Raw genomic sequence first — 121,896 nt, forward strand, 5'->3', positions numbered from 1 at the left:
CCAGGGACTGGTTTTAGCCACTTGCATCAGCGTTTTTTCCCCCACTTGCATCACCAACCTCCTCCGCTTCCTGTAATTGATAGATTTTTTTTTCCATGTCAAAACCTTCCTTCTTTTCCTATGGCTGCTTTGCTCCCTTGGAGGCCTTCACTGAGCTACTTGGTAAAAAGTGGACCTTGCAGTAATGTGGAAAGATATGATGCTCTGTTGGTCAACCAAAATCAAGATATTCTTAAGAAAGCAGCAGTGGTTAGGAAAAATATGGGCCAAGCCACCCCAAACAATTTGCAAATGTCTTTGATCAAGACATCACAGGCAATGCTTAGAAACAGCAGAAACTTTCCCAGTCACACTGGGATTACTGGTAACCAAGGCTTTCTCAGTGGCATTACCTTAATTAGGAACGTTGCATGGATTTTGCCCCTAATCCTACATAGAACAGCATGTCCCAAGGGGGCTCACGCTGCAGAAAAGCAGGGGCCTGTATTTGCTTGTTTTTCTATCTTGTAACCAGACACAGTGTCAGTATCATAGGACAAATGAGCTGGCATCAAGAGCCTTGCTAGAAATTGTTTATTTTGTTCCTAAAAATATGAAGAGGCCAAAGTGTTCAAGTATGAGCAGCCCAAAGCAGGCATCTACTTGGACTCTATGGGTAAGGCTGGCATTTTCCAGAGACGCTGAGTCTCATCCTCAGGGAGTACACTGGTTGCTCCAGGTTAAAATTCTCAAAATGTTAGAGCTCATGGCCTTATTTGTCGGACTACTGGGCAGCGGGACGTGGGATGTCATTTTGTCTCCTGAGTAAAGAATCTTGGTGCCTGATGTGTATCTCAAAGTAAACACCCTCCAGGTTTAGCTGTGGCTCTACCCCCTACGGCTGTGTGGGGCAGGAGCGATGCACATGTGACTGCAATGTTTGCTGCCTCTGTGCAGGTAACAAACACGGTGATTGTTTAGAGGGGAACATAAAACATCAGGGACTCCACAGAGAGCAAAACATGTATCTCCTGCTGGGTCAAACAGCAGCACTCTTCAGAGTGTAATGAAAATACCCAAAACTTTCAAATGGAGAGTCATTGCCAAGAAAGGAAAAGAAAATACAGCAAAGATTGTGGCATGCTTAATAATAAAACCTGTAATAAAACATATGAGAAAAAGACCTGGATGAGCAGCCTAGAGAGAGAATACAACAACTGCCAGCAGAAATTTTCAAACATTATCTGAAGCAGGAAGTTGGTGGGGGTCAGGAGGTCAGTAAATAACTGGCACAAATGCAAGAAGGGCAACCAAAAGTAGGGCAGTGTAGAAAGGCTGAATGGATTACTGGCTGTAGTGCTCCCTTCAGACATGGTCAGGGAGATCGTGGCAGTCCCTCTCTGCAGTTTGAAGTGTTATCAAACAGAACTGGCAACAGAGGAAGTTTAAGGAGGGAAGAAGAAGAAAAAAAAAAGATAAATAATCTGTGGCAACAGACCAGCCCTGATGTCTTTTGAGTTATAGGAAACTAAAGATGACATTAAAAAAACTTCTAAGGAGTGTATTAAATTCTTATTTAAGGCAACCTTGACACCAAAGGGCTGCATTACAGCAATAATGCCCCTCTTTAGAGGGATCCTTGCACAGCCTAGGGAGATACAGGTCCTTAGGCTCTGTTTCAGCACTGGGCAAGTCAGTGGAAGAAAAGAAGAGTATTCACAGACAGATAAACATAAGAAAAGTCAATTCAGCTTTTGCAATGGGAATGCTTGACATCCATGATGGTATCAGTAAGAACATAAATGCGCTGAGCAGATCAAGGTCTTGGGCCAGTTTGCAAAAGGCTTTTGATAACAATTTTCCACCAAGGCCCTTAAGAAACTACATTCTCATGGAGTAGGCGACAGATCTAGCCCACAGGCTGGAACAAAGATGTGGAATAAATTTACAACAATCACAGCAGTGATAGTATCAGAAGGTGCTCAGAAAGATCAGAAGGGATGAATAATGGAGTAATTAAGCTTGCTGATGCCACTAAGTAATTAAGAATAATCAAAACTTAAGTTGACTTTGTGAAACTGCAGAAGGAGCTCTGATACTGATGGAGCAACAAAATTACATTTTTCTTTGTACTTCAGAGCTGAAAAATGTAGTTGGCAAAACCATTTTACCCATAAATACCCAGCGATACTCTCTTAGTCCATACAGAGCACTGGAATGGCTGCCCAGAGAGGTTGTGGAATCTCCCTATCTGGAGATCTTCAAACCCCACGTGGATGTGTTCCTGTGTCACTTGCTCCAGGTGATCCTGTGTTGGCTGGATTGGGCTGTATGATCTCCAGTAGTCCCTTCCAACCCCGACAAACCTGTGATTCTGTGATTTTTGGAAGGAGGCACTGGCATCTTGCTGTCTTGAGAGAGATATTTACATGTCTGATTCTTACCCTCTTCCTCTATTAGCAGATGTTAATGGCCCAGCGCTGCAGACAGGATCCTGGGCTCAGCAGATGTTTTATCTGATCCAGCACAGTTATATTCCCTGTTACATTGTAATGCATGTCTCAAATTATGACTTTGGAAATGGGTTTCTCACAGTTAAACTGAAGCAAAGATGTGAGAATCCTGAATTCCACATCCTAGGGAAAAATGGCGAGGGTGGGGTCGGGCTTGGGGGGATTGTATTAATCCATTTCAATTTTCTAAAGTTTACAGGAAATTACTTATGAGTCATTTCTTCTGCCTTTAGAGGCTGGCAGAAACTCAAGTCCAAAACGCATTAAATATCTTACTTCCACCCAGCCCTCAGTAAGGGTTAAAGAGAACAGGACTCACAAGTTGCCCACAGATAGCCCAGAAATTTAATTACCATTTCGACACATTGGCTGGCAGGAATTGTCTGGATTGGTGGCTATCACAGGTGCATGAAGGTCAATATCTCAGCACAGACACATTGATCTGACAATCTCAGAGCTGGTGGAGAAGCACTGTGGTTTCTGACTCCTCTCCTCAGGCATTCAGGCTGAGCAGAAAGCCCTGAGCTCTTTCTTATTTAACAGCCCCAAGGCATTATTAATCTAGCAGAACCCTTGAATTTCCTGAGAGAAAAACATGAGAGCTCCTTTAAACCATTGTTTATACTGTTGTTATTGTGTACCAGCTTCTGTTTATACTGTCACTAATCTTTTCAGGTACTGAGCCAAATACTTGTATTGGCTCAGTATTGTTTTGGTTTTTGTGGTCTTGGTCTTTTTTTTATTTGGGAGGGGAAACTCTGCAGAAATAGTTTAGATAAAAATCAGTGTTCTTGCCTAACATCACTTTTCAGTGTCCTCTTACTCTTTATGCTCAGTACTATATACCAATGGGCTTTTATAATTCTGTCTCCTGGGGAAAAGAGAGGAAAAAAGGTCACTGTAAAAGCTGGGAGTTGCAGCGTGTTGCTACTAAAAGATTTCTCAGAATGTCCAGAAATTTGAAACTTCTATTTCTATCCATCTATCTTAGGCATAAAATATACAGCAGAAAGTTCACCTGCAACAGTGGTGGATGGTTTAGCACTTAACATTTTGCTCAGGATATTCACAGGCCACACCTGATGAAGTTATACTGAAAACAGTGGCAATCCTTCAGCTAATGTGATATCCATCCTAAATCATCTGAGATGTTGGGACCTGTTGCTCTTAAAAGCAACAAGCAATTACAGAAATTGCTTCAAATTGTGTGTTTATTGTGGGACAGCTGCAATGTCTCCCCCTCTTACAAAAGGATTTTCAGAAGTGGTACTTTTGTTCCTAAGGTGCACAGACCAATGTCAAGTGTGCTAAATCCAAGATAATTTCACTACTTACATGAGCTGCCTCAGTCAAGTACTTACACACTTCTGGTGGGATATGGTTTTATCCCTGCACTGCTTTAATACCTCCAGAAGCCACTTAATAGACAGTGTAGCCCAAGGTGGCCTAGTTGGCCCCAGATGAACAGCATGAGGGGGATTTCAACTGCTCTTTTGTAAGAAAGATTTGACCTGGATAGGAGCAAAGCATCCCTCAAACTATCTAATTCATTTGGAGGGAGGGTAGGATGGCTACCTAGTTAAAACAATTGAAGTACTGAATTAAATACATACAGATATATATATATATATAGGCAGATATTTGATGTAATCATTCCATTTGGAAGGATGTTTTTCCTCATTAGTTACATAACTGCTATTTTCCTCTAGCATTGCTCATGGCTATTTGCACGCTCCTTTTTTTTCAAAGAAATGTCATTCCAGGAAATTAGGAAGCTGTGGGAACTATTTATCTGGGCATGCCCATCCAGGAAAGGACTTGTGGGTTACATCTTACCTCCCCCAGGGTATTTACAAAGACATGTGTTAGTGCACAGTACTAAACCCTGCTCTGGTTGTACCGCAGTAGCAGAGGGACGAGGCTTCCTCATAAGGAACACCCGGCTGGAAAAGTGCATCCGAGCCTCCCAGGAGACCAACAGCATCAGCCTGGCCAGCTGCAAGGAGCACTCCCAGCTGCAGCAGTGGAGCTGGGACCCCAACACGGGCACCATCGCCAGCCTGCACACCGGGCGCTGCCTGGCGGCACACAGGATGCGCCAGCACGCTCTGGTCAAGCTGGAGCCCTGTGGAGACTGGGAACGCCAGGCATGGTCCTGCAGCAAGAAGGGACACTTGACTCTGCAGAGCTTGGGCTTCCACCTTGGCACCAAGGAGGGAGGCCACAAGGTCTTTGTCTCGAGGGAGAAGGACAAGTTCAGCAGGTGGAAGACGCTGGCAGATGAAACCATCTGTGCTGCTGCCCGGGCAGCAGCTCAGAGGCCCAGCAAACCAACACAACAAGCTCTAGACACACATGTGTGGATCTATAAAAGTAAGATGGGGTAGATTTAGTGTTGGATAACATCTAACTTTCATGTCATCCAAGCCATCTAACACCAGGCTTGCACATGCCATTCTAACTCGTGTCCACTTCGGCCCCACCCGGACAGACACCAAACGGCTCCAGCTCAACCCCACTACCTGGTACCATAGGTTTCCAGTAGTGGCTGTTCAGTGTTTTCCAGAAGCATGTAAAACCTTACATAATCAGGTCTCCAAAACCCAGCTGCATTTCTGAGGACAGGCAAATATTTTGGTAAAATATTTCTGAATTGGTGCCCACAGCTAAGAATAATGGAAAGTGCTTGAGCCTCCCAAGCACAAAACACACAAGGAAGTCTCCCAAAGTCTGGCACTTTAGACTTTGAAAGAGCTTTTGGTACTTTGGGATGTCTTTTTTGGTAAAACAACTGGAGGCAGCTGAAAACTTCTTTTAAATTTACACATATTATTGAGAAGGAGCTGTATCAGAAATTATTGCTTCAGTTTCTGAAATCAAAGTTCTCTTCTGTGAGATCCCAACAGTGCACCTTTCACTAAAGAAACCTAGCTCTAACCTTCATTCCATGTTCTCATTATCCTCAGTGAACCTTGCTGCTGGTGCCCAGTGTAGCCATAAAGACACTGGTGAACACAGCAAGTAGTGGAAGAGAGCTTAAATGTTGCCCTTCCTTTGCATTAGAAATCCCAGAAGATGACATCAGAAATTATTAAAAATGGGGTTTATATTAACCTTTTATGGCGTTGACCTTTGCTGAAGATAATCCAAACTCTGCTTTCAGAAGTGTTCACTAGCCTTTGTCTTAGACTGGACGCAGAAAGGGCAAAACCCTGGTCTTGTCACAATTTTAGGAGTTTGACCTAAGACTACCAGACACGGTCATTTTAGCAAGATGTGGCTCTGATCATTTGTTGCACACCCAGTGAAGCCCACTGCTGACCACTGACAGTTCATGGTCCAGTTTGTTTCCCACTTTCACTTAAGTCCTTTCTGCAAATAAAGGTGGTTTTCAGTACTTTTCTTGTAAAGTTGTGTGCAGAACTGAGACCTGAAAATCACATTCAATTCCTCCTCTCCTTTCTTCCACTCCAGAGACCCAAAAAGAGCTGGTGTTTGTAATGGTTTTTATGTGTTTGTCCATTCTGTAGGTGATGAAGTTCCCAACATTCCTCAGGGAAAATGATTTCCCTGACAGGAGGCTATTCCTTACCTTAAGGTTGATGGACCCATGAGATTTCGAGCTATGCAGAAATGAGTAAAGAGAAAATGTGATGTATCTGGTTGCCATAAGCAGATGGATTATAAGCATAACCTTTTGACACAGAGACACTGTATCTAAGTTGAAATAAAAAGCATACATCAGCTGCTTTGGCTGCCATGTGTAGAGAAGGTGGCCTTTTCCCCCTCAAGCTTTTTAATTAGCCAACTAGAAGGTCAACATGTAATTATCACAATAGTTACAAGTGTTAGTGTTCGTTTAACATTAAGTTAAATATGGACCATACAAATTAGATACCATAATAGGCTAGTTAAATATAGGCTAGGAAATGCGTGGAACATTTAAGATATGGGAAAAAGGCATGTGAAAAGAGCATTTTCATTCCCCAAGGCAATGCTCCTGGCAGCCCAGGGCTGCCTTGGAGCCAGGATCCCTAAATAAGGCTGTGAGGGTAAACACAGAGCAGCTTTTGAATCAGGCTGTGCCACTTGGTGTCTCACGCAAAGTCAGAATTTTCCTATAAATCCCATGGTTCAGTCTACTGGAGGGAACATCTGACTACTCAGTAACAACATCAATGTCCAATGTATTTGTTCAGGCATTTCTTATATAACTTCCAGCTGATCATCAACAGACAATTTATACTTCGGTGGGTTATCTGCTCAATAAATTACACCTGTGTAGCTGTGGTGTGGGTGCTTATGGCACAGGATGGGAGGGGGTTTGGATAGGCAGCAGGGAGCCCTGAAGTCACAGTTTTCTTGGTCTTGGCATCTGCATGAGAGATGCCAGAGAGGTGAATTGCTGACACCAAACTTCACACAAGCTCCCCTCTAGCAGGAGTTGTTTGCCCACACACCCTACTCCGCAGCAGGACTGGAGGGCTAAGGAAGGTATTGAGCCTTGCAAGAGGTATGGCCTACTTACCACCCTCGAGATCCCATTTTTATATCTGCAGTGTTGTTAATACCTGTGATTCTTCCTTTTGCCTCTTCCTCACACATCATCCTCTAACAGCTGGTGTTGCACTCATATTTTTAAAACCCATGATGACATCTACCACCAGAAAACAACCTCTGCTTTGGTTGTTGATTCCATCTTGAGAGGCTCATTTCACCTTTAAAATCTGTGACAGCTGAAAGCCCCTGATGCACAGGAGGAGGTGATTGCTACTGCACCACATCCTTCTTGCTGTGCAGGACAGAGAACCAAACCAGCAGGGTTTCGTTCCTTCTCCTTGCTGGGCAATGAGCATATCCAGGCTCCTGTACAAAAAGTAAATGATAATCACACAGATCTTTACTTTATTTCCTTCCAAGCTAAAACCATCGATTCATCAAAGATCGATGCTGTGGACAGACAGTCTTCTGTGAGCTCAACTGACCCCCCTCTGGCTGACAAGTTCAACAGCACAGTGTCTCCTGCAAAGACCAAACAGGCACAGCTCCCAGCAAATGAGGGTGAGCAGCACTTTTCTGAATGCATAAGAACATCAGGAAGGAAAGCACTCTGAGGTTACTCAGCTATTTTCAGTGGTGGAAGAGCACCTGAGGATTTCTGAAGAACTTCCATGTGTACCACTGAGTGCTTTCACCCAGCATGCTGAGTTACCCTTGGCAAGCAGTTCAGCGATACAGGCTTAACCTGGAGCCAGGTTAATAGCCACCAACTGTTTTAGTTGCAAAAATGATCTGTGGCTGGGGAACACTAAGTGACAATAAAGTTTCCTTTTCCTTTTTGGGTCCCATACAAAAGGGATTTGTTGTTACAGTGAAGCCTTATGAGGAATCTGGACCCCTGGTCCAACTGAAGCTGCTAATCAGAGTCTTTCTGCTTCTTCCACTAGATCCAACCCACAACCACTCCAAGAAACATGGAAATCGGGGGAAAAACACTGGGGCCAGGCTTGCAGGTAGGTCCAGGGATCAGCCAGAGGAGGAAGGGACCAGCTAGATGAAGGTTCATCAGTGCCCCTCTCCTTCCCATCGTGACAGAGATACATTTCCCTGAGGTACTGCTGAGGATGCTCAATAGGGAATGAGGGCACAAAATTACCTGTCAGAAAGACTCTTTTTAAATCTCCACAGGCCCGTGATAAAAAAAAAAAAATAGTAACAACATGAAAATCAGACAGCTGCTAACACTACTGCTTTCTCCCAGCCCTTCTTATTTTGTATCAGAAAGATGCAGAGTGGAGAAGAATGAGATATTATTTTCTTCATAGCAAGAAAGAAAAACTTTTGTGGCCACTTTCAATAGAAGGATGCTGTGCAGTGCAAAAGCAGCTGTAAGGCTGTAAGATGTCAATCATGTAGATAAAGCACTTTTCCTGTTATCTGGCATTTTTCAGGGACATTACGGGGATTTTTTGTGGCAGTCATGGCTATTGCATAAGAACAGCAAACATGTGATGCTTTCTCTAATACTCTTTCAGGCACGAATTGGAAGACAGCCATGCTGGTCCTCAGCCCCTTGGCATTCATACTGGGATTAATAATACTGACACTCAATGTTCACTACAACAAGTAAGTGAGAGTCACGTTCATTTGCCATGAACAGCATCTTAAAGAAAAACTCCAACATCTCAAAACAAAAGTCTTGGTCTTGGCATCTCTCCCCATTCCACACCTGATGTCGCTGGCTCTCAGCAGATGGGTCTGGTCACCAATGTGTCACCCTTGGGGATTTCTCCTCTCTGCCACCCAGTTTATCCATCCCACTCACTGACCCACCCAAATGCAGCCACTAATGTTGGCTCCTCCTTCCCTACACATCTTGTGCCATCACTGAAGTGACATTACAGTTGCGGATGTGGAGAAGCAACCAAGTGACAGACAGGTGCAGTTACTCTCTTCTCTCTTCTGTTAGGAAGAAGAAAATCCTCTCTGCTCTGAAGAGCTCTCCAGCCAACAGCAGCAGAGTTGATTTACGGGAGCCGACCCCCTTGCGAAGGGGCCCCCAGCCGTACCTCCCACCATCCCGCTCCCCTTCCCTGAGGCGTGGAGAGATCCTCATCGAGTGGAAAGATGGGACTGTCACTCCTCTTTTTGACAACATCAATTACCAAGTGGACTAGCTCCAAAATGACAGAGCTTTTGCTCCATCCGGGTCACTGTTCCCACCAGGAAGACTGCCACCACAGCTGATCTCCCAACCCTTGCTGTTTTGACAGGAAGCAGAGTTTGGGGTTTTTCTCTAAACACTTGAGTACAATCTTCTTGCACAAGACAAGGTTGAAGCAAGCAGAGTAGATTGTTTGGTTTGTATAGACACATGCTGCTTAGCAATTTCAGAGCTGCTTTAACCCATAACAAAACCCCAGGTTTCCCTAAATGAAGCTGGGACTTCTGCCAGCTGCAACTGCCCATTGAACCAAAATTAGAGTTACTGAGCATATGAAAAAGTAAATCTTTGAAGACAAGGCAAAAGGTAAAAAACAAATCCTAATGATCCTTAAATTCTTTTTAAGATAAAACTAGCTGCCAATAGACACAGAAGGCCATCAGTTACATTGTCAGTGTGAGAATGTAATTAACAAGCACTGCCTTCTATAAAATCCCTTCTGGGTATATGCCAAAATATTCATCCCCACTAAGTTGTCAATTAAGTATCAGCAAGTCATTTTTCTAACTTAAAATGTAGCACTCCACTCTCATCTCTGCATCACTGCAAGAGCCCTGCTGAGAGAGTAGGTGTGTCTCTGAACTTCTCCATATTTAGGATCTACTAAACCTTATTATAACACATCCTCTTTTATTATATAGACTGGCAAGAAATGTTGGTCATGCTTGTTGGGGATATTGCATATAGAGCCACTTTATTCCAGCTTCAGTCTCTGATTTCCTATAATCGTATGGAATAGTCAATGAATAGATACATTGCTCCACCAGAGCAGTAATACAGTTGTTTTTTCTTTTAGATAGGAGTAAGACATTGTTTTCAGCCTTTACACTTCTTGTTTGAGCAAAATTACCTGCAACTATCACACTCAATCCTGATCTTTTCTCAGTGAAATCTGCAATGTCTTAGTGCTTTCCTAATATTCATGAATGTATGCTTTCTTTCTCTCTGATTCTGAGATGATGTAATCATGGCTATAAGTCAAGAGTTATGTGGAGAAAGAAACAATAACACCAGGAAATGACAAGTATGAGCTGTGTCAGTGCATTTGTTCAGCAGAGCAAGGGAAACCGTATCCTCACGTCTCTTACTGCAGCAACGCCTTTCACTTGACCTAAATTAAGCTGTTCTGCTGTTTCAGTGTAGCTTGGATTTCTCTTGAGTTTGGTTTTATTTAACCTACAGCAGAAGTAAGGTCTCTCCAGGGAATTAAAAATCTCTGGGGTTTTTTTATTATTTTAAAATCTCTGGTTGTTTGTTTTTGAGGGTTTTAAAATTATTTTTCTTTTTAAATGCTAAAAAGTTTACTGTCATAAGATATTATTATAACCAAAAACTTAACTGGTCTTAAAAAAAAAAAAACCCAACCAAGCCCTATTGGTTTAGGGCATAAATATCATAGAGGTTGGAAATAAATATCTTTGCCAGGCAGATTATTCCATAATTATTTACTGGAGGGTTTCCCAGATGCTCCTTGGGAAAATATTTTACTATTAGACATGGGCTGAGGAAGAACTCTTTCTTCACCAGTGAGCAGCAAGAATCAGAGTTAAATTCTGACTTTCCAACATTTCTACTTTAAATGAAACTCAAAGACTCTGGGATCAAAAAATCTTTAAGAATCATTTTACTCACAAAATTTGTGGGAATGCATTCTGTACATAAATCACTTAAAATGCACACACAGCGCCTGACCCGTTATCTCATTTACACCCCTTGGAATTTTGTCCAAGGAGCACATCACCTTACAGTGCACAGCACCAGCCACCCTCCAAAACCTTGACACGCTTTGGGAACACTACGTGAGCAGTGCCATTAAAAAGGAAATATTGGCTTGGAGCTGAGCTAATGTGTTTTCCAAAGCACCCAGTGCCTGCGTTCATCACTGCTGAATGGGCAGAACCGATGACTTGTTAATGACTCTGTAACTCCAGCCTAATATGCTAATCTTGCTCATAAACAGGAAGGCAGCAACACCATTGTTTACACAGCACTGATTAAATGGTACCTCAAACAATAATGAAAAACCAAGACTGAGGCTGCACAGGCTTTTAACTCTTCTCTCCCAGTCTCACTGGTTGTTACACTCTGCCACCACCTGAGTGAAACACTTCCGAGCAGTGCTCATAATCAAAATAAAGCCTGAGTGTAATGTGGACGAGCACTGAAGTTTTTTATGTGTATACATACAACATATTTATATATAACATCCTCCTTAGACTGCATCCCTTTCTTTGAAAGTATAAATATATGCAATTTTAAATCACTCCACTGGAAGATAAAGCAGTGACAAGCAAGAGACTCCTAATACACTGATACCAACATTAGTAATGTCTGCTGCCCCAAAAGATGAGTGGGTGCAGCCATAGAAGTACTGATAGGATGAAACAGACACAAGATTGCACATAAGCTTGGACATCCTGGGCAGAAAGTGGATTAAATACCCTTTCCCAACCCCCTGGAAAATCTATGGCCAAGGGGTCTGTTAAAGATCAAAAAACTAACAGAAAGAGCCAAAAGAGCTTCAATTTACCACTTAAATACCACACCTCAACCATTTACTAAGACTGTCTGGATGGAAAATGTTCTTGCAACAGTACATTATGGATGTACATAAATTCATGATACAAAAAGAAAGACCTGAAATGATCTGACAAGTTATCATTGCATTATCACTGGAAGAGTTGGGAATAGAACTACTGCTTCCTCATTTGAAATTCAAGGTATGACTTCTGCAGTAAGCGTTTCATTATTAAAAATCCCCATATGCTCATTTTCTCAACTCTAGCTTTACATCAGCAAGTCAAGATGTATCAAGTGTTTGATTTTTCAAAAAGACTTGTGGTTGTTCAGCACTTCAAGGAAGAAAAAGAAAGCAGGGGGGAAAAGAAAAAGAAAAGGAGACAGAGACAGAGGAAGTCTTTTGTTAGCTCTGGGCTTCAATTCAGACGTCTCTGGCATATGGTTCAATCAGACTACACTTTTTGTGCTAGCTAGGAGAGACAAAAGCACAATCTCTTTAAAAGCTCCATGTATCCTCACTGAATTTCTACAGATTAAAAAAAAAAAAAAAAAAAAAAAAGAAATCTACATTTCTGCAGCCATATAATTCTCCTCCAGTTTAAAACATAAAAAGCACACCTGTCTCAAGAAATCCCCTTATACTTCACAAAACCACTTATTCTCTGGAGCAGAGAAACTGATGCACTTCTTTCAGCATTGCTTGCATGTCCTCGTATTCTGCAAATTTGCAAGCATCCTCCAGCTTCAGCCACTGGAAAGCCTGGTGCTCCTCCGACAGCTTGATTTCTGTGTTGCAGTCCTTCATTTCTGCCAGCCAGTACACGACGGTCTTGGGCTTGCCATGGACAGGGTAGTGCAGCTCTTTCCTGTAGCCCTCGATGAGGGTGAGCTGGCTGGCCTGCAGACCAGCCTCCTCCTGTGTTTCCCGGAAGGCTGTCTGCAGGTCATCCTCCCCAGGGTCCACGTGGCCTGCCAAGAGGGTGGAAAAGTGAATCTCTGGGAAGGAAACTCCCGTTTTGCTTTAATCAGGAAACACTGGGAGGCAGAAATGAGAGTACATGGTAGCTGACACAGGATGAAATGGAAACTGGAGAAGACAGACTGCTTTTCTACATCTTATGTCTTGATTTATCTTTGTCTTGTGGCTTTTAGGATCACTGTTTATCCCTCACCTCCTGAAACTTCCATTACCCTCTCAGCATCAGACATCTTTTCTTCTCACTCCTCCTCTCCACTTTTCGAGTACTCTACACCCACAAAGTTCCACCTTAGATTATACTGAGGACTGAGTCCCTCATTTTTCTTTCATCCAGTTAGAGCAGACACAGGTCATCTGAGAGTCTTAATCCTCTCTCAACCATGTCCTCTAATATAAGCTTAAGGCTCAATTCTGCAAAACTCTTAGTTGTGCCAACAGCCCAGAAACAACAGGACCAGGCACAGACATGTACCATTTAAAAGGTGCATTTCATTTAGGCAGCCAGGGATTTTTTCTCTTCCATACTCCCCTCTAAAACAAGCAACAAGTCTAAAAGCCAGTCCTTTCACCAGCTGGGTAGTTCTTCTAGGACACACCATTTATTTTATGCTGCTCAGAACGAGAGGTGCCACTACAAACAAAGGATAAATATAACACATCCCCAGCCGTTTGTACTTTTGTTGAGAAATGTCAGATTTGGTTTTCTCATGAAAGCTCCGGACCAGAATATAAATAGAACAAGCCAAGCAATAACTCAAAAAAGTAACATAGCAGGAGCTGGGACATTTTGGGAGGTAAAAAAAGTTTAAGCTCTATTTTGTCCCTGGTATCTCTCTATTTTCTATGTAGCTGGCTCCAAATAGCTATAACTTCATCACAGAGATTAATTGTTTCTGAGGTCTCAGATACCCAAAGAGCCCTTTTAGTACCACAAAAAGTTTGTTTTGCCTTTGCAACAGGTCCAACTCACCTCCCTGTCTGTGAATCAAAAGTGTGAACACCTCTTACAACATGACATTACCTCAAACATAAAATACCCTTTTCTTTCAAGCAGCCACTGTGCAGAAAACACCATCTGATGTTGATACCTGTTGATGCCTGTTGATAACCTCAGGTCTAAGCTCAGTAAGTTGCTATGTTTGTGCAGTACAGTCTACCTGCAGAGCAGAAAAAGGACTGCAGGCAGCACCTCACACATCACAGCTTTCAGATCCTCCCACCTGTTCCCACTGATGCAGTTCTAATAGATTGAGAGGGAAAATAAACCCTACATCCCCTTCCTATCAGCCTCAGCTAGAGCAAAGTCACAGTTCAAGGGGCAGAGATAGGGCTGATGAGGTTCATGTGAGGGGATCCAAGCAAGCCCAGTTTAATCCCATAAGAGTTGCAGCAGTTTAGAGAACTTTTAAAATAACAAGTTACAGGTATAGTTGTAAACTGCCTTTTGTGTGTGCTTTGAGAGACAACTACAACTTCTCCTTCTGGCTCCTGCCCCATGGAATCTATGTCAACATCACACACATGTCACCACACTGCACATCCCAGGGTCACCCTGGAAGACCACTCCTGTCACAGATACTGTAAAATGGAATAGCTTCTCTTCATTAAATTCTCCCAAATCAACACCAAGCTTCTATTACAGGCCAACATCAGATTGTGGTCTTTGATCTCTAAAATCTGAAGCAGTGTGTTGAGGGAGGTGATTCTCCTCCTCTGCTCTGGTGTGACCCCACCTGCAATGCTGCATCAATCTCCAGAGTCCTCAGCAAGGGAAGGACATTCACCTGCTGGACTGAATTCAGAGGAAGCCATGAATATAGTCAGGGAGTGGAGCACCTCTGCTTTGGAGACAGGATGAGAGAGTTGGGGCTGTTCAGTCTGCAGACGAGAAGGCTCTGGGGGGACCTTAGAGCCCCTTCTGGTGCCTAAAGGGTGGTGGTTTGTAAGAAAATTGGGGACAGACTTTTGAGAAGGGCTCCTGCTTTTCATCTAGGAGAGGGCAGACTAAGACTACAGACAAGAAAGACTTGCTTTTACTGCGAGGGTGGTGAAATACTGGCACAAGTCTCCCAGAGAAGCAGTGAGTGCCCCATCCCTGGAAACATCCAGGTTGGACAGGACTCCGAGCAGCCTGCTCTAGTTGAGGATGTTCCTGCCCACTGGTGGGGGCTTGGACTACACAACCTCTAAGAGTCCCTCCCAACCTACACTATTCCATGACTCTAGGTGTGTGAGATGTATGCTTGAGACAATTAGCTCCCTACCAAAATGGCTATAAATAATTTAAATCACTTTGTCCAGAATTACTGTGTTCCCAGGGATCCTTTGACAAGGGTTTCTTCTCACAACAATCAATCATGTCCCAGCAGATGTTTTTTAGCTTTCCACTAGGCTGGAAACTCAACTCCCTTAGGCTCTTGGTGGAATAGATAAAGGGGGAGGTTTGGAAAGTTTTGTTCTTTCCCTCAATAGAAGAGCCTAGCTGACACTGTTAAAATATTTTTTTTCCCCTCCAATTTGCAAGTTCTTGTTTATAAACTGCTGCACCATGCTTTGAAAGTGACACATTTTACAAAATAAGAAGCAAAAACTATCAGGAAAAAAATCTCAGGTGGTAAAAAACAGCATGCAAGAAGATCTACAGGGAACCTGAAGTACTTTCTGTGCTGCACTTTTCCTGGTACCAGGGCTGTGACTGTGTATTACTAAACAGTGGCTCTGCCACATGCCTTTACAGAGGAGGTGCTACTCTGTCCTGGGACACAGGGCTTGTTTTCTGCTCTGAGGCCTCACTGATGACCAAGAACAACTGGTAAGGTTAATTCTCCTATCTGTCCCTCTCATCCCTATTGCATTAGGCTAGTGATCTTCATCAATGCATCTGCATCTCCTAAGAAGGGTGCATTCAAGTGTTCTATTACAGATTCCAGTTTGCCTTCCTGCAGACTGTGACAACAGTCCTGCAGCCTCTGATCACAGAGTCCTGCAGCCTCTGATCAAACAATCCTGCACTGGCAGCATTGCAGGTGCTTGGCAAAGGATCAGACCCAAGACAAGAAGGCACAACACCCCCTCATTACCTCACTCCAGTGGTGTGCACATCTTGCCAGAAGCATCAGATACCTGAGGAGCTCAGCTGGGTGACAGCCCTTGCCCCAGCCCAGATCAGTTGTGCCCAACATTTTGTACAGCCACAACCTGCAGAGGATTTCAGCCTCAAAACTGCCCCCTCAGCTGTGTCAGGAGCACCACCAGACAAACAGCACAGCCAGCAGCTAGTCTCAGGGGGTAACTGCCCCTCTAAACTGACCTCAGCCAAAATCCTCTCTGCAGCCTGACACCAATGACCTCCAGGAGTGTTACCAGCAGAAAAATCACCTTTGGGCGGGGTCCAGTGGTGGGTCCCGTAGGATGTCTGAAGCAGGAGGTACTCGATGCTGTCAGTGACCTTAGAGGCTGGTGCTGGCTGCAGCCTCCTGTAGATGATCAAGCCACAAGCTCTCACAGCCATTCCCCTCTGCCACCTGCACCAGGAGCTGTGGAACAGCACAAAACATGGGGCTCGAACACACCAGCTGTATTTAGCCAGCAAACAGATGGCTCAGCACAGTAAAAAAGCTGCCCACCCCTCTGAAGTTACTACAGAATTAAATTGTATATTATTAGCTACCTTTGAATTGTAAGAACAATTTCCTTTGTTATCAAGAAGCATGAAAAATGACCTGCATGTCATGTCTTTGCTGTTGATAAATTACAAACCATATTGCAGGGAGGGGAAAAAAAATTACAAAGCAAAAGGAAAGCCACAGATTAACACTCTGAAACTTTTCCAGTGCAAAGGCCCTGTGCAGAGGTAATACCTCACCATTACTAGAACTGGCATATGGAAATAATTGCTCTGGACATTTGCCTGGAGCACAGGACTTCTCAGGATATCGGGGCAAAGCTGAGAATGAATGACAAAGGACAGGCTCTCTGCTGTCTCACCTAGACATAAGGCTGTCATACAAAACTAAAAGTTTCTTAGCACGCGTGTTAAGCACTGATTTGTTGTAAACAATAAGGAACACACCTCTTCAGTGATAAATATTGTCAGCAATAAGCTACGCAGCCAGCATGAACAGTCCTACAGAGAAAAAGAAGCAATGGAGATGAGTAAGCCATGCTACGATTCCCAGCTCCGGGCAAAGCCTTGCATTCTGACAGAGACGCATAGTTCAGTAAATAACTTTACAGAACACCGTATTTTCCTGGGGCGCCAAGAGCGGCACCGTGACACCTCCAGCTTCCAGCACGGGGAACCAGAGCACGGAGCCGCCAGCCGCGCCCCTGGACGACGGGCAGCGCTTTTGCCCAACCACTTCCTTCAGCTCCTGCCTATCTCCTTTAGCTCCGCCACAACAAGGACAACAGCCCCGCTGCGGCCCCTCAGCCCCGCGGCCAGCCCGGGGCACCAGCACCACCTCCCGAGCGCGCCTGGAAGGAGAAGGACAAATCCCAGCGGGGCCCCGCCGCCTGGCGGCACGCGGCCCGCCGCCCTGCCCTCTCCTCGCCGCCCGCAGACGGTCACTCCCGTGCCCAGGGATGGGGAGACCGGGATCCCCAGGGATGGGGACACCGGGACCGCCACAGCGGCCTCCATGAACCCCCGCCCTCACCTCTGCTTCCGGGTCCGGCAGTGGGCGGGACCCGGCGCATGATTGGCGTCGGCATTAACCAATTGCAGCGGCAGCGCCTAGGCCGGTAGCCACTCCCTTCTCGTCCCGCCCTCCAGCCTTCCCTCAGGCCCCGCCCCCATGCCCGAGAAGGCCTCGGATTGGCCTCTCGCGGCCGGGAAGTGCCCTGCCCGCCCCTCTCCCCACTCTCTATTGGCTGGCTGTGCGCACGAGGCTGCGCGCGGGCGTTTGAAGCGGGAAAAGCGTTGTTGCCATGGAGACGCGGCTTAATGGCCGCCGCCGAGCGGCGCCGCGGCCGGTGAGTGAGGGGGGACCCCAGCCCTGAGGGGACGGGGACTGCTGGGTCGGGAAGGGCTCTAGGGACATCGCCCTGGCCGGCCCCACCGGGCTCTACACGGGGAAAAGTCGTGGTGGGACAGCTCCGGGAAGGATGAGACATGTCCCCCCTTCAGACACGCGGTGCAAGTCCGGACGCGTGGCGGTTTGTTTAGCTACATTTTTGTAGTTATAAAATATTTTTCAATTATGTGTCTTTTATATTTTACAGATAGCACACAATTTGTATTACATGTAAAATATGTAAGTGCAATTAAAAATACATATTTATATACATTATGTAAAATATATAAAATACTTAATTATTATTTAAAATATATTTTAATATCTTTTATATAATACCTACGAAATATATTTTTTATGTTTGTATGTTTTTAAACTTAAGTAAAACTTTGAAATTATTAAAGAAACCCTGAGGGACATTTGGGAGACCCTGCTGGGAGGATGAGCTCAGGCAGGATTTTCAAATAATTGGCACTTTGCCGTGACTCGTGGGTTATTTTCTCGGCACATGGTTGAATACTGGACACTTCCAATATTCAGTATCCCAATATTGGACACTTCCCCTTCTCCATGCAGCTGTTCCTGGCAGCTGTTGGGATCAGCTGCAGGATGGAGCCTCTTCTGCTGAGATCACCAGGCTATAATTAGTATGGAGAGAGGAATAAAATACTCTGACATGCTTTGTGGGGAAACAAAAAAATCTCCAATATTTGTTTGTTTGTCAGCCAGTTTTAGTGACATTAGTTAGTATGGACAGAGCAACACGATAGTCTGAAGTGCTTCCTGGGGAAACAAGAAAATCTCTAATATTGAGTTGTTTGTAAGGCAGTTTTAATGACATTAATTGTTTTAGTAACTTCCTCAAGATATGTCAGTGGCAAAGGAAACCCCCGTTTCTTACTTGCTGCAAGCAGCAGACCTGTGTCAAGCTCCAGCTGTAAAATAGCTTTAAAACCATTTAGCATTAAAACCATTCCCTCCTCTCCAGTTACTTTTGCTGTACTGAAGCTGTAAGTGGTTATCTATGTCAGTGTCCAGCCTCAAAACAGCTGAGCACTTGTTCCAAGGAGCAGTGGAATGTTTAATGCCCTGTTGTTTACATGCAGGGTAGAGTAATCCTATGATCTTCCAGAGGGATCTGCTGCAACGTCAACCACGGCTTCACAGAGCCCCACCTTTTGCATTAAGCTAAAATTTTGGGCTCATTTTACAGCACAGAGTCTCTCTTGTTATGGAGCTTGTCTTAAAAAAGTGCAGCTGCAGTTTGACCCTGTTCTTCACAGGAAAGCCCTAATTCCCAAGGAATGGGGTCAGAATGATTAAAGGTAAAGCATTCTGTGTGGTGCTCTGGGAAAGCAAATTAGCCATTCACTTCTGGAGGGTTAAATCAGATTTGGCTTTGGATCACCTTAAAAAAAGAGCTTAATGTTCAAATTAATAAGGAATGAAGATGGATGGGTAGTGACAAGAATTAATACCTTTTGCCTTTTCCCTGTTCATTCTTTGCTTCTGTATTTCAAGAAACCTGGAAATTCTTTGGCATGAGTAGAACCTGTGATGAAGTGCTGAAGTCTTTTTTGGGGTAAAATGGCTGCAAGTAACAAGTACAGTGTAGACCATTGCTGCTGTAGTTGCTATCAGGAGAAAGCACCCACCTGCTACACACATTTACAAACTTTTCAAGCTCTTAAGTTTTATTTTTGTAAGGTACTTGTAGAAGACAATGGCTTACACAGAAAACAAGGTGGTATTTATGTTTTGTATGCTGATTAACAATTTCTATGTTTATCAAATACCCTTGAAAATCGTGACTTATAAAATTATTTCATAACCAGGCCAGGTTTTGTTATTCAGAGTGATTACCTTAGCCTATGTGCAGGACAAAATGTATCATTTGCATCTGTAGGAATGTCACTTAAGATTTGTTCACTTTATTTTCCTAATTTGAAGAATAGATATAATGACACTTGTGTTCTCTCTCAGTGGTGACACTCAGAAAATCATCTAAATCTAAAATTGACACTCTAAATTGTCTAAAATTGTCATGTGAAAATGAGTGAGCTACAGTGGGGTAACAGGACATATGAGGGTTACTCAAGTGAATGGGGTGCTGAGATGTTTAATAAATCAGAAGTTAATAATGATCAAGGTATAGTGGGTCAAGGCTGCTTTATTCTTAAAATAATCTCTATGGGGCTTTTTCATAATTTATTTTATACACAGTGATTGACACTCATCGAGCAGCTTCGAAGACTTTTCCTCCACCTTGAAAAGTGCATTGAGAAGGAAAAGATCTTGTGAAAGAGGTAATTAATAATTAAAAGCATTTTAAAATGGAGCGTCAGCTCTTAGAGCATAATTTTGTTGTAAGTTAATTTCCTTCAGGACAGAAAAATGTAACCACTCCTTCCTATTATTTACACCTGACTTTTCTGTTTCTCATCAGCTTTATGACCTTTGAAAAACCTCTTATACTGAAGCTGAGGAAGATTTCTCTTATGACAAACTGCATTCTAATTCTATGGCTAAGTTGGTCTCTTTTATATATAATTCTAATGCTTTTTTACAATAAGCACTTACACATTACCAGCATCTGGAAGCCTTTTAAAATCTTTGTAAGACATCTTGGCATAAGAAACAAGTTGTAGAGAACTCATGTTTGTCACACAGAGGTGTCAGGCTGGGTGCACGTGGAGAATTATACCTCCACACTCACCTCTTTCTCAGAGTATGTTGTATCCAACTATTTCAAGAAGTCCTAGTCCTTTATGTCAACCCTGTTTTCAGTGAAGCTACCCATATCTTTGTGGGGAGCAAGACCTAGGTTTTGGTATGAAAATACCACAGTAAAGAATGGTATGTTTTTCTGCCCCATGACATGTTATTCTCATGAATGAACAAACAAATAACTGAGGAAATGCTGGCTGTTACAAGACTAAAAGTCTTCTGCCTTTTTTTTGCCAGAAGATGGCATTAACAATTTAGGATTCTTGAAAACCTCCTCTTAGTTTTCACAAAGCAAATTTATTTTGATGAATTGTTTATCTGTTACGAAAAGCATCTTCAGACACAAAGATCTCCACAGGGTTAGATGAATTAAAGTATTCTTTCAATAAGGAGAAAGATATCCCTTTTTTTAGAGCATCAGTGATTGAAAGGTGAGAAGAGTTTCACTGGCAATTGCAGCTTTCCCTGAGTTCTTTCATGTTTGAACCACACAAAATCTTTTAGCAATTGTCTGCTCTTGAGTTTCACAGTGATCAAAAATGCTGATCTTCTAATTATGCCAACCCCTAATTTTTTTTTCCTGTGGTTAATTAATTTGTTACTCCTTTATTAGTGAACTGGGGTTTTTTTCCCCTAGCTTGTGAAATTCCTGTCCTGTCAATAAGGAGTTGGTGGGGTTATCCCTGAAACCACTTAGATCCAGTAAGATTTATTCTGTCTGGAAAGGCAGATCTCAATTCTTATTAAGAGGCCAGGTCTCATTAAGAAACCATTTCGTTGCTTTCACGTTGCACAGAGCCTTAGCCAATTAGCCACAGAGAGCTGCTTACATTGCTCTTGTTCTGCAGTACCTACATTACTTGGATTTTCTTAATGCTGAGAATTCTTCTGACTTGTCACTCCATATAATGACAGCCTGTAATTTCTAGCTATTTAAATATATTTTATTTCATTTTTAATTACAACCTTGACCTTCACATTTGTAACTCTCCTCCCTTGTATGCTGAGTTTTTTTTAGAAAATGTTTCCATTGTTTCTGTTTTTATTCTTTTTTTCTCTCTACTGTGCTCACCATTATAATTTGAACAGAGGTTATGACTGAATTAGGGTCTTTGGACACTCTGTATTTAATATAAGGATCTATAAAGATGTAGGTATAATCTAGGATACAGATAGAGAGTAGACAAAGTAAATTTATTGGATTATTTTTCTTTAACAGATTCTCAACACTTTTGAGATTGGTATCTTGGCCTTGAGTTCTAACTGCTTTTTTCATCAAACAGAAGAAGTTTCCCATGGCAGTGCATACAGAGAGTTGCACAGCACCTGTACTGGTTTTACATCTAAAGCTATCTTATGTAAGAAAGGGGATTTTCCAAAATGTAATTCTTTAAATGAACTCTCAGGTTCCTGTGTATTTTAATATGTTAGAGAAGTTGGCAAGTAGTGAATGCTTGTGAAACCCTTGCACACATTTGGTATTTAATCTCTCTGCTCTCTGGGTTTGCTGTCCTCTCTGTCAGTTTTGATTTCCCCCTCCCAGAATCTAGCAGCCTCAGCAGTGACTCTAACTTTACCTCAGGATTCAAAATCACATTATCTACACATTAAATAAATTCACTTACATGTGAATTTTTTGGTCTTGGAGTTTGTTGTTGTTGAATCTCATAATTTTACCTAAAGCACGGACTCTAAGTAATTTTAGATGTTCTCTACTGTACATGTTGGCCTCTGTAGTATCTTACACAGTCAGCATTTTCTATATTAATCCATATGATTTTATTGTTATTACTTCAACATAATGTATTAATTAATGACATGGACTCAAATTTGGGGATGACGTTATTTTCTTGTATAATTTTATTGTAGAGAGCCTTGAAAATCCTCACAAAGAATCTACCCTGAACTACAGGGAGAAAAACTTAAATAATTCATTTTTGTTGAGTCTTACTGTGACCTCCAAACATGAGTAAGGGCAGTATTTGTTAAGGTCCTAGACTGAACAAAGGTATGAGAAGGCAGTGGACAACAAATACTTGAAGTGCTATCATTTTTGTATTTTATGGAAGAAATAAAAATATCTGCAGATACTAATCCATTGGGATACAGACAGCTGCACCATGCATTGCCAGTAAGACATAAGTGAAGAAGTTGGGGGATTTGGGGCATACTTTTCAGTGATTCATGTTTCTTTTTTGGGTTTCCCAAGAATGCAAGTATGGCATTCCAGTGGCATATATAGATTTAGAGAAATGCTGTCTTTCAGATTTTGCAGAATTGTTTTTTTGGTTTTTCTGTCAAGGAGACTCAGAAATGCTCAGAGGATTCATGACATAAAAGAGAAAAGTACACAACAAAACTGCAACTTTTCTATAGGTCATCTGTAAGATGAATGGTCTTAATTAGGCAACTTGAGGTGAGGACAAGTGCAATTTTTTCTCCACTGGTTAGTTAACCAGGGGTAGCTGACCCACATTAGACCATGTGCCTTGATATTAAATTGACTGTCTAAAATTAGGCATTTTACATTCTATAGCTTGAGGACAGGGTTTCAGTAGCTGTGGCATTCATCAAGTAGACATCAGGCGTGTAGGAGCTCTGTGGCAGTGAGTAATATTGTCTTGTGCATTTCTTGCATGTTGTGTACTTTATATAATTTTAAAATATAGTTTCATAGATAAAATATGTGTTTCATGTTTTACTTTATTGTTGTTATTGCTATTTTCTTTAGTGTTTGTCAGTCTAGTGTATGGTAAACTTGGAGTTAAACAAGCTTCTAGCCAGCTGCAAGTAATGGCATCAGGAAATGTGCAGTTTCTTCATTAGTAACTTTGTCAGATGTGATGTTTCTTATGATTCTAATGTTTATTTTATTTGATTTCTTGTAGGCTCTAGGTTGAAGATGGCATCGTGCCTTTATGAATGCCTTTGTGAAGCAGAACTTGAAAAATATTATCCCCACTTTACTGCCTTTGGTCTTCAGAAAATTGATGAGCTTGCCGAGGTTTCCATGGAAGATTACACCAAACTGGGGGTCCATGATGCAAATGACCGCAAACGTCTTTTCCAGCTGATTAGAATAATCAAAATTACACTGCAAGAAGGCACTGCAGACTTAAGCAAGGAGGATTTTCAACCACGTGGCCTTTTCGTTCAGCCTCAGGTGACTAAGCCAGGACCCCGTAGACAGCTGCGTTTCGAGTCCTTTTGTGGAGAAGATGATGGAGCAGCTAAAGACTCTAAATCTGAATTGTGTCAGTCACCCGATTTCAGTGCCAATGAAGAGAAGGACAGTGTAGGGGAAGTGCTGGGACACAGTCCACCACACGATTCAGAGCCGATCAGATTCACTAGAAGAGACGTAAATATTCCTGGAAAAGGTACAAAAAATGAACTGAGCTGTCCAACAGTTTCTGATGATATTGCCCCTCTCCTGGGCGATTCTGAAGTTCCTATTGTACAAAGAGTGACTCATATTTCAGGGTACAATTATGGACTACCTCATTCCTGTATCAGGTAATAATCACTCACCTTTATTTTGCTAGTACTTCAGGTTAATCATAAATGATTCTTTCTTAATTGTGGAGCAGAATCTGTCTTCCTCAAACTCCAAATAAGCAATCCAAGCACTACAAAGCAATGCAAAGTCTTACAGACAAGAGAGATATTAATAGGCATTTCCAACTCTTCGAGTCTCATAGAAGGAATCATCTGAATTTGACCAGCTGCTACTCACCAAGGTTGTCTAAGAATAGTCTTTATTGTCTTTCAGGATTTAAGGCTTCCTTTTCTTGACATTTGAGCCAATCTTTGTCTTTCAGGATTTAAGGCTTTCTTTTCTTGATATTTGAGCCAATCTTTGTCTTTCCATGGGACCATTTTTAAAACGTTATTTTTCCAAAATATAGCATTGCCTGTTGTTAAATTTGTCAAGCTTTTCTTGGTAAAAAGGATACAAGCTGTAATGGCTATATTTGTTTATAAAGAAATTTCTGAACTGAAGCTTTAAAAGGAAGGAAAATGAATGCAGCTGGGAAGGATTACAGACCTGATGGTGAGAGGGATGCCTTGCAGCTGCTCCTTAGTCATGTGATCTGTAACTTCCATACTTTTCCCAGTCTTTGGTACTGGAGGGGCTGGGGTTATCATGAACCACTGGTGAATCTACTGTAGCAACATTTTTAAAGCACTATTTTTTTCCTGATTCACCAGCAGAGCAAGTATGTCTCTGCACACACAATAGCAGTATCTAGCTTTTGCAATGCAGTCATGGTAGTTAATATGCAATGAAAAGAGGCAGTTTTATGAAGTTAGGCCTGGTCTGGGAAGGCTGTGGAGAAAGATTTCGTACAGGGAAAGATCCATGGAGTTGAGGTGTCAATTACAGCTCCCACCTAGAGTGCATGTAGCCTGGAGAGATAGATGCTGCTGCCACAGTGGAAAAGTACTAAGGTGACGTAGTAAGTAGAGCACTTAAACTGTGAAAGGCAAGGCAAAGGTTTATAACTCTCCTTAGCAGGAAAAAATAAATCATTCCCACTTTCTGGACAAGTGCACTAACCTCCAATACATATTGATACCTGGGTGCATTCTCTGTCTCTTCTGGAAGATGAGCCATTGTGCAGCTAAAAGGATAGGATTTATAATGCTGGCAAATTAAAAATTTATACGTTATTAAACCTAATGGCTAAAGTAAAGGAGTTAAAGATTTTTATCCTGCAATAGAGACATGTTCTTCATTGTTCTCTCTTTCCTTGTTCTCTTCTTTGCAAGCACATTCTTCTGTGCCAAGCATTATGGCTCATCTTGTGGGCTTTCTGCATCCTCCTCCTGATATGCCTCAACTTAATTTTCTCGTGTTTGGAGAGTTGTGCATTTCAGGCAGGCTTGGAGCAGCATGCTTACACTCAGGTTTGTGATTCCTGTTTTGCAAGTGCTTAACTGAATCCATCCATTCCGTTGGCACCTTGTGGTTTGACCACTGTGAAGGCTTACCTGGTCTCATCTATGGGAAATACTGGAAAACACAGATATGATTTCAGATAGGAGAAAGACAAAGTGCTCTTTTAATATGTTCAAACTTGCCCACAGCAAATAACTTGATTATGCGAAGACATAATTGTCCTTCTGACCTATTAGTCAGATTTCTTATGATCTGTGTCATGACTGTTGTTTGATTTCTTTTTCCTAGTAATGAAAAATGATTTTATTGTAAAATACAATTTATATTTTAAGAGTTAGTAAGAAATACAAACTTTGGGTTCAGCATATAGAATTAATGTGCATTCTGTTCCCATACAAAATATACTCAACAAAATATTCCTCTGTACTAGAAAAAATTTATTCCTTTTTTCTCATTAGAGAAAAATTTCTCTAATAGAGTCTCTAAATTTTCAGGGCTTCTTTTCTCCAGATCCTGCCATCCTTTCTGCTGCAAGCTCTTAGAGCACAATGGCTCTTGCTGCAGGTCACCAATTACACCCTCTGGCACAAGAATTAAACTTCAGAGCCTCCGATCATTTGTTGGACAACATTTGGTGCCTAGTGATATGCATAAGCTCACACCAGCTTATGAAGCATCTTATTTCAAGTGTCATTGCCTTTCTTCTGTGACAAAAGAATTTTCCATCTAAATGCACAGCCTGATCCTGGATTGCACAGGAAACCTGTACTAAAATTAAAGGGACTCTAGTGACAAGTAAAGATTGCTCATGTGTGGTCTTCAAAGACATATCTTGAGATTTAAATCTGCATCTCATGTGCTTCTGGGGAATCGTGGAGCACAACAGCAATGATACCACAAGCCTGTGGATGTTAATGAGATGTTGAGTAACTTGAGGGTTACAATTTGTTAGACAGCTGGAATATATGAGTTTTCGGTTGCTATGCTAAGAGATTTTGGCACCTGGACAGTGTGGCAAAAGCACTGCTTTTGGGCAAGTTGGGGCTTGATTATTTGAAATGCAAATCCAGGCTGAAAATCATTACTGATTTGGCTGAAGACAGTTTGAAGAAGGGAGAGATATATTGAATACACTTTGGTTAATTCTAGCCTATTCTATTCACAAAATGCTTTACACAGCAGGTTAATCAGTGAAACATGAAATTACCTCTTGTTTCTGAGGTGTCTGGAAGGGGACTAAAGTAAAATTGCTGAAACATAAGAGCACAACTTTGTTTATGGTCTAAAACCACATAACCTTTTTATGAAAAAAGACCAAAGGGAAGACAAGGATGAGATCAGGTTTTTTTTGGTTTTTTTTTTGTTTTTTTTTTTTGAGCTGAACAGGAACATGGTGATACTATCTCATTTGCCAGTTTGAGTCATTTACTTGTAACCATTTGGACAGTCTATAATGGGAAGAAAAAAGTCCAACATGAGAGGAAAAGCAACTAAGTATTGTATCTTTTCTTTTTCAAGATCTATTAATACTTCCATTGTACATGATTAAGTGACTAATCATGAGTGCAAATAATTTCACAAGATTAAATTTCATTATATTAACTTGGATATGATGCCAGCTTCCATCTCATGTTTGTGTACTACTGAAAATATGTCAGTCCAGCAGCAAGTTCAAGAGTGTAGCTGTACAAGTTCAGGAGTGCAGCTGTACAAACATAACTATTCCTTTAACAGAAGTGTACAGGAAGCACCAGTCTGTTTAGGAAAAAGCATCAGAAACTGCATCATGTAAAAATGAGGTGTGTTAAGGAGTTTTCTGATAGGCATTAACAACAGTAACATTCTGTGATAAATGTAACAAATTCAGGCATATTCTAGATTCTGTTGTAACTTGATTTTAAAATGCGGACCTCCGTTATTGTTGTAGATCCAATACTTTCGACAAAGAGACTCCATGGACAGAGAGTGAAAAAATCAGAGTGTGTGTCCGAAAACGTCCTCTCTGCCTGAGGGAGGAGAGACGTGGGGAGGCCAATATAATCACAGTGCAAGACCAGGAAACCCTGCTTCTCCACGAGAAGAAGGAGGCTGTTGATCTTACACAATACATTTTACAGGTAACATCCTCCATTGGAGGTTGTGTTTATGAGCCAGTCACTTGCATGGAAGGATAAAGCTTATTGTGCCTGGAGTTTCCATGATTGAAAACAGAAAAGGACTGTTAGTATTTCTTACACTGAAATAGGTGGTGGGATTTTGTTTTAGCTCAGAGTTGTCTATATTTGAGTTGCTTCTGATTTATGGCAGACTGTGCCAGCAAACCTGAGCCCAGAATTTTAAGGTCTGGAAGTATGTCTCTTGGAATTTTCTTTGTATGTGGCAAAATAAGCCCACTGCTGCATGCCATTGCTGCAGGAGAAATGCCTGCTGATGGCTTTCCAGGGTACTTCAGTGAGGAGTTCCCTTTCCTCTGCTTCAGCACTGCAGGTCTGTTTTAATGAATCATACACACCCTCATCCCCTTCCTCCTTTCTATTTTTCTCAAATGCTTTTGAAAATTAAGTTCCCTTTTGTCTTTGTCTCTTAATCCCAAATAATTTGTGCTGTCATAGTTCAAATTCTCACTGTGACTGACAGCACCAGGAACAGAAATGATTTGTAGAAGCAGCAAGCTATTCTCGCTCTCCTGAGTGTTATTTTTACAATCTGGACCCTAGTAACAACTGTCTGGAGTATCTGGTAAAATTTCAGATCTCTTTCAGGCCCAGCTCATGTGCCACCTTTTACAGTGGGACACATGCTGAATCATTTCCACAGACCCTGCTTCTTTGAGTCTGATCTGTAGTGTGGGAAGTTCTGATTTTCTTGCCCCCTTTTGAGTTCAGACAATGTAGCTTTGCTTAGGAACAGCTTCTTTCTTCTCTGGCACAAAACTTTTTAAGAACAGAGGCAATTAATCACAACTAAGTCACAAGTGAGAACTAATTTTGAGAGAATCAAGAGCTGAGTCTCAATTCTTTTTACTGTTACAGTCTGACAGTACATCTGTAGGCTGATTCATTTAATGAATAGGTTTTCTTTAATTAGCTTTTTTTTTGTTGTTTCTTGTTAAAAGGCTCTGATATGTTTTGCTTCAGTGATGGAAAATTGAGGCATTTTTGTTTCCTTTTTTTTTTTTTTTTTTTTTATTTACCTCTAGCCTGAATCTCTTGACTGGTGTGCTGCTACATGAGTTGTGCTGCATATTAAATGTGCTAAATCACTCTCGACCTAATCCAAAGCCGTATGAAGTCACTGGAAAGATTTTCATTATTTCATTTTACCTTTGAATGGAGTTGGAGGGGAAGTGAAACATATTCATTCTCATGTAAAGATTATCTTTTTTTTTCAGCATGTTTTTTATTTTGATGAAGTCTTTGAGGAGTCATGTACCAATCAGGATGTGTACATGAAGACAGCTTATCCTCTCATTCAGCATATTTTGAACGGGTAGGGCAGCAGTGGTTATTTTTTGTTTTGTTGTTTTCCAATTTAATGTGTATGCCTGAATTTTCCTTTATGCTTTTCATCTTTTGTAACATACCTCCATTTCACGTTTGCCACATGCCTTCCCCCTTTCAGAATATCTTTGATTGCAATTTTGACAAAAATAAATCAGGGAAAACTTTCTTCACACTAGGCAACAAATCTCAATTAAAGAAGAAGGTTAAATTGAACCTCAGTGGCCACAAAGTGACCAAAGCATGGTCAGCCTAGAATAAAAATGTGTCCCAGGGTTTCTGAGCTCTCATCTTCACTCTAACAAAGGCTCCTGTGTGGCAGAGCACACTCATCTGTAGAGAAATAATGTTACCTCTTTCCTGAGACTACTGAGAGATAATTTTACACGTATTTGTACAGTTCACAAGGTAATAGTAATTATGAATAACCTTGTGATTTGTTTTTATTGATTTATATTTGCATAGAGGTTTAATTGTAATTACATACTTCCTGATTAATGGGAAATTTTTGGTGGCTTTACATGAGACATCTTACCGCTATGCAAGGTTATATATATATATATATGTATATGTATAATATATACTTTAATATAATTACTTTTTTGAGTCTTTGAAGGTAAGGATTACATATCCATACTGAAAATTAACAAAATGGAGCATTCTGTTACTAAAAATCTTCAAGTGTCACCAACAGAGTATCATGCTCTTGAGAAAAGGAAAGTGAGAAAGGAGAATGAGACTTGTACCTTGCTATGTAATAATCACTAAAGCCACAATTCACATTATCCTTAGTCCAGTAATGCCACCAGAAGAGATTATGCTGTTTTTTTCCCAGCTTTCCCCTTACTTTTCCATCCCTCCTGCTGGCATTCATTTAATCTGATGCCTGGCAAGGCCAATCTGCAATCTAAACTGGCAAGAAATTGTTCGCTGTGATTACTGCAGCCCTACCTTTTTACCCATTCCTCTGCCAGGAGTACTGAGCCAGGTACAAAGTCTTTTTTTTAAGAGGGACAGGAAAAGGAAATGGAAAAGGAAAAGGGGAAAGCCAGCACCTTGTGCCACATCAGATCTCCATAGGGTATACTTGGAAATCATTGTTAAGCATTCTGCAGTTTCCCAGAGAGGGTAGTAGACCAAACTTGATTGCTAAGGGGCCGCTATAGATAGATACCAGCATTGCAGAATATTATTTAATAGAATGAATGAATCAAATGTGGCACTAAACACATATGCTGTCTTCACAGAGGCAATGCAACTTGCTTTGCATACGGGCAGACTGGTGCTGGCAAGACTTACACCATGATAGGGAATCACCGGAACCCGGGACTCTATGCCCTGGCTGCTCAGGACATCTTTAGGCACCTGGAAGCATCACCATCCAGAAAAGATCTTGGTGTTCTAATCAGTTTTTATGAGATCTACTGTGGACATCTTTATGACCTGCTAAATGGAAGGAAAAGGTATTTGAGTAAAAACATTATTTCCTGTGGTTGTGAATCAGTTGGTTACTGTTTAGAAATCAATTACTGTTTTCATGTTATTACATTTAACTTAGTAGCATTTATAGCAAATGTTACATATTTAATTATGGTTCTTCACAGGAGATACTTAGGGAGGATAGCAAGATCTGACAGTAGATACTGTGACATTGATAGGGACTCCTGGTTTGTTGTTTTGGGGAAAAATAAAGTTTGAGATACAAGCTCAGGCTCTTGCTTACAGTGTAATAAATTAGCTGGACATCCGTAGGTAGAGAAACAAGCTACTTGTTGCCAGAAGTTCCTGTCTTAAAATCATAGAACATTTTGAGAAGGAACCTTAAAGATCATCTTGTTCCACCCCTGCTGCCCATGGCAGGGACAACTTCCACTAGACCAGGTTGCTCAGCGCCCCATCCAACCTGGCCTTGAATGTTTCCAGGCTTGGAACATCCACAGCTTGTTTGGACAGCCTGTCATGTGTCAGCCATTGTGGAGTCCTTGTCTTTCCCTGGTCAAGCATAAACTCTGGCTGTCCCTCCTGCTGTGCCAGTGGGTATTTGGCTCTTGTCAATCCAGTCTCTGAAGATCCTGTTGATCTCCTGCATGCCTGACTCTTCAAAACCTGCGCACCTTCCCCCTGGACACTTTTACCTGGCAGCGCAGTGACTCAGCCCAGCAAGCCTCTGAGGTGATGCTGTAGGAGCTGCTTTAAAATCCTGTGCAAAAATCGTTAGAATAGGAAGACAACAAAGTTTACAGTTTGATGAGGACTTAGAGGAGCCTGAGATGTAGTTTAAAGGGAGACAGAAACTCTAAAATGTAAATGTGGTAATTTACTTCCCTGCTTTATTATATTCTTGAGCTAGCAGAAATGCACTGGTAATGTCTCTTTAGCAGTGAAATGTCAGTGGTACTTGTTATAAATAAAGTGCCTCTTCAGCTCTGAAAATAAATTAATGACAGCAGGGTCTCTCCCCTGTCAGTAGCCTTGATTGCTTTTTCTCAGTGTCATGACATGGACATGTTTTTTCATTGCTGCTTTCTAAGATTTCAGATATCTCCTTTTTGCACTGTTCTCTTGTCAGGCTTTATGCAAGAGAAGATGGCAAGCACGTTGTTCAGATAGTTGGACTGCGGGAGGTTCAGGTGGATTCTGTAGATCAGCTGTTGGAGGTAATGTTTGGAGTTCTTTGTCTTCTGCAGCCCACTTTGCTTATTTGTGAGGTGCGTCACTTACAGAGATTATTTACTGTGTAGCACAAGTGTTATGTTCCTGTTTAAGGCCCTGAGATTGGCAACTCCAGCAAGGCACCAAGGGGCTCTATGAAAAGTGCCTTTATTCATTAAGCTGTTTCTTGTGTTAGCCACTTTCAAGTAGTTGATTCACAGCTGTCGCTTCTGCTGCCATTCCATAGGGAAAGATTCCAAAAGTTAAATAGTGTCCCAGTAAGGGACCTTGAAAGATGGATATGTATTTTCTCCGAGTGTAGTATCTTGTGGGTCTATGAACATAGATTTTTGTGTATAAAAGATACGTGGTTTTGAATATTTATATATTCAAATAATATATAAATTTGAAAATTATTAGAAGCAGACATTAGAAAATACTTAAGATTGAGATATTTTGTCTGAATTAAGATTAAAATACTGCTTACATGTGTGCATGATAACAGCCAAGTAAAATTAAGATCTTTTAACAGTAGATAACATTCACCAAGATCAAGGCTTCAGTTTTCTTCCCTATCTCTCTGAGCCCTAAAAGGACTCTGGCAAATTTTCTGTATTGTCCTGCAACAAGCAAGCTGATTAAATCTACTTTCTATTTAGCCTGACTTTGCATAGTTTAATTCTTTTTTTTTTTTTTTTGGTAAGGAAGTGTCAGTTACAAGTGCCTAACACTGTAACTGGCTCATTAAAATTGTCATCGTTTTGTCCACTGATATTGCACTTAATTGAGTTGTTCATCCTCCCATTAACTCCGAGCTTCAGAACAAGCTGGTGATGCTTCTGCATGTTAGAGTGCAAATTTACTATATGGGTGATTTGCAATTCCTTGGTATTATCACATTCCACACACAGAGGAGCTATTAAATTACTTAATTCTTACAGATATCCTGGGGGAGAAAATACAGGCCCTTTTGAACAAATATTGTTCACAGGCCCTTTTGAACACAGAAATGTCACTGGCTTGACTCAGAACTTCTGAGTATTCTGCAATAGATATATGGAAAGAGCTTTGAATGCATCCCTGGATAGTCACTACTCATGGGTGTTGGCTTTGATTCAGAAATTATCTTCACTTAGCACTGATATAAAGCTCAGAAGCTGCAGTGGGTGGTTATGTTGGTGATTGAGAACTGGCCACTGAAAAGCCTGAATAATCCGCATCTATCAGCTGAGAATGTATTGATTTTGCTAGGCAATATTTTGATTTGTTCTTGCAGCCAGAAGCAAAATTAATGGCTTTTCTATGAATGCCCTGCTGCAGTCAATGTTAGACTTTCTGCAACAGTCCTTTAAAATTTTCAAAAAAGAATTATCCAGATTTGTATCTTGAAGGAGCCTTTATCCTTCTGTCTTGCCTTCCTTCCTTGTTTTTTTATTTTACCGCTGTATTGACTATAATTATCTTTTAACTTTGTTCCTTACTCTGGCATAATTTTTTCTTTCTTCTGCTGTATTGAGTATAATTAATCTTTTAACTTTGTTCCTTACTCTGGCATAATTTTTTTTTCTTTCTTTTTTTTTGTTTTGGAAATTTAGAAAGGTTCTGGCAGTTCATAACTTTTTGTGTGACTTTCTGGAAAACTGTACTCATCTACTATGAGAGAAAGCAAAATTTTAAAAGAACACAACAAATGGTCAATCTCATAAGTCTCTTAGATTGTGTCTATAGTACTACAAAAGTATGCCAGCAATATAAGAAAGAATTTAATTTTATAATGTGGGTATTTTGGAAATGTGAGTGTGTGATGCAGCAGATTGTTACTTGCAGTGTGCTCTTTAGGCTCTGTAGTGTCACTACAAGCAAGTCTATGCACAAAGTTCTGAAAGAAATAGTGGAGGGATCCAGTCTACCTCTACTTGCCCCAAATCTTAAGGCTGTAATGCACCTTTCCTCACAATGTTTTCTTACCTTAGGAGGACAAGATCTCTTTCTGAGAGATTGTGGTTTTATTTACAATTCATTTGGATTTTGTCCCCCTTATTTTGCAGGTGATTTTGAAGGGGGGAAAAGAACGTAGCACAGGAGTTACTGCAGTCAACTCAGATTCCTCTCGGTCTCATGCCATCATCCAAATTCAAATTAAAGACACAACCAACAGGGCATTTGGAAGGTAAAACCAGAAGAAGTGTTCAGTGCTGTTAAGCCCAGGGACTTCCAAGAGACAAAGAGGAGGTGTTAGTGCACAAGTGTGAGTTAAATTAGAAGACAGGGTTAAAAGGGACTTTGAAAAGTTCCACAGTCCTTTCTCTATTTCCTAGGAGAATGTTTTAGGCATATCTGTGACAGCTTTGTCAAAATTGCTCATACAAATTTCCAGTGAAGGAGTTTGACAATCAGATCCATCCCCTCATCTTCAGTGTTTAATTTGGCTAAAGGTAGATGCCTGCAGTGGACAAAACCACATGTGAACTCACCACCTTTGAAGTCAGTAGAATGAAATTGCCACTTCTGGGATCCCTGCAGTAAATTAGGTCAGGTGCATTTGCCCCTCAAAGCATTTCTGTCCTGTAATTGACTATAAAGGGCATGTGGGATGACCAGCCCAGGTGGAGATGACTCCATGACAGATGTTTGCCTTTGGCCAGAAGAATCAGAGTACCTCACATAAACCTCCATGATAATTTGAGTGTGTGACTCTGATGCTATCTGCAGCAGACAGAAAGAGCAGTTTACTTACTCTTGTGGCATCCACTTTGTGTATTCAAAAACAAATTGTACCTCTTCTCAGTCATCTTTTCTCCAGAGTAAACAACCTCAAGAAACAGGTCTGAGGAAGAACATCTGTGCATCTGCATTACTGTAAAGTATCCCAAAATCCTGCTAACATCTCCTTCCATTAGCTACCACTGTCTTCTTTCCCAGGATCTAATTTTGAATACAAGGCAAAATGGGAAAGCCACAAACACTGAAGAGAGGAAAAGACAGAAGAGGCAGGCTTAGAAATAAAAATTATAGAGGTTTATGTTGGTGTGGCATTTGAACTGGGTGGGTTTTGTGAGTCTCAAAGGGAAGTGGAGCTGAACTGAGGGAAGGGTGCCAAGATGTGCCAATGAAGAAGTCAGGGCTGTTGCAGAAAAACAGGAAGGACAAAGACAAAAATACAGTGCAACAGTCAGTACAGCAGCTGGCACCCAGAGCTAGGAAGTGTGAAAGGGAGTAATGGAGTTCTGTGGAAACAAACAACAGGGATCACTGAAAGCTCAGTATATTATTTGCTACACTGGAAATTTCTGTTCCTGTTGTCCTGAATTCCCATTTGACATGGCAACTGTCTCTTTTACCTGGAAGGAGAAATCAAAACACTTAAAATTTCTTTTAGCCCTGTTCTTAGGAAACTACAAACACAGTGATTATCTGCAGAGATGAATATGTTGTACTTTACACAGCTTATCCATTAAACTCTGGAGCACTGTCATCTCATGTAACTACACGTTCTATTATTTAATGTTAAGATGCTCTGACACAGTTCCTTCTCTTATGTTTATTTTGGTATCTCAGATATTTTCAGTGGATGTTTCTTGTTGTTCAAAAGTATTTATTTCTAATCACTCTTCTGATGCCATGTGTTGCAGCCTGCTGGTTTAATAAAGGAAAAAAGAAGAGGGGAAAAAAGCCCCTAAGATAAACGCAGCTTTGTTTTTTCTAGGATATCATTCATTGACTTGGCTGGCAGTGAAAGAGCAGCTGATGCCAAAGAATCAAATCGACAAACAAAAATGGAAGGAGCAGAAATAAATCAAAGTCTTTTGGCAGTAAGCTACTATTATGTCTGGGGAAGGTTTTGTACTTAATTACTAGCATGTGTTTTAGGATAAAAATTAACCACAGAATAATGTATGCATGGAGAGGAAAAAATAACTAAGGTACTAAGTGTGTTCAGTTTAATTTGTCTCATGCCTGAAAAACAATTTAAGAAGGAAGAGATAAACCTATAAAAATTAAGTATTTTTAATCCATTCTTACTGCCAGACAGGTAAAGGTAGCATGGACAATGTTAGGTGTAGTATAAGTGACCCATATTTAATACAGAAGATTTTGTCCCTTCTAAAGCATGCTGGCTTGGAATTGCCATGTTTGTTTCATAAAAGCACATCTGTTCCTGCCAGTTATTTTTACCACTTCGGCTTCTCTTTCAAATCAGGAATAAAGGACTTAAGAGCATAAAAACTATCAATTTATGTGTGGGGAGAAAGGAACAGGAAGAAATGCACTCCTGAGGCAAACTGTCATTGTAAGTGTCTTTAGTCAGGCAAAGAGGGACAAAGGAGCAGAAAAATGCCATCTAAGATAAAGCAGAAGTGCCTGTAAGTGTAAATGCTGCAGAAAGGTTTGTACCTCCTGTAATGCAAACAAGAGGAGCTCAGCTGGGCCTGGGGGCTTCTCTAAGCGAGGCTGAAGGTGATACAGGTTCCAGGGTATGAGCCAGCAGTGCAGAAGTCTGCACACAACTGTACCTCTTAGTGGGTTGTAAATAGGAGGTGGCTTGGGGAATGTAGATGCTCTTTTGCACAGAGGCTCTTCCTGCACTGGAATGTTAGTATTTGTGCTGGGGAGGTAGTCTGTGAAGTGAATGTCTTTCTGTACTTCATGCTTGCTTGAGTACTTGCTGGTGAATAACTGAGTGTCATGACTTCTTTCTCTATAGAAAGAAGTTTGATCTTGAAGGTCTGCTCCAGCCTAAACAATTCTGTAATTCCCAAGAATCCTAAGCTCATGAAATTCTTTTAAAAGAAACTGTCAAATCAGAGTCTGTATATTTTTGGCATTGTGTGAAACTAAGAAGATACCTGGACAATCTACAAGTAGCAACTGAATTAAATATAAAAAGCAGCTTTGGGTGAATCTTTGTAACCTGCAGCCTGTAAAGCTTAGCTCTGGCCTCAATGATGATAATTGTCTCTTCAGGCCTTTTAACCCATGAGATCTGAAGTCTGCTGCTGGTTTGTATATTCATGTAATTTTCATGTGGAAGACTTCCAGACACTGCAACTATGAGAGCCAGACTAAGGAATTACAATTGTTTAATCTCTTACTTCTTACAGGTGCAGTTTTTGATAAAATGCTGTAAAAATGAGAAACAAATGTCATTTTCAGTGGGAGTTTGTAGAATGTAGAATGACTGCAAATGCTTGACGGCAGTATCATCATGACAATACTGTAATCTGCTCTCTCCAGAAGAAAGAAAATAGTTGATAAAGCTCTGTCCTTTGGGTACACCTGCCCTGCAAGCTGCAGCATAGCCTAGGCTGCACCCAGTCTGGCTTCAGACTAACTAGATGTAGTGCAGGCAGCAGCTCTGTGTGCTGAATGTTTGTGCTTGCTCCTTGCATCTGGAGCCGCCCACGGAGCCATCAGGCAGGGCACAAATTGACCTTGCAAGGGACAACACATATAGGAGTCAAAGTGACACAGGACCTGGGCAGGCTTGGTGTGATGTGTTCAGTTCCTTGCCAGTGCATGACTGATCTGTTTTCTGTTTTTAATTTCTTTTGGTAGCTAAAGGAATGCATTCGGGCGTTGGATCAGGAACAAGTGCATACTCCTTTCCGGCAAAGCAAGTTAACTCAGGTAAATGAGCAGAAAGGCAAGAGGAGAGGTTTCCCTGCTGCAGACAAAAATAAGCAAAAAATCAAACAAATAAGTAAATAAATAAATGGCATAGTTCAGTAACTGCTTCCTCTCTTGAGGAAGAGAAGAAATGCATAGCTTTTGTAAATTTTAATTTTAAATGTAATCACAGAATTAAAGCCAACTGCCAATTTCCCCCAGCCAACAATGGGGACTGGCATGGGAAAAAAAGAAACAAGCCAAGAGGTGAAACCAAACAAAACCCCAAACACCACCATCCAGACTCATACAGAGTTACCATCCATCTCCCCACAGTCTGAAAACAATCGTGCATCTTCTATTCAGTTACTGTCCTGGGAGCTTTCATCAATATTTCTTGACTTCAGCTGTAACAGCTGCTTTATTCTCAAACCATATTGGCACCCTTGAGGCACCTGGAACAAGGGCTTGTTTGGAGCCCTAATTAATACTTGTATTCATTTTAAACTATAAACAAATAAAGACAAGAAAAACTGAGATGAGGACTACATTTATCCAAAAAATTAATAAGCCACTACCTCATGCTGAATTTCTTCTGTAGATGTTGCTAATTTACAGGATGTGCAAGAGAACTGCTAAGAACCCAATTTCTTTTTCCTTCAAACCCTAGGTGCTAAAAGACTCTTTCATTGGCAATTCCAAGACATGTATGATAGCCAATGTTTCACCGAGCCACCTAGCTGCAGAGCACACCCTGAACACTCTGCGATATGCTGACAGGTAGGAGATGAAACTCAGTTCTTGCCAGGGTGAAAATCACAAGTAAAAAGTAATGTGTGATGTTTGCCATTACATTTTATTATAGTTGAACTGAAAATGTCAATTTAGGCAAGAAACAGAATCTTTAAAAAGCTAATAAAATCGTTACTTATTCCAACTCTTATATTTTGTCTTAATTTTTTTTGGTTCTTGTAAGTACTTTCTGATGGCTACTTTCAGTGATGAAAATATCACTATGTGCCACTATGTGGAGAAATACTTTTGCTAAACTGCAGGGCAATCAAAAGTTTTTATTTAGTTTTGTATTTTGATTCTACTTAGAATGTGTACAAGGCCTTCATCCTCCCTCCTACAGAGCAGGAAGTAAATTAGAAGCTGTGCAGTGCTGGTCTTAAAAGAACAAGAGACAACTTGAGGGGCAAGAGGAGCAGAGGGAGCAGCTGAGGGTCAGGGTGGTAGGGGAAAGGGTGACACCAGTGAAGCAGCTCTTCACAGCTGTACTGCTGAGTCTATCCAGGAGCAGTGCAGCCCTGTGCACTTCACCTGAGCTAAGACCACCCACTGCAACTACTTCAAAAGTCCTACTTTGAGCCCTGTGGGACTCTGTGATGTGCTGTGGAGAATACCAGCTGGTTCTGCTGCATTATAATGTGTGGAAATGCACTTGCACTGAAACTGAGGCCATTTCCACTCACTTGACCTGTTATGCACCGCTCAAGGAAGAGCTTAAAAAGACTGCTATAGATTTTTCCAGAAGTCCAGGCATTTTAGGAAAAGCGTTTTGATACCTGTGAAGAATCACAGACAGAAAACAAACCATGATGTTGAATTCAATATTCAGTCTTAGTATGTGAAAGCATTAATTTGTTCTGAAGATGCTGTTATTTATCTGAAAGCATGACATCTTCTAAATCCAGCCTCTTTTTTTACAGGGTCAAAGAGCTGAAGAAAGGGACTAGATATCCTACCCCTGTCACAAAAAGGCGTCGCAAAGCTGGAAATGTATCTCCAAAAAATATCCAAGGCACACCCTTTTTGCCGCCTGGGGAAAAGAGTTCTCCAAAGAAAGTGAAGCTAGGCCTACAGCATCCCTCAAGTGCTACAAAACCAAAGGCATATCCTGCAACACTCCAGCCACCTGGTGTCCCTCTTACCTCTACCCCCAAGGGAACTGACAAAGAACATGCCTACACAGGAAATACCAGCAGTCCCTGCTTCCACCACACCACCCCAGTTAAGGGAGTCCTACAAATAACACATCCCCTGAAGAAAAATTATCTATCCCCCCTCTCTGAAAAGAGCTCCTCGGTGGAGGATTTCATTGCAGAAACAGAAGAGAGTGGCCAGCAAGACAAGTATATGCAAAACAGAACGCCTGTCCAGTGCCTGAAAGTCCAGACAGTGCAACCTCTTCAGAAACAACTTGTTCATAGTGAAGATAATTCCTTTGGAGATGGCAATCTGCCCTCCAACAGCCAACAGGAATGGGGAAATACTTTTGCTAAACAGTCTGTTGAACCGTGGACATATCTGCCTTCATATCAGAAGGAAAGGGAAGAGCATTTACGTCTTTATCACCAGCAGTTTCAGCAACCCCCTATTCTAAAGCAAAAATTGAACTATCAACCCCTTGAGAGGTTTTTAGTGCAGTACAAGCCCGAGGAGATTCAAGTGAAGCAGGAGCTGAGCCTTACTCCAACTGAAGGGCAGAGCAAAGAGTGGGTACAGCTGGAAGATCTGGATGACAGTGATTTCAGTGAAGATTCCTTCTCACCTGTCTGTAGTCAAAAGAGTGTGAAAAAAGGAAATAGCAACAAATCCAGTCAACATTCATTTTTCCTTCATGAAAGAGAGCAAGGAACTGAAGAAGAGCAAAAAGGCCAAAAGCGGCAGGATTTATTTTTTGAATATGCAACACCCATGGAAGATCATGGATTAGACGACAGCTGGGATTGTAGTGAGGGTAGCTCAGAGGCAGAGGAATCCACTAAAAATTCAGGCTGCAGCAAAACTCCTGCAGACTGGAGCCATGATTTAGCTGTTGAATTCCCTCCAAGCAATACTGCAGAAAAACCTTACTGCCTGCAGGAAGATCCTGCTTGCAGCTGGAGAAATGGCAAGGACTTCCTAGCTGATCACAAAGAGTACAAGTCCAAACAAAGAAGCCTTGTTTACTCCAGTGAAGCTACCTTAACTCCAGAAAAGGATACTTCAACCCCGTATGTATCTCCTGTATTGAAATCAGGAACTCCAGAGTGCAAAGAGTTTGATCTCCAGCATGAGGAGATGGAAGAATCCACTTTGGCTAAAAAGGCTGGCCTTACAGGAGGAGGTGTAAAATGGAAAACTCGAAAAAATGGAGTCAGCCACACTGTTTCTTCCAGCTGTTCCTCAGAGTTCACCTCCGAGCTCACGACCCCACTCCTGGTGTCGCCTCCTGATGGTGAGGACACAACTGAAACAGAGAAAGCGTCTTCCAACCAAGAGAAGCCCCATGGTGAGAAGCAGGTGCCGGACAATGACGCAACCCAGAGCAGGTTTGAGGACGAGGACTGGCAGTGCACCAGGAGCAGATCTCTGACTGACAGCATGCTGGAGCTGGCAGAGCACCTTGGCCACGGGGGAAGCCTCTGTGCCCTGCTGGGCTCCTCTCAAGACACCAGCAAGAAGCTCCCACCCACCTGTGGCCGTGTGAAGCCGTGCTGCTGCCACCTGGGATCAGTTTTATCCAAGCAAGGAGTCTGGCGTAGTTTGTTTGTTGGACGTGACCCGACAGAAACATCCACAGCCGGATCCACAGCTGGATCTGCGGTCGCCAGGCCAGAGAGAGAGGGTGGGGGGCTTTGCAGTGACTCCCCCTTCAAAGAACAGTCAGGAGGCAGACGGTGTGGTGCTGATGTTAATCAGCATAACAATGCTGGTAATTCAGGGAAGTCTAACTCAAGTCAAGGGTCCCGTGCTGAGGAAATAAATGCTGAAAAGAGCTGTGCATCCCAGTCCCCCTCTCAGGAGAGCTGCTGGCAGCTGCAGCCCAAGCCAGGACTGAGGAATGAGGACCTCACCCATTTTGAAGACCCTGCCAAGTCATCGTTCGGCAATGAGGAGACAGCGTTGCTGAAAAACAAGTCAAAGCAGAGTATTTTTACACAAGAGACTTTTGCTGCAGATGCAGGATTTGCAACCAAAGATAATAAGCCAGTAGCAAATGCAAAGTGCCCCTCACACGTGTCCAGCAGCAGTTCTCCAAGTGCTGCATCAGAGATGGGGAAATGGCAGAGAGAAGCCCTAGAAAAGGCACAGTAAGTCTTGCTCATCATGAAGTTTGTAGTGAAGGTTAGAAAATCTGGATGTGTGCTACATTTCCTTTTTTTGTATGTCATACCTACTTCAAAAACCAGTGGTTGATCATTCTATTAAATAATTATAAGATTAATCATAATTTGTAATAATTCTATTAAAAATATATGGTTGCTTTTATTTAGTGATATTTTAAAATCTCACAGGAAGCTAATTATTATACTACAGCTTCTAGGATAATGCTAGAAGAATAAATATTATAATACAAACTGCAGTTCTCAGTAATTAAGTGGCTTACTATAAGCTGTAAAGTACCTAAAATATATCAAAACCTTCCATCAAGAATCAGGTTATAGCTGTTCCATCAATGAAAAGAAATGCTGCTAGAGCAGCTGAGCAGTCACGAAGATGTACATATAAAGCTTCTGAGTACTCTGAGCTGCCATTGTCAGCTCCCAGGTACTGGGCTGCATTCCCTTGACTGAAAATACATTGTTGGTCAGTGAAACTTGCTCAGAGGAATCAACAGCAGCACTGAGCCTTCCTGCTCAGCCTGTTTCTCACTGGAATTACTTACAGACTCATGGCCATAAACCATTTCACCTATTAATTAGATAATTGTTGTGCTCCTTGATTCTCCTACAGTGAAGAGCAGTTGTGTGCTGCCTGTGCTAAGGAAGGGCTGTGGTCACTCCTCTGTGAGCAGCCCTCAGTCACCCAGTTCATCCTGCAGCCCTCAGCAGTGCAGTCCACTGCACTTCACAGAGCACTGGTGTGCCCTTCCTGAGTGCCAGGGACACAGGACAGCAAGGCTTCCTCTGGGGTATTCCTCTTTCTTAAAGGTTTATGGAGGCCAGCTGTGATTACAAGCAGTGATTACACTACAGGCTGTGTAACCAGTGTGTGTTTTTTGTTAATCAGAAAGACTGTAATTCGTGCTCATCAGCAGCAGCTGGATGAACTGGCACACCTGTGCTTCAAAGAGGAGTGCTTGATAAATCAGATGTCAGCAATGGTAAGTGTTTCAAATTATGGTTTTGGTGCCCATTGAGCCTGCACAAATTAATCTTAGAGATTATTAACTTGAATTGGTGATGTGATGTTCCTTGTCAGTTCAAGCCCTTGTCCAAGGCCTTAGTCCTGGGAGAGGCCTCTCATTTTCAGTGCCTGCTGTGTTTGCCAATCTCCACTGTGACAGGCCCTTGGGGAGCAGGAGATGGATGGGCCAACCCTGAAGCCCTTATCTCTAATAAGAGAGCCTTCCCTTATCTCGCACCACGGGGCAGACTGTACCAGACTATCTGTCCCTGTGATGTTTTAGCTCTTGCAGGCTGGGACAAGTAAGCCAATACCACAGAACAGAGCACACCCCTAGGGCAGGACACTGGTGGGATTTGGCTCTTCCCTCTGGGAGCCTCTTTGCCTATCACACTGCAGGTGTGCCAACAACCTGGGCCTTGCTTAGTCCAGTGTTCTGACCACTGTGGCTTGTGCCTCACATGCTCTTGGCTTTGGTTACTCAAGTGTTTCTTGACTTGTCTTTGCTTCAGTGGCGTACCCTAGATGTAAAAACTGGCACCTGCATGGCCCCACTGCTAGCTAGGCAATTCCTGTTCTCTGTTTCTCCTGTATCCCAACCTTGTCACACCTATGTGAAAATCCAGACTGAACATTTTCCAGTGAGAGCTCCTGCCTTCCCAGTTCCCTTACCTTCTCAGTAAAGCCAAGCTCCATTGCTGCATTGCGTTATCAAACCATTTTGATTCCTATCACAGTTCAGATCTGAAGTACAGGGACTCTTCCCTCAGGGGCTTTGGAGTGAGGCCACCATGTGGCTTATTCACTGTGATTTCAAGCTGCACACGCTGCTTTACAGATAACATACAGTTCACAAAACAGCACAGGAGACATAAACTGTATTCATTTTGTGGCAGACAATGCAGTGAAACAAAGCTATCTTTCATTTTCTTAATTTTTTAAAATCTTCTGAGATTGTTCTTGTTAAGTCTGTTTGTCACTGGACACCAGCTCTCTCCCTGCATTTATTTGCCCCTTGCAGCAAGCAGTTATTTTCCGGCTAGCAGAATTTTTACAAGCTTGCCAGGCCTCCCAGCAGTATGTGAATAACATACCCTGTAGTTTTATTTCACAGCATGACCTTTTTTTAATGAAATGTGCTTGGGCTTCATGCATCAGCTTCTCTCCTTCCATTTGCAGATTGTTTCACCTTCTCCAGCCATGAAACTTTGGCTGCAGGAGAAACTCCTGCCAAGACCAGACACACTGAACAAAGCAATATTTAAAGTACTTAAGAAAAATATGCCACAGCAGCTGGGTTAGTCTTCATAGCTGTCCTGATTTCCCTGAAGGACAGAGATACAGTGCAGGAGATACAGCTGGAGTACTGCCAAATAAGCTTTTGTGTGATTGATTTTCATACACAGCAGCTGAATTTCCCAGCCCTGGGGATGCTGACACCTCCCAGCTTCTCAGGCACAGACCTGTGAACAAAGGCACCAAACTACTCTCAGCTGGAGAGAAGAGCATGTCCAAGTGCTCCCTTACTAATACAGCCCTACTTAAAAAAGGATTAAAACTCCAGTTTTAATCACAGTTCTATACTGGTTTTTATCTGTGTGGCTATGAAAGGTAGAGTTCCCTGGGTTGAGGCTGGATACGGTATTGAGCTGGTATTGCTCATAGCAGACCTGCAGCCATGGCCCCATGACCTGATGGGAAATAAATCCCTTGCATCTCTCAAGATTGGGCTATAATGTCTGATCCATAGTGGCCTAACTCACCTTTATTTTCGTAATTGATAAATCCAACATGAGAGGTGTCAGGAACAGAGTTCAGTACATGGTAAAACTGGGTGACCAGTCCCAGTAGCAAACCTTTGAAAAGCTAGCCAGAGTAGAAGAGCGACAGCAGCTGCTTTGTTTTTATTTTTTAAGCCACTACACGAGCTGTAATTTCACCAACAGATAAAACTACCAGAGTCAGTGAACCTTGGTATTTAGAGGCACTGACCTTTGTCTGTGAGGACTGTGACTTTAATAAGGAAATGCTGATTTAATCTACTAGTCTGCAGAATGCTTTTACATTCTGCTGCAGTGTAAAAAATACGCTGATATTTTCAACCTGCTGATACTGTTCCCTACTGTTTCCTTGTGCCTTCCTTGCCAGGATTTTCAGAATTTCATGGCCATGCTGGATGAAATCTTGGTGCTGAAGTCAAAGTGTGTCCAAACAATGCGAGCCCAGCTTCAGCTCTGTTCCGTCTCCCCTGGCACTGAAAAATCACTGCAAACACGTCCACCAGTTTAGACCTTCTTTCCTTACACATGCACTGGAGCAGCTAGAGGAAACCCCAGCCAGCACTTTGCTACACTTGGTGCTGCAGTGTGTGGTTGTTAGGGGATAGTTTTTGGTTTGACATTTGTGACTAGTGTGTGTTTTATATAAGGATGGAGAGAATTCTGAGTAAATGAGAGATGACTAATTGGCACCATAAGCTTCGTATTTCATTAATACCAGTAAGCCACATTCTGAACAGTAACAATTCAGCAGCCTTTAAATATCTCACCAAGTAGCAAACAAGTGGTGTTAATGTATCACAGGAGCTTCTCACATGTTAAAGGCAATCCTGTGTTGCCAAGTAAGGGAAACAACTTTGAAGCCAGATACAGGTCAGAACGGAAATGCTCAAAAGCTACCCAGAAAAGTCTTTGCAAACAAAACCCAGGAAAGAGAGAGGAGCCAGGAATTGTTACACTAAGGTGTCTAGACCTTAAGTATTTGGAAGTCAAGCAGGGTGTGTGAAGTGCCATCAGTTTCAGAAGAAGGAAGCCTATTGTTGAATTAGTGTTTGGGATGAACCCTCCAGAGCTCCTGAAAGGGGTGGCTTTAAGTTAGGGGTAAGGAGTGGTTTAGCAGGGACTTCCTACCAAAGATTCCATCTGGCATGTTAATGAGCACATGCGTTTCATGCTGCTGCCCAGAGGAAGATGCCAGCAGCTGTACCTGCAGCACACCACATCTAATGCCTGCACTGAGCAGAGCTGAACAGATTTCTCGCATGAAAACAGGGTCTGCTTGGAGGCACTGGGCTTCCAGAAGCTGCTGACAGCACTGTTATGTGAAACTGTTATTTGAATCAAGAGCTACGGAGCAATCTGCTGGAGCCCTGGTGCTGCATGCATCGCATGTGAACCACAAAGCCAGTCCACTTGCTTTGAAGGCACAAGTGACCTTGAGACACGCTTGCTGACAACACGCTGTGAGAGTGCTCCCAGTCCAAAATCAGGGCTGTCGCGGCACATTCATCCATCTCTGTGTCTCCTCAGTAACGCCTGTGGTAGCTCGTTCAAAGCCTGCTCAGTAGCCAGAAATGCCAAGGGGAATGGAACTCTGCTGTTTGACCAGCTGTGGGTTTTGCTGCCTGCCTGCACAGCCTCCCTGAGGAGCCCAGGTTGGGCTGAGCAGCAGGACAATAATCGCAATGACACTCTGGGATGCATATTTGGTGCAAACACTCCCAGGAATGTCACCCAGCGTAGGCCTGCGGAACAGAAGCAAATCCCACATCACTGCCCTGACTGTTGAGTTGTTTTCAGCACTGGTTAGTCTCCATCTTGCAGCTGAGACTAGATTTCTCTGTGGAGCAGAGCGCCAAGTTTCTCTGGGGTCTGAGGTTACAGCTCTCAAAGTGGTTCCTGTGTCCTGGTCACAGGCCAGCAGCAAGTTCACACTTGCTGCTGAACCTGAGTCAGAAGCCTCCTCTCTCACACAGGGAGATGAGGCATCCAGGAGCAAGACTCTTGGTATTTCTGATGGCACAGAGCAGTGGTGCCCAACAGCCACCAGAGAGCTGTAAAGCAGTGGGAGATCAGCACTCTGCAGCAGCCGCACAGGGAGGAGCAAGTGTTTCAAACCACCAATTCCCTGCACTTCCTAGGGCCAGGGAGAGCTTACCTGTGAGTAAGGTGAGGGGAGTACAGGGCAGCTGGGTAGTCCTCCTGACAGCATAAATTAGACATGGGCACTTAATTTCCCCAGCACGTTCTGAGCGAGCATGCAGCAAAAACTGGTGTCACAGAGCAGCTGAGGAGTGTGACAACTCTATTTGAAACCAAAGAAAAGGTCAGACTGTAGGATGTGTGCACAGGACACAGGCAAATGTGATGCCCAGTCAGAAACAGTGCAAGGGAGGAAAATTTTCCCTCCATGTACTCTGACATTTGGGAGATGAGTGTTGGTTGGTCACTCTTTCAGGTTTTTAAAAAGCATGTGAGCAAAGTATGTTTCACAGACATTTTGAGTGTCTTACACAAGGTGGATATTCCTAAGCAACACACAAGAATCACTTGCACAACCCACAGTACCATGTCCTAACTTCAGTATCTGCCAGTTGTGACAAGACAGATGAGTGACCAAAAATTTCTGTGAGCAGAGGAGATGTGAGTTAAGTCAGCTGCCAGATTGGAGCCATCTGTGAATCCCATCTGATCTGTTGTGAAAAAAGCAAGTCTGGCAGATCTGAGCCCCAGCAGCAATTCCCAGGGCAGGAACTATCGCCTCCCTCAAGGAACGGCCAGGGACACTGGAAAACAACAAATAATCAAAACAACAACCACACACAATTTTCCAATGTCTGATACAATCTCTTTTTTAAACAGGTTATCCAACCAATCCACAGACTATACCTTTCATAAATCTTTCATTATGTCTATTCTCCAAATTTTATTTTCTCTAGTGAAGGTGAGATTTGACCTAAATAAAAAAATAAAGCATCTGGCTGTGAAAAGCAGCCCACCCTTGGCAGTAACATGGACATGCTTGAAGTGCTGCACGCCCCAAAGATAGCAACAATGGGTTCCTCATATGCAACAGAAACTATACAGCTGTTGTCAGAAATGGTAACATTTTTCTCTCCCCTTTGAGGTTTATTACCTAGTTGCTGCTTTAATTCTTATGTGAAAATATGCTAAATGAACATTTTAAGTGTCATTCTCTTCCTACTGTTTAATATTTCACTGACAACTGCTACAAAAGGTTTTCACTTCAACTTGAACATGCATTAAAGTGTCATAAAAGCAATCTAAGAGATTTAGAGAGCTTGGTCAGGTACCATCAAATAAACACAGAACTAGTATGGATTCACTTTTGTATTCAGATGCAACAATGACTATTAATGCTTATTAGCAAAGGCTTGATACTTTATTTCAGTAGTTGACAGAATTTAAAATAAAATTCAGTTTGCTACAGAACTCTGGTGAAAATCATTTTAGGTAAACATGATCAAAATGCCCATTTGACTGACTGCAAAAGATTTAAGTGGGGCTGGAAATCTGTACGAGCTCCCCTTTTCACAGGGCTTGGTGTGGAGAGTTTCAGGAGCCCTGACACAGAGCTGGACTGACCCTTCCTGGCTGCAGCCACAGAATGCTGTTGACACGGGCTCTGTGCTCTAGCAGATCCGGGGCAGAAGCCACGAGGCTGGGCAAAAAAAGCCCAGGGGCAGCTGCTGCTGCTGCTCCCACTGCTGGACTGCAGGGTCAGGAGCCCTCGGCTGCCCTGGGGGTGAAGGATGGCTCTGCAGTACCAGGGCCATTTCCAGGCTGCTGCTGTCCAGAACCAGCAGGAGGCAGCTCAAAGATGTTCTTGTTGAAAGTACAACCAAAAATACAACCACCAGTTTAGACACTGTCTCTACACTTCTCACCAGCCTTCCCACCCAGGCACACAGACCTCAGACAGAACCTCTGACAAAGGCACAGCAGGGACATAAATCAAGGTGACCTGACAGCCTAAGGAAAAGCTCCAAAGTTGTGAGTGTGACTAAGGCTGCAGCCAATCTTCTCACCAGCCTGCAGCAGGGCAGAGCCCAGCCTTGCTCCAGCCAGCAGGACCTCCCCCCAGCCACAATGAACTGTGCCTGGGCAGTACCAGATTAACAAATGCTGCACAGCACCTGAACATTGAACTCTGGTCACATGGGGTCCCTTGTTACACATTCATTCAGCAGTTCCTCTTCTCTAAGCTGCCCCCTTAGTCCCCTCACTCTGGGGTATTTTTTTCACTGAGATGCCAACATAGCAATACCCTTAATGCCTTCAGACACCCAAGGATTTAAATCACTGCCAAAGCAAGAGTAGTGTCACCAGGGTAGACTTGGGTGGGCATGGCTCTCCGAAATAAGACCCTGCATCTTCACAGCTGCCACTTCCCATCTTCACCTCCCTGCTCTCACCTCCACAAGAGCTCCAAAAGCAGAGTGATTATTCTGTGGGGTTAAGAGGCAGACCTTGGAGGGGAATTGTGAAAAAAAACCCCATACACTAATACAATCAGAGATTATTTTATTCAGAGGTTTGGTCTAAATAGTTGTTTCTTTGCTGGCAAAGAATTCTTGCCCCTTCCAGACTGTCTGGTACCAGACAGGGACTCACTGGGGTAGCAATTCTGAGAAAACCAGAACAAGCAACACAACCAAATGCTCTCAGCAGTGATGGAAAAGCAGTTTGAATTTTGTTTTCAAGGTTTCTCAATTAATCAGGAACCCCATTTCCTCACTTCACTGTTGCATTTCTGACCTCGGAAGGAACAAAAGCGGGACATTACCTGCACTGCCAGAGGCAGCAGCTGCTGTCCCACCAGCTGCTAAATGTCATTCTTAGACAATCTTTATTTCAGCTCCACTACTAGAAAATGGTGAAGGTCAACACTATGGGGTATGTGCAAGGCAACCTGCTCTGCTCCTCCTCATCATCATCCTTCTCCACATCTCCTAGATAATTGCCAGCAGATCCCTCTCTTGCATCATTTTAAGTAAACATTTAATTCATGCAGTTGGGCACCCCACAGAGAATTCCAGGAGTGCACACTGGGCTCAAATTAGATGTTTTGGTCATAGAAAGTTAACAACATAATGGAGACAAATGCCATCTCCTTTGGAATCCTGATGAGCTGAAACCTCCTACTCAAAAACCTGCACTGATGCAAAGAGCTGAGACATTTTGCCCTCCAGCAGTCCAATGCTCCAGCTCCAGGCTCTAACGTGAGTTTGTATCCCTAGGCTGGGGTTTTGCCACAAAACAAAAATAAGCTACAGAGAAGCAAAGCACCTTCTACCACTGCAGCTGCAGCTCAGAGACCTCTGGTTGCTCTGCCCAACAGTGCTCACACGTGCCCACAGGAGCTGGCAGCACCTGGGTGGGCAGGATGCAGCAAGGTCCCCGTCTGCTGAAGCCAAAGTGCATGAGAGATGGGAACCATGACACTGGGAGTTATATTTCAGGGTTTTATTAGTTGGTCTTCTGCAGAATCAAAATATTTAGCAAATTAGAGATTCCTCAAGACTGCTGATATTTAATGTATTTAGAACTTGATCAATGTACAACGTAATACTTTGAACTATCAAAAACAACCCCAAACCTGATTTGTAGTACTAGATATTATTATGTAATTCTATATCAGTGTGAAAAATTGAACTAATGCAGTGAGTATATCTGTTTTAAAGAAAGTGCTTGAAAGTAATCTCCTGCATCACACTGTGTATTATTTAAAACAGAAAGATTAACTGACTTTCTAGCAGGGCATTGTCTTAAATATCCTACAAGCCTGGGGGGATTAAAAATACTGAGCCCAAGCTCTCTGCCTTCAGGTTTAAGAACCAACAGAAGCTGCAGGTCCAGGTTGAGTTCACAGCTTACCTGCTTCAAGGGAACTTACCACTCAGCACTGGACACTCACGTCTGGCAAAATATTGGATGCATGGGTAAAAAAAAAAAACCAAGAGGACAAAAAAAACCAAGGTTCTCTCTTTATGCATAGTGACAGTTTCTGAACCAGTGTTATACTAAGTTACAGACTAACTTTCAACCAAAAAATAAAACTCCATTGCACTAAAGGTCAAATTTAACCAGGTAATCTGGACTGTGACACAGTCAAGTAATTCAGTACAAGCAGACAAGACACCATGAAAGCAGCTTCAAAGAACCAAAGCATCCTAGTTTCAGAACCAACTTAATACTTCTGTCCAACTCCAGTGCAACAATGAGGGGGGAACCACTCCATCTCTACCTATGTACAATTCCAGTCGAGGCTGGGCAGTCTCAACTTTCCGTGGCCAAGCTGGAAAAAGGAAACTTAGGAAAGGACACTTTAAAATTTAATTTAAGAATGAAAGCTGGCCCTCAGTGGAAAGAGAAATGCTGGAGTGATACAGGCAGGCAGACTTGCTCAGTCACTCTCCCTTGTATGCAAAAAGCTGGACTCCTTCCGCTGAGAGCAAGTCACACTGGATGTGAAGGTGGCGGGGCTGGTTCTGCTCCGATGCACGCCAAGAACCCAGGAATGTGTCTTCAGCTGGCTCCTGCACGGGCCATTAGATCTTCCAAAGCATTGTGTTGGTCGTTCTTGTGTAATAATAAGACCTCCTTAATGTCTTTGAGTTCAAAGCCCATTTCTTTAAATTGACTCATTAATTGGAGAAGTTCTGTGATCTGAAAGACAGACAGCCTGTTATTTGCAAGAGCAAAGCGGATGGCTCAGTGCTTGGTGAAGGTTCAGCACAGAGCCTTTCTTCAGCAGCATGACTCTGGATTTCTCCTCCCTAAGCACAGCCCATTCCAGCTCTGTTGGGAGCAAGTCTGCTCACACCAGAGCCACCAGAGCTCTGGGCACAGCAGCCCACAGGGACTTTCAGTCCCCTGTTTGCCATCCTTCACCTCCAAAATCCTCTCCAACCAGGGCACCAAAGCTCAGTCTGCCAAGGTGTGTCTCTCTTAGAAGTATATTTATCAACCTGGCCCAACGTGGGATCCAAAAAATGTTGATTAATGGCACCCAGCTGCCTCATCAAGCAGCTCCTGCTGCACCTGATTTTTTTTTTTTAAGTTACTTGGACTTTGGGAACAGCACAGCAGCCCTTGCTATCAATTGGCTTCTCAGATCTAGGGCAAACTTGGGGGATTAGCACAAACCCCACTGTGTACATGCAATATTTCCAACATCAACTGTGAATCCTTCCTGAGCTTTGAAAAATAAAATGGCAAGAAGTGAGTCAGCTGCTCACTTTTATGAACCCTGTGCCATTTACAGTGCATCTGCTCCACTCCAGGGGAAGGAAAAATCCCAAACAAGCAAGCAGGTTGAAATGGGCAATCAGGAGATTAGCAATTTCCAATTCTGGGGCTGAGCCAATAGCAAATGGGTTTCTCAAACTCAGTTACTTTCCATCCTCACACTGCTATTGCTCTGTTTACAAGACTATCACTTGTCCAAGAAAGGCAGGAAGGTATATATCTATGTTTGAGGGGGTTGGGTTGCACCTCTAAAGACTTCATGTAATTTACCTGTCACACTATAGGGTGGCAGACTTTAAAAGATCCTCCTGTCCTCTGCCCTTACAACCTGCTCCTGCTGTACCTTTGGTGCTGGTAAAGCAGCTAGACAATGAACACATGCATTTTCTAGCTTCTTCCAGAGCAAGCCCAAATCCAATTTGCTAGCAGCCGGGCAGATGCACTTGCACAAGGGAGAAAATTAATGGCCAGGGCAGGCTGGCAAGGTTTGAAAGACAATTTGCTGCTGCTGAAGTTAACTGTATCTGTACCGAGCATCTCACACACAAGAGAACTCTGGGCATTCAAAACAATGTTACCACAATAAGCAGAGTCCTAAAAAAATCCTGTCCCCATATAAATGGCTGCAAATGAGACTAACAGAATGGCACAGACAAATTCTAATGTTTTAACAACTTTTAGCTTTATCAACAAAAGACATCCTTTGGCAGTCAGTTTTGGAAACAAGGCAGCATTACCATTCTGAAATCCAGAATTACATCAGCCAGAGGAACTGCTGCTGGAATTCCCTGTCATGGCACATTTTTCTATTCCTGCACACATTACACCCTCACCTTCTCCTCTGAACACTGGTGCATTTCCAAAGCTGCTTCAACAAGAAGTGGATCAAAGCCCTTCTCACAAAGCTGTCCATGTGCAAACAGGTAATCCAAAACCTGTGTGGGATGAAGAAAACAAACTGTGTTTGCAGAGAGACACTTGCAGCAGGCAGCTGAATGTCACCTTGGTACATGCAGAGGGGTTGAGCATGATCCTACCCAGTGCTCCACCAGGGACAGAGATACAGTCCTTCCTAGCAGAGTTGAGACACTCCTTATAAAAGAGCTTGTGCCAAAAAAGCAGACAAACCCTTCTGTCCTGCTGTGCTCTCTGACCATCCCCTTCATTCTAGTGAAAGCAGCCTAAGAAGTGTATCTTTAGCCCTCTGATGGCAGAGCAGAAGTTTCATTGTGCTTTTTATATTACAAGTTTTAAAAATGAAACTGTAGGTCCAGCAGCCAAGACATGTCTACTTTTAGCTTCCTCTCAGACAGCCACAAGAGCTGATGCAATCTGAGAGCAGTCAGCCTTTGAAGATCAACTCAGCATACTGGCAAGTGAGCTGCAAATCCGGGCTCACGCACACAGAAACTGCTGCCAAATTTCTTATCCATCATCAGCTTTAAGGGGAAGGGTCAGATAGGCAATGCTAGGTATGTGAAAGAACAGTGCTTGCAAGTAGAGCAGGATTTAAAACCACCCTCCTAAGGGGACCTTTTTTTCCATTTGATAGCACAGTTCACTCCAGCAAACAGCTTAAGCCACTCTCCATGTGTAGGGAGAGGGCCAGCAGATCAGTCCCACAAGCAAGCATCCTTGGGATATGCTGTGTGCAGCACACAGCCTGCTGAGGCCAGCACAGGAGGCTGGGCCATGTTCTCCCACTTTGAAGTGTTTGTTTGAAGCAGATCCAAGAGGCAAGCTTTGCCCAGCAGTGCTTAGTGCCCAGTGACCTGGTTTGAGCAGGCACTGGGGGCAGGACTCGAGCAGGAAGGAGCAGCACCAGGGCATGCACAAGTCGGTCAGTGGGGCCTTGCAGGAGCCTCTCAGAGCTGTCTTAGGCCTGCAGGGGCCAATCTCTCTACAAGGAGAGATTTCAGCTTTGTAAACCCTTGTGCTCAGAACAAGGGTTTGTGTTGGCTGGATTTTTGTCACATGGTTCTTAACATGGCACAGAGCCATGCTAAGCCTCCTTTGGATGTGATTGTGGCTCTTGGTGAGACCCAGAACATCTCTCCTCAGTTTCACATAGAGCACAGGGACCAGCCCAAACTCAGCATGGCTCCAACCCAGCACCCAAGGTGTGGCTGACTCCAGCAATCTCTCACCAGAAATAAGCACAACCTTTAGGGTGCACCCCCTGTTGGAGTAACAGTATTTCCCCCACACATTTTGCAAACCCAGGACAGCTTCCCAGCAGAACCAGCATCCAATCAAGCATTTCTTTGCATTGCACAAGCTCTCACCTGATCTATGTTCTGTCCCTTCTTCTTCATGGCTTTCAGGACGTTCTCAGGCGAGTAGCCCATGTTGACCACAGTCTCCACACAGTGCCTCTCACTGGGGGAGAGGCCCTGCTGCAGCTCGGCCGCGAGACCGCCCGGCCACTTCGTGCAGCTGCTGTTATTGGGCACTTTAGACACTGCGAAGTTTTGGTGTGTTACCTAAGGGGGAAAACCCAGAGTCTGAGGTGATGGTCATCTCCTGCATCCCCACATCCTGTTTCTGCCTAATGCTGGAACCAGGATACCCCATGTAATTAATACAAAAGGTTTTCTAGAGTGCCCTTGGGAAGTTACACACTGTGAGGATGAAACCAAGTAGTCTGATTTCCACCATACTCTTTCAACCCTCAAAGCAACAATCAACAACACCCAATTCTCCACAATGACCCTTCTCCTACTGGTATGACCAAAGCCTTTGAACAACCAAGCCCTGCAACAGTGAAGGCTGGGATACAGCCAAACCCTGCACCTCAAAGGAAGCATGGATTGCTTCCTTCACCTCAGGTTTACTCATGACCTATGGTTTTCTTACTTACCACTTACCAAGATTACCATAAACATGATCCAATGCAAGCAAGCACACAGGTGTATCTGGAAACTTACCACAGGGATTTCTGTTTCCTGGCAGTCTGGGTGTACCTGCTGGACAACACACAAATGAAACAAGTATAAACATCACATACCAGTCAGCAGAGTTTGCCACAGTTGGGCAAGGAAGGTTTTATAGAAGATTCTACCACTGGATGGGAGACTGTAGGGTCTGATCAGGCTTCCACATACAAGATGCTGACATTACCCATTGCCTGCAGCTATAGACTCATCATCATCGTAAGGATCATTCCTTCACTCAGCACTCTACAAATGGATTACACTCCAAGAAGGATGTGTGTACCCCCACAATAATTATAAGACTGTTTATTCTGTCTTAACAACTGCTTGTTTACACAGCCCCAGTTCAGCCCCCCACCAAGTCTACACTGCCTGAGTAACAGTGATAATTTTGAAGCCATTGCCTAAAGACTTCTCTGGACTTTCTGACTATGTGAAGGGGTAAGAGAAAAATACACCTCTTTTCTATTCCCAAAGCACTGAACTCCATACACCACGCAGGAACAATGTGCCACACTGGCTCAAAAGAACAGGTGAGTTTTCTACCCAGCACTTGTCCCACTCCCAGCACATGAGCAGGGCTGGGTCCTGTCCCCTGCTATGCACCTGCTCTGCTTCTGCACAACCACCCCACCACTTTGTACAACCTAGCCCAAGTTAACAGCAGTGCAAAGTCAGGCCTTGGCCCCACCAAAGCTGCACGTTTCAATTCAATACATTTAGAACTCCTGCGTTTTAAACAGAGTTAGAACAGTCTGCAAGAAACCCCTATGGACCAAGAACCACCGTTTTTAGCATTTCTTACTACTTATTATGCCAGCACAGATTGCTTGAAAGGTTGTCCACATCCTTCAGAAAGGCCTTTTTAGTGCCCAAACTGAACAACAAAAAAACCCTCTACAGAAAATCAATCTGAAAAGATCTACTAGGATTTTGATAATTTCCATTTATTTGCAAAAAGATCCCAAACTACCACCAAGGAGGGTTTTGTTCTGCATTCCTGAACATCTTCCAGGGTAAGAATTTCCGCTCTAGAAAAACCAACCCCAAGACATCATATTCATTCTAATGCAGTAGAGTATCCAAGAACCTATTCTCATGGTGTGTTTTTCAGACACATCCTCTCTCCAGACACTTTTTCAAGAGCCAAAAGCACTGGAATACAGGACACATTGAAATAGGGAAAATAACCATGAAATCATGCTTTGTTATTGATGCTGCAGTCAGGAAAACCAAAACTGCTTCTGACACCAGATTCAACAGTCTGGGAAAGCCAACTCCTCCTACACAATCCACTTCAGTTTAATTTCAATCTCCTGTCTTCGTTAGTCATTTCTACTTCTGCTAAAGCTGCAAAAATCAACACACTAAGATTCAAGAAAAAATAAAAGTGAGGAGAGGGGACCACCACAGAACCTATGCAGCCTCAAAGCAACTATAGATTTATTTCCATCAAAAGATTCCTCGATCCAATTCAGTGGTAAAGCAAAAACTACCATGGTAACTGCAAATTCAAAGTCACAATTCCTAATCTTGTGAGGAAAAAAAAATCACTATGGAATACATTTGGACATGAGCCTTCTGCTCCCAGCCACAGAGATGACTGTGATTTCATTCTATTGTTTTCATACTCTGAGGATTTTTCTTACATTTATTTAAATTCTTTTGTTGCATTTAAATTTCTTGCATATCAGCCATCATTTTCCAGTGGAATTATACTGTGGAAACATAAAACAAGTATAATCTGAAGTCTTGGAATTTAAACACAAAGAACTAAATTCTGTCAGCATAATTATTTCTTGGTTCACTACTTCCAAAGCATAGTTTCAAATTAATGAATTAATCTTATTACTTCTCCGAATAAGTCTATTTTCTTTTCCCACTTTGCATCTTCCCTTAAAACATTGTCAAGAATACGCTTTCCATCTTGGTCTTTAAAAAAACTTAATTCAGCAGAGAGACTTGAATTGTTTGAGTGTAAATTCACGCATCTTAATGCCAATCTATCTAGTTGTAAGCGATCTTTCATCCCCAGAGATGCTATGTGTTCCCTAACTGAGGTCATACAGGTCCTTCTCACACCTGTGACCTGCTGCAGTGAGCAGGTGCTCAGCACACTGCTGCTCCTGCCAAAGTTAACAGCATTGAATTTGTTCCAGTCATCAACAATCAGCTGTTCTGCTCTGCTCTGTCAGATACAATATTCTGGGAAATAGTGTACTTCACAATTATGATTGCATTTATCTAACCCTGAAAAGAGCTGGACAGACAAAAGGGAGAAGCAGCATCACTTGTTTCACAGCACATGGTGTCACACAAAAACCTACAGCACAACACTAAAACCAGAGAATCACTGGAACACTGCCTATATTGGACACAGAAAAAACCCAGATTATTTTAGAACAATCGAGAGGATTTGAATACACAGCTTTCACCAGGCTTCCTGAGTACTGGTGTCCAGATCTGCAGTTCTTAGTAAAAAACCCCCACAAGCTTACTCTAATCTCTGTTTTTACTCAAAGAGACAAAAACAACACCTGATGTGAAGTTATTGTCCTCAAAGTAATTTTAGAACTTTCAACAAGATTGACTCTTCATTTCCTCAATCTCCCATCTCAGAGCTGTATGGTGAACTGTAACATTAAAAATACAAAATGATCTTCAAGGCTGGTTTTGGTTTCCACCAAGCAATGACTCCACTCTCCTTCACAAGAAAGGGCAAATACAAGATTTCATATCACTAAAACTTTTTCCCTCTTAAAGATTGAGTTTTTAAAGGGTCTCAGGAAGCAAACTGAAGCTTAAAAAAACCAGGCTTACTTCACTGCAGGTCAATTGCAAGCACTTTTGTTCTTCCCCGAATGACATACCACATCTGTGTGTTTTAACCTATTATTACGTCTATTCCTTGAGAAGCCTGCATTTCCCACTATTTCCAGCAAATAAACAAGCAAACCAAGGAAGAAAACCAGAAGAGATTTGATTCAAAGCCTAACAGCACTTCAGAGTGTGATATATCTCATCTGGGTAGGACAGAAAGCAGGACTGCACACAGAAGATGCCTTATATGCTTAGCTCAAAGGTGCACTACTATCAACAACAAATGAGAGCTGAAAAGCTGAAAAAACAATCACTGGATTTGGTCTAAAAATGTGAAACGTGGGGGAAAATGCAGGGTAATAAACTGAGGATCAGAACTACCACCACAGAAACCTGCTGGACTGATCAATTTGCCACGTACATTAAGAGGACCTACAATTCACTCCTAGCAAATGAAATTACAACCAAAGCAACAGGGCAATTTAGAGGCAAGAGCTGCCTCTGCACCTGCACCTCTCACCAGCAACCCCAGTTCCACTCCACTCCATGTTTACCGTAGTCGATGTGCTTTGAGATGATTCCTCTTCTGTACAAACAGTTGAAACAGCCAGGGAAGACAGCCTGGATGAAGAGGATAATGTCTCCCTGCCACTGTCCTCATTTAGAGCAGAAAGACCAAGCACATGGTGTCCATTCAGTTCACTGGTTTTACTCTGAGCACAGGTCTGCAAAGAGCTAAGCAAAGTGCCATTGCGGAGACAGGTAGTGCTGTGGAAAGTGCTCGTGAGCTTTGATGATTTCTGATCACCCTCATCAGAGTCAAGCTTAGGGAATGACAGGGATTTGATATTGCTCACTGAAGTGATGGGGGAAAGGGACACTTTGGAAGACAAGGACATCTTTTCACAGTTTCCCAGCTGTGGTAAAGTGATAAAGCCATTGGGTTTGTGAAGGGGTTTGAAGTCCAACGTGGCCTTTTCTATGGATGCCAGAACTTCCTCATCTTGCAACACAGACTCAGACCCTCCTTTAGGCAAAGTATTATCTAACAGCTGGGCAACAATTGGCCCAGTAGTACCAACATGAATTTCAAGGATATTTTTTAATTCCTCCTTATCATCAATAGTTTTTAATTCCAGTTTGTCAAAAGGGTCTTCTTCACATTCAAAATCAGCTGGGTTGAAATCTGCCTTTGGACGAGGTGGACTGAGGACCTTTTGCTTCACAGAGCTGGTGTTGGCTGGCGTAGGAGTCAGAATATTATTGTGCTGCAGGCTAGCAAGGATGGGGTTAATAGGAGGAGGCATGGCTTCAGGGCAAGGTCCCTCTGAGAACCCCATCTTGGTGCTGTCCTCTGGAGCTGCTTTTGAGTTTGCTAGAGCTTCTTCTGCCTTGCGTTCAGCTTCTCTCTGGGCAGCCTGAATTTTTTTGATGTCTTCAGCCCACTCGATTGTTTTCTTTTCCAGTGAGAAGTCATACTGAATGGACATGGAGGGGAAAGCAGAGAAGGGGAAGTAAAAAAAAAAAAAAAAAAAAAAAGTTATATGGATCATAGCTGCTACTTCTAACAGCAACATAAACTAATGCAAAGAGAATAAGAGCTACATGAATTACCAGGAACAGCAACATTTTTTCACAACCTGTAGAATGACAAAACTGGCAGACACCAGAAGTACTTAATTTTGCCACTAACAGTAAAATCTGGCTGCAGCCTGGATTAGAGAACTGTATTTTGCCTTCTTCCTATATTTAGCTTTGCTTTAGAAATACTCATCATCCCAAGCTCAGTTTCACAGCCCTCCCACCTTCTTCCCCCAGGGCAAGGGAGGTAGCAAGGGGAAGTCTAATGAGTTATTAGATGAACAATCACACCCTGATCTGGCACCACTGAACTATCCCCGGTCCACAAGTTCTACAAGTCGTTCAGCAGAGTATTTTTGCATCCAAAGGCCAACACAGTATTACTCAGCTTCCCCTAAGATTGCTAAGGGACTTGATATCAGAGTGTTACACCCATTGGTTTAAGGCAGTATTTTCATTCCCACTCCAGTGCAGTGCCTTACCAGCCAAAGGGGATACGGTGGCTACACCAATGACAACACATACAGGCAGCAGATTTTGCTGTAGGTTACTGATGTGACAGGATCTCAAAAGCTTTTCCCATTTAACACCAGGTCCTTTAAGGCCAGATCAGCACAGGGAGGCATCTACTCACTACCAGTGTATTGACCACAGAGTGGCTTAGTTCTAAAGGGCAAAATTCTGAGGAGCCTAACTCTATCTTTAAATATCCACTTTTTTAATACTAAAAATATGGGTGGGAAGCTATATTGCCTGCACTTTTTTTTTTTTTTTAACAGCGCTCATTACAGCTATAAAAAGAGTCGAATTCCACTGTGAGATGCACAGTCCACACTGCAGGTGTTGCAGTCTGAACAGGCACACTATGCTGGATGAGCCCCAGGTTGGCAGAAAAATGGATACACAGCACAATCAAGCCAGCAACAGGACATCAGCATCTGCTTTAGCTCTCCCACACCAGCATAACTGAGTGGAAATATGGGTACTAGAAAAACCAGGTAAGTGTTTAATGGTTATGAGGGAAAAGCCATGAAGTAGGATAACAGCGTAATATGCAGAGCAGGGAGAGAACAAAAACAGCAAGAAAAAAGCAGAACCACCTCTACAGCAATATTTGTCACAGACAAAGTAAAAACAATCATCAGTTGGGACTGGTAAAGGAAAATCATGGATCCAAACAAGAAAGTATAATTCAATTAGACTTCCTGTATCACAACCTGCATTTGGAGATTAGATATCCAACAGTTGCACTGAAGGAATTGATTTTATGCTACTAGCAATTTATTTTACCAAAAACATGCTCCTCAAGACGGGGAAGCTGTCCATGTACCAAGCTGTAGCCTGTTTGCCCCACAGCTTGGAAAGAACTCTCACTCAGAACAACCCAGAAAACAAGAACTGAAAATTATGTCATTGCCTGGGTGTATCTGTTCTTAGGATTTATCCTGTTAAAAACTACATTAAAATTTTATCAAGGTAACATTCAGAACTAACTACAAACACACAAAACCACTGTGCTTCTTTGAAACAGATATACTAAAACAAATGCTTAAAAATAAAAGCCTAATGGTTTTTAAGGCAATAAAAATTAGAAGCTTTCTGCATGACACATCATATTTTATTTTTCTATATAGCCCAACAGATCTTCTAGAAATACAAGACTGTCTGTGTGCAAACTGTGACAGCTTGGAATGTACAGCACCACAGGCTGGGGCCAGGGGTGAGGGGAGAAAGAGCAGGAAGGCAAAATATCACTTACCTGGGCTTCTCTGACAAGCTGAGAAGAATCAGACAGACAGAAACCAATGGGTAATCCAACCTTTGCTGGGGTTTTGAACCTGTCTCCTATCTTAAATGGGACATCATCAAGATAACTGAAAGGCCCTGAAATCAGAAGCAGGAATTACATTAAGAAAAAAAACCCCACAACTCATGAATTTCACACTTTACATTCAGGCTCACATTGCTGTGTTTGGGAGCTATTTTATCTCCACTGCAGCATCTACACCAGATAACAACACAAACGGAGTTTGAAGCAGTTTGGACCTCAGTGTCTCTTAGTTTAGGGAGTTTGGTCAGAATTTGTTTCATTCCTAAATTCTAGGCAATAACTGTTAAGAAAAAAGAAAGAACAAAAATGAAGGTAAACCCCCTCACAACCACAATCCACAAGATTTTGACATCAATGCAACCAGTATCTTAGTTTCCTTTGTGACAACACTATTCTACACAACTGGATGCCGAAACTCTCCTGAACACTGTATTCTATCTCCATCATTTTTTGTCATATTCAAAGCAGATTTCAAAATTACGCAGCTTTAGAACAACTAAGACAAACTACAATCCAGGTTTTGACATACAAGTAGTAAGTAGCATTTAGACAGAAGTGGTCACAAATGCGAAGAATGAAGAAAAGCCATTCCACTTTAAGCAAAACACAGTGAAATATTAAGGCTACTAACACAGTAACTCTAATTTTTGAAACAAGGCAATCTAACTTTACCAGGCCTTACATCTGTTGTTTTTTTCTAGGATGACACTTCTCTGGCAAATTCACAAGGAAAAAGTACTTAGAGCTCAACCACCTCCAAGCAGCCAGAGTATTCATGTGTTTTCCTTGAGTAACTGTGAAGAAGTATGAGAAAACCCAAAATACAAACAAAACAGCTCTTCCATTAACTAATAGTGGTCTCTTGGTTCACTCATCTAAGCTTTTGGAATCACAGGCAAGGTTTCTGGCACGTGTAATAATCTGAGGAGTGACTCTAGCCCCCACTTGTAGCTTCTCCATGAGTACAGACAGACATTAGTGGCAACATCTAAGATAGTGTTCAGTGACCAAGCCCTCCTCGCTCAGTGATCTGTGACTTGCTGTTTTTATCTGACCCATTTTCATACTCAGATGGCAGTATAAGTACTGTTTGTGTTCCTTCACTGTTGATTCATCTACAAGGCAGCCACAGACTCCCAGAGGCTGAGCAGCTTTCATAAACAAGAACATCCTGTCAATTTGCAGTTAAAGGCTTACATGCTGTCATTACTTGAGCTCTCATACTATGCACACACTGGCTGGTCACAGAGTCCTGTTAGGACACTTTGCAACAATCACTTTGAAAAGAACAACCTACATGCCACCTGCACCTGCAGGATGAAAAAAAAAAAGCTCCAGGTAGAACATGACTGTTTTCAGTGATCCTTACTGGGAATCACGTATCTAAGCACTGCACAGCATAGCATCCAGCCAGCACCTCACCTGGCCAACACTACCACTGTTTGCAACAACAGCATCCAAGTTGTACTTGAGCTGACAACTTGAGAGCCTGATATGCCAAAGCATTTGCTTATACAGAAATAACTGTGGACAGCCCCTGCAGCCAGAGTGGTAAATCATGGCCAGGTCAGAGCCAATCATATCTGCCAACTGCTGCTACCACGGCCTGTTAATGCCACTGGCACAAGTCCTGCTCTATGCCAGATGATCCAAGTGCAGCAAGATTACCTCTCCACAAGGATCTCCCAGCCCAAATTGCTCAGCATGCAAATCCTTGTCTTATTAGACCTATTGACAATATGCAGTGGGCACTTCCCCTTGCACAACAACTCCTGAAGCAGATACCAGCCACAGAGGGTACAAGCAGAAACTTTGCTGTATGTAAACAGCAATCCTGTTTTGCACAGCAAATAAAAAATACTAAGCACACCTAACTAGCTATATTAAACTGCCAGCTTAACCCCAGAAGCTTGACTAAAGAATAAAACTTCCTACTTTCTTCCCCAGTATACTGATTTTTTTAATAACAACCCTTGCTGTAACCTCATCCAGAATATAACTATGAGAAAAAGTCCACAAGCGCATATTAAAAAAAACTAAATGGTTTAGGACATTTGATGGCAAAATGTCTGAGGCAAAATACCTATGCATATAAAATTCAGCCCAATCAGAACAGTACTAGCTCGGTGAAGCTAAAACTTTATCCAGAGAGCAAAAAATCCTTCTCTTTTTGTAAGCAGGTCACGCTGAGGAGAACAGGGTGCAAATTGTTTTAAATGTCATATTCTAGAGCAGTAAGAAAAAAACCTACATAAAAAAAGTATTATGAAAGGCATTGTTACAACAGCCACATGTTCAAGCGAAACAAGTTTTTACCAAACTGTTGTTTAATAAGTCTGTTAGCCACTTCATCCTTGTATCAGGTAAAAGAACGCTGAGTAATTTCTGAGAATAGGCCTGGCTAAAGCATACTTTTCAGCCCGGTCTCTGTACTACATTCCTGGCACAATAAACTACTACAAGAGTAAGATTTCTCTCCACTTCAGTTTAACTCATAGAAGTGTCCAGTTTGGCACCAAAATGGAAACACTTCAGAAAAAAAACCCAAAAAAAACTACAAAACAACCAAAACATGAATGGGGAACAGTTTTGAAACCATGTGGAACTTAGTTTCTGTGGTCACATGAACCATTTATGTAATTGTTGGAAATTAGAGTTAAGAAGCTTTGAAATTGTATAGCAACAGCAAAAATACAACTGAAATATTGAAGCATCACACTTGACATAATCCATGCAGGAAAAGGGATTCCTTTCCCTCCACTGATACCTCGTGTTCCCATCTTCATCTGCATTTGGACATAGTCCTGAGCAACCTGCCCTAGGTGACCCTGCCAGGGGTTTGGACACGACAATCTGCAGACGTCCCTGCCAGCCTCAAGCACTCTGTGACAGCCTTCTGACCTCTAATAAGCAGCTCAACAAGAATCACAAGAGATACATCAACTATATTCACTGATTTCATCAGCCTGCCAGAGACACCGAGCTGAAGGCAGCCAAGGGGATGAATGCTCTACAGTAAACCAAAACTCACTTAGTGAGATAACAACCCCGGAGAAGACTGAAACAACTGTCCTGCTGCTCTCTTAAGATGTAATTAAGACAAGGAAGTTGCTCCTTGGAAACAGTACTCCGACAGTGTGGTTAGGAACAGAGAGTACACAAAGGAGCACACCAGTTAACCAGGCAGCTCATAGTACCATTTGTTTGGACCTTGTTATTTTGAAGCCAGCAGCACGTTCCACCACACCATACTTTCCTGGGAAATATTTAAGACATCTTGAATTCTGGCCCTGAGCAGCCTTTATTAGTCTGGTTAGGTGAGGAGAAAAATAAAAACAGACATAAAAGACAAGCAGAGCAGTGTTCATAGAGATTGTTTTCAGACACAGGACTAATTGCTGAATAGCTGGCAAGTACCAAGTGAAAAAATTGGCTGTCTTGCAGCAGGGTCACTGGGCCACAGCAAAGAAGGAGACCATCGAAAAATGAAGTCTTGATACGTTATTTCTATTAATCCTTAACCCAGTATTTAAGTGAGACATTTCTTATTTTGTAGGTCAACTTTACACTTGCAAGACTAAATCAAGAGCTCCAGGAAAAACTGAATTCCCCAGGACCCTTTTATTGCAAAAATTACCCAGAAAGATCAAGGTTGAATTTCTCACAGCATTAGTTTTGACAGCCTGAAAAGTCATGATTACTGATTTGAGGAAGACACATTACATACAACGAACTGAACTTTAACTTTCCACAGAAACATTAATTACACTCAAATTATACACCATTTTCTAAAAAATAAGGACATTACAGACAAATAACTTTTATGATACCAATCACCTGCATGACTTTATGCATCTCATATGTAGAAGACAGAAAAATAGAGTCTTTTCTTCATCTACCTTCTGAACCAAGTTTGTCCAATTTAGGAGAGAAATTCATGGCTGAGCAAAAATGAAGCACAATGCAATGTTGTATTAAAAGCTTCACTTTCAATTCAACTTCTCATGTGACTTCCATAGGAAGATGCTACAGATCTAGTGCCCGCTTCAGCAAACACCAGAGCAATTCAGCTTTGATTTTGAAGGGGAATTTGTTGGGGAAGGAGAATGTTTTATTCTGCCATGAAGGAACAGGGAACAGCCAGAGACTCATTTTCAGTTTAATCAGAGAACAGGCAAACACAGCATCAGCAAGCAACTATGCAAGAAGGAAGCCAAGGCACTTCATTCCTAACAAAAAACTACTCAGAGGCTGAACAGATTAGTCTCTATGGACTGTCTAGGTTAGTCAGCAGCAATAGTAGGATTCATCCTATTGAAAAGTCAAGGATGCTAAATCTCACTTACCATGAAAGTCGGATCCCAACTTCTTAGAAGCCATCTAGAACCTGAAAAACATTTTAAAACAGCTTGAACAACTTTGCATATGTAGCACAGAGTGAGTCCATGCAGTTCCAGAGTCTTATCTCTAGGTTATGGAACACATTGCAGACACCTGATGTGCCTGTTTCCAAGACAGATAAGCAAACATATTTTTTAGCCTTGAAACTAATTGAGCAAAGAAATAACTTAGACCTTGGTCTGCCAATTGAAACAGAAAAATAAAGAAAAAAAAAAGTCCCAACCAAAACAGCAAACAGCCAAGACACAACCAGAGTGAACAGGAAGACAGAGTTACAGATCACAGCACACAGAGGCCACTCTGTCCCAGCCTCATGAAGTACACCCTGCCACCCCTGGCATTAAGAATAGCTCTTCCTACTGGAAATACCACACTGATCCTCTTCAGTTTAATCCCTGCTGCTCTAAAAAAGGGATACTACTATACTGGGTATGCAGCCAGCTAGCCAGCATGGCACTCATCTAGACACATTGGGCAATGCATAAAAGAGGTGTAAAACAAATGGTACCATGAGAAAGATATGTTGGATACACACAAGAAACCAATGAGAACAGGCCCCACTCACAGCCCACAACATTTAGCAACAACTTTTAAAATGTGGATGCGAATCATTCATGGCCAAGATGTTAAACACAGAAGTGGCTAGCCAGTTTTTAACAGAGAGTTTTTAACAGAGAGTAGACCTGGCTCACCAAAAGAGTTGATCAAGATAGAATTAGCTGTCAGCTAAAACTCTGCTCCAGGATGCTTATGGTATACTTAATAACACGGGGTTTTTTTGCTAGATTAGAAGTACATCACAAGGGACAACAGCATAATTTCTAGAGTAACTCAATTTAAGTGCTCCTTGTAACATTATGCATGACAAAGACTCAGAGCTGCCCTTTGTCTCTGAAGTTCTCCATCTCAGACTGAAATGCCCTATAGCTGTTCTTCAAAACCATGGAGACCTCTGGTACATCCCCACAGGCAGCAGAGCACAACAGCATGGGACAGATCTAACATTAATGCCCATCATTCCTCTTGTCAAGGACTCTTGTGCTCACTGTTCCCATTGCAGATTCCAACTGCCAACACTACATTTTAAAGGAAGGTGAGGATTACACAGCTTAGTTATTTCCTCCTTGCTGCTGCTGACAGGACTAGGGACAACAAGAGCCAGTTTGAAGTACTCTAGGAAAATCTCTTTTGCAGTGCAAAGATCCCTTTCAACATTATACTGAAATCAACAGGTGAACCAGCCCTGGCTAATGGGAAACCTACACAAAGCTAAAGCCAAAGCTGTATGAAGATCACCCACGTGCAACCAGACTTTGTGAAACACAGTGGGCAGATGCTGGGCCATAGGGAAGTGAGTCATGCTGGGCAAGTCCAGGTGCACACTGAACATAAAAACTGTGTGTCATCCTGCTTAATGTTTGTCAGGTTCTTTTGGAAACTCACCAACCCCTCTCAGCAGTGCTATTACGTCTGAAACTATTCCACTACGCCAGAAACTGGTTCTGGCACCTTGTTCTCAGAAACAAACAAAACATTAATGCTTCAAAGATGGAAAGAAAAGAAGGTGAAACAGTGCCAAGCCTGCCATCCAAGGAAGGATGTCAAGGGCAAAGCCACCAGACTACCCAGAAGAGCTGCATGTCAACCACTGGAGCTGAACAAGCCTCACTGGTCCCAGTGCCCGGACTGCAGACAATAGCACATTAAATAGTTGCACTTTCAGACCCAGGTTTCACTTCCAGACAGGTTGTTGTGTTGGCAGTTCCTCTGTGTGAGAGTAGCAATTACGTCATCAACTGGATTTGTTTTTAGGGAAAAAGCCAGGTGACATGTAAAATCATACAGCCCTCAGGTCCTCACCAGTCCTGTTTGTCACTGAAGACTGCATGGCGCTGCATGCAAGCACAGCCTGCTCTCCACTTAATCTGGGATAAAACCTCCACACACTTCTTTTGGTTTCTCAAAGTTCTTTTTTCTAGTTACTATCTCAGACTAAAAAGGAACTCCTTTTTTAGAGGATTCCAAAAACTTCTGATTAGAGAAAGTAACCTCCTCACTTTGCCAGCTTCAGCTGATAAGTGTGTTTGCTCAAGGCAGCACCAGTTACTACAGGTTACTGCTCCAGGGACACAAGTGCCAATGCGTGTAAATCCCAAGCCAAAACTGCACATCTAGCTTCCAAGGAGTTTTGCAGTAGCCTATCACTCTGGAGCCGCATAAAGTCTCAGTGTCATCTGACATAAGATATATGTATCTTGCTTTTGCTGACAATCCTATAGTAAAATCTTAATGCTGACCTGGTGTCTACATTAACTTCAAGATGCAGTGGAAAAATAACTCCTCTGCCATACACAACACCTTAATTAACCACAGAACTAGCTAAGGCACATCAGCAGTAAGCTAGTCATGAAATGGGTCATTTCAAGAGCCAGTCACTTTAGATTCACATACCATTTAAGTTTATATCACACAGGTCTTGCTGATGCACTGTGAGTGTACACTTATTAAGACAACATTACTTCAGAAGGCACTTGTCTGCAAACAAAACTGTTAAGCACCACACACAGTAACACAAGAACAGGCTGCCAGCCACATTTCATCACCCCCTTCCCACAGAAGGTCTAATTAAAATAGTGTCTTGTGACTAATCAGATTTGACAGGCTAGTGAGGGACCACTGTTACAAGCATATTGCTGTTGCTCTGTTGTCCAAGCTGGGAAAACAGTATTTGCATCCAGTTAGGATGGATCATTTGTTACTGTGATTTTGGGCATTATCTGAACATTAATTACACCATGCAGTAAAAGTTTGCTTATTTTTGTTACCACTCATTTTGAAATTTAATTTGAAATCTGGACTGCTTCCAGAGCTTTATTCCAAATCAGAAGATGGACAAGTGCAGCTCTGTCACTGTTTCCTTTGGTCTCCAGATGCCAGAACAAGATGCTAAAGGGCATTGGTAGTAACAGCACATGGTGGCATGGATTTTGGCCTGATACCTTACTGCACACTGCAAACTGGCAGAGGACAAGAAACCTTCTACACCTTCCCTGCTCTAGAGGAAAGTTAGTTGCATAGTACTACAGGATGCTTTTACAGCCACCTACAAGCTGTCTTCTATTAACGTAGACCTCCCCAGCTTCACTCCCTCATCCTTGGTTCTAGGCAACTCTCCATGGAGAAGATCAGGGCTGCAAGTACCTGTAAGTTATAAAGAACTGAAGCAACCTGATATGAACTCTTCTCTACCCATCCATATAATTTTTTACTTTGTAACACTGAGGCAGGAGGTCAGGATTCATAAAACCAGCCAGTCAGAGTAACATAACATAGCAAGAGCCCAGGATGAGGGCAGAGGACCTCAGAGCAATCATGACAGAACGGGAGGGGGGACAGGGAAACAACCACAACAACAAACAACAACACAAAGATGCAGAAACAAAAGTGGCAAGGCAAAACTGATGACAGCTCAACTGGCACAGAGAGGTGATGAGCTGGAATGGCTTGAAGATACAGAGGTGACCAAGGCAATTCACCGGGCACATCATCACTTAAACCTGAATGGCATTTAGTTGTGCTGCCAGACAAGGAGAACACAGAAAAGTATGCACCACTTCTTGGTGCAAGAAGTGGGAGAGGGTGCAATGCCAAAGGGAGAGTCTCATCAACAGAAGAGAACAAAAAAATTGTCACAAAGAGCAACTTATGAAGAGCTTCTGGGAAGTTGGGGTGGTTTTTTGCTATTATTTCAATGTTTCTTCTACTTTCCCTTGAGTTTGTATCTTCATTCTTCATTCCTTTTCTTCTGAAGGATTTCTGACTAGACAAGTTGGAAGTATCCTACCACTAATGATACCTGTAATTGCTTTATTAATGATAACTTAAACAAATTTAACTATTTGGCAATAAGAACTGGACTCTTGCTGCTATATTCCTGAGTATAGAGTGCAAACATGTCTACATTCCAGACCATGTGCATTCTCTCAAGTAATTTCCACCTAAAATTCAGAAAAATTAAAAATTAATAACTTATGGGTGACAGAAAACTTGAAAATGCTTCAAGTTATCAACCATAATCAAATCAGCTCATCTATGATTTTCAGAGAAAGAGACCTGATCTTGCAATTTCCATTTTACCTGCTAATACCCATTGTGTAGTCTACACACCACTAAGGATGCACCATTCAGTCTGAAAACTACAAAAACAAAAAGCTGAAAAAGTAAAAAAAAAATCCTGCCTGTGTTACTTTAATGAACTACTGATTTTTACAGTAAAAAGTAAAAATCACTTTGTTTCAAGAGATTGATTTCTAACGATCACAGGTGTTCAAAATTTTGACCGTGTTTTCAGTTTTCATTGTACCTACTTGTTTCAGTGCAAGTGGAGGGCTATAACCAACATCAGGATTCTGTATATATAGCTTCAAACAGCACAAAGAGAAGTTAACAGTGCCTGTTGCTAAGACAAAACATGAGTTCTCAGCAAAGCTTCCTGTCTATGCAAGTGTTCAACCTCCGCTACACAGTTCAGATCACTCACGAACTCACTCAGCGAAAAGCTAGTAAGTTCACTACAGTACAAAACAGACTCCATGCTTTTACTGCAGTATCCAAATAGATGACAACACCCCACAACCTCCAGCAATCGCTTCTGCTTTGTATCTCTAAGAGTTCTGCAAACACGAGCACGTGGAGGTACTCCCCTTGCAATGATGGACAATGATGTTGAGCCACTGGTAACAGCTCTCTGGATAAAGCTGTAAAACTGCATGTGATGTACTGCAACTACATGCCCACAACACCACCCCCTGGCTCCCCCACCAAAAAAATAACCCAAATCAAGAAAAACAACAATCAAAAACCAAACAAAAAACTAAAACAAAAAAAAAAAAAACAAGACCCCCAAACCAAAAACTCATAAAAAGAAAGAAGTAAAATCATCTCTTTAACCAGTCTTAACAAAAAAGTAACTTCTAATTTGATCTACAGTAATTCCTCTTAAGTGCTACCACAATCCAGGAAATAAAGTAAATTATATTTCTTGTTCAATTTTAAGAACGACAAAAACAAACCAAACCCTCCTTGAAGACAGCACTCTTATAAAAACTTGCTATCCAACTTTCAAATGACACCAGTTAAAACAAATCTAAAGATATCTTCATCTTCTGGGATACAAATACAAGTGATCATCTTCCTACATTTAACCATTCAGAGTAGGGCTTACACAGACAAGAGGGACTTGAGGGAGGAAAGTGTGAGGTATCCCTGCTGTATACATATCCCATGGATCAACATTCCAAGCAGCTGGGATGAGAGACCTAAATCTGAAGAGCAGCCCACATTAAACTAATGCAGTGTGTTATTACTAGTGCAATGGTTGACGGGTAGAGGGACAGGAACAAATAAAATGGCACTTTCTAAAGCATTTTTCAAATACATGAGTAGGAAGGAAAGAGAGAAAAGACCCTGACAAATAGGACTGTGCGCAGATCACAGTACTGGATTACAAGACTAGTGATGGTCACAACATCCATTATGGAGTTTTTCATGGGGATGTTCTATTGGGGCAGCTTCCCAATGGATGCTATGCCCAGTGGGCTGCCTTGGCCAGGATAGCTCAGTGGTGCTCAGCACAGCATCCGCGTTCCCAAGCAGCTCCCAGCTGCAGGCAGCCTAAGCAAGCTTTAGTGATATCAGCTCTTAGTGATTATCAGCTCTTTGTGATTTCAGCTCTTTAGCTTGCTAGGTGCCACAGCAAATGCCAGGAAAGAGAGGAGAAGGCTGTGTGAGGTTCCGAAGAATTCTTTATTGGTGTCCTCCACAAAGGTTCTCAGTGACAGCTTCTTCTACCAAACCAGGGAGAATTAGGGGTTTATATACCTTACAGGGGTTTTGGAAGTTGTACAATAATAAGGGTCAAGGGAAAGTGACCTGTAGGCTTACAGAGAGATAAGCAGGGTCTGAAGGCGGAAGAGAGGGGCTTCTAAGGCCCGAGTCATCGTGACTTGGCATTTCCTAGCTCAGGCTTCTGACCGCCAAGGAGGCCTTGCAGGCCCTGGGCCTGCTACAACGTTCGATTGCACCCTCCTAGCAGTGATAAACATCAGGAGACATTGATTCTTCAAACTGTGCCACTGCTTAATGTGACATAGTGGGTAATCAGCCTTTTGCTCCAGGACCTCTCTGTTGGCAGCTTCCACACGCTCTCAGAGAGGCATAGCATCTCTCTGTCATTCCGTATGGATTCATGGCATTGACATCAGACACCTGCAGTTCCAGTTACCTCATGTCATGTGCCGCTTTGTTCATTAAAGACACTGAACTTGTAACAAGCACCTACTGGTTGGCTGGTTAAGGATTTAAGGTTCATAACTGGTAACAGACAGCTCCATTCCTATTTGAAACATAAGGTAATTTGCCATACACTTCACCCAGGAATCAGGGACAACCCTACAATGGCTGTGCAAATGAAGCACACTAACATACCAATTTTTTAGTCACTTTGTGACTTATCAGCCATACAGGTTTCCAATACAGTTGAAGTTTATACACCACACAAACATCTAGAAATACAAGCTTCAGAAGCAACAGCACAAGGAAACAAAAGTAATTACCGGCAGCCCTGTGGTCAAAGCAGATCAGGGCAAGCTTTTCCTTTGGCCAGACACTGACATGCCAAACAACAGCATGGAAAATGCACCTATTATAAATGCACCTATCACATTTAACTATGGCAGCAAATGGGTAACCTTTTTAAAAAGGACTCTTTCCAGAAAACTCAATCCTGTCACAAGAGAAAACCACCCGCAACAAACATATAAGGCTGGACTAATTTCTAAACTCCAGAAACTTGGGCAGTAGTGCAGGTTCTGCTCATCCAAGAACAGATGTGGACTTCAGAGTGCAGTTTAGTGATTTTTACCCAAATTACTTAAAGATTGTGTAAACAAAACAGCTGAGAGAAAAGAGATGTGTTTTCTTCTTTTATTTTTTTTACTTCAAGGTGAGCTTCGCTAATCTACAAACTACAATATCACCGAAGAAAAGAATGGTAAACTAGAAATAGAGGACTAACTTCTCCTCATTGAGGCACAAAAGAAGCAAGACAGAAATTCCATAGATAAAAATATAAATGTGCCATGCAATTCCTACATTCTAGGAAAAAAGTTAAAAAGATGACCCAGGACTCATACCAGCAATGAGGCCTGCAATAATCTCAATGCAGTAATGAAACAAATTTGATGAGCAGAGAAACTGTTTTTAACTGCTACTCTCCTATATCTAAAGTTTGGATAGCAAATACCTACCAGTTATGAGAGCTTGAAACTGTCGGATAGTAAGCATCTGGTAACTATCAACAAATGTAGCTACTTCAGCTTAATTACCGTAAGATTTCATAATACAACAAAAGAGTAGATTTTTTCTAAGCCATCTTAGCACTAGCCAGAGCCAGGAATGTGCATTAACTTCCCCTGTTAATCACAGCACTTTAGAAGAAAGCTAATATTTCAATACAACCCTTCTTGAGAGAGACTGCTGATTGCTAGTTTCAACAACAAAATAGCCCACTTACTGTTTTTTTGGTAACACGCATGGAAAAGCAGTGGAATATCCTGTACATTTAGAATGTAAGCCTACAACCCAGAGTATCATAAACTAATTAAAATGCTACTCTATTTGTTGCAGTGGTACTTCAATATGTAACAAGTACTTGAGTATAATTAATATTTCAAACTTGTCCCAGTTATGAATGAGAGCTAGACAGGTCCTCATAAAATGCACAACAGAGTAAAGCAGCTTTTAATCCATTAATCACAACATACTATTTTAAATTGAAAAATAACAATCTCTGCAGTTTCAAGCTTTTTGTTCTTATACTCTTTAACCAAGAGAGGTAACAAGCAGCTGATCTGGTATTACTTAGAAATAAATTCAGCTATGTTGACCATACCAGGACCTACTCCCAAGACCAACACAAAAACTCAAACTGTTTTGGTACATAAAGCAATTTGTATTCATTGATTTTCAATATTTATTTATTAACCATAACTTAACTCATTTAAATACAACAATTAAATGGCTATGTAAAAAGTCCATTCCAAAGAAAGCTGTATGGTTGTCATCTTTTCCCTATCAAAGCTCAGAAGAGAAATTACAACATTTGTTGATAATTATGGTTTTGGTTATAAATTTGGTGAAATATTAACACTTATGGAATTGACATTTATGAACAAATTATCAACATTTGTTGATAATTATTGTTTTGGTTATAAATTTGGTGAAATATTAACACTTATGGAATTGATTTAATGAAGCAGACAAAAAAAATTTCTCAAGAAATGCAGTTGGCCGAAGTTTTTAAATGGAAAAATAAAATCTGCCAGTAGGTCAAACATCACTTGCAATTCCATCTATTGGATCTCAGCCAAAATATGTGCCTCTTGCACTGTACAAGAATAATGAGAACAGTGTTATACTACTATAGATGCATCAATTTTTCCTTTTATACTTGGGTCACATGCACTACCCACTCTTACCACACATTTAACATTTTCCCAGCAAAATTCAGTGTGGTACTGATGGAAAAAATAACCTGTTACATTAACTATTCCACCTCCAAACAACCCTGCCTGTCCTGCAGCAAGCAGGCTGAAACATTGATATTCAGCATGGGAGCCACTGTTTCAGACCCTGACTGCACACTCAGCCCAAGCAGTTTCAACACGTGTCCAGTCAAGAACAGCCTTTTCCCATTCCTGAAAGGATCTCTCCCATCATGTGGTTAAAGCTGTTAAACTATTTCTGCCATCTGATGTCCCTGTTTCACACTGACACATCTTATTTCTCTCAGCTAAAAGAACCACATTCTAAGAATATAAATTCCCTGCAAACTCACTTGATTCAATCATGGAACATTTCAGGTTGGAACAGACATTCAAAGATCATCTAGTCCACAGACTCTGTACAGGCAAGTGTATCTCTTCTTCAGTCAGATTGCTCAAAGCCCCATCCAACCTCTCCTGAACAGCTCCAGGGATGAGTTATCCACAGCTTTCCAGGGCAACCTGTCAAGCTCCTCACCACCTTCATTTCTTCCTTATGTTCAGTCTCAATCTTCCCTCTTTTCAGTTTCATCTTTCAGTGTTGCTATTTTCCAGGAAACATTCCAATTCACCATAAATTAATCTTTCTCCAAATACACACTTTGAGATATGTGGAAGAAGAAGTCCTAAACACTTCATACTCCTGAAGCAACAAAGAGCTGGTCATAGGACACCTGGAAAAGTGTGGTCTCCAAAACACTTGCTTGTGAAGTGACAATATAATCATATTGCATAGCATCTTAAATCTCACTGATTTTCAAAACATACCTCATGAGAGTTGGTTTGCCTTTGCCTTGGCAGTGCTATTGTGAAAAACCTGAACTGCATCCTAGGTGCAACAGGTGTGACATTCTTCACAAGCTTATTTGACTTTTTCTGGGGTTTATGTATTTCTCCAACACATCATCACTGGTACCATTTTAGCTTTCAATGCCAGCTCATTTTGTCTTAATTCATGTGTCACTCCTGTTTAGCAAACAGGCATCTGTCTTCATCTAACCCATCTTATCAAGACTGAGGCAAGAAAATAAGCATAGACAGAAGCACACACCTGAAAAATGCCAGGTTTTGCGGCACTGAAGGATGAAACTAAAAGACCAGGAAGAAAACAAACCCTTATCACTGTTCATGAATACTGACTTCAGCTACTGTCATATGGTCACTGAGCTGAGGCCTCATCAGGGACATATTCCTTACCTAACCAACTCAACAGAACAAAGGAGTCAAACTGAAATTCAAAAAATGTACCAAGCAAGTGAAAAGATAGTCCCATTGCAGTAATGCCTAAAAACCAATCTTGTGTCATCTCCAGGCATAGTATCAGTCAATTCTGCTTGATTTCAAGTCTTCCCACTCATCCCAAACAGGACTGAATGACTGCATAAAAAGATGACCTAGATGGGAAATACTATGGGTAGACAGCACCAAATGAAATTTCACTACCAGAAGTTGTGTTTTCAAATGAAAAAAATTCACTTGTCTTAATTAACAAGGAACTGGTGCATAACAGCATGAAGAGCAAGAAACTGATTTAAAATTAAGAGTAATTTCTTAATTATTTCTTGCAATGGCTTGTAAACTTTGGAGAGGCTGGAACTGGTATAAAGATGATGTTCTGCCCTTTAAAAACACATAGTAACAGAAGCATCATTACCAGCTATCAAAAATATAAATGCTCTGTATATGAAAACAGCAGCAGACACTTGAACAGCTCAGCAAACTGGAGGTACCCAGTACACTGAGTATACTTCTGAAACAATTCATTTGGAACACAGGAAGGTAAGTTGTCTTGAGCAAGCTTGTCTACTGTAGAAAAATAAAAATCTGCCTCTGAACAGTGAAATGAAACTGAGATTGCCCTCAGCTATAGTGGATCTATTACAAAACAAGAGCATGATAAGTAAAGGAACCGCTTGTTCTGTTTTATATCAGAAAACTTCATGGGCTCACACTGCCTGAGGGCAGCATACTCAGTCCTGTGCACAAACATCTTCCTTTCAATCTCTTCATTTTGTACTTCTCAAATAGCAAATGCCTCTCTATTAGGGGCTGCTTAAATTGAAATATGGTTCAGCCTGTAATACAGATTGAAAAATTCAGGAATGGAAGCCAGAAGCAAGAAGGAAAAACCAAAGAGAGACTGCACATCTGTTAAACATGGTTTACTCTGTGTGCTCAACTGCTACAGCTGAGGTAACCAGAAGTGAAGATACACAAACATGCAGACAACCACCACCCTCCAAGAAGGAAAGCAGAGCAACTACTCAATCCTTGAGATGTACTTTTCAAAGATGCTCCAGCTGCTACACCCACCTTCACGTACCTCTTCAGAAAGCCTTTCTGTATGTCATTCCTCCCTCCCTGCCACATCCACACAAGGTACTTGGTAGATCCCTAAGCTTCATAAAATAATCTCCTCACCCACCTACCTTAATTCCTACTGTTTCCATTTAAAATGAGCTTTAAGATTTAAATTTCCTCACTTAAAACTGAAGGAGTGTGCTTTCCCTCTGTGTAAGACAACAAGTCTGCCCTCCCAGCACTGCAACCCTACTTGCAAACCCTGCCAATGTTTGGGCAGGTAAGTTTAAGGAGTAGTGTAAAAGTCTGCCCTTAGAGAGAACTGAACTTTCTATCACAAATCCACAGACTTGAAAGGTAGTAGGAGAGACAGACAGACATGCACACAATTATAAGCCTTCCAGTAGTAAGGGCACATGAACACTGAACTTCCAGTGCTCAAGTGGAATGGAAAATAGAAAAGAAAACAAAGACAAAGAAAGACACTGCTTCTAGATGAAATCTAGAGACCTACAGGATATTTATAATGCCAGGAATTACACACTTCTCATTCATTTTCTTTCCCCTAAGGGCAAAGTAGTTTTGCTGAAATTCTCTTACACCCTCAGCACCACATAGCTCTTATAGGAGACTCCAGAATACCTGTCAAGGCACTTAACCAGCAGACGAACTGTCCCTGTTTTGCAGGTATGAGGAATGAGGCACAAAGCTGAAGCAGTTTGCTCAAAGTCATCCAGCTCAGCCAGCAGCAAAATCAGAACACAACACATGTTTCCCAAATCCCAAACTCACAGCTACTCCAGGAATCTCACTGCCGTCTCTCAAGTTTGGAACAGTATCTATTCCCTACCAAATTACTCCTGTTCCATCTTTTCTATCTCACTATAAAAGTGCCCCAAGGATGCACTTCAGATTTGAATATGAAATTTGGTGTAGCCCAAACTTAAATTAATTGGAAGTAATAACTTAAAAATAAAGTCTGTAATTTTGTTACATACTATAAAGCCTATCTTGCTTAGTAGTACAAACTTTTCCCCTGCACATCACAAAGATCTTCAGCAGATACAGTAACAAATTCAAGTCCCAGAACACTTAAAGCAATGAAAAACTAAGCAGAAATGGCTCATTTTATGTACAAAAAGAAACCTTCAGAGATGCATTAGCTTAATTTTCTCAGGACATTTTGACAGATCTGACTCCGCTTCAGCAATCTAGCCTTACTTTATTTTATAACTAGACCAGACTAAGACCAGAGTAGGTTGCTGGATGAAGCTGCCCCATGACCAGGAAAGTCATCCCACACATTCTCCTCTCCAAACATTTAAGGCTGGCAAGAACACAGGACGGCTGACAGCACAGAGATCTCTCTCACTGGACCATCGTAATAACCATGACATGGCAGTAAGATGACTTTTTTTTTAAAGAAGCAAAGTGGCAATACTGTGTGGGCTGATCATTTCTCCTCTGAGCTATCAGATTTTCTACTGTCACCTGAGAATCAGTCCCAACCTGCCCCTCATAATCCATATGTCTGATTCAATCCAGCTTACTTTAGGAAATTAATCCAGCGCTGCCTAACGACAGAACATGAGTATCACATTCCGATTCCTGCAAGAACATCAAATTACAGGAGAAATTTGCTTTGAATAAAGACTGGCATAAAATGGATACACAGCTTCTCTCCCAGCATGAAGGGAAAGTGAGAAATCCTTTTCATTACTTGGTAGAACAGATTTATCCAAAGTACAGCCAGATCCCCTGCACTAAACATGGATATATTTCGAGTGTTCATCTCCAATACTGTAACACATACAGAACATCCCCAGAGACAGGCAGACTTTCAGAACTGTACAGTAACTGCATATGCAATATGGGAGCTCAATACGAACAGGGTGACATTACTGCATCACAAAAGCAGCAGTTATTTGATCAACAGAGTCCACCTCCAACTTCAAAAGCAGCTCAGACCACCTTGCCATTCATGCCAAAACCAATTTCTTCACCTTTGCCCTCCACAATTTATTTTTCATCTTATAATACAACTGTGGATTTTTAAGGTATATTTATTATGGCTTTTCCAGCTGAAGACCTTCATATAGATGAGATTACAGACCATAACAGTATTACTTTTATATTCGCACTTTAGTTTGATAGCTCTCTTTGCATACAAATTCAGAAATATTCAACAGTGTTAGTTAAAAGCAACAAGCCATCTTACTATCTTTTCTTGAATTTTCTTTTCAAAAAAGACATTAAATTACTAAGCACTTTCTTCCAGATAAGTAAACAGAAAACATGTATTAGGTTCCCTCCCACAAGCAAGAATAAAATCTCTAACTACAGGTACATTTTTTTTTTCCTCTTCTTAATAAGGAATATAAAGGAACTTGCTGGAAACATTTCTTTTGTATATTGTTGCAAACACAGCAAACAAAATGAAACTCAATAATCCTTCACCTGTTTTCTACCAAGAAGTCAAACAGACTTGTGGTGACATAATACTTAATTAAAAGATCAAGAACACATTCTTTTCTCAGAGGCTATGCAGCATAAAGCTTTTCTGATCTTTGATGACAAACACAGTTTTATTCCAGATGATTAATAGTGATTTTATTCAAGAGTCCCTTCCCTGCTACATGTGCCTCCTACATTACGTCAAATTATGACACAGTAGTATGCAAGAACACCACGATGGTATTAGTCATTAGGGTGGAACCCAGAGTGGCTTTGCTGTACCACAAAAGGAAACACATAAAAGTTTAAACAAGTACTTTGGAGAGTGTTAAAGCAGGAATCTAGTTTTATTTTAGCGCTCACAATTGATGAGGTGTACCAAATTGAACACACAAGTGCTTCCCTGTGTCTGAATTAGGCACAGGGCTAAAACATGACACAGCACTGGTAACAGGCGCACCTTTGAAACACACCTTCCCAAAACCAGGGAATAAATCTCATCAGCCATTTCAGTCACAGCTTCCTCTGCTGCTAGCCTAGAGATGACAAATGGTGCAAACACAAACATATCCATAAGGAAGGGGGCTTAAAAATAAAATCTTTCACATAATCTAGTAGACAGTTATCAAAAATGCTGAGCTCCAGAAACAGACCAGACAAGAACTCACAACTCTTTACTATAACTTCCCCCTATACCAACCATCAACAGCTAAATACATTAATTGCACTCTTATGCAGATGAAGAACTGAGGACATCTTGGATAGGACTCTCCTTCTGATTTAAAATGTTACTCTCATGCAAGAGTTTCTGACACAAAATGCAGCTGAGATAATACAAGATCAGTCAGTTACAAACTGTAATACTACTAATGCAGCATGGTGTTTTGAACCAATCTGCTTTTGTTCTAGAAGGGAAAATTTAAGTCTAAATTAGAGCAATGATATTGCATTCCCCTTCCAACATAATTCTGTATATTCTGTTTCAAGTACATTGCAAGCTTAAGAGATTCTGGCAAGACCCTACAGTTTTCAGAAATTAAGAAAATAGAAACCAAACCAAGTTTGGGCATAGAGTCTGTCCTTTGAAAGTTTCCCATCCACAGGAAAGACAACATTTCTTAACATTCAAGAAAAAAAGCCCTTACGTGAAAGGATTTTGAATAAATCTAAAAGCTTGAGAGAGGGTAAGCCCAGTGCTCAGGTTCTGATGGAGACCTCAGCACAAGACTACATTGACTGCAAAAGGTCATTAGGGACACAGAACATGAGCTTATTCAAACCAAGTCAGAGGGTCAAAGCATTAAGCAACGCACTTGCATACCAGAGAGGATTACCTACCTAAGCAGTTAACACACAACAACTGTGAGCTCAGGCTTGTATCGATCAAATGCACTAATCCCAAGGGTCGATAGCAGAGTGGTGTGTGCTGCGAGATCAATAGCCTTGCCTTCCCAGTTATCAGCAAAAGCACGCACAATGCAGGGATGAGAAACCAACCTCTGATGCATCCGAGAAGACCTACTTTTTCAAACAAGAAAACTATTTATAAATTGTAAACAACCCTTCTTTGCCTTTCCTTCAAAGAACTGTTTTCACAAACAGCTTCAGAGCTTTCCAATTATGGCTCCACTAGATCTTCCTTACACTGACATTGATCGGAATTGCACTGATCAATTTTAAACAGAGAATCATGCCTTTAGGTAGAGATCCTTGTAAAATGACAGCTGAAACTCTGGAATTCATGATTGAAGAGACTGGGAGTGATTATGCTAGACAAAAACACCAGAGAAGGTTGGAAAGAAGTTCTATGAAATAAGAAAAACTACATTTCTCACAGATCAATTTATGAAAATATTCAACCCAGCATCAACCGTAAAATACAGGAACAGACTGCTGTTAAAAACTGATTATACAGAGACTGGATATGGACAACAACTACCAATTAACTAAATCGGACAACGAAATTATCAATCCCTAGAGTTTGTGAAAGCAACAAGAAACCATAAGCATACACAAATTAAAAAGGAGGATGAGTAAGGTGACACCTTCTGTGTCATTACAGCACTTCTGCCACCAGCACCAGCCAAAACAGCTCCAGCTGTCACAGTGTGACAGATGAGGCTGGATTGGTCCAGAAACCTGACTCCATTCTGTCAGTTACAGGTTTTTGTCTCAAGGATAACAAAACATCATGTGAATAATGGAGATGGAGCTCTTCCACGTGTTTTTGATGATTTTTCACCATAACGATTTTGCTATCCATCAACATAAACTGTACAGTAAATCTTCCAGCTGATCAGTATACCCACTCTGTCAATATTCTGAAAACTTAAGTTCTATTCATTAAAGATAAACTAACACTTATTGATTCACATACATTAAATCTGAGAGTTTTTTGGTTTTCCCTTTAAAGTTTCATGTCTGTTTCTTTCAGCTTACACTTGAATAGCACTTTAGTAGAAGCAACTTCTTCCTTGACTCCTTTGTGCTATAGGGTATGCACAGGAAAAGAAAAACAAAAACCAAAAGGAGATATCAAACGTGCAGGCCAAGTACAGGTGGTGAGGCAAGGAAAGGACCATCACCTTCAGGTTTTTCTGAGACTAAACCCACAAACTTACAAAAGCTGTTTAGAAATTACATACTTTTTCGTCTCCCTGCCCTTAGAATTAGAAGTTTTTGCCTAAAAGGTTTAAGCCACCCAGTGGCAACGGTAACCTTAAGAACCACTGGCACTTCTGAATTGCAGCTCTGTGCGTACAGGAAACTGAAGTCATTGAGCAGCAGTTCTGCGTGCTGCTGTAACCCAACACCACCCCGCACACGCCTCAAAACACTCCTCCTGCTGCTGCCACAGGCAGCGGCTCAGCCCACCCCACTGCCCGTGCCTGCTGCACAGCTACACGGATTTTCCCCGTGGAGAAAAGGGAAGGAAGCCAAAACAGGTTTTCTCCACTCTTGCCTGAAAAATGCCAGGAAACCAGCGTCGCAGGAGTGCCTGCACAGGGGCAGAAGGTCCCAAGCTGATAAGGGAAGGTGATGAATAGGTCTGGCCAACTGCAGCACTTCCTCTTTTCCCTCAACACCCTGGATCACAGCTAAGATCCCCCTCACCAAGCTCCCACAAAAACCTCTTAGTCCCTCAACAGGCTGTGGGATGCAGCAAGCCTCCCATCAGCAGCACAGCCGCTGAAGTTACATCATCAAGCACAACCCAGCTGCCCCTTAGTTTGGCAACACTCACTTGCCAAAGTGACTCACGCAGGAATATCGACCTCAAAGGGCTTAAATCCAACATGAATTCATTTTACTGAGTCTGGGATGTCAGCTATATTAGTTCCACAGCCAAGTGCCAGAGTCCATCAGCTTATCTCCACTCTAATGAGACAACATCAATGTTGTAACATTTCCATATGATGAGGTTTTTTTCACTTGTTGGGTTTTTTAATGAAGTGGGGAGCAAAAACAGTTAAAAAGGCAGCTATTCATTTCCATCTACTGTAATTTCTTTTATTAATTAAAAAAAAAAAAAAAACAAACCACAAAACCAAAAAACCAGAACAAATTTATCCCTTTAGTAGGATAAATTCTGAGCTATCAAAACACAGGATGACAGCCCTTGAATTATACTAAATATAAATTAATAAATAAACGCACTGAATGTCTTGCTTCTAGTAAGCACCGAGCTAAAGGGATCGCAAAGCATTATCAGGAAGTTGAAACAACTAAACTGAAATATTCTTACACCAGTGTATACATCCATGGGATGTTTGGATCTCATACTCCGAGAAAAATGTAGTCAAAAGCAGATTAGCTAACTGGAAAAGATCCAGAAATTAGTGATCAGCACAAAAAGAGAAGTGTAGGGCTACAACCCGTGAAATAAAGATCTTTAGCCCACAGGAAGATGCAGCCAAAGAGTGAATACCCCGTGATTTAGCAGAACTCTAAAGTCACAAGCAGTAGAGGGAAGATGAGCACCGTGATTCGCACAGCACAAGAGGCAGAAATTAGCAAGTTACCTGAAGGCAGACTCGACACACCACACCCCCAAAGAAAATCAGATGTTTGTTTTGGTTCTTCGCGATTTAACTACTGCGAGGAGGCACTTCCGAACATCACGGACAGCAGCAGCTTGCTCGGATTTCAACAGACACCGAGCAAACTCATCAAGGGCACACTCATCGGGGTTACTAGGCAGAAAGACATTCCCTTAACTCCAGCGGTCCCGGAAACTGCTGGAAAGCAGGAGCCCGTGGGACAGGAGCGTCACCCCGCCTTGTTCCGCCAGTCCAGCCCCGGGCCGAGTGCCGGCACCTCAGAGCGGCTCTACCGAGCGGGAGCGGCGGGTCCCTGACCCCGGAGAAGACGAAAGGGCGCGGCCCGTCCCCAGCTACCCCCGCCCAGTACCTGCGGCCCCCGCGGTCCCCTCCCACACCTGCGGCGCCCCAGCCTCGCTGCCCCACCCAGTCCCTGCGTGCCCCCAGTCTAGCCCGGTACCTGCGGCCCCCGGCCCCGCTGTCCCGCCGTCCCGCGGTCACCGCCCGCCGTCCCTACGGGCCCCGCTCAGCGCCGCCGGAGCCGGGCGACGCCATCTTGTCTGGGCCCCGCCGGCGGGATGGCGTCACGCTGTGGCGTCACCTGCGCCAGCCGGGCCAATCGGGAGCGGCGGGTGGTGACGTCATCGCACCGTGAAGGGGCGGGGCGAAGGCAGAGCCACGCCTCCCCTCGGGGGGCGGGGCCAGGCTAGGGAGCGTCCGTGGCGCGTCCGTGCCCCCTCCGTGTCCCCTCCGTGCCATGTCCCCTCTGTGCCCGTGTCCCCTCCGTGCCATGTCCCCTCTGTGCCATGTCCCCTCTGTGCCCGTGCCCCCTCCGTGTCCCCTTCGTGTCCCCTCCGTGCCATGTCCCCTCTGTGCCATGTCCCCTCTGTGCCCGTGCCCCCTCCGTGCCATGTCCCCTCCGTGCCATGTCCCCTCTGTGCCCGTGTCCCCGTCCGTGCCCGTGTCCCCGTTCCCGTCGCTGTCGCCTGCCTTTGCCAGCTGCTGACCCTGTCCCATCGCTGCCCCTGTTCCATCCCCTTACCAGCCGCTGTCCGTGTTGCGTCCCTCACTGTGCCCTGTTCCATCGCTGTCCCAGCCCCTGTCCCTGCCCTTGCCTGTTCCATCCCCGTCCCTGTCCTGTCCCCTCCCTGCACCTGTTGCTGCTCCTGTCCCTGTCCCTTTGCCGGCCCCCGCCCCATTCCCTGTGCCACCTCTGTCCCTGCCCTTGTCTCTGTCACTGTCCCTTTACCTGTCCCGTCGCTGCTTCTGTTCCCAGCTCCTGCCCTGCCCGGGAGCTCCTGCAGCGCCTCCCGCCCCTGTCCCAGCTGTGATCGTGCCAGGGCTTCCAAGGGGCTGGATGCAGGTGTCCTCTCTGGGGACACAGAGAGGCCATTCCATCCCGCACCTTCAGCCCCTTCCCTCAGCAACCACGACATTCCCGATGGGTTTTCAGCCTTTTGAGCCGTCCTTGTTCTGAATTGGAGGGGTTTTGTCCCAAATGGATGTGGTAGTTTTGTATGTGAGGGTGGATACAGAGAGAGGAGTTAGTCATGGTAAATCACCACTGAAAACGGCCAAACTGGAATTACTGCTTGGATCCTCAGAGGACACTGGAAAGCCTGAGAGGTTCTTTTACGGTTTCTTTTTCAGTTTGGCTTCTCACAGCACCCTTGTCTGTGGGGTTGGTTGGATGAAAACAGAATAAAGGTCATAAAACCAATGCTGTATCAGGAAAATGTGTGCTGATTCCATGTGACTTGAGGCACCATCAGATATCTGGTGATCAGAAGCTGGCTTTTTCCTAAAGCCAGCCTACATGTCACATGTTTTCCTTGTTTCACTGCTCAGCAATACCACTGGCAAGTAGTGACTGCTGGTTTTGGATCATATGAAGCTTTGCCTCTGAAATCACAGAAGAAGAGTGGATGAGCCATGTGGACATCAGAAAAAGCACTCATCCTTCCACACGACCTCCAAGGGGTACCATGAAATGCAAATACATACAAATGTTATCTCTTTAATTCCCCAGCAGTAAGTGATGTCCCAGGTGGAATGTGTGGGGAAGTGTGGGAAACTCAGGACTCCTGGACAACTAACCAACATGATTAAGGAGAAGCCGTTTATTGTTTACATTACACACATATCTATAGATTCTACAAACTGCTGAGTACACACTGCTTGATTGGTGCCCTTGTCTTGTTCCCTTGTTTTCCGCCTGCACTCCTCAGAGCGTGCTATTGGCTACAGTCCAGGTGTTTCACAGTCCTGTTATCTAGTCCTTGTGGTCTTGGTATTTGGTTTCTCAGACTCTTCTTTCTTACTTTAGCACAGTTTATGTTTCAGTAGCCTTGATGAATTCCTGAGGCTTTGATAACTAACTCAGAAGCAGGCTGGCTGGTGCACACCGTGGCCTAACCCTTGCAAATACATTGCAGCAGGAAAATGACTTGTGGTGAAATCAGAGAAAACCAGAGAGTTACATTCACATTCTAGCAGAATTAGTGCAGGAAACAGAGGGTGAAGTGCAGTTACTCCCTGGGTGGGATGTGGTCAGCATGCCCAACTTCCCACACACAATCTATGCCATGCTAAAGGGGACTGAAGGGAGGGTAGAGTGGAGACGCCAGGGCCAGGCTCTGTTGAAATCCTGGCAAGAGGGGGAATTCAGTGGTGCAGATAAACTGCATAGCAGCTGAAAAACAAGGGGAAGAAGGACATGCCTTGCTGCTGAGCCAGCTACTGAGGCAAGATCACAAATGCCCACCTCCATCCCAGAGGCTACCTCAGGTGTGATACCCACCTGCAGGGTACAACTACCCCGCACTGGACATGATGCATGACTAGAGTTACTCTAGTAAAAGCAGAGTAACTAGCACAAAAACAGTATAAAAGTAAGTTAAAAATGGGGAGAAGTTAGGGAAGGTTCCACTGTAACTTCTGGGATCGACTGACTGATTGAGGCTGAACCTGTCAGAACTGTACTCTGTGTATGGTGATTGTTTATCACAATTGCTCTTAATTTGTTTTTGCAGCCAGATCCCAACACCAGCAATCTTTGCACCTTAACCTGTCACAGTTTTCTATTACATTAATAAAATATGAATGTTCTGTAAGCTGTCCTTCAAGGTGTGAATCCTTCAAGAGCATTAACAGCGCGTAAAACTGAACACTTGAGTGTTCAGCTGTGAAGAGTGTCTCTCTAATGTTTTTGGTGTGCATTCCTGGATCTTTCCTGGGGTGCCAAAAGACCAGCTAAAGGTGTGTAGAAACCCTCAAAGGGGTTTTTGTGTTTCCATGTGACTGAAAAAGTCAGCTCAACCACCTTCTCATCTAGCAGATTATTCAGTGAGGAGCTGGACAATAGGAAGAATTTCTTCACCGAATGGGTGATTAGACTTGGGTAATGAGCTGCTCAGGTGGAGGAGTCACCGTTCTGGAGATCTTTTAGGGAAATCCTGGACATGGCACTCAGTGCCAGTCAGGTTGACAGGGTGGTGTTCACTCACAGGATGGACTGAGTGAGCTTACAGGCCCTTTCCAACCTAACTGATCCTCTGATTCTGTCCCCTTTGTGGGAACTCTGACGGACTGGTCGGGCACAAGTGTCTCGGCTTTTCTGGGGCTCTGACAGTCTGATCAAACACGGATGGTTTGGGGAAACCTCCGTTTCCTGGGAAGGATTCCCGAATCCCCCGCTTGTACTGAGCCCGCCTCGCCGCTAGGGGAGCCACACCCCCACCACGCTGGTTCTGCTGCCATGGCAACGGCCGAGAGGGCGGGGCCAGCTTGCCATCCGGTTGCTAGGCAACGGGGTACCTGGGCGGGGTGGAACCGCCGCCGCAAAGCTGCGACTCGACTGTCGTAAAAAGACAAAAAAACCGAAACCCCGTGGTGTTGTAAAATGCCGTGAGGCGCGGCCGGCGGGGCCTGAGGGACAGAGGCTGGGCCCGGTCCCGCTCCATATGCCCCGAACCGCCCCGTCCCGCTCCATGTGGGGCCGCTCCTCGTCCACATCGTCCTCATCCTTCTATTATGGCGCGGAAAACAGTTAGCAGGAAGCGGAAAGCGGCGGCGGCTGCCGCCGCGGGGACCGGGGGACTCCAGGGGGAGCAGGTAAGGGGTGAGGTGGGGGGTAGGGGAGAAGCGCTGGTTCCCGGTGGTGGGAAGGGAGAGAAGCGCTGGTTCCCGGTGGTTGGAAGGGAGAGAGGCGCTGGTTCCCGGTGGTGGGAAGGGAGAGAAGCGCTGGTTCCCGGTGGTTGGAAGGGAGAGAGGCGCTGGTTCCCGGTGGTGGGAAGGGAGAGAAGCGCTGGTTCCCGGTGGTGGGAAGGGAGAGAAGCGCTGGTTCCCGGTGGTGGGAAGGGAGAGAAGCGCTGGTTCCCGGTGGTGGGAAGGGAGAGAAGCGCTGGTTCCCGGTGGTGGGAAGGGAGAGAAGCGCTGGTTCCCGGTGGTGGGAAGGGAGAGAAGCGCTGGTTCCCGGTGGTGGGAAGGGAGAGAAGCGCTGGTTCCCGGTGGTGGGAAGGGAGAGAAGCGCTGGTTCCCGGTGGTGGGAAGGGAGAGAAGCGCTGGTTCCCGGTGGTGGGAAGGGAGAGAAGCGCTGGTTCCCGGTGGTGGGAAGGGAGAGAAGCGCTGGTTCCCGGTGGTGGGAAGGGAGAGAAGCGCTGGTTCCCGGTGGTGGGAAGGGAGAGAAGCGCTGGTTCCCGGTGGTGGGAAGGGAGAGAAGCGCTGGTTCCCGGTGGTGGGAAGGGAGAGAAGCGCTGGTTCCCGGTGGTGGGAAGGGAGAGAAGCCTCTTCTTTCTTGCTTTAGCACAGTTTATGTTTCAGTAGCCTTGATGAATTCCTGAGGCTTTGATAACTAACTCAGAAGCAGGCTGGCTGGTGCACACCATGGCCTAACCCTTGCAAATACATTGCAGCAGGAAAATGACTTGGGGTGAAATCAGAGAAAACCAGAGAGTTACATTCACATTCTAGCAGAATTAGTACAGGAAACAGAGGGTGAAGTGCAGTTACGACTCCCTGGGTGGGATGTGGTCAGCATGCCCAACTTCCCACACACAATCCATGCTAAAGGGGACTGAAGGGAGGGTAGAGTGGAGACGCCAGGGCCAGGCTCTGTTGAAATCCTGGCAAGAGGGGGAATTCAGTGGTGCAGATAAACTGCATAGCAGCTGAAAAACAAGGGGAAGAAGGACATGCCTTGCTGCTGAGCCAGCTACTGAGGCAAGATCACAAATGCCCACCTCCATCCCAGAGGCTACCTCAGGTGTGATACCCACCTGCAGGGTACAACTACCCCGCACTGGACATGATGCATGACTAGAGTTACTCTAGTAAAAGCAGAGTAACTAGCACAAAAACAGTATAAAAGTAAGTTTAAAATGGGGAGAAGTTAGGGAAGGTTCCACTGTAACTTCTGGGATCGACTGACTGATTGAGGCTGAACCTGTCAGAACTGTACTCTGTGTATGGTGATTGTTTATCACAATTGCTCTTAATTTGTTTTTGCAGCCAGATCCCAACACCAGCAATCTTTGCACCTTAACCTGTCACAGTTTTCTATTACATTAATAAAATATGAATGTTCTGTAAGCTGTCCTTCAAGGTGTGAATCCTTCAAGAGCATTAACAGCGCGTAAAACTGAACACTTGAGTGTTCAGCTGTGAAGAGTGTCTCTCTAATGTTTTTGGTGTGCATTCCTGGATCTTTCCTGAGGTGCCAAGAGACCAGCTAAAGGTGTGTAGAAACCCTCAAAGGGGTTTTTGTGTTTCCATGTGACTCTGAAAAAGTCTGCTCTACCACCTTCTCATCTAGCAGATTATTCAGTGAGGAGCTGGACAATAGGAAGAATTTCTTCACCGAATGGGTGATTAGACTTGGGTAATGAGCTGCTCAGGTGGAGGAGTCACCGTTCTGGAGATCTTTTAGGGAAACCCTGGACATGGCACTCAGTGCCAGTCAGGTTGACAGGGTGGTGTTCACTCACAGGATGGACTGAGTGAGCTTACAGGCCCTTTCCAACCTAACTGATCCTCTGATTCTGTCCCCTTTGTGGGAACTCTGACGGACTGGTCGGGCACAAGTGTCTCGGCTTTTCTGGGGCTCTGACAGTCTGATCAAACACGGATGGTTTGGGGAAATCTCCGTTTCCTGGGAAGGATTCCCGAATCCCCCGCTTGTACTGAGCCCGCCTCGCCGCTAGGGGAGCCACACCCCCACCACGCTGGTTCTGCTGCCATGGCAACGGCCGAGAGGGCGGGGCCAGCTTGCCATCCGGTTGCTAGGCAACGGGGTACCTGGGCGGGGTGGAACCGCCGCCGCAAAGCTGCGACTCGACTGTCGTAAAAAGACAAAAAAACCGAAACCCCGTGGTGTTGTAAAATGCCGTGAGGCGCGGCCGGCGGGGCCTGAGGGACAGAGGCTGGGCCCGGTCCCGCTCCATATGCCCCGAACCGCCCCGTCCCGCTCCATGTGGGGCCGCTCCTCGTCCACATCGTCCTCATCCTTCTATTATGGCGCGGAAAACAGTTAGCAGGAAGCGGAAAGCGGCGGCGGCTGCCGCCGCGGGGACCGGGGGACTCCAGGGGGAGCAGGTAAGGGGTGAGGTGGGGGGTAGGGGAGAAGCGCTGGTTCCCGGTGGTGGGAAGGGAGAGAAGCGCTGGTTCCCGGTGGTTGGAAGGGAGAGAGGCGCTGGTTCCCGGTGGTGGGAAGGGAGAGAAGCGCTGGTTCCCGGTGGTGGGAAGGGGGAGAAGCGCTGGTTCCCGGGACTCGGCGGACGTGCCGGTCCCCGGTCGGAAGGCGGTGACCCTGTCCGCGGGATGGGGAAGGAAGGTGTCCGGGGGGGTTGGGGCTTCCGGGGAGGGGCTGCCACGGTCCCGGTGCCAGCCAGGGACCGGTCTCGATGTCACCTGGCGAGGGGCGGCTCCGGTGCTGGTGTCACCCCAAGCGGGGCAGCCCCAGGTGCCAGGGTCGCCAGAGAGGAGGAGCCCTGGTCCCGGGGTCAGTCCCCGCTTCGTGCCCGCGCCCGGCTCGCGGTGCCCCGTTGCGCTCGGCCGTTGTTCGCCGCTCGCTGCCGCGGAGCGATGATGGCTGCGTGGCTCTGGCCCGGCCGGAGGAGGCCGAGCGCCGCGGTCGGTATCGGGGAGTCGCCTGGGTGTCACCCCCGCGCCTGCCAAGCTGAGGGCGAGGGCTGTATGCGCTGCCCCGCTCCCGTGCCAAGCGCTCCGCTTCTTCCCGTGAGCGTTCGGCGTACCAGCGGTGCCGAACCGCCACGGACTGTCGTTGTATTATGGCCGAGTTACTCCTTTAGTAGATATTTGTGTTTAATTTCACCCCTGTTAAAGGCTCTATACGCATTCCCATGTTAATTTCCGTGCGCGGTATTCCAAAGGCTTCAGGGTTTTGCCGGGAATAGCGTTGCATTTGAAAGGGTGGTGTCTTAAAGTTTGTTTTAGTTGCTTTATCCAGTGTCTAACTTTATTCCACAGTACGGGTGGGATCACTCTGTTCACAAAAGGAAAAGGCTCCCGCCGGTGAAAAGGTCTCTAGTGTACTACGTGAAAGGGAGAGAGGTCCGGATGCAGAATGAGTCCAGCTACCACCGCTTGTTGCATGGATACGCAGCCCAGCAGCTCCCCAGCCTCCTGCAGGAGAGGGAATTTCACCTCGGAACACTCAATAAAGTGTTTGCCTCCCAGTGGCTAAACCACCGACAAGTGGTGTGCGGAACAAAATGCAACACGGTGAGTGCCACCTCCCGCTGTTTCCCTTTCCTCTGTTAATTATTCCACCTCCACCCTCAAATGATACTTATCATAAGCAAAGTGTGTGAATGACCAGGAAAAACATTAGGAATTAGGAGTGGAGTGAAAATCGAGCCCGATTAACTTTGAATGAAAGCAGTGCTTAAGGACAATCAGAAATGCTTAAGGACCGATCTGTTCTCATCTGAATCTGTGGCACTGTGAGCGCCAGCGAGGCACCTCTGGGAGCATCTGTGTAATGTTACAGAGCGATTTGCACCTGGTTTCGGGATGAAGAGCAACAGTAAGATTGGATCTTTCCTTTTGTCCTGCAGATGAGAAGCTAATGGACAGATACCAGCGTCTTTAATGGTGGCTGTCAGTACTTGGCCAAACTTGCTGCTAAGGTTCCTTTTTTCTGTTACACTCAGTCTTATACAGTTTGGTTTTACATATAGTTCTGGGCTGATGGCTTTTAAAAGTTGTTCTAAAACTGTGGTTAAACTCCAGGTATTTGTCAGAGCCAGAAGTGTTCTGAGCTTAAAAAAAAAAAAAAAAAGAATTTCAGATCTTCAGTGTTGCTTGTTGACTTCATAATTCTTAACTCTAAAAGCGTTTCCAGTGTTTGAATAGCTTCTCTGGTTTATCTTAACACGCTTCTACAAAAACTGAGAACTCCTCAGGTTCTTGAAGTGATGCTTTGAAACATTTCAGGGGCATATTAAAATGGTGTCCTCTGGGATTAGTAAATGGGGGAGATCATATTTCATAGGTAATATTCACCACAGTAGCCCAAGTGCATTGGCTGAGGTTGCAATTTCATGCAAGGAGTTGTGATTGAATTAGTACAGAATCCTAAACTGCAAGTTAGTTGCTGCCACAGAAGGGAATCGAGGGTGACAAGGAATGAATGCACAGATGTAGCAGCTCCTAAATCTCAGAGTGTATCGGTTGCTGCAATTACTTCTTTGCCTCAAGATACTTCTGTGCCAAAGCCGTGCTCAGTGGTCTGACCAGCAAGGGTCAGTGGTCTGGTTTTTTTCCATTTCTGATGAAACATTCTGAGATGTCCTGTTATTCACAGTTGCACAGGGGGAGGCTTTTATGCAGTAGCTCTTAAGAAGCAAGGCCAAACTGTATTAGCAAACAAAGCAATCTTTCAACAGCAATAAGCTCAAAATAGAATCTCTTTGCTTACTTTCTCCACATATGTTCATCTCCTCAGCCAGTCAGCAGCCAGCACTGGTTGTGGTTGTAGAGTTGCTTACAGGAGACAAACTCCTGCTGAAACACAAGCTCCCAAAAATCTTGCTTACTCTAGCGAGATGACTGTGTTTTATAGAGTGGCTACAATTTTGCTGTGTTCTGTAACTTTTGTAGCTCGGGCGCATCTGCAGTGAAGAGAAATGGGCAAGTGGGTTGTTAACGCAACCTTGCAGAAAATTGTTTGGAACCAAACAATCGTGAAGCTGAAGAGGGATTCAGTAGTATTGTTCCCTTTGCAAATGCTGCAACCAAGGGTGTTTGTCCACAGCCAGACTTAATGTTAGAGACAGACCTCCTCTGTCATTGAGCAAAATAGAGTAATTGCAAAAGAAGTCCCTGAAGCATTGTGAAAGATCCTATATGAATTATGACTGGTGTAATAGCTCTGCCTTGTTTGCTTTGTGCTCACATTTGAACAAGTAAAGCATTAAATTCTACACTCTAATTAGAAGATTTTTCTCTCTCATCTCCTGAGTGAGTGAGTGACCTATTAAAGAAAAACGCCTTTGCTGACTCTCATGTGCTGAAGTTGTGGCATTCAAGTTGGGAGTTAATCGAAAATGCCTTGGTTGACTTCTGCGAGGTTTGCTGCATTGGAGTTGCATTTAATTAAAGTTAATGCAAGAGAAAAATATAAACTCTAGCAGTTATTTTAATCGGGGCTTTACTGTGACACTGAGTGCTTTTAGCATTTCATTTGTAATTTACCTTTCACTGTGCAGTGCCAGGACAATTCACTGTTCTTAATGACAAAACAAAAATATGCTCTTGTCATAGACAAGGAAGTTTGGGTTTAGTCACTTGGCAGTACTAGTTACTATAAAAATACTGAAGAGAATATGGAGTTCTCAGTCAATTACTCTTTTTTGGATGAAGATTATAATTTGTTCAATTATATGGAGTAACTTTTTATCTTTAAAACTATTCTGGGAGGTGAAATAACTTTATTCTTCGCCAGTGGATCATGGGGATCATAGTTGAGCAGCTGTAAATCAAATATTTCAGATATTTGTGTTCTATAAAGGTACATGCTTTTTCTGGTACATTTAGAAATATGGGAACTATTGCAAGCATTCAAGTGTCTAAAATTTCAAGTGAAATCACCTAGACTTTTCACCTTGGCTTTGCAGAGCTGGGATTCCTGTTTGCATGAATTTCCAAGACCTTGCACGCAATGGGCGCTCCTTAATGTTTTTCTGATTCAAATGAATAAGCAGCAAACTTTGGAAGGGTGAAGACATTGAGGGTGTGCTCTGATAGGTATCTAAATTACCAAAAACTGATGCTGTGAAGATATATAGAAGAAAGAAGAATTCTGTCTCAGAAGAAGATATGGTCTGTAATTTGCAGGCTTCATAGAGAAACTCATGAGACTTAGGTAGGACCCAGGCTTATGGCAGATAAAAACATAGAACACAAGGTTCCTGTGTTTTGGGGTTTTTTTTCCCTCTTTACTATTTCAGGAAATTATGAAGAATAAAGTAGCATCTAAAAAGTAGTTTCAGTAATAATTTTTCAGCTTCTTTTACTCTGTTAGTTACATGTACATGTTCAAGATATAATCTTTTCGCTAATTGCAAAGTTAGAGATGAAAAACTATAAGAGCTGTAAATCATTCCCTAAATACAAGAAGCTAATTATTTTGCAGTTGCTTGAGAATGTATTTGCTTGGAATCTAGCTTGGGTTTTGTTTTTTTTTTCCACGCAAGTCCTATAGATGTATTTCCAGTTGCTCGAGAATGTATTTGCTTGGAATCTAGTTTCGGTTTTGTTTTTTTTTTTCCACGCAAGTCCTATAGATGTATTTGTGTTTAAAAACTTCCTTTCTGAATGCTCTGTCCTGATTTCTGAGGTAGCTTTTCCAAGGCATGCTTGGGTTGGTTTCTGAATGCTGGCTGAAACCTTTTCTCTCTTCAGCAGATTACTGTATTGCCTTGGCTGCCCTGCTGTAGATCATCAGCTCTCATTTCCTATTAGAGACTTGAAACTTGTTTCAAGAGATCCTATGTCTGTTCTGTACAGCCCAGTCTTCTTGTAGTCCTGAGATTGTGGTGAGAGTACAATGGGAAGTTCCTCCTCTGTCTGTGAATGTGAACTGTCTACAAGGAAAATTATTTCCCCTTGCTTTGCAAGTTAATGTGTCTTCTGGCTTTGCATATGTGAGGAACCATTGAGATGACAGCTCATTTCTGATCACATGTAGGAAATGAGAAGTCTCCTCCAGCTTGTAGCTCTACTCAAAGTCCAGGGAACAGTGAGTGGAGCTTGCTGTAAATAAACCTCTGATGCCTGTAGTTGATATGTCCATTCACATGGCTTGTGACCAAATTGCCTGATGTTGGTTTCTTGTCTCAAGAGTATTTGCTTTTCTGTCAACTGCATGTGGTATTCATGTCTGTCTGGCAGTTTCTGTTCCAGGTGTGGTGTGAGTTGTAGGGATGCCCTTTAGCAGACGATGTCTGTCACTTCTCCATTCTTTGCCATCTGTCAGCATGTATTAACTGTCTCCCAGCCCCCTGAAATTAAACATGAAGGCCAAATGCAAATAAAAAATTATAAATGGGATTTTGGCACTGCACAGGCCAAAAGTCTGTGGCCACTAGCTGGCAGTGCTTCAGAGTTTCATAGAAAGGTGAAGTGCCTGATTTCAGGGTCTTGTCTCTGGAAATGTGAATTCAAAGTCAACCAACTTGCTGACTGCTTTTACCTCTCTTTACTTCTCAGGTGGTTTCTTTATATTGTGGATTGTTTAGCTTTGGACCCATTCAAGAAGGATGTGTAAGGCCATTACACACTTGAGTTGCCTCTACTGCATAACCTGTTAGTAAGTTTTGTGCTAAGATTAGTGCATGGTAGCATGGCTGGTGTAGTTGCCATTCCCTGTGATGTTTGATAAGTCATAGCAGGTAGATGAAGTCCCAGGTGACTGGAAAAGGAAAGCCATTGTATCCATCTGGAGAAGTGGTAGAAAGAAGGACTCCAGGAACTGCTGACCTGTCAGCCTCCCCTCTGTGCCTGGGAAGATCATGGGATCTAGTTTCCTCCTAGAAACTCTGCTAAGGCACATGGAGGACAGGGAGCTGAAATGAGGCAACCGGCATGGCTTCACCAAGAGTGAGTCCTACCTGACACACCAGAGGCCTTCTGTGATGCAGAGATGGCAGGAGTGGACAAGGAAAGGGTTACAGATGTCATTTAGCTGGACTTGTGTAAAGCCTTTGACATGGTCCCCCACAATGTCCTTCTGTCTAAAGTTGGAGGGCTGGAGCGTCTCTTCTACAAGGAAAGGCTGAGAGAGTTGTTCAGCCTGGAGGAGAAGAGGCTCTGAGAAGACATTATCATGTCCTTCCAGTACCCAAAGGGAAAGTATAGAAAAGATGGGGACAGATGAATTTAACAGGGCTTGTAGTGACTGGAGAAGAGGTAATGCTTTTCCATTAAAATGTCACACTAGATACAAGGAAGATTCTTAAGCTTTACTGTCAGGGTAGTGACACACCAGCGTGGGCTGCCCACACAGCTGCTGAGTGCTCAATCCGTGGAAACATTCAAGGACAGGTTGGATAGAGTTCTGAGTAACCTGGTCTAGCTGATGTCCCTGCTTGTGCTGGGCATTTGGACAAGACAACCTTTAAGGGCTCCTTGCAACGCAAATCATTCTATGCTTCTTTATTTTGATCTTCAGCAGAAAACAAATATATGATGCCAGTTTGATAGTTTAAAGTGTCCATGTTTCTTTGGGGCTTGGTATATATTAGTAAATCTGTATTGGTACAGAAAAAAGAACCTGATGCCAAGTGTTTATGTACAGAAAAGAAAGATATTTATGATCTGAATAAAAGTCAAGGCTGAGAACTTGGAAAAATCAGTCACTGCTACTCAGGTGTGACCAGAAATAGTATTGCTGTAATAGCACAATAAACATTGTCTTCTTTTCTTGTTTTGTTAGCAAAAAACATATTTGAAGGAGAACAAGTAATAATTTTCCAACTGCTGTGAGTGAGATCTTTTTGTGACCAGCCTTAGTCTGGAGTCATGCCGTTGCAGAAGTCGATGTTCCCACCTGTTTGTTTTGGCTAGCACTGATATGCATGTGGCTAGGGAGTCATCTGGATCAGCTTGCTGCTTTGTGTGTAGACAGGTTTTCTTGTAGGGTTAGTTTGACCAAAGCAGATAGAGTTGACCTTGCAGCTACTTGAGCACTAGTTATTGTCACAAGGGTGATACTGTTTAGGTGAATGGCGAGGAGGAAGCACGTAGATTCTCCAAAGATAGCTTAAGCCAGTTGTGAAACTTGAATGTGATTGAGTCTCTCTTAGTGACTGTTTTTAGCAGGGCAGTGTACTTTTGTTGTGTTTCTTTCAAAAGTTACTATGAATGACAAGAATGTGTCCATGATTCCTGAGAGTACTGTGTGAAGAGCTGGTGCACAGAGCATGTTGTGAGCTCTTGCATGAAAAATGAGCAGTTTCTTTCATGCATGTTATTTGTGCCTTTTAGATCTCCATCCATCCTGCTTGTGTAATAAAATCAGGATAGCACCCTTTATTTTTGTTTTGATTGATTTGTCCAACCAACTAAAAGATAGGGCAGGACTGCCTGTTCATCTGCTGTTTTTTGTACAGGGCAGCAGCTGAAGACATGAGTCTATGCTGCCTTGAAATGGCATTCATAGATCTCTTTTTTAATCTTGGCTGTTTAAAGTGAATGCTCTCAGTTGAAGATACATGGGAAGGGAATTTATCTCTATTGGACTGTTAGCTTTCTGGGTGTTTCTTTCCCCTGAATTATTGTGGCCTGAAAGGCAGGCCAAAAAATGAAAAAAAACCTGGTAAACCATTCTGCTCTCCGTACTGCATACAAGAGTATGATGAGTTTTGCAGTTCATACTCTCATCCGTGGATACTCTGTTCCCTTCCACAGTCTTTACTTTTGTCAAGCCAATTAATGAACTTCCCTCACCAGTGAAGTGAGGTAGTTTCTTGATTAACTTGATCATAAGCAGGTTGGACAGCCAAGAGGACAGCCATATAGTAATTGCAGGAAAGCCATTTGCCAGAATTACTTCTCACCACTTCTGCAGGCCAAAAGAAAAATTAGCGTACAGCTATCAATCTCTGCAAATTTGCAAAGATCATGAAGTTTCATGGCTATGTCAGCTGTAGTACCTAACCATGCTTGTCTGCCTTGATCCTTGAGTGATAGCACTGTTGCAAGCTGTACCTGCTTTAAAAAAAGAGGGGAAGTGGATATCTCTCTTTCATGTCATCCAGCCTGTTTCCTTGTTGGAACACAGTTGTGTGGCAGAGAGCATGGCAGCTGACTCTGCTGTGTTTCTCACAGATGAAGTGTGGTCCTTGCATTTCTGCCAGATGGCCGAAGCAATCCGGATTTGGTAAATCCTGGATGTTAAGTTGTTTGGCATAGTAAAGACTGACATGCATGTTTTATTAGAAGGAAGAACAAAATTTTGTGCAAAGCTTAAAATCAAGAGACAAATAACATGCAATTCAGTGTTTTTTTCAGGAGGCTGGTGGAGTTTTTTTTATGTCCAGTGAAAGCATTGTGAGCTGGGTTTTAGTTTTTATATAATGAGTAGCTGGGAAAAATTTCTAATTTCTGTTTGAGATAACTAAACCATGCAGTAATTTTCTCTGTTATCAGGACTTCGTCAAGTCTTTTAATGTCTACACTGCTTTGAAGTTGTTGGCAGATGTAGTTATTTCAACAGTTGAAAATATTTTGTAATCTATTTACTCTGGTGTCTTTAAAACTCCTGAAATGTTATTGAAATTTTCTGCACTCTTAGCTGGGTTCTTCTCTTGTTTCTTAACATTTCTCCCTTTTTAGCTTTAAAAGTGTCTGTCAGCTGTGGCTTATCTTGGCTTCTGTGTGCTGGATTTATAGGGATGATTTCTGGGCAGCCAGAGGTGCAGCTTTTAAGTGTGAGCTTTTGCTTCCTGCTATGCTCCAGGTGGTGTAAGAATCTCTGTGTGCAGGCAGTGGTTGCTTATTTTACTCAAGGGAGGTGATGGTTGTTTTTAAACTACTCAGTGGCCAAGTTCCTTACCAAGCAAGTTGTTCAGCCTGGAGGAGAAGAGGCTCTGAGAAGACATTATCATGTCCTTCCAGTACCCAAAGGGAAAGTATAGAAAAGATGGGGACAGATGAATTTAACAGGGCTTGTAGTGACTGGAGAAGAGGTAATGCTTTTCCATTAAAATGTCACACTAGATACAAGGAAGATTCTTAAGCTTTACTGTCAGGGTAGTGACACACCAGCGTGGGCTGCCCACACAGCTGCTGAGTGCTCAGTCCGTGGAAACATTCAAGGACAGGTTGGACAGGCAGTGGTTGCTTATTTTACTCAAGGGAGGTGATGGTTGTTTTTAAACTACTCAGTGGCCAAGTTCCTTACCAAGCAAGTGGAGAAGTTACTCTGCTTTGCTCTGACCTTTACAGCCAAAACAACATAGGCAGTCCCTTATATGTGCAAAGTTTTTAGTTTTTAGTCCAATTAGTTTAGTGTCACCCTATGCATGGAGATGTGAGCTTTGATTTTATGTTCAGAAGGTTGGTTTATTATATTATTATATATATTATATTAAAATACTACATTAAAACTATACTAAAAGAATGGAGAGAAGATTTATCAGAAAGTTAGAAAGAACAAGAATAGAATGCCTAACAAAGTCTTGTGATTGCTCAAAGTCTGATGCAGCTGCATCTGTGATTGGCTTTTAATTAGAAACAACTCACATCTACCAATCACAGATGCACCTGTTGCATTCCACAGCAGCAGATAGTTATGGTTTACATTTTTTTTCTTGAGGTCTTCAACTCCTCAGGAGGGAAAAACCTTAGCAAAGAATTTTTCATAAAATATCATGGTGGCAGTTTAGCGTTTAGGTAAAGGTATTTTGCATTAGAGTAAGTTTTTATTAACCAACACACACGTATAATGAGGGTGTCAGACAGAATGTAAAGGGGTTTTAATTTCCGTCCTCCTACCAGTTGACTTGTACTTCCAAGTGTGAATCTACTACAGCTGAAGCACAATTCTTCTGAGTCCATGAACATCATTAGGTGTGGATGTGTTTTCCTAAGTAGTGCAACATTAGGACCTGCAGCTGACACCTGCAAGCTTTAATCCTAACTACTAAACTGTTAATTTTGTTTAGGGTTTTGGGTTTTTTTCAGTAGTTGAAGGAGGATTGGGGAGAGAATTGGGCGTTTCTGCTGCAAAGAAAACCTGGGGTGAAGGGGGATATGCACTCACATGGGAAGGACAGGGGAGGATGAGAGGAGAGAAAATGACTGATCCTGATTCTTCAGTGCAGGTGTTAATTTTCAGGTGGTTAGGGCAGAAGGACTGCTGGGTGCATTGTGTTCTTACCAGCTGTCTCCAGCTGTCTCCAGCAGTGAAGGTTTTGTAAGTCTTGGGAAGAGTGAGGAGTGCCTCCCTCCTACTCAGCTACACCTCAGCTGTTGCCATACACCACACGTGTGTACAAAATAAAAAAGTAAGCATGAAAATGATGATTCTGTAGGAATCATCTTTGTTTGTGCAAGACTGCTGCCTACAATCAGTTGCAGGGTGAAGATGATGCATAATTCTAGACACAAATAGCAATGAGTGGTTTTCATCTTTTCTATGGAATGTTGTAACATACCATACGTTATCAGGTTTTGATAGGATCAAAACCTGATAGTTAATAGTCTGCTAGTTTAGTACATCAAATAATAGATGTACTGCTAAATTATCTTAATGTTATTTTTCCTATGCTTTTATTAAAGAACAGATCTACGCTCTGTAAGAGTTCACCAAAAGCAGCCTATATGTATAACTTTTCTCTAAGAACCTCTAGATTTTCTTCTGGTTCTCTAGAAATGTCTGACAAAGGATTTCAGAACAATTTTCTTGAGGTGTGTATTTTTAAAATTTCTATTGAGGGTTTTTGTTGTTACTCTTATCATCTTTGGTTCACTTCCAGAGGTTTTGAGACAACGTTCTTGGTTATAGAAGGAACAGACTAAAGATGATGTAGAATTTAATTATATCCTGGGCTATGAATTCTACATCACGTTCCTTAGTGCGAAGTCAGCTTCAGATCCTCCATTTCCTTGCTTCAGTCATGTTCCCTCACAGGGCTTTGTCTCCTCTGTTAGACCTATATGACTGTCAGTGCAGCTGCCCTCTGAGCACCATCTGTGAAATGACCCATCCCATGAGCCTCCCAAATGAAAGTGCACTTTGGCAGGCAATGTAAACCTTTGTTCTGGTTTAAACTGTAACCTCGTGGTTGTATATGTCTGAACTGACGTAACGCTGAGCATAATGTCTGTTTGTAGGCTTGTTGAAGAGTTGTAAGGCTTTATAACAGAGTTTTCTGACAGGTGTCAGTGACATATTGCTCTAATTTCTTGTCTTTTTTGTGGGATGAGGTATATAGCTAAATATCTTTCTTTCAGATGTTCACACAAGCAGTGCTGTATTTAGTTACTATTCTCTGTTTATCACTAGAAAATAAATTCCAGTTACATAAGCTGTCAGTCTGCCAAAGCCAAAACTTTATGGTAAGTGTGTTATGTGGGAGGTGGGAGAATCATGCTAAGCTCCATGGGGCTTAATGGCTCTTTTGAGGTGGGTTTTTTTCCTCACTGTGGTAGGTAGAAATTGAAAAACAATATTGTTTTGTCATACTGAACATGGAAAAGAGTTTTATATTCAAGGTCTTTTTATTCAAGTGGGAAACCTCCCATGACAGATTTCTCTCCTCTCCCTTCCACTACTGTGAAAATGAAAAGGGATGATTGATAAAAACCCACTGTAGTTGTTACTTAACCTGTTTTAAGAAGGAATTTATGCATTTTTCAGCAATCCTTGAAGCATTTGTGGATTTCAACTCAAAAAGATTTCAAAATAGGGAGTTTTTTTGACCATCTTGTTTTTCTTATCTGTTTGATGATCACTTACTTGTCTGTTTTTTTGGTTTTTTTTTTTCCCAGTTATTTGTAGTAGATGTCCAGACTGGTCAAATTACCAAGATTCCTATCCTGAAGGATCGTGAACCTGGCATGGTGAACCAGCAGGGATGTGGCATTCATGCCATTGAGATCAACCCCTCGAGGACCCTCCTGGCCACAGGTGGAGACAACCCCAACAGTCTTGCAATTTATCGTCTGCCTACACTTGATCCTGTCTGTGTGGGAGATGTAAGTGGGAGTATCTGGGGAAAAATTATTCTCTCACTTAAAAAGTTACTACTCTGAAGTGAGTTTGATCAGAGGAAGGTTAATATTTAGCAGTCTTGTAAGAAAGTGAAATTCTGAAAACATTTCTGATTGAGTTGTCATTTCTGTTTGTGGTATCTTAAATATAATTGAGTACTCAAACATGTGTGGATTTTCACACATGACCTTTGGGTTAGATTTCTTCCTCACCTTCATTCAGGTCTACTTAAGCTTACTTTTCAGCCCAAAAAATGTAACAAAATCCTAAGTATTGAAGTCTAATTGTGGTGATGAGCTCTGAAACTATTTATAGTGAAAAAGCTCTTTTGAGAAATGAAAACTATGTTGCAAGTTTTTAAGATTTTCCCCTTATCCCAGTGCAGCTTCTGGATGTATTATTCCAGAGATGGAACTTGGTGTTGAAGATTAGTTCTAACTCCCTGGCTTGTGGCAGTTTGATAAAAATGGTACTGGTTTTATTTCTGAAACATCCTGAGGCCTTTTCAAAACAGCCAGTCTTCAAAAAAAAAAACCAGGCTGGAGAATATAGTGGTGTCCTGTGAGTGTTTCTCTCTCATTTCTCCTTTTTATTCAGAACTGCATGTAGATGTTAACTGCAACAGCAGAGGTCAGGTCAGAGTTTCTGCAGCAGCACATAACCAGCTGCAGCAAGACTTGACTGAAGATTTGCACGACTTGCTCTTCATTTGTGTCACTTTTTAGCTTTTTAAACAAAACTAGGGTCTTACGGTCCTTTTTTTCCCCCATAGGTTTCTCACACACTAAAGAAAAGAGTCTTGAAATATTAATCTGTAGGTCATGTATTGTAAACATAAGATTTTGGTTACTTTTTATAGTAGGATATGCTTTGAAAGAAAAAAAACCCTAACAAATAGATACTTTACAGAAGAATGCTGCTTTCAGAATGGAAAATATGAGAATTCTGGAAAATCTTAGAATTTAGATTAATTTTTCCTTGGTCAGAGACCTGTTTTTCCAACACCTGCTTTTTCTTTATTAATTGCACACTTCAAAACCAGAAAAGTAAAAATTACTGCTAGGTACTTGATCTGTTCCAGCTTGATATTGGAATCTTATCTGTATGCTTTTAATGTAGGTCTGTCTTTCTGAGCTTGTATTAAAAATCAAAGTGAAGAATACTTGTCTGCTTTGGGACTGCTCTTGCGTATAATGGCACAGAAAAATCTGTTTTTATTCTTTTAGGATGGACACAAGGACTGGATATTTTCAATTGCATGGATCAGTGATACTATGGCTGTCTCTGGTAAAGTCATATTTTTTCTCTTGAAGGTTTTTTTTTGTTTGTTTGTTTGCTTGTGTTTTAAGCTTTTCTTCTCTCTGAATGTTACAGTGATGCACAACATTTGATAGGAATTTGTTAGGAAAGCACCTTTGTCGGGGCATTTGAAACCACTTGGAACTACCTAGGCTATTTAAACACTTCCTGGACTTAGTACAGTGCTTCATTTTATTTTGTTGTTGGGCCTTAGTCTAGATTTGATTTTCCTAGTATTAGAATATTACTGTGTTTGTAGTAAGGGGATGTTTGAACACAATGAGTTACAGGAAAAGATTCCACATAAGAGGAGTAATTTCAAGTGGGGTGTTGGTTATTGGTTAATAACTTTGGAACACTTGAGATCAATATCAGTAGAAGTTGTGAAAGGGTAGAAGTCATGTGAAAGAGTAATTAATGAGAACTCAGATTGTTTCATCAAGCTCTCAGTACAGTTGTGTGTGTATATGTATATGCACATACACTATGGTAGTTAATACAGAAGGCTGGAATAGAGAAACTCAGTTAATGACTTTTTGGTGACTAGTTGGATAATCAGTGTAACTTCATAAAGGATTACTTAGGCAAAGGCAAAAATAGTAATGTCTTGTTGCATTAATTTAGCAGTTTACTGCCTTTCTGTGCTGGGAGGGTGTACTGTTCTGTACTCAGAGCTGTCAAACTGCAGGTGAGAGAAAATCATAACAGTCTTATATAAAAGTCACATATTTGAATTGGTTTAGTTTAGTAGGATTGGTTTAGTTTAGTAGGATTTTTCTTCCAAACCCAAAAAGCTAATCCTGGAATTTCATTTTTGAATTTAATATAAAACTTGATCCTGCAAGTCTCCAACCCAAATATGTACAGAAACTCCATCACATTCAAGCTAGTAAGCTTGAAGTGAACAGCACAGATGATTACAGATGTCCAGGGGAAAGCTAAGGGCTTGACAGATTGCATAGCATGTGAGATGGAACTGTGTTGACTTGGTATTTTCTAAAGGTCAGAGGTGGATGTGTGAGTGGAAGTGTTCTCTGCTGCCATATTCTCTGCTGTGGTGCTTTTAGCAGGCAGGACGTAGGTTCTAGTCTCCACACCTCAGACACCAGGGAGAACTTATTGAAAGCAACTAGCAAGACTGATTGCTAAACTGAATTCTTTAGAACTCGCTGGCAACCCTAATTAAGAGTGAAAAAAACCCCTAACTTCTGACATGGTTTTAATTTTACAGATTTCAATTTCATCTGTGTCTGAAAGTGTTAAGCAGAAATGCTTGAACTCTACTCCAGACATTGAGGATATAGCAAGTATTTTTATGGCAAAAGCTTCAGATGAGATGAATAGTTCCCAGGATGGCATGAGCTTAGGGTAGCAAATGACACTCTGCTTGGCTTCAGGGCTAACCAGTTGAGCAACATACATGGACTTTTTCCCCTGCCAGGGCTATTAAAATGGACAACTTCCTCCGAAAGTATGTCAAGATGTTTAGAAATTTTACTGCTGAGTATTCGGCCTCTATAACAAACAAGATTAGGTGCAATTAAAACCAATGGCATGTAATGGAGTGGCAGGATGTTGTGCTGCTGGATGCAAGTGCCATTAGGGTGCTCCTTTTGTATTTTTCTGTAGTAGGTGATAGTGGCAGATGCCTGAATCCATCTGTGAGGGGGCAAAGCCACCTCTGCTGTGCTGGACCACACCTATTGCAACAAGATATTTTGCTTTACTGTCTTTGCAGCTTCTGCCCTATGAGATAGCAGAGCTCATAAATTTAATAGTCTCATATAGATATATAGCTTTTCTGGCATCTTCATTATGAATTTCTTTTGACAGAATTTTTCACTTTATGTAGGGAAGAAATTGAGGTACCTGTCAAATCTGTCAGAGCTGACTTAGGTGGAAGTGAGTTACCTGAACACCAGAAGGGATGTGTATAAGGTCTTGGATTAAGTCTGTACTGATCGATGAACGAGATGCATTCCGCTTTCTTGATCCAGTGTTCTTAATATTAGTGATTCATATCTTAGATTAATGTCTTCAAATTCAGTAGAAAAATAAAATGAGTTATTGTCTGTTTAACCTAAGTTACATTCTTTAAGAAAGAAGTGACACAGGTTTTAGCGAAATAATTTTTCTGATAGATTTCATTCAAATTGGTACAATTGTGATTAGAAATAGATGTTTCTGTTCAGCTCATGAATTACTGTGTACTCAGCCACAGTAGCAGAAATCAAGTAAACCAAATTGGCATAAACCCAGCTGAGGTTTTTGTGGAGATATTTTATATTGGTTTAACAGACTGTTTACCAAGGCTGAGAGTGACAGGCTCAGGCTGGACCTATGGTGTTCAGTCATTTCTGAGTTCATTCTGTATAGGAGATGATGATAATTGTGGCACAGGAGTGTGGGTTTTGATGCATCCTCATTAGTTTGAAAATATATGAGATGGCCTCGCTGCTTGGAAACCGTATGGACAGTTGACAGTGAGTTCCTAATATTCTGAACTTTACAGCTCAGTAAAATCATCCTTTTGTTAATAATAATATATGGGCACTAACAGCATGTTCTGTTAGATTAAACTAAGAGTATCCTTTTTTCAGACCCTGTTGATTAATCCTTTTTTTAGAAAAGAGGAGTTCTGTATATGTGGAATGGACTATTCATGTGTGGACTATTTGATCAGGTTCCCGGGATGGTTCGATGGGTCTCTGGGAAGTCACAGAGGATGTGTTATCCAAAAGTGATGCCAGGCATAATCTCTCTCAAGTTCCTGTCTATGCCCACATAACACACAGTGCTCTGAAGGATATCCCCAAGGAGAACACCAATCCTGACAATTGCAAAGTCCGAGCATTGGCTTTCAACAATAAGAACAAGGTCAGTAAGATCAGCAAAACAGTTGAGAAATCCTAAAATTGTCCGTGTGTATTGGAAAAACTAAAAAGTAAGCTAAATAGAATATACCAGAGAAGCAAGTTAATATGTTTTTCTCTGATTATTTTGCATCCTTGTCTTTTGAGGCAGTGGTTTTAATCTGTAATGTCTGCTTCTGCCTCAAGTGAATGAAGGAGTCCAGAAGAAAAAAAAAAAACAACGCAAGACCTTTTAGAAGGCACAATTTTCCTGTGGGTTTGATTTTAGATTTGCCTCCTAAGCAGGGGAGTAAAGACATATTTACAAGAAGCCGATAAAGCACCAAAACATCTCTTGCAGCTTTTATCCCATTCTTTAGTGCTCTTTCTGCTTTCCTTCATGTTCTGTGAAGACCAGCTAACATTTAACAGTTCCTGTTTCAATGGCTGAATCCTTTCAGGATTGCTGAGCAAATGAGGTGACTGACTTGCAGGGCAGGTACTAGCACTTGCTTTGGGGTTATTTTGTTGGTATTTGACAAACAGTAAATGTCAATCTCCCCCATCCAGATCTCCTGTTATTACTAGTGAGTGTAGCAATTCATCCTTCACCACATTTTCTTTTCCCCCCTGCCCTCAAAGAACAGAAGTGGTTGAAGCAAAGGTGGGTTTGCTGTCAGAAGCACAGTGATCCTGTAGGCTTTATTTTTCACAATAGCTGTTAGTTACTCCTCCATGATGGAAGCTTCATGTAACTTTTTCAGTAGAGTAGTGCCTGAAACTTGCTTCAGGGTGAGAATCAGTGTGGGACCTGCTAAAGGGAATTGTCAACTCTAGACTGCACTGTCTCATAATTCATTATTTGATTCCCTAGCAAGATTTATGGTTTTGAAAGTTATTGTTATTTACTCTTTTGTTAATTTAGATTCTACTTGACACCTGAAGTGCTGTATAGCAATCTGAGAAGATCAGTATAAAATGAAAACTATCTTGATAGAGTCTTTACAAGATTATGGATGACTTCAATCCAGACTGTGCAGCCTGCCTAGAATACTGTGTTTATAAGGATATCTATAATACAGTAACTAACTCTCTTCTTATTTTGCTTCTAATAGGAGTTGGGAGCTGTGTCCCTGGATGGGTATTTTCATCTTTGGAAAGCGGAGCATACACTGTCAAAGGTGCTTTTCTGTTTGTTGGAGTTAAACTTCAAAAATTGCAAGCAGTTAAGGCTGTTCACTATTCTTCATTTCCTTCAAATATTCGAAGAGCAGCAGTGTTTATAAAACACTTTAAAATTCTATGTGAAATGAAATGTCCTGAAATTTGGAGCTTGAAGAGGAGAAAAGCTCCGCACTCCCCTTAACTGAGAGGATAGGAAGCATTCTTAACTTTCTGCTAGTTTTGTGTTAGCTGAAGTGAACTATTCCGTGGAGTATGGTGGAGGCACTTAATCAGTAGAATTCATAAAGGAGTTGCACTTATGCAAGTGTAATGGCACATCATATGCAGTGAATGTGATAGGCTTTTCCAGCTGAGAGCTGATGTTGCTGTGCACCTGCTAAAAAATAGCAGCAGCTTAGAAGGATCTAAAACATTTTATTAAAATGTCAATTTTTCTTGGCTTCAGCTTTTATTGTCTCCGTTTGCTTCAGATAAGACACCCCATTACTTTCAGGTTTTTTCTTTCTGGTCTTATTTTTCACCTGCATTATGTGTTTTATTTCCCTGCAACTTCCTAGAACATAGCTTACAAAATTGTTTTGTTAACACCTTCATCTTTTCTTGTAACAGATTGATTTTTATTTTTTCTCTTTCCAGTTACTTTCCACAAAGTTGCCATACTGCAGAGAGAACGTGTGTTTGGCTTATGGTCAAGAGTGGTCAGTGTATGCAGTAGGATCACAGGCACATGTCTCTTTTCTGGATCCAAGGCAGCCTTCCCACAATGTTAAATCCGTCTGTTCCAAAGAACGAGGCAGTGGTAAGAAACCTGTGAAAGGTGCTTCAAATGGTTTGCTTGCAGAAGTAGCTGTGAAAACTGTAGTAAGTCAAGCTTCTAATGAACAGGAAGGGCTTTTCTAGTGATTGGCTAAATAATTAGCAGTATATGTATAGATTTGGGTTTGTAACCAGTATACCTGGAGCAACCAACAAACCAAATGTGACCAGCTCTGAAATCTAATGAAGGGCAACATGACTGCCATTAGGAGCAACACAATTGTAAACCATCCAAATATTACTGAACTTTCAAAAGTGTGCATTTTTACTGCTGTGTATTTTTTACTGGGTCTTATTCTATTTTTTATCATCTCAAAGCAAATGTAGTCTTTTTACTGCTATTCATACTGTTCTTGCATTCTTCTCTATGAATTAGAAAGAAGGCATGTTGTCTGCTCTGTGCTTCCTTATATTTGAGTATGTGCTGTGAGGGAAAGCTTGCTTTGTAATTTTAAAGCCATGACCGAGACTCCTGATTTTCTACATGATTTGAATGCTATTTCCTTCTCATGGATGCAGTATGTCCAGTTGAACCTTATACCAGGCCAGGCTTGCAGGGTGCATGGTCCCATAAAGTTCTCTCCATATTCTTTACTGTCAGGTATGAGAAGGCACAGTGAGTGTCATATTAATGCCAGACTAGTAAATTGCAGTCCTTACTTAGCTTGTCTCTGGGCTTCCATCTCTTCATCAGGCAGCTTGCCAGAGGAGGACATATGTCGGCAAAGATAGGAATGTTTTATTTATGCAGCTACTGAGACGTGGTGTCTAGATCAGTGTCAGGGTCTGCTGCTTTCAGTTATGGGAGAAATACGTGTAATGTCAGGAGAAGTCACCTGAACGTCTTACCAGCAAGACCATTTGTCCTCACTTGCTGTTAGTGAGGATTCTGTCAAGGTCCTGATCCAGACACGGCAGTGTGGTCCCTGTGGTGGCTGAAACCTGCCTCAAGTATGTGTGATCTTCCATATTGGGTGATAATGTGTGTAGGGAGTAGTTCGAGGGGTTTCTCTGGTTCATGTCTGGAGGAAGCCTTTGTTCAGGGCTGTTTTCTCCTGTGCAGCGTAGGTAGTGCTGGTGTGGTGGTAGAGGCACATAAATAACAGTAATTTGCAAGATACTGAGTGTTTCCACTTTATATTGATCTCTATGGGGCTTGAAGTGGTGTAGCACCTCTAGAAAACAGGGTCTTTATTGATCTGTGGACTAAAATCGGATTTCAAGTGCTTTGCAGTGGTACCTGAATGTGCTTTAAGTTTCCAAGTGCACCTGCTGAATGTAACGTGGTAAGTCCACGTTAACTTCAGCTGACTGAAGTTGTACACAAAAGCAGGTCACAGAAAGGTGGTGGCTCAGTAAGGCTGGAGCTGGGGATGACTTTCCTCTGCTGCAGCCCTGTTTACTCTACTCTTGAAGACAGTGAATGCTTTAAAGCACACCTTGTAAGTGTTGCTTTTTGTAGCAGTTGTAAAGGGAAATGCAAACATTGGATAGTAGTTCTTGATCCACAGCAGCAACTGCTCTCTGCATGACTGGCCTGCAGAGCCATGTTGTGTGCCCTTCTCTTCATGTCCTGAAGGCAGCAGACAGAGCTTGTATGGCATAGACTCTGTGACTTTTGTGTAGGACATGCCACTACATCTTTATTTCCTTCTGGGATCTGTAGACCGTTCCTGCAGCATGGGAGTGAGGCTCAATATACTTACCTAAATTACCTAGCTCCACAGGTGGTAGAGAGCTGGAAGTCTAGAACTTACTGTGGTAGGTTCTAGGCACAGGCTGTACTTGTAGCTTGATGGGAATGATTAATCTGAGGTACTTCAGCCTCTTAGGAGACAATTTGAAATGCTGTTTTTGAAAGCCTGTTCTAAATATCGTTCTTAGTAGTGGGTACATAATGGATTTCTTCAGTAAATTTCTTTGGTTAGAGAAAGATCCACAGTTATTCTGCATTTTACAGCTTTTTTATTAATACATTTAATTGAAAAGTAAATGCCGTCTGCCTTAATACTCCATCACCATACTTCACACTGTTTGTGTGAAGTTAGTGTTCTCCTGGGTGGCTTGTCAAGAGCACTTCTTGGAGCAAAAGTAAGAGAAAGTCCACTCTTGTGCCTTTCCCCTCTTATCCAAGTGACTGCTCTTGCTGACTGCAGAGGGCTTAAAGCTTTCTGTGTGTCTTTGCAAGAGCTAGATCTGTGTGACAGAGGTGAGGGGAGGATCTTCTGCTGTCTTAAGTGCATTTGTAGCTCTCTGAATTAAAGCGGAGACTTTCATATGAATCTCATAATCTACTTCAACAGAGAGACAGTGGTTTCCCCACCCATTAAGCCCAGAGCCAAGACTTCACCCCATATCTGGAGCAGGACAATGAGGCCTTGCTTTGTTCTAAGTGTGTATCACGAATGCTGGTCTGTGGATGTCACATCCGGTGGCAGAGGTAAAAGGATGAGGACATGTTTTTTGTTAGGACTTTATACATAGGGGAAGGGGAAACTCCCTGATTGCATCCACAGCTCCCATTTGTCTGCTGTCACGTGTGCTCCTGGGAATATTCCAAGATGATACATGTTCTGTGACATTCAGCCCTGCTTGGTGTGGTGACAACACCTACATTCACATTGGCATGTGAATGTAGGTGACATAACTCACGTATTTCCTCTCCTGTTTGAATGCTTGTTTAGGCTGTAATTCAGTGGTACTCTGAAGAGGGCCTGAAAATCCTTGGGGTTTATAATGTGGCACCCTGTCAAGAAGGAAGGAGAAGTATAGATGTGGTGGCGTTGAACCTGCGTTGAAGAGTTGTTTGGAGTAGAATGGCTACACAGAACAGTATTTGCACAATAAATGGAGATGAGATGACAGGATGTTTTGCAGATTGCAAATTCGTACATTCAGAATCTCCCCAAGACTTGTTCCAAGGGATCCTTGCTTAGCTGAGACTTCAAATTTAGATTCTGTGAGAACAAAATTTACATTGTTGTTCAGTGTAATGGGATAACAGAATTGTGATAACATGTCTAGTTTGAACTGTACCGTCCCATGTACTGGTGGAACATGGTGTTTAGATGGCAGGAGTCCTGTTCTGTTTTCTTTCCTGGCTAAAGTGCTAAAAATGCCAGCTACTGAAAGTCAGGTGTGCTTGTTTGAGAATATTTGAGTGGAGACAGATCAAGCGCATTAATAGTTCTGAAGCTATCTTAGCAGCAAAGTGATTGGTGATTATTATGATTACACTGGTTTATAGCTAGCCTGTTGATCAGCACAATGCACTCAGTGGCAGCTGGGACTTTCTTTTCTCAGATGGTTATTTACTGCAGGTTGGCAGGTAGTTAGGGTGTGAACTCCTGGAGGAAAACAGCATGATGTTGTTCCTTCTGTCGGCTGCCATGTACTCGCTCTTGGTGTGTTCATTTAAAGGCTTGTGCAGATTGAGGTACTCTGGACCCTCACTGGCTTATCTGGCAGACCTGAGGGCTGGTGAGGAGGAAGCTTCTTACTGTGTACCATTGGTGTAGCTGATGGTCTCAAGGAGTAGGGCAGTCATGTATGCAATCAAAGCTGCTGTTTCAATAGCAGTGGAATTTGTCTGCACTGCTCTGTAGCAGTGGGAAAATTTGTGTGTTTTGGAGAATACTAGTTGGTAATATTAAACATGAAGCAGCTACACTGCAGAGGCAAAGCATCCCTGTTCCTTACTGCACTGTCCCTCTCTTCTCTGACAGGTATCCGCTCGGTGAGCTTCTACGAGCACATCATCACTGTGGGGACAGGGCAGGGGTCCTTGTTGTTTTATGATATCAGAGCTCAGAGGTTCCTGGAAGAAAAGCCCCCCCGTGCCTGCTATGGACAGAAGCAGAAATTAGGAGGAAGTGAAATTTTGAAATTGACAACTGGGAAAGGCTGGCTGGTAAGTAGTTTGTAGCTGTGATAGAGGTGGGGGGAAGCAGACCCATTATATAGGAGTGGCGTAGAGGTTGAGCCAATTCTCTTTGAGCCCGTTGTGTGAAATGTGTCTCAGTCAAACAGTATTCATGTAACCAATATCTAATAATGAAGAGCAAGAAGTGCTACAGAATTGCTTTCTACAAAAGCCTTATGAAAGGGTACTGAAGGTTATTTCCTTGAGTGTAAGGCATAGTGATTATAGTTCTTATGCACTGATTCATAAATGAACTAGATTTTATATCTTTGTATTTTCAAGTGTAATCTAACTTGTAGCTTTCAGAACCTCAAACAGAGAATAAATTGTCTTTCTTTAAAGCCATGGTAGTCTAATGTGGTACTTGAAGCAAGAGAATTTTAATTTAATTGTGTGCAGTTTTAGAACTTGTGGCTTCCTGAGGTAATGCCATGGCAGGCACTTGAGTTTGATTTCCTGTATGTTATCATAAAGCAGTTAATGGCTTTGTTTAACTTAGCTCTGTTACCTTTTGTTGTATCAGTGCAACATCCCCTCACCTCGCCGTTCCAGTGCTTGACCTAAATGTTCTCAGAAGAAGGTTTAGGACAACTCAGATGTCTTTTAGTTGACTTTTATGAAGCTTCAGGATTGTTAAGAGAAAATACCCCTTTTTAGGCTCTGGAAGCTACCTAATGCTTTTGTGAAACAGGGTTTTGAGTTTGTTTGGCAACAATAACGATCTAAATTTTCCTTTAACAGAACCATGATGAAACCTGGAGGAATTATTTTTCTGACATAAATTACTTCCCAAATGCTGTTTACACCCACTGCTACGACTCGTCTGGAACGAAACTGTTCGTGGCAGGAGGCCCTCTTCCATCAGGACTTCATGGGAATTATGCTGGTCTCTGGAGCTAATGATAACTCTTCATTCTGATGCTGATCTTTACACGGATTTCCACTTTCCTTTTCATTTTTTTTAACAACAAAATTGTGTGATGCCATTGATTCCTGATTTAAACGCAAGTTATTTTTTTGGCAGAGTTTTCTGTTGGTCTCCAACAGTTTTATACATCTTTTTGAACTAGTTTTTTGTTTTAACCTCCTTGATCCTTTATATGGAGGGGTTTTGAAGTCCTTTTTTATTGTATTTACTCCAAATGACTCTTCCCCCCATTTAGACTGGCTTGGCCATGCGTCCCCTCCTCTACTTTGCTGTGAGGTAGGATTTCTTTCTTATAGAGTGGTTGCTCCTGAGCTTTCTGTGAAAGTCTTGGGGCTGCATGTATGCAGGTACTTTGTGTCAGTTACATTACCTGGAGTGAGGACTACTTGTAATTAAAAACTATGAAAAATATTTATAAGAGATAAGCTACTACTTTATCTGGAGAGCCTGGCCCTGGCCTGGGTTGATCATATTTTTGAAAAGTACAAGTCTAATGACACTGTTTTTACATAGAGGGATATGGTAATTTTAAGTTGTACTCACTGGAGCCCAGGGATGGATTCCTTAGTGACATTGCCCATCAATTCCAAACTGAGGAGGTTTTAAAAGTGCATTTATGTTCGAATGGTAGTTTTCAGCAGTGCTAGGAGCAGAAGTTGGTCTGTTTCTTCATGCCTGTCCCAGGTATCAGCTTGCACAACTGGAGTTTGTATAGGCTGTTCTGCAGGGTGACATTACACTGAGGGCTGCAGAAATGCTGAGAGGAAATGGGGGCTAGTTGTTCAAAATGAACTAAATCTATCTGTTCTCCAGATGAAATATGGTTTCTAAGTATGCTGTTAGGGTAGCTTATAAACTCTTCGTAAACTGCCTAAAACCTTGGACCTTTTTTTATCCCAGGTTGTGGAAATTTTTCCCCTTTTTGCTGTTCTGGTTGGCCATCTGCTCAAAGAATCCAGTGGAATAAATAAACTAATTTTTTTTCACCCACATTGAAGAGTGCATCTCAGACATTACTAATGCAAGTGAGCAGCTTTCCGCAAAGGAGAGTATCTTGGTGTTCCCTCACTTTGTGCTAGCCTATGCTGTGGGAGAGGCTCAGGCTTTTCCAGAATCCCCTGCAGCCTTCTGCATTTAGACTCCCTCCAACTTCACCTGGGACTGGGAGGGGAGAACCGGTCCAGTGCCCTTCGGGTCCATCTTTGAAGTGTTTGCCTCCCAGGGTGATGGTCTTACCCAATGCTCAGCTAAAATGCAAGACTCCAAAGTGTTCCTCCTTTTAGCAGGCACCAAACTCTCAGCTTTTTAGTGATGCCTCTGTCCTCTGCTGGAATTAATGCCTTTCCCCTGACATTGGTGGAGGAAAGTGTGCCTGTGCCTCACAGCTTTGGTGCCAAATGGGCGTTGATTGAAACTGAGAGGAAAGATAAGGCTGGGACATGCTCTGTTCTTCCATCTCGGTGAGAGATCGTAGCTACTCCTGCAGTTCCTGCCCACAGCCCAGAGCTAATCTGCATTTCTCTTTACAGTCTCTTTCATCTTCATACTCAGCATCTTCTTCAGTAACACCAAGCAGTCAAGCATCAGGCTTAAGTTCCGGCTGGTATGGAGACCTGGATGGAAATCCTACAAGGAGTGCAGGTCCCTCTCATTGGGGTGGAAATCCTGGCAAGAGAACTCTCTCCCAGGTGTGCACCTATCCCAGAAGTATAATTAGCACTGAGCATTAACACAGGTGCTTCACAAACAGATCTTACAGTGTTTCATAATACTTACCATTGTGGCCTGGTTGCATAAACTGCATCAGTTCAAAGTACTGTGTGTATGGTTAGAAAGGCTTTTCTCTGAAAAGGTGAAATTATATACTATGGGGTAGCTGCTTTAGTTATTTTAGGGGCTTAGAAAAGTGGAAGTATATGAAGAAAAACAAGTCTTGGAGAAGAATGGCAGGATTTGTATCCTTACAGCTACTTGGTAAGATCATTCTGTCACAGGGAACATGTTCTGCTTCGGTTTGTTTGTTTTTTAAATTCAGTTTGGTTTGAAGTTTTTTGCTTTGCTTTTTTAAAGAAGCTAGACACTTGAGTCTACCTGAGTGTCCTCCAGTTTGGCTGAAGCAACAGGTAATAGCTGGGCATTTAGTGTCAGCAGTGCCAAAGGGAGGCTGCTGGTCTGGAGATCCTAGCCCTGATGTTGATCTATTAAGTGAAGCATATTTTAGGCCATGATAGGAGTAAAAAGAGTATGTGTATGGCCTTCAAACACAAAGGCTGATTTTTCTGCAGTCTCTAGGTTACTGAAGAGGCACCACTGGAAACTGTCCCTCCCTACTGACTGTGATTTCCACAAGTACCTCAATATGTGCTCCTAAAGCACATTACAATCCTTGTAATGTGAGTGCCCTTTTTCTCCTTTTTTTTTCTTCATTGAAGCTCTGCACAATTCTCAGATGAATCTGGATAATGATGTAAAATGTCTCAAGTCTCACATGCTTTTGTGTATTTTGCTTTCAGGGTGCTTTCTTGCAAAAATGACTTCTCACAGTAAGGAAGCTGTCTTGTTGCTGTATGAAAATCCCCACAAAAAAACTAGGAACCAAACCAGATAGTGCTGCAAGCACATGAACAATTTGGACCAGAGATAACTTATTTTTCAGCTGGTTTCAGTGGTTTTAAATGCTTACAGCGATATAGATGTTAAGTTTCAGAATATTTCTGTGTTTGGCCATACATAACTTTTGTTCCAATCCCTGTTAGAAACTGAGGCATAGAAGGGTGATGATGATATGCCAGTTGTCCAAAGATAAGTAATGGGAGAAAAACCAAATTTTTTTTACTTTGATTTTGTTGCCCTGTTGGATTAGATATCTACTGTTCATGGTTAGAAATGAGTGGGTTTCCCATCCAAACGCAGGAATGGCTGCAGAACAGGGAGCCTTCAGGCTCTGCAGAGAGGCAGGTTGGGTACCTCACTGTTCTAAAGCCGGATACACCCCTGCAATGAAGTGAGCTCATTCTCACTGACTGCACTTCAGTAGCTTCTTGAACAGCTGCTGAGACCCAATGGCATATATATATAATCAGACCATCTTATCTTTTCCACTGTTTCTTCAAAATTTCCCTCTTTTCTGCTGGAATGGTTTGCTTGAGGTTGCCTACTTCAACCCAAATCATACCAGTCTTTGCTGTAGCAATATTGTCCTTGCAGAGGTGACCTCTGCTGCGCAGGAACAGGCTTGCTGGGATTTTGTCAATCTGTGCTCAAGACCTTCAATTTGCTTTAGTTTAACTGGGTAGAAGTTGAAGGCTGGCTCAGACTGTTGAACAGGGCAGTAGCCCTTGTACATGTTGGACTGATATGATTACACAGCAGTAGTCTGTTTCACATGGGCAACATACTCTGGTTTATCTCACTTAAATGAGAGAACTTTTAGCATAACATGCCTTCAGACTGATTGCTATTGACTTCTCAGTCATGTGGGATCTTCTGTGCTACCAGTGAGTTTAGGAGACTGCCATGTTAATTTAGGTATTTTTGGGTATTACATTTTCAGTATTCATGATAGGTAATCAAACTAGTGACTTAGTTATGGGTTTGGTAATACCTAGCTTGTAAATACTGAGTAGCAACTCCTCAGTAACAGCTGGATGTTACCTCATGGAACATTACTGAGGAATCAGAAGCTACTTTGCAGTGTTGGCTTCAGCACAGTAACAAGGGTTGTGCTCGCCCTCTTCACTAAACACCTTATTCCTGTAATTCCTACAGGTTTGTCCTTTGTACAGTCAAGTCTTGTAGGGAGAATTGCTAGTGCTCTCCTCTGGTGCTTTCTGGGATTGCAGTAAAGAAGTGAGTCCATTTGTTTGATCCCTCATCAGTGCTGCTGGTGTTAGTTCGAGGTGAGTAAATGACCAAAGAATAGTTGGTAGTAGGTTTATATTCCTAGTCTCAGTTGTTCATTCTCCTCACAGATGCATTTTTAAGATCATTGCAAGAGTGCACAGTGATTTTGCTGGACTTAATCTGTTCACAAAAGTTACGTTCATATTGTGGGTGACTCTTGTGACTGTCTTCATGAGAGAAACTTCTGAACTGCATTAAGGGGTTTATATTTGCTGCCTCCATTTTAGGTCTTTGGCAGCTTTTTTTATCTAAAGGATTAAGATAATTGGGGATCATTCTCTTCCAGAATTTCATCCTGTTCCTTCACCTGAGCACTTGCTTTGTCTATAGCTTACAGCTGAAAAATTAACAGATTAAATTTATGATCCAGCTATGTCGAGTGGTGCTTTGGTGTCTTAATTTTGCCACTCAGCTGAGAGGCATTTACAGGCCTTTTGAACTGCTGTGCCCTCACCTGGTGCAGGCATGAAACAAAGCAGGCTTGCCTAGACCCTTCACAAGTTCACTTGTTTGCTTTGTTTGCAAGAAACCAAGGATAGGTGGGCTGTCAGTTACTGCATGTGGGAAAGCAGCAGCACCTTTCAGCAGCCAGGTGGGAGGTCTGTTTTTAGAGGTCTGTTGCCCTTATTTTCAATAAATGCACTTTTCCAAGATGTTTGAGATCTTCTTACTTAGCTACTTTTGTAATTGCTGCTATGACTGAATTACTGGACTGAGGTATAGCTTGTTCCTAAGGAACTCTGTTGCAGAGCTGTGTATCATGCAGGTAGAGTTGATCCTCTGGCCAGCCAGGAACTCTTGAGCTACCAGACACAAGTTTTTTATCTGAAAGCCAAGTGAAAATCCCTGTATACCATGCTGGCCACCCCACAGTCTGAGCCTCAACTTAAAATGCATTTCTGAGTGTTACGGTGCCCTCAGTAACTTATTTGAAATTCTGAAGCAGACAACCCTGGACAAGGGAGAGTGGAAGAGAGAACACAACCACATCTTTTATGAGGTGCTCTCCTTTGTACATGAGCACTTTGTGTGGTGAGGATGGGCAACGAACACCAGAAAAAGAGTAAAAGGCAAACAGTGTTTGGTATGGTTCTCGGGACTCCTGAAGAATTAGAAAACTAGAGGGGATATGTAAATGCTTAATCAGAAACACCTTTGAGAGATCAAGTATGTATTCCTGACATTTCTGTGTTATTTTAGCAACTCTCTTTTTATTATAACTGTGTGTTACTTTTTAAGGATAAAATTAGGAAGTATCTTTTTGCTTGTGATTTTGGGTTTTTTAATGAAAACCATGTGGTACTTGGCTGGTTAAAAGAATGCTCTTGCAGAAAGGAATCTTCCCATTTTCTAACAGCCTTTCCCACTCATACCCTGCTGTGAGCAGTATGGTCTAAGAAAGTGCACTCAGATTTAAAATTGAGTTGGCAGAGTTGGGAAGATTGTGGGCTGTCTGACTGTTTCTATATCCAAAAAAGCACCAACACTTGATTGTATACAAATTGTGGTTGCTGTACTGAAACTGAGAGGGTGTACGAAACCTCTTGCAACATACTGCAATGTCTTTAGTCCAAGATTCTTTTGAATTGATTCTTTTGCCTTCAGGACAAAAAATTTAGGAGTCAATACAGTGTTTTCTTAGGAACTGCTTTTCTAAATTCCCTTACTAAAAGGGAAAATTCAGGTGCTGAATCTTAATCTCCTTAGATTTGTACATTTTATTTGCCCATTCACCTGGTCTCTTTTAATTTTCAAGGTCTCCCACAGTCTCAGGGTATAAATCACTATGACTCATCCAAATAGTACTGAAACGGACCAACCAGAGGTTAATGTGCCTTCCTCTTCTGGTACTTTGATCTTTATAAAGTTATCTCAAACTTGTCACTGTCTTAGGGCTGCGTACATGCATTGTCTTTTTCTAAGATGTATGTGTTGAAATTGCAACAGGTTTGTACTGTTACTTGTAACTTGTTCCATTTGTGTTAGGATGTGGTGTAGACAAATCAATGTGCTGGTTGGTCTTGGTATCAGTCTTGCCAGTGACACTTGTCAGTCCTTGCTTGTATGTTCATGTGTAGATAAATGCTGGATCTTCCCCACTGCCTGTGGTGCATAAGATGCACAAAATATACAAGGTGTTTTAAAATGTGCAGTCATCATAACTTGTTGCCTGAAGGTAGGATGTCCTACAGTGAACTGTTTTTAATGTTTTTTCCCCAAATATTTTTAATAAGATCCAAAGCCTTGAGGAAAGAAAAAAATAAAATCAGGACTTGCTGATACTTGATGGCTTTTGTTCTGAATCCAGGGTATGATGTTTGTTAAAAACTCCTCCAAATCCACTCATCTAACAGGCTTTCTCAGCTTGTTTCTGTCATGAGATGTACCAGAAACAGCACTGAATCCTGAACTGTCACAGAAGCTGTCAAGCAAAGTAGTAACAGCTCTCTTCAAATATTACAGTGCACATTTTTTAACTGTAAGATAAACTTGTTCCAAGTTATTGATAGAGCTTGCAAATAGAACAGTGCAAAATTGCAGTACATGAAACCAGCCTATCTGCACGTGGGTCTCAGTGTTCTGTTACCTTGCAAATTGTTTCTCCTCTCTGAAAAGGCGTTTTTGGTTTTTGTTTTTTTCAAGACAAGACATTACATTTGGCTTAGTTTCTAAAGATATATTTGTTTACAAACCTCAAAATTACATCTGGCATTTGGCCTGAGTTTCTAACTCTTATGCATTTAGAAAGTATAGTACAATTGATAATTATGTCTCATAAGAACATGGAAAGAGGAACATATATATCTTCACTTGCTGTGGCCTTCCATGGACGTGCCTATGCATAATTAACTGAATTACGGTACTGGACTCTGTTGATTCATGAGGTTACCTTTTTATTGAGAATCAGCACAATTAGTCATCACTGTATTGACATTAATACATGGTCATGGAGCTCTAAGGTCTGTGTGTTTTCTGTGCTCTCTGTACTGCAGTGCAGACTTACTGTGGAGTTCTTTTTGCTTCATGTTAATTTCAGAGTTCCTTTAAATTCAGTGAGGTGCTGTTTTTAGGACAGTTACTTTTCTGAGTAGAACAAATGGATTTAACTTAGTTTTCTACCTTTAGCATCTTCCTCTTCTCCCATTTCTTCCTAGTTCACCTGTAATGATGAGTTCAAAGCTGTCTGCCTACTCTGAAAATTATCGAATCATAAAAAGAAAACCTGTAGCCCAGTGTGGCAAGATCACTCTGTGCTTTTACCATAAACCTCTGTGACTGGATGCCTCTCTTGCAAGTGGAGACTCCACCCCTGCAGACTCTGAAGAAGCTGAAAGCTTCTTGCACCCATATTGTTCAGTAGGTGTCAGCAGATCAGGAAGTGGAGGTGCCCTGTGCCTTCACCCAGTGTGTTTGTCGAACTCATCTGTAGTGGTTTAGCCAGAGAACTGGCATCTTCAATTGCTACTCAGAGTCTTGACTAAAGGTTTCATTCAGAGCAATACCAGCAGGGTGACTTGATTCCATTCTCTTCCTCCAGAGATTTGTTTTTTGGGGGGGTGGAATTATAAAAGAGTAGGGATATGAGCAAAACAATAACCGTGTTCTCAAAAGAGAAAAGTTATTCTAATGTACTTTGGCCAGCAAGAATGACAAAGAGGTGAGCTGGCAATGGAATGTTTGAAGGGTAGGCTTTGAGGGTTTGTGCCATCATGCCTTAGATCACTGCAAATTAGTTGCTCCCAGAGCTTTCAAAACAGTCAGTCCCTCTTCAGATGAGATGTGAAGATGGCATGCAGAAAAACCAGTTTCCCCAGTGGTCACTCAGTCTTCCCCTCAACATTCAAGGTTACCAGAGCACTTGTCTCTGTTTTCATGAGTGACTATGACTAATGTGCTTCACGGCTGCCACCAGCCCCCTCCACCTGCTTTGTGCAGGGATGATGGAGTGAAAAGGCCTTGTCTGCCTTGTCCTCCACCTGGCTGGCTGTTGACAGTGCAGGGATGTAACGGGCCAGTTGTGATTTACAGCTTCAGCTGGTTGCTCTGGGCTTCTCTCACATTGGAGGTGTGGTAGTGGGGCTGTTAGAGAAAGAACTGGTTAAGTAACTTCTGTTGGGCTTTTGTCCCTCTTGTTTAAATTGCTGTCTCCAGTCTCAGTCTCTTGTCCCACCCTCACTCACATCTTGTCACACTGCTGCTTGGGACTTGAGCAAGTTCCCTGTTCTCTCATGGTGTACTAGATCAGGTACCAAGTTCTGCAAAGCCTGGGGGCACCTGTTAGACCCCTACTCTACACTTTGAAACTTCTACTGCCTTAGGCAGTGGTTTGCTGAACTAGGACCTTGTTCACAGTGTCCTTATTCGTTTTACTCAGCTCTAGGTATCTTCCTGGACTGCCATATCCCTTTCAGTCCAAAAAGGTTTGCTCCAAAGTCACTCCTGTTCCATGGAGTTGATTCCCATACTACTGGTTATTGCAATTCAGTGGCTTTTCTTTTTCTTGTTTTTATTCTGGGGTTCACTGCAAATGTACAAAACCATACTGACTTTCTCAACTCCTGAACATAGTACAGGGGCCTGTCCTGAGGCATCAGAATTATTTGTCTACTCTCAAGGTGCACAGAAACAAGGATCTCTTAGACAGACAAAATAGAAACCAGCTGCATATACACAAGTAGAAAGGTATCTCTGAGTAGAAGAGGTGAGGGAGCAGCTTATGAATTTTGAGTATAAAAACAGCAATTGGGGTTTTTTTTGTTTCTTTTTTTTTTAAATTGCTTTAACAGAAAGTTAGGTGGTGTTTTAAGCCACGTGAAGTTGCAAGGTAAACCAAGATTTTCTGTCCATCAGTGCAAAATGTGCCTCTCAATTATAATACAAAGTCAATATCTGTTGCTCTCCTATTTGCAATGGAAGAAAATTATCTGAAGACTGATTAAATGTGTTTCTTGCTCTTATATACAATCACCCACACAACAGTCCTTGCTGGTCTTTCCCAAGCACTATTCAACACTATCCCTGTTTAAAAACAAAACAGGGACTGCATTGACTAGTGAAACCTAATGAATTTCCTTGGTTTGAGAGAGACCCTGGAGATAAGAGTCCAGGCTCCATGTGTTTTAAATGTAACTTTAAACCAATGCAGCTATTCTCTCAGACCAGTGCAGCTTTCTACCTTTCCTTCCATTTACATGGGAATTTAAAAATAAACCAAGCAATACATGAGCCAGTTGATGTCCTTGCAGGTGGAACATTTTTTTTTTTAAATTTGAAGATTGAGATTTCTCTTGTGGAAGAACATTATGGGTGCAAAAGTGTGGAGCTCAGATTACAGCTCTTCCACCAGCTTGTTAATGCAATTAAGTATTCTGGACTCTTTTGAAGAAGACTGTGTAAAAGCTGTGAAGGCATAGACTGAAACTGATAATTTTAAATTTTAGGTCATGTGTGTGTTGCTTGACTACATGGACAATGTAACAGTGATTTTTAGAGATTGGTTTCCATGTGTCAGTCACAAACAATTTGCTGTTTGGAGGAAAACTTCTGGTAGATACATTTCCAGATCAAATTATGAGCCTATTTTCCCTCTTGCATTAACCGGGTTACTGTGTTCACATGCCAGAAAGATGTTGCTCTTTGAAGAAGCATGTTAGTGTATGTGGCAATGCCCCATGCACTTTTTAAATACCTGGACCTGTACATTCTCATCTGAGTATCGTTAGCCATGCTGTAGTCTGACAAATGAAACTTTTACTACTGCCCTGTTACATAGATAATTGTAATTAACTGCAGTTTGTTTTTTTCCACTACTTGAAGTTGTGTGATCTGAAAATTGGTGAACAAAAAGTATTTGTGCATCTTACTATGGGAATCTCTAAATAAAATGTATTTGTATAGTGTATTGGCTTGCCTGATATTTTCCCTTATTTGCTAATATCCCACTGCAAGTAAATCCAGGGCAGTTTGAAAGCAAGTGGGCTTGGGTTTCTTACTGCAACAGTCCAGCCTCTGTGTGGACATGACTGATTCAATGAAAACAACGTGAACTGTTCTTTTTCATCCACCAGTGAGTGTATTGATAACCCAAGAGCAGAATCTCAGCTTGGTTTTGGTTTTTCATGGCCTAAACATTAGTCCTGGTTCTCTTTACAGCTGTAGCAATACTCATTACTTCCATAGGAGATTTATCTATTGGCAGAGTTGGGACTATTACACTTCAAAGCATCTCCTTCCTGTTCTTATCATCTGATACCTCATTTGCTCTGAGGCAAGAGTTTCCTTTCAACCACTTCATTTTTCTAAGAAGGACCTATGTCTTAGAAGTGTTGAACAGCACAGATAAATGTAGCGGGACAGTCAGGTGTAGCGCTACAGGTTTTAGGGAGATCTTGCATGCCAAAACTGCATCTTCATATTTTCATTGCACAGGAGAATGAAACCTTCACACAGCTGTCCTATTTCACTGTCTATAAGTGGGAAAGTTATTTTTTCAGAAGAGGAATGT

At 42.4% G+C, this 121,896-nt stretch overlaps 5 protein-coding genes across 12 annotated transcripts in view; 3 read left to right on the forward strand and 2 right to left on the reverse strand.

Annotated features, from left to right (window-relative positions):
• The window catches only part of LOC121345268, a 15,368-nt gene extending 3,073 nt beyond the window's left edge, over nt 1–12,295 (forward strand). The window contains exons 2-6 of one of the 2 annotated variants that reach the window (XM_041421970.1): nt 4,401–4,865; nt 7,413–7,553; nt 7,940–8,005; nt 8,528–8,618; nt 8,962–12,295. In XM_041421970.1, coding sequence (XP_041277904.1) covers nt 4,401–4,865; nt 7,413–7,553; nt 7,940–8,005; nt 8,528–8,618; nt 8,962–9,169 — 971 coding nt within the window. In that variant the 3' untranslated portion in view covers nt 9,170–12,295. Of the gene's footprint in view, nt 1–4,397; nt 4,866–7,412; nt 7,554–7,939; nt 8,006–8,527; nt 8,619–8,961 lie in introns of both variants that reach the window. The other variant, XM_041421969.1, reaches the window with a different exon arrangement.
• On the reverse strand, nt 12,143–17,395 carry NUDT2 (nudix hydrolase 2). 3 transcript variants are annotated; one of them, XM_041421971.1, is made up of 4 exons: nt 16,950–17,360; nt 16,788–16,841; nt 16,094–16,251; nt 12,143–12,705 (listed from the first exon to the last, which is right to left on the reverse strand). In XM_041421971.1, exons 3-4 carry the CDS (start codon nt 16,224–16,226, stop codon nt 12,392–12,394), a joined length of 447 nt encoding a protein of 148 aa, XP_041277905.1. In that variant the 5' UTR covers nt 16,227–16,251; nt 16,788–16,841; nt 16,950–17,360; the 3' UTR covers nt 12,143–12,391. The 3 variants fall into 3 exon arrangements, with proteins under 3 accessions (XP_041277905.1, XP_041277907.1, XP_041277906.1); XM_041421973.1 differs by lacking the exons at nt 16,788–16,841; nt 16,950–17,360 and adding an exon at nt 17,374–17,395; XM_041421972.1 differs by lacking the exon at nt 16,788–16,841.
• Nucleotides 17,396–23,359: 5,964 nt separating this feature from the next.
• On the forward strand, nt 23,360–44,523 carry KIF24 (kinesin family member 24). The gene is made up of 12 exons (XM_041422066.1): nt 23,360–23,973; nt 27,288–27,477; nt 28,752–28,849; nt 30,108–30,323; nt 31,430–31,517; nt 33,561–33,682; nt 35,219–35,324; nt 37,069–37,140; nt 37,790–37,899; nt 38,832–41,198; nt 42,118–42,211; nt 44,383–44,523. Exons 1-12 carry the CDS (start codon nt 23,360–23,362, stop codon nt 44,521–44,523), a joined length of 4,218 nt encoding a protein of 1,405 aa, XP_041278000.1.
• A 4,017-nt stretch (nt 44,524–48,540) lies between these two features.
• UBAP1 (ubiquitin associated protein 1) lies at nt 48,541–82,840 on the reverse strand. Of its 3 annotated transcripts, XM_041422062.1 has the most exons (9): nt 82,709–82,826; nt 82,231–82,401; nt 64,796–64,836; nt 60,378–60,502; nt 57,592–58,515; nt 54,212–54,250; nt 53,570–53,767; nt 52,118–52,219; nt 48,541–50,702 (listed from the first exon to the last, which is right to left on the reverse strand). In XM_041422062.1, the coding sequence occupies exons 3-9, from the start codon at nt 64,827–64,829 to the stop codon at nt 50,562–50,564; spliced, it is 1,563 nt and encodes a 520-aa protein (XP_041277996.1). In that variant the 5' UTR covers nt 64,830–64,836; nt 82,231–82,401; nt 82,709–82,826; the 3' UTR covers nt 48,541–50,561. The 3 variants fall into 3 exon arrangements, with proteins under 3 accessions (XP_041277996.1, XP_041277997.1, XP_041277995.1); XM_041422063.1 differs by lacking the exon at nt 82,231–82,401 and having other exon boundaries at nt 54,212–54,247; nt 82,709–82,840; XM_041422061.1 differs by lacking the exon at nt 82,231–82,401 and having other exon boundaries at nt 82,709–82,840.
• A 3,297-nt stretch (nt 82,841–86,137) lies between these two features.
• DCAF12 (DDB1 and CUL4 associated factor 12) lies at nt 86,138–121,291 on the forward strand. Of its 3 annotated transcripts, XR_005953951.1 has the most exons (10): nt 88,616–88,839; nt 89,734–89,988; nt 100,264–100,470; nt 101,713–101,773; nt 104,469–104,662; nt 105,753–105,818; nt 106,459–106,621; nt 110,364–110,548; nt 111,302–113,176; nt 115,257–121,291. XR_005953951.1 is itself a non-coding variant. In XM_041422038.1 (9 exons), the coding sequence occupies exons 1-9, from the start codon at nt 86,281–86,283 to the stop codon at nt 111,458–111,460; spliced, it is 1,371 nt and encodes a 456-aa protein (XP_041277972.1). In that variant the 5' UTR covers nt 86,138–86,280; the 3' UTR covers nt 111,461–121,291. The 3 variants fall into 3 exon arrangements, 2 of the variants coding, with proteins under 2 accessions (XP_041277972.1, XP_041277971.1); XM_041422038.1 differs by lacking the exon at nt 88,616–88,839 and adding an exon at nt 86,138–86,361 and having other exon boundaries at nt 111,302–121,291; XM_041422037.1 differs by having other exon boundaries at nt 111,302–121,291.
• The last annotated feature ends 605 nt before the right edge of the window (nt 121,292–121,896 follow it).

The sequence above is a fragment of the Onychostruthus taczanowskii genome, unplaced genomic scaffold, assembly GCF_017590055.1.
Source record: "Onychostruthus taczanowskii isolate IOZ18803 unplaced genomic scaffold, ASM1759005v1 scaffold70, whole genome shotgun sequence".
Classification (NCBI taxonomy): Eukaryota; Metazoa; Chordata; class Aves; order Passeriformes; family Passeridae; genus Onychostruthus; species Onychostruthus taczanowskii.

Coding starts and splice junctions, on each gene's coding strand:
- NUDT2 (XM_041421973.1), bottom strand. CDS start 16,226: ATGGCTGTGAGAGCTTGTGGCTTGATCATCTACAGGAGGCTGCAGCCA. Junction 12,706..16,093: donor CCACTGGACCCCGCCCAAAG/GTGATTTTTCTG, acceptor CCCTCTTGGCAG/GCCACGTGGACCCTGGGGAG.
- KIF24 (XM_041422066.1), top strand. CDS start 23,360: ATGGCATCGTGCCTTTATGAATGCCTTTGTGAAGCAGAACTTGAAAAA. Junction 23,974..27,287: donor CTACCTCATTCCTGTATCAG/GTAATAATCACT, acceptor TTATTGTTGTAG/ATCCAATACTTTCGACAAAG. Junction 37,900..38,831: donor ACTCTGCGATATGCTGACAG/GTAGGAGATGAA, acceptor CTTTTTTTACAG/GGTCAAAGAGCTGAAGAAAG.
- UBAP1 (XM_041422061.1), bottom strand. CDS start 64,829: ATGGCTTCTAAGAAGTTGGGATCCGACTTTCATG. Junction 58,516..60,377: donor AGCTTGTCAGAGAAGCCCAG/GTAAGTGATATT, acceptor ATGTCCATTCAG/TATGACTTCTCACTGGAAAA. Junction 53,768..54,211: donor AGGAAACAGAAATCCCTGTG/GTAAGTTTCCAG, acceptor TTTCCCCCTTAG/GTAACACACCAAAACTTCGC.
- DCAF12 (XM_041422038.1), top strand. CDS start 86,281: ATGGCGCGGAAAACAGTTAGCAGGAAGCGGAAAGCGGCGGCGGCTGCC. Junction 100,471..101,712: donor ATCCTGTCTGTGTGGGAGAT/GTAAGTGGGAGT, acceptor TTATTCTTTTAG/GATGGACACAAGGACTGGAT. Junction 105,819..106,458: donor CGGAGCATACACTGTCAAAG/GTGCTTTTCTGT, acceptor TTCTCTTTCCAG/TTACTTTCCACAAAGTTGCC.